The sequence below is a fragment of the Taudactylus pleione genome, unplaced genomic scaffold (assembly GCF_031769625.1).
Source record: "Taudactylus pleione unplaced genomic scaffold, aTauple2 ptg000848l, whole genome shotgun sequence".
Lineage (NCBI taxonomy): Eukaryota > Metazoa > Chordata > Amphibia > Anura > Myobatrachidae > Taudactylus > Taudactylus pleione.
Window position 1 is genome coordinate 2,702,024 of NW_028285250.1, and position 144,179 is coordinate 2,846,202.

At 46.0% G+C, this 144,179-nt stretch overlaps 1 protein-coding gene across 1 annotated transcript; it reads right to left on the reverse strand.

Annotated features, from left to right (window-relative positions):
• Positions 1-24,156: 24,156 nt before the first annotated feature.
• OAF (out at first homolog) lies at positions 24,157-59,214 on the reverse strand. Its single transcript, XM_088458729.1, has 5 exons — positions 58,925-59,214; positions 56,745-57,010; positions 34,259-34,393; positions 28,242-28,422; positions 24,157-25,045 (listed from the first exon to the last, which is right to left on the reverse strand). The coding sequence occupies exons 2-5, from the start codon at positions 56,961-56,963 to the stop codon at positions 24,771-24,773; spliced, it is 810 nt and encodes a 269-aa protein (XP_088314855.1). The 5' UTR covers positions 56,964-57,010; positions 58,925-59,214; the 3' UTR covers positions 24,157-24,770.
• Between the last annotated feature and the right edge of the window lie 84,965 nt (positions 59,215-144,179).

Consider the following 144,179-nt stretch of genomic DNA (forward strand, 5'->3'; position numbering starts at 1 on the left):
GTCTGAATGACCCCCTCTGTGCCTGTTGGGCTACCTGAAGCTCTTCTACTTCATGGCTGTTATCCAATTACTCTAGTCGCCACTATACATGCACCTCGTCTGACCAATCTGTGCCATCTGCAACATTACTGCCAGTCATACCAACTTGTTACTCCTGTGCCTCCTACCTTATTACTACTAATCATCTAATTCTCAGGTACATCTGTGCCTCGTGCCTTGTCACTATTGGTCAAACCTTCCTCTAGTATATCAGTATCTGTGTGTCCTGTCAGAGTCATAACCTGCATGATGTTAGCAGCAAAAATTACACTTGTTTGGATCCCTGGTGAATACCTGCATCACGTTAGACCTCTGAAGTCAAGATTCCAGATGTGTTCAAGGAATTACTGGGCAATCCAAGGGGAATAAAGATCACAGCAGCATGCAGAAAGTTGGCCGGTTGGAACAAAATATGGTAATGTATGGGAACAAATGACAATTGGCCATTTGCGCTCAAACACCGAAAAATATACAAAATGGCCTTTCAGATAAGTTGGTTAGATCAGCTAATAGAGCTGTGTCTGCCATCACTGTGGAAGAGGTAGTGGATGCACTGGTAGGAGTATTTGGCAGATTAAGATTTCCCATAGAAATTCAGGAGCTCATTCAGAGTCGGTCGTGAGCTGTCGATGTTGAGTGACAGCTCGCCCCGTTTGCTGGGCGGGCCCGGCCAAACGGAGGCGTTCCAGTCGGAATGCTTGCCGTTTGAGGGCGGCCCCACTGACATCATTGCTGATGTCAGTGGGGAACTTCCTGCTCGAACAGAGCAGGAAGCTCCCTGGTGCTTACGAGTGCCCAGACCCTACCCTAGGGTCTGGTCGTAAGCCCCGATGGTCACGACGATCTTGACCATCGCGACCATAACCCATGTCGGTCGTTAGAGCTGTGGGTGTTAACCCACAGCTTAACGATCGACAAGGAGGCGGCCGTTCAGAATGCAAACGGCCGCCCTGATTCAGAGTGACCGCTTGCATCTAATGACCGGATCTGAATGAGGCCCTCAATGCTATCAAAGGACAGAGTTCTTAGGTGGTTAGGTCATAAAACTGGGTGTGCTGCCTGCATCTTGTTTGCTTACCAGGAGGGGCAGCAGACGTCTACTATTATCTTCCCCTGTGTGTTTCTCTATAAGCTGTATAGTCCAACCTCTCAATCTTTCCCGGGTGTCTTTGGATGGGGAGCTGACCCACAAAGAGTTTTCAGTATGGGAACATGTGGATTGCTTAGAGAATCTTGTGAGGTTTGCACTACCGAATCTTGCAGCAGCACATCATGCAGAAGACTTGGCATGATCAGGGCACACACCTGTATTTTCGAGGTTGGGCATAAGGTGCTTGTTCTGGTGCTCACACATCAAATCAAGTTCCAGGCTGCCAGGGGCTGGATCGTATACAGTCTCAAAAATGCTTAAGCAACATCACCTATATCCATTGACTGCAATGGCAGGAGGCATACTACAAGCGTGTCAGTCGCCGCAGTTTGCAGCTCACTGACTGAGGAACCAGGAAGTGACCACCTACCTGGCTTCCTTGCGGAGAACAATGGTGAAGGTGGTATAGAGGAAATGAGCTTGAATGAGGGAGCAAATATAAAGACAAGCTCTGGAAATGCAAACAAGAGTCCTGCTTCACCATTTGCATAGTCCAAGCCTGGCCAACCTGTAGCTCTCCAGGTGTTTTGAAACTAAAAGTCCCTCCCACTGATCAGCTGGTAAAGCATGCTGGGATTTGTAGTTTCAAAACAGCTGGAGAGCCACAGATTGGCCAGGCCTGGTACAGTCCCTGGGCATCATCTGGTGTATTGGTTCCCAAATAAGGACCAGTTTTGCATAGATAAAATTCTCTGGAGGTAATTAGGTTTAGAACTTGCAAGGAGTTCTACCTAATTACCGGAGGAACTCATCATTCCTCCTCTCCATAAGCATAAATTCCGAAAAGCTGTCATTTTTGCGATGACAGCTTTTTGAAAAATAGATACTTTTCCCCGCCTGCTCTAACTTACCGCAGCTGTAATTAGTGCTGTGCATGCGCTGTTACATCCTTAAAAGCAGCGCATGCGCAGCACTGTCTACAGCTGCGGTAATTCCCCCCCAATCCATTCCCTCCCCCCGTCTGCTCACCTACCCCTTTCCTCCACTTACCTGGCCGCTGCAGCCGCCTCCAGCCTCGTCTGGTGTGCTGACACTGTGGACCTCATTTAGAGTCGGTCGTTGCGGCCGCACGGTCGTACACCACCGATGTTTGCTAAACTGCGCATGCGTAAAATTCACAATGCGTGTGCGCAAACTAGCTATTACGATCAGAAATTGCTCTCTCCTTGAACACAGCCAGGTCGTTAGTTTGAGTGACAGGATGAGGCATTTGTGGGTGGTAACAGGGGAAGGTGCTTGTGAACGGGGGAGTGGAGATCCGAACGCAGGCGTGCCTGACTATGCGAGGGGAGTTTTATGGGAGTGCATAATTAACTAAGTAGTGTCATGGCACATGTGACATGGGAGGTTATTGCACTGACTAGATCGTAGTGCTTAAGAGATGGTATGGTCAGCCTTTAGCTCTGCGATCAGCTCCGATGGGTCCCGATTAATCCTTATATGCCCGGAGATGACGTGTAATGTGAGCGAGAAGGGGGCGTATTTTTAGTCTTACGGCCGCATCCTCCCCTCGCTCATCCAGCTAACGATCCCATCTTAACGATGCAACTTGCGAGCGCTTCATTTGCATATCCGGCCCCTTTTACCTTATGACCGTGCGGCCGCAACGACCGACTCTGAATGAGGTCCCGTGTTCTCCCAGCAGAGCACGGTAAAGTTTAGAAGAAATAAAACCTTTTTTTTTTCTAAACTTTACTGTGTTCTGCTGGGAGAACACAGGGGGTCATTCAGACCCGCTCGCGAGCGCAGGACGCTCGCAAGCGGGTCGATGGTGCCGAATTGCGCATGCGCGAGACCCGAATAACGAAGGCCAAGCCATCATTATGGGTCTCGCACCAAAGGGGGCGTGCTGTCGATGGTGAGTGACAGCACGCCCCCTTTGGTGGGCGTGCTGGGGGTGTGGCTGCCAGACAGAGGCGTTCCCATGGGTACGCCTACCGTCTGAGTACGGCCCCACTGACATCAGTAGTGATGTCAGTGGGAGTGATTTTGGCTCTAATAGAGCCAAAATCACTCCAGTGCTTGCGGTCACCGAGACCCTACCGCAGGGTCTCGTCGCAAGCCCGATGGTCGCGATGGTCTTGAACATCATCATGGACGCTCTCTATAGCTGTGGGTGGTAACCCACAGCTATGCGAGCGTCCATGAGGCCGCTCCAAGTTGAGGGAGGAGTGCCCTGATTCAGAGCGAGCGCTCTGGTCAGAGCGCCCGGCTCTGAATCAGGCCCACAGTGTCAGCACAGCAGACGGAGCCTGAGAAGCAACCAGAGTGACGGAGGGAGCCAACAGAGGACCTGCCCAGCTGACAGCACATAAGTGTAACCAGCTATACACCACCTCAGAGTGGAGTAAAGTAACAACATCAAATTCCGAAAATACATAGGGGCTATTTACTAAGCAGTGTTAGGAGACAGAGGGCCTGATTCAGAGCCGGACGCTCTGACCAGAGCGCTCGCTCTGAATCAGGGACCTCCTCCCTCAACTTGGAGCGGCCTCATGGACGCTCGCATAGCTGTGGGTTACCACCCACAGCTATAGCGAGCGTCCATGATGATGGTCGCGATGGTCTTGATATCGGGCTTGCGACGAGACCCTGCGGTAGGGTCTCGGTGACCGCAAGCCCTGGAGTGATTTTGGCTCTATCAGAGCCAAAATCACTCCCACTGATATCACTAGTGATGTCAGTGGGGCCGGACTCAGACGGTAGGCGTTCCCATGGGTACGCCTCCGTCTGGCAGCCACGCCCCTGGCACGCCCACCAAAGGGGGCGTGCTGTCACTCACCATCGACAGCACGCCCCCTTTGGTGCGAGACCCATAATGACGGCTTGGCCGTCGTTATTCGGGTCTCGCGCATGCCCACGACGGAGCTCCCTCTGTCATGCGCATGCGCAATTCGGCACCATCGACCCGCTTGCGAGCGTCCTGCACTCTCGAGCGGGTCTGAATGACCCCCCGAGTGAAATATGATAAGTTGTCAGCCAATCCGCTCCCAACTGTCATCTCACAGGCTGTGTTTGAAAAATGACAGTTAGGAGCTGATTGGCTGGCACCTTATCACTTTTCACTCTGTCTCCTAACACTGCTTAGTGAATAGACCCCATAATTTTCGGAATTTGATGAATAGCATAATTTCCATATCCCCATACTAATGTACTAATGTATGGGGAGTGTGGAAATTAACGCAGGGGGACTTAACTAGGAGATATCAGTGATATCTCCTGTGCTAAGTGTCTTCATGAATACTAAAATAACGGTAATTAAGGAAAATGTCCTTAAAAACGTTATTTTAGTACTGATGAATAGGCCCCCAAAGTCTGATAGGTGGTGATGTAAGTCTATCCATGCACAAGGAATAGTGACCCCAGTAAGCCCAACTGGTCACAACAAGGTCAGGCTCCATCCTGCAGGAAAACCCTGTCTTAAGATATGTGATCTGAATTCATAATATTAACTTTTCTGCGTGTACAAGTCCTTACCAATGGATACACACTATAGTTTTACTGAATGTAAATGTAATTACAGTTTGCAACACTAGTATATGATTTTGCAGCTTTCAGTGACGGGAGCCGGATGATGCAGAATGACATTCTCCTGCAGTGCTTGGCTCTTGTCACAGAGGAGGAGCGGACAGTGCAGGAACTAGTCTCCGGGGACAGCCCAGCGTCACCAGGGATTCCCCACAAGGACACGACCCCTTTTTTGTTAGACTATGCATCTTTTCAGGCACACGCGACTCTGCCGCACAATGGGGATGCAGAGTACGCACCAAGGACCTCATTCGGAGCCGCTCGCAAAATGCAAGCGCTCGCTCTGAATGAGGGCGGCTGCTTCCATTTTCTGAGCTGGCCTCCTGGCCGCTCGTTAGGCTGTGGGTTACCACCCACAGCTTAAACGAGCGACCAGGATGATGGTCGCGATGGTCAAGACCATTGCGACCATCGAGGCTTGCGACGAGACCCTTGAGGTAGGGTCTCGACTGCCGCAAGCCCAAGAGAGCTTTCGGCTCTAATAGTGCCGGAAGCTCTCCCACTGACATCACTGGTCACTTGGGAACGCCTCTGTTTGTGAAACCACCCACCCGCCATGCCTACAAAACGGGGCAAGCTGTTGATCAACATCGACAGCCGCCCCTTTTGTAGTGAGTCCTGGAGCGAGAGAATTTCTCTCTTGCTCCGGGGCTTGCGCACCCGCAGTGCGGCCACTGCACGTGTGCACAGCCAAACATCGACCCGCTTGCGAGCACTCAAGCGCTTGCGAGCGGGTCTGAATGAGGTCCCAAGTGTCACCAGACCCATGACGCCTCTGAGTATAAGTGGTACTCTGCCTGCTCATACTGTGTGCTGCAAAATGTGCTAACAACATGCCAGATACTGTACGTGGGCGTAGGAAGAGAAAGAAAACACAATGCAGTATTTCCATATCTGTTACCTATGCAACAAGCGATCATCCTTTTAGTGATGCTCACAGCAGGACCACAGAAATTCAAAGTGCAGTCATTTAACACAAAGTTTGCTCTCTGCAGATGTCAGTTTAAAGTAACATTAACTTTGTACAGTGTTCCAGGTATCTATATGCAGTGTTAAAAGCAGCATCTAAACTGTTTTTCTCAATTTCTTTTTACCTCTATGACTTTATTAAGGTGTTCGGTAGACTGAGCTTGCAATCTATTTTGCAATTGCATCCATCTTGTGTCTCCGGTGTGCACACTCTGGACCAGTGACGTGCGGTGAGGTATATGGCTGGGGAGGCACTGGCTAGTACCAAAGCCAGATTTACACATACTGTATATGAACCTGAGGTTACATGTGGGCGTTATACAAAGGTGCAGCAGTATATAGTTTTGGAAATCTGGTGTGTTTTGATCAGGGATGTGCGGAAAAGGTAAAGAGGGGAGGCAGTGCCTCACCTGCCATATACTTTTTACTCCAGACTATGAAAATGATCAGAATAATACAAAGATATTTATAATAATTTCTTTCAATTTTTCGTATAATTTTTATAGATAAAATTTTGCAGTATACCCTAAGTATGACAGGAGAGGCTCTGCCTCACCTGCCCGCACATCACTGCTCTGGACACAAAGGACACAGAGGGAGCATTGGACAGGGTTGCAAATATTTTTTTTCCAGAATCCTAAAAGATTGAATTATTTGGTGAAATATTCATTTTATCAAGGTCACTGTGCCCAAGGAGAGATGCTGACATGAGAATCGGCTTTTACACTGGTTCCCAAACTTTCCTCAATCACGTCACGCTAGAGTATAAACATTGTTTTCGCAGCACCCCTAGGCCAAACGTTTCTTATAGAGAAATTGTGATTACCTGTCATCCTTAGCTTCAGTTATGTGGTAGTAGACGGGATGCAGTTTATAGACCCACGGACTAAATGCCGCCGGTCTATATCCCGGCAGGAGAAGCCCGAATGCGGACTTAAGATAGGTGTCAGTATTTCGATGCCTATCTTAATCCCGATGCTGGAACGTCGAAGGATGACAGCCTGAATAAGGTAAGTCCGGGCCCTCCTTAACATTAGCTGGGGGGGGGGAGAGAGTTAGATTTAGGGAGTGTAACGGGGTTGTGGGGGTAAGGTTAGCCACCCTTAGGGGGGGAGGGTTAGGTACCCCTGAGGGTGGATTAGGGTTAGGCTCCCTCCCCCCCACCATGGAGCTCCTCAACTCCAAACCAGTTATCTATACATGATCATTACCAGATAGAAGAATTAGCGAGACTTCAAGAATGGCAAAATAACGTTTGGCAGCATCCAAAAGTTTGGGTCGCAAAGCCTGACACATCATACTTCTCACACTAATCCACCAAGCACAATCTGACCACAACTATGAAGGAGCACCATAGGAAGCCATGAGCCTAGCAGCCCAAAAAACATCAGTGGCCAACAATCCACAATTTAAGGTAGTCAAATTTAACACCTATAAGGAAGGAGAGAAAGTATAAATGATTAAATCAACATGAAATTAAAACTTAATGCAATGGAGGACCTGCCAAAAAGAAAAATATTTTGCATAATTAAATGCCGAGTCAAATCAAGACAAGCTTCAGTTTTAATTAAAGGCAACATAAAGACATATGAGGCTCAACTAGGAATGATATGGGAAAAGAAAAAGTGTACAGGGGTGCAGGGGGATGAAGGGAGAGCAAGGATAATACAACTAAACTTAGCGAGAGGAGAAACCAAACAACCTGCTAAGAATTATTATTGTTGCCAATTAGCCTTATTAAGTCTTTCAGTTCAGGCAAAAAGCAAAATCCCTCAAGACTTCCGCTGACAACAGTGGCGAGTAACTAGTCCCCGAGTAGTGTAGACAATGGGAAACAGAATGCACAAGACAACAAAGACATGATAAACAAAACTAATAAACTATAACACAACAATAGCAACAAAACAATCAACACAAATGCCTAATATAGTGTTTGTAACTGGTCGATTCCCACGGACCCAAGGCCTTGATTTCTAAGACTGAAAATCCTGCAGAGGTGGCGGACATAGCAGCCCTAATTCGGAACGAATGTGTACCGAAATCCCAAGGAGAGAGGCCGACGCAAGAAAAGCAGCTCTGCAAAGCCCAGCTAAACTGATCTTTGGTCAAGGGTGCACTAACATTATGCAAAAACCAGGAACCCACAGCAACAGTCCTGACGTCCACATAGTTCTTGACCTAATTCGCAAAACATCCACCACGAGGGAAACATCAATAGGGCGCCTCTTGTCAGTCGCATTCAAGTCTGACTTTTCAAGGCCTTCTGAATCAGAAAACTCTCGGTAAGGTCAGAAAGGCTTTCCAACGTACAGAAAAATTAAATACACACCAAGTATTGGGATGCCTGCTCTTACCTCCATGTCTGAGACCACAGAAAATAGCTCCCCAATCTTCCCAAGCTTGGCAGTATACCCTCAGAGTGCCCGGGGCAAGAGATCTTTCCACTAAGCCAGCCATACCGGCCCGATGACATGCCAAACATAAGAGGGTCAAAGCACACCTATAGCATCAGCCTTAGTAGCCAAAAATTGAAATCTAGGCCACTAAAATGAAGACAATGCATTAGCTATTTTGCTATCAGGCACATGCTGAGCCTTGGACAAAATATTGCATCGCAAGAAAGTTAAAGCAAACTGCGCCAACAATTGCAAAACCAGCATCATTGTCGATTAATGGCATGTACAACGCCAATGTTATCACACCTCAGCATTATACTGCGATCACTAAGCCACTAGTCCCACACTTAGAATGCAACAATGATTTCAAAGAGTTCAAAAAGCAGTAGATCCCTGGTCAGACCCCAGCACACCTATTCCTCAGGCCAAGGTGCCATGCACCAGGATCCATCAACCTGTAGAAGGATTAAAAAACCTGTAGACCCTTTCGCATTGGTGAAAAACTGCAACTGAAAATTGTCGACAGCTGGGGCCATCCAAATCTGAACACCATTAAAATCCTCCAGAAAAGAGGCCCAAATGGACAGGTCCCACTTAGATAACAATCATATAAAATGGTAAGGCTTGAGCACAACAGCTGTGACCCTTTCCAGTTTCAAAAAACTCTGTCCGTCAGGACAACCCTCCCGGCAGAGAGTCATTTTACAAGCAGACTAACACATAGCAATAGAATTGCGCAATTTCACCACCTTGTCCTGAGGAAGCCTGCAAGACCCCACCCAAGGTATCAATCTTGATACCCAAAAAAAACAAGCAAGTGAGAAGACCCTCAGTCTTATCATCGGCAACTAGTACCCCGAAGTGAAAAAACAAAGCCTGCATGGAAAACAAATAAAAAGCACAATGCTCTGAATTGGTGGGACCCATGAAAAAGAAGTAATCGATATAGTGGCCTATCCTGTGACCCCCGCAAGAAGACTCTGTGCACCAATGAATAAAGGTGCTAAGTTTTTTTTAATAAAAGGCAAGCAGTTGTCTATGAAATATACGCCCTCAATGCAAATATCCTTGTACCTGAAACAATCAGGATGCAAGGGAAGTAAACTAAAGGCTGATTCCACATCGATGTTAGCCATGACGGCACGAGGACCATAAGACCTAACCACAGACAACGCATCATCAAAAGACTGATACACCACCAAACAATTCAGGCCGCGGGCACCCGCTCCGTGGCCTGCGACTTGACTGGGATCCTAGCCACAGACCCCTGCACCTCCCCCGTCAGGCTCCAGGGGCCTGTGTGCTCAGGACTACCCTGCCCGCAGGGGCTTTTAACGCTATCTGGACGGCGTCCACACCAGCAGGCATCTGCCAAACTGCACAAAGAGGCTTTGTATCATTTCACAAATAAAGCACTTGAGAACACACCCCTAACAACAATAGGACCAGTTAATCACATAGTATTCCACAAGCCACCCGCTCCATTCTTATTCAGTCACTCCGTTCCTCCTCCTCCGAGAGAGAGCGCTACCATGACAAGTGTCAGAACCAGAGCTGTGAGTAGCAGAAAGTTTGAAAAACATGGAGTCTATGTGTCAGACCTTGGAGAGATAAAGTACCAACCAATCAGCTGCTGTCATTTTTCAAACACAAGCTGTAAAATGGCAGTAAGGAGCTGGTTGGTTGGTACTTTATCTCTCTCCAAGATTTGATACATATTCCCCTATATTATTTGATCATTGAAACCCACTATTTGCTCTGAAGGACTTTCACTGTAAGAAATGTTTTGCCAGCAGTCTATATCCAGTCAATCAGCGCTTCCACATTCATTCTTATGAAAGTTTTTGAACACGAATGACTACTACATGGACCATGGAGGAGCCGACCCAATGGGTCTGGAGTGTATGATTTTTTTTATTTTATGTTTTTTTTAATAAAAAGGACTACCCACTTCTATGTGTGTGTTTTGTGGTTCATTCAATATTTTCTTTACAGGAGGACTACAGGTCCCAACGGTCGCTTATTGTCCAGGCATCCCGTCACAAGAGCATGCATGCCGGGGCTGGCTTGCAGGTTCCTGTAATTCGCCTGTAAAGAACAACATTACTGTATTATTTTACCATTAACCCCACACCCGCCGCCATCATGCCCAGGGCTAGTTTTCCTTGGGAAGGGGGACCCCAAGTTATTTTTGGGGTCTCCACTATTTGAGGAATTCCAGTAGGGTGGGTTGAAATGTGTGACAAAAAGGAAAAATTATCTGAATGGATTGCGAGGGTCGAAAAAATTTTGTGGGACCACTCGAGAAGATGATTGCCGTTTAGTTTTTCAAAATTGGACAATATCTTAGTTGGCCAACCGACGCCTAAAGATTTTGTATTTGCTCCCTATAGGTATGCCCGCAGAGCACCACCGCAAAGCGCTCTGGCAGTGGTTTTTTTCGTACTGTTTGTTGGTAAGTAGCAGAATACAATAGTTTTGATACACGCCCTGTTCACCGTATAGTGTCATATAGTAAGCGCGCTCAACATAGCCGTGTCATCTAAAATGCAGTAGTAGGGTATCTGTTGCCCTCTGCCTGCAGCCCGCAATTGCAGCTTACGGGTATAGGCCTTATCAATGCCACCAGTCGCCATATGACGCTTCGATCTCTGGTCTTTTAGAAACATACGTTCCTTGGGATCGGCCTTCTTTACCTTTGGGCACTTACATTCAGGGCCGCCATCAGGGGGGGTCTGCCGGGCCTGGAGTCCCGGGCCCGGACAGAGCGGGGGCCCGGTGACAGCAGGGCAGATAATATGAATCAGGCTCCGGCAGCCTGGGAGAGACAGCGCAGCGCTGCCGGCGGTATTTGAAACATGTCACAATCCGCGAGCATTACAGCTCGCGGACCGGCGGCCAATCAGGAGTGGCCTCAATGGCTGCTCCTGATTGGCTGCTGGTACGCGAGCTGTGATTGGCTCGCGGCCAACGCCACATTTGAAATACCGCCGGCAGCGCTGCGCTGTCTCTCCCAGGCTGCCGTATATCTGCACCGCTGTCTCCCGGGGCCGGGCCCGCTGACGCTGAGAAGCAAGGTAGGACTCAAGAGTCCCTGCCGTATGCCCCTCCACCTATTGCAGCTAGCCTTCTCTACCCAAACCCCCTACTCCAGCCAGCCTTCGCCTGCCCTGTGCTCCCCTTGTCCAGACAGCCTTCTCTGCCTTGTGCCCCCCCCAGTCCAGCCAGCCTTCCCTGCCCTGTGCTCACCCTAAACCAGCCATCGTTCCCTGCCCTGTGCCCTCTAATCCAGCCAGTCTTTTTTGCCTTGTCCCCCCTTCCCAGTCCTGCCCTGTGCCTCCCCCCTAGTACACCTAGCCTTCCCTGCCTTGCCCCCCTCTAGTCCAGCCATCTTTCCCTGCCCTGTGCACACCAATTAAGGTCCAGCCTTCCCTGCTCTGTGCACCCCCAGTTCAGCCTTTTCTGTGCCCTCCCAGTCCAGGCTTCCCAGCCGTGTGTCCCCATGTCCATCCTTCCTTCCCGACCCCAAACTTTGAGAATTTTTAAATTGGTTTAATCACCAATTAACGTCCCACCCCCCAGTGTAACTCCACCCACATTATACACAGCTCTGCCCACCTCTGCACCATTCCCCAGGGGGGCCCTGCCTATTTTGTCAGTACCGGGCCCCACGATTTCTGATGGCAGCCCTGCTTACATTCTCCTTCTCAAGGACAAGTGCCCACATCAAACAGTAACCTTGCCTCAGTTTTTAACTTTTCAAACCTACGATGGAAAGTAGGCCCTCTCTTATTCTTAGGAGTGTCCAGCAACGCTCGATAAGTCTAGTAGTACGTCTGAACGGGTTTGTCTATGGTTTGCAGGGTGACAGTAGGTAATGATGCTTTAGTCCATAGCGCTATAATTCTGTTCCGATTATTGACTCTTAATTTAATTCCTCAGAGCTGCACTGGCCCTGGCTCCATCCTGGCAGCTGTGCATTTGCATCAGGGGCATCTTGTACTCGTTGGAGGCTGTCTCTGGGAATCAGTCAGTGATACCTCTCCTCTCTAGGCTTTTACTAGCACAGCCACAGCATGATGAGCAGGGGAGCAGCAGGCAAATGGCAGCAAGCCTTCCATCCCACTGACTCAGTGACTGCTGCTGGAGCCAGGCTGGACAACAAGAACACAGTATACCTCCATCAGCACTGCCAAAGCGTTGGCGGTGGTCTTCTGCGGGCATGCCTTTAGGGCTTAAATCTTAAATCTTTAGGCGCCGGTTGGACTGAACAGTTTGGAGCTGGTTAATGTGATGGCAGGGAGTGGTGTCTCCCTGCCATGGCATTAGCCCCCCCAGCTGGTTCAGTTCTGGTTCTGGTTTCAAGAAAAATAAGGGGGAACTTCATTTATTTCCCCCTATTTTCTGATACAAGCCCAGGCTAAGAGGTCCAGGACTGGTTGTGTTTTTTTGGGGGAGGGACCAGACAATTTTTTTGTACTTTTTACTCTCTCTTTACATTCAACACCTAAGAAGCCTGCACAGGTCATACTGATCTGTGCAGTGCTTCTGTTTGAACGGGTTTGCAGTTGTGTTTGTACTCCTAATTGTTGTCGTTTTTGAACTGAACAAAACCAATGGCATTTAGAGCAGCAGAAAATGACTGACATCGTCATCGAGTTTCAATTGAAGCTGGAACAGGACGGATAGTTAATATACAATTTTTAGACACAAACACGACGGCGATAACAGTCGATGTCGGTCGATTTTGGTTTAGAACCTAAGCTGACCTTTAGTAAATTTACCCCTGGGGATGCAGTACGAATTACCAACTGTGGAAACAGGGACTATTCTGGAGCACCCATTGTAATTAATATTTAAAAGCCTCAGTTACCAAACTTACCCGTGGAGCATTATCAGGAAGCAGGGCAGGAGCCTGAATACAGTGGAGTCACCTTATTTGCAAAAATGATACTTTATTAAGAGACTTAAGGTGGCCATACATTAGACCAGGGATGGGGAACCTATTGCCCGGGGGCCGTATAAGGCCCTCGGAATCATTTGGTCTGACCCTCTGAATTTTTTTTCTGCTAGACTCATCTTCCTAGCAGGAGGCCTAGAATGACACCCTGCAGCCAGAATCTATGCAGCAGTGCCACATGGAGTGTCCTTAGGGCGCTTCAGACGGTCACACCGCTGCCCTTACAGCTCCCAGGATTCTCTGGCCATTGGTGTAATCACCGGCGATTGTGGCCCAGTCCTCGTGTGACATCATGCGGAGGGACTGTGGCCTGCCCTGGGCCCGCGAATACTGTTATATATATCAACATGGCCCTCGGCAGAAAAAAGGTTCCCCACCCCTGCATTAGACCAACTTTCATCCAACCGTCCAACTAGTTGGTTGGTTGGAATGAATATCTGGCAATGTATGAGAACAAATGATAATCAATTTGCGACAAAATGCCGGAAAACAGATGAAAACAGTTGTTCAAACAAGTTGGTTAAATCTGTTTGAGTTTGTCTGAACTACAGTTTGTGTTCGTTTTCAGGGGTTTAGGACCAAATGGCTGAATGTCATTTGCTCCCATCCATTACCAGATTGTCATTCCAACCACCCCCAAATTGGTACCATAATAGGTTATTAGTGAATAGATATATATTGTTTGCAGTTAAACGTTTACACCACTGTTGTGGTTTAAATAATGTTAGGTATTGATTTGTTGGAAAGAAGGGAAATTTATCCTATTTACCGTGTTTCCCCGATAATAAGACACTGTCTTATTTTTTTTTTTTGGTAAAAAAAAAACTCCATAGGGCTTATTTTTGGGGTAGGGCTTATTTAAATTAACATTGACAGCAATTTCAATACATCAGGAAAGTTGTCAGGGGCATCTTAATAGAGTAGTAATTAGAAAATGAGTGATGAGCCATTCACTGTGTGGCCTATTGTCTGTGCTTTGTTGGTGGGGTCTTCACCTCTCTCCCTGGGGTGTGTACTAGCAGGAGCTACAAGTGGAAACAAGACACGAGAACCGAATATATCCCCCTCGATCTATGCTCCAAAGCCCGCCCACTACTACACATCTTATCCCGTCTTTAATAACCTCACTCTGATAGTTCTGTACAACATCCTTGGTACACTAAACTTAGGGCCTGATTCAGCAAAGATTGCAAGTGCTAAGATGTCCAATTTTTGGGATCTGCGTATGCCCCACAGTGCGAGCGTGTGCAAACTAACCACTGCAATCGGGAATGAGATCACAGGGTGTACGCAGACCCATCGCAGAGTGATTGACAGGAAGAACCATTTGTAGGTGGTGACATGGGGTGGTAGAGCAAAAGCAGGCGTGTCAGTGCATTTGAACAGGGATGCGCATAATTAAGCCCCTGTGACGGCATACGCAGCAGTGGCGTAACTAGGGGATTTGGAGCCCTGGGCAAATTTGAAAAGGGAGCCCCCCCCCCCCGATAGGCGCTCGTGGCGAAAAAATGAGTGTGGTCACTTAAAAATGGGGCGTGTCAACATGACACACCCCTTTATTTTCACACTGAACATTCCTATCCATATGTACCTTAACCCCAGTAGTACCCCTTATACAGTACCCCCAGTATGGAGTTGTGGTCCCTCTTATGCAGGCCCATAGTAGTGCCCCTTTTACAGTATCCCCAGTAGTGGTCCCCCCAAATGCAGTGTCCCATGTAGTGTTCCCCCTTATGCAGTGCCCCCAGTAGCAGTCCCCACAATGCAGTGTGCCCAGTAGCGGTATCCCCTTATGCAGTGCCCTTTATATGGTGCCCCCAGTAGTAGTCCCCCCCCTATGCAGTGCCCTTTATATAGTGCCCCCAGCAGTAGTCCCCCCCCATGCAGTTTTCCCAGTAGTGGTCCCCTTATGCAGGCACCCAGTAGTGATCCCCCCTACCCAGTGCCCCCTGTAGTGGCCCTTCCTATTATTGCCCCCAGTAGTGGTCCCCCGAGTGCAGTGCCTCTACTAGTAGGCCCCTTTTATAATGCCCCCAGTGGTAGTTCCCCCCCAAGTAGTAGTCCCCAGTAGAGGTTCCCCCTCCCGATTAAGTGCCCCCAGTAGTAGCCCCCCCCCAGTAGAGGTCCTCCCAATAATGGTGCCCCCACCCCCAGTAGAGGTCCTCCCAGTAGTAGCCACCCCCCTCCCCCGTTCTGCAGATAGGTTAAAAAAAAATAATATATGTATATATATATATATATATATATATATATAAAAACATACTTACCTGAATCCACGCTGCTGCTGCTCCGGTCCGTGACGCCGCTCCCGCCGCCACCCGCCAGTTCTCGCGGGCTGGCGCGCTCAGCATTATGGGACAGACGTCATGACGTCAGTCCCATTACCCACTGCAGGAGCTGGACGGAAGTCCGGCTCTTGCAGTGGGTGCTGCTGCAGTCAATGAGAGTCTATCTGACTCTCATTGGCTGCTGTTTAACACACCAGCGCTGGCGGCAATGCGTGTGTTATGCACAGCCTGAGCCCGCCTCCTGGCGCTATTGGGCAAGCGCTCAGGGGGAGGGAACGGGCTCAGGTGTGCAGCACAGGACCGGCGCAAGGAAGCCTAGAGCCGGTCCTGTGTAAATGTGTAGCGCCGACCGCAATCACTGCGGTCGGTGCTACACTTGTGGCTAACTAGGGCGGGCCGGACCGTGGCCGGCGGCGCCCCCACGCGCCGCTGGTCCCACGGCGCCCAGGGCACGCACCCTGCACGACCCCCCCTAGTTAAGCCACTGATACGCAGCCTGACCTCTAGATGCCGACGGGAAGTTTAACAGTTTGTGAGTGAGGTCTGACCTGCTTTAATTGTGCGTGAGGCTCCGATTGTACCGATGTTTTCGCAGACTTGCAAGGTATTATGGATGTGAGTAAAGGGAACTGGGCGTCTTTATGTTGTGCTGCGGCGTCATTGCGATCGCAGTCATTTGCATAATTTCGCAGCAGACCTGCGTACGCGCTTGCTGCTACCATTGCATCAGTGATCCTTGCTGAATCAGGAGTTACAGCCCCTGCCCAGACAGAGAGATAACAAAACATTACATACAGATTATGCTACAACAGTAACGACCAATCACAGGTAAAAGTATAGAGGTCTGCATTAGATGTTTCTGTGTAAAGTCCTGTGTGAAAAATCCATGTAATCATGAGATTGTTTTATGCTGCTACGTTCTCATGTCCAGCAGTGCCTTTCCCCAACCACTATGTGATTATATGCTTGGACTATAGCAGTGCGTTTTATGCTACTACGTTCTCATGTCCAGCAGTGCCTTTCCCCAACCACTATGCGATTATACGCTTGGACTATAGCAGTGCGTTTTATGCTACTACGTTCTCATGTCCAGCAGCAACTTTCCCCAACCACTATGCGATTATACGCTTGGACTATAGCAGTGCGTTTTATGCTACTACATTCTCATGTCCAGCAGCAACTTTCCCCAACCACTATGCGATTATACGCTTGGACTATAGCAGTGCGTTTTATGCTGCTACGTTCTCATGTCCAGCAGTGCCTTTCCCCAACCACTATGTGATTATACGCTTGGACTATAGCAGTGCGCTGGACATGCAGCAAAGTAACAGGAGTTTTTTCATCTCTCTTACATTATGCCATAAAATGTTGTTTCATTTGATTGGTTAGAATGAATTCAATAATTAGTGCAATATATAATTTGAGGTAATAACCATTAATGTGATTGGTAGTTGGCAGCAAATTCTGTAAATGTGGAACTCTGAAAGAGCGATAAATGGATGGAAGGGGAAGCTGTTAGGATACCGGCGGCCGCTATCCTGCCCGCCGATATCCCGACACTCACATCCCGATATGGGACTAAAGATAGGCATCAAAATCCCGACGCCTATCATTAGCCCCACTACTAAATCCCGACACCCGGCATACCGAACAAAGGTATGTCAGGTATCTTAGCATCTAGCGGCGTGGGGGTTAGGTTTTAGGTTTAGGGCCCTCTGAGGGGATTTAGGGTAAGGCAACCCCCGGGAGGGTTAGGCTCCACTAGGAGGGGGGGGGGGGTTAGGGTTAGGCACCCCCGTGGAGGGTTAGGTTTAGGGTGGGGGGGTTTAGGTACTAACGGGGGGAGGTTAGGGTCAGGCACTAGGAGGGGAGGTTAGGGTTAGGCACCCCTAAGGGAAGGTTAGGTTTAGGATGTGGGGGGGAGGTTAGGGTTAGGCACCCCCCCAGGAGTGTTAGGTTTAGGATGTGGGGGGAAGGTTAGGGTTAGGCACTAGGAGGGGAGGTTAGGATTAGGCACTAGGAGGGGAGGTTAGGCACCCCTAAGGAAGGTGAGGGTTAAGGTTCTTACCTTCAGCTGTCGGGATTTCGATCCGCCGGGTTGCCGTTGTCGTTATTTGATCTGGCGGCTAAACAGGCGCCAGCAGTACATACCAATTCCAGATGGGAGGTAACACAAGAAGAAGTGGGGTCAGTCGGATAAATGAGTGTGAAAAGGGGGAGAGGGCAAGGGATAAAAAAAAAAAAAGACTGAGGAGGGTATTCATTAAAGTGTACAAGCTTCATATCCCCTGTAACCACGTTTTCTGGGGGTACCCGTAAATATCAAGTATCCCAAAGATGTAAAAAGGAGGACCCTCCATTTCCGATAGCAACAGCAACCTTCATAGGTTTCTATGTGAGCTGCTGTGCTGCCAGATTTACCAAGCTCCAGGGCTTGGTCCTGATTCTGAGGCAGAAGTAAAGCAAATAAGTGCAAGTAACTTTGCACCAGGGTAAAACCATACTGCACTGCAGGTGGGGCAGATATAACATGTGCAGAGAGATTTAGATGTGAGATTCCAAACTGAAATCTAAATTGTGGTGTAAAAATAAAGCTGTCCAGCATTTCAGGGCTACATGCAAAAGCAGCCAGTATTTACCCTACATGCCACATGCTTTATTCCTACCTTAGAATTAGGCCTGAAGTCTGAATAAAGTTCTTGTTTATTTTATCCAGACTTGAGACACATTTTTAGACCATTTAGTTCTGAAAGAGATCTCTACTTTCCCAGCCCAGACACAGTAATATATCAAAACAATCTCCCCGTTAGCGGCTCTTCACATGGCTCCAGCTGTCTGAGACAAAACAGCTGATCCGAAGGCTCTCCTGCTGTGTCTCATAATAAAGTGGCAACAGCAGGAGGCTCCCTCCCATCACCTGCCTAGCGGGGACACCTACAGGCAGGCTCAATACCGACTGCTAGCATTATTTATCTCCAATTGTGCCAGCATTTATCTTTCTGCACAGATTTAAATGGGAACAGGGTGGTTTGCAATCTGAACCCCACAGACTATTTAATTAAATGTACATGTACTATTACTGCATTGTTGTTATCAAATCAAATGTCTGACGGATTTCTCTTATTATTACCTAAGCTGGAAAGACGACAAGTTTGTAGGACACTAGGGGGTCTACATTCTGCCTCTCACTGTATAGAAACATTTGTTAGTGAACATGTTTATTTTTTCTTATTGTTTTTGAATATGAATATTAACCCATGTAGAATGGTTGTATAACATTATTTCCCTGTGGTACATACAGGGGCATTGAGAGACGTGCCAGGGCCGGGGGAAGGGGACGGTGCTGTGTGCTGGGGAGGGGGGAGCTGTGAGCCCCTCAGCCCAGCTCAAAGCCAGTGGGGGGGACGCGATCAGTGTGATCGCTCCCCCCCCCCCACAGGCATAGGAGACTGCTGCGGCGTGTGCTGGGCTGCACTGAGGTAAGAGGGGGGGCACTGCTGGGCTCCTGCAGCACGCCCGGCCAATCAGTACCCACTACCCCCCTCTATTAACGCAATATGTTGCAATACTTGATACGTTTAATGTGTTTAACAGTAAAATACAGTCAACACAGTCAGGACTAGATTAAGAGCCACATTGGCCTGGGGCTGGAACTGTTCAAGGGCCTATACTGAGAAGCTGCGACCAGTGCTGTGTGGGTGTGGCCAGAGCGACGGGGGCGTGTACACCCCCTACAGCAGGGTTGTCCAGACTTTTGGACTCTGAAGAATCAGAACTGGGCGGTAACATTACGTTCTCACCAGTCTCACCAGTGGCGTAACAAGGGTATTTGGAGCCCAGGGCAAATTAAGAAACGGAGCTCCCCCTCCCCCAAGTAGGTGCGCGCTGTGAAAAAGTGGGCGTGGTCACATGCCACAAGGGGCGTGGTCACCAGAAAATGGGGGCGTGGCAACATGACACACCACCGTCTCTCGTCACTCTGGAAACATTCGTTTTCATTCCATATGCATCTTAATGCCCCAAGTTGTAGTGTTCCTTATGCAATGCCCCCTGTAGTTGTTCCTATTATGCAGTTCCCCTTGTAGTTGTGCCCATTATGCAATGCCCCCTGTATTAAAGGCCCTTATGCAGTGCCCCCTCCCAGTGTATAACAGGCCCAGCTCCCCTGTGCAGTACTTATCTCTCCTGCTTTCACTCCCTCGTAGATGCTGCCTGCCGCTGACTGGATCTAACTAGATCCAGCAGGCTTCTCACGAACCGGTGACATCACCCGCGCACTGCATCACTGAGAATGCTGGCCGCTGAAGGGATTAGAGGCTTCTTTACCAGTTGCTGCAAGTTGGTCGCCATCTACCAGCAGGATCTCCGTGAGGTACTGGTAGATCGTGATCGATGTCTTGGCCGGTCTGGCCCTACAGTATCAGCACCACTGTCTCCATAAATACACAAAAATAGGAAGTGCATAAGTTTGTGAGAAAACTAAAAAAAAAAAAAAAAACGAAAAAAAGTAATACTTATGATTTATGGCCGACTGTGTGACCAGCTAGGCAGCTGTTTATCATCATGATGATGGGCCTATTTTCATACGGAGGCCTAGAGCTGTAGCTCCATCTGCCCTTAGCAAATCCAAACTCACGCTCTGCGATGAATTAGCGATGGCGGTCTCAGAGAGGATTTCTTTGCAAAGTGAGTAACAGGTGGTCAGCACTTGGGAGAGGTAATGGGGTAGTTAGAAAAACGCAGGCGCGTCAGGAGCTTTTTTGCACGTAAACTAGTGAGCTTTTGCGAATTAGTTTGCAGCTGTAGAGGCCCCAGCATCTTAGGAGAGCCGCTCTGTCGGAGCCAGATGTGCGACCGATGTTACAGATGTTCCCGCTTTTGTACGCAAGCAGCAGATGCGAGTCACCGGAAGTGGCCGTCTCAGTGCGCAAGACATCAGCTAATACGTTAGCATATTTTCGCAAGCCCGCTGCATTCAGAGTTGCAGCCGAGACAACATTTTTCGTTCATATCTTAATCAGACCCGAAGTACTAGCTTTATAGCATTTGTGTTTATATTGCGCACGCTAATCTAGGGCGCACATACAGCCTATTACCTGCAGCATACGGGACATTCCATGCCAAATCATCACAGCTTCCTACCCGACAGGTAGATGGTAGACGGCATGAAGTAACTTTCATGTGTAAAATTATAGCCCTCATTGATACACGGGGTTCAGGCTACAGGGTTGCAAACATGACAAAAAAATGGAAATAAAATTCTTGTACGGTCAAATAAAATGAATCATTACTTTGCTTCTAATTGTGGCAGAACTATCATGTTGGTCTTGTTTTGAAGCTAAGAGACCATAGTTATTTAAATATAAGACTACTTTTTATGATATCGACTTTTACATGTAAAGGTCACATGATGTGACCTTTGACCTTGAATATCTAAAAAAGTGTTTAATTTTTTTGTACATAAAGTATATTATACACTTAAATAAAATCTCTCTTTGGTGTAAGTTTCATTTTGGGAAACCTTTGGGAACAGGAGTTATAAAAAAATATTAAGTACGGCAGTTGAACCCTTATTGCACTAACCAAGCAACTGGAAAGTTTAGTCTCGTCTTCTAGGGCAAAATTTACTAAGGACTCTTTGATAAAGCCCCAGACTTGTGGAGAGAAATGCATCAGAGGACTTCTTTTGGACCCATTGGAACATTTATATCTATTGAGCATTGGCTACAATACCAGCAAACTAAGACGCGAACGACATATTGTGCAGTGTCCACCAACGATAACGATCCCGATGTGCGGTCCCACGGTTCGTTTTGTCGTGTCCTCAGATCTAATGGGGCCCATCCATCAGCGATGGATTGCCGCAATCCCGCAACCCGGCATCACGCGATCGCAGAAATTCAACATGTTGGATTTTCCCGATTTGACAATCGCGATCAAAAAATTATCGCGATCGCCAAATCGGGGACATTTAACATGTAATATTTCAGCGATCCTGTGATGGATCGCTGAACATCGATGTTGGTCAGCCGGAGTTTCCACCCGGCAGATCGGCATTTCCGATCGCATCGCAGGATCGCAGAAATACCGGACAGATGTATGGGCACCTTTACCTACATGCAGTAAGATCTGGCAATCTCACTAATGAGATTAAGGTCATTGGTAAAATCGTTTGTCAGATTGCACAGTTTATGCAAGATATCGTTTGTCCGGGAGTGCCGGGGAGTTGCTGGGGAGTGTTCAAAGGAAATCGTTGACGACATCGCATCTTTTGCGAGTTCATCTAGTGTGTAGACACCTTTAATGTACTTCTTATCCATTTGTCACGCTCTTGTTCAAACGACCACAATTCACTGATAAACTGTATTAAACTGTCCAAGGGCCTGATTCAGCAGCGATCGCAACTGCGAGTTGTGTTTGCGCACTGCGATGCATGCGCAGAATGCTCCACTGCGATTGGGTCTGCAGTGATCAAGCAGACCAATCACTGAGTGATTGACAGGAAGTACCATTTGGGACTGGCGATGGGGTATAGGGGGGCGGCGATCGGTGAAACACAGGTACGCCAGTGCGCTCGGGGCGTGCATAAATTAGCCACTGCGATGCCATAGGCAGCTTGGGCTTTCACTGCGAGCAATGAGGTTAGCAATTCCTGAGTAAGGTCCCACCTTGTGCGTGAGGCTGCGATTGCACTCAATGTTACAGATGGTTTTGCAGTCTTGCTAAGTATTACGGATGTGTGTAAGGTAAAGTGGGCGTACTTATGTTAGGACACGTATGGCATAACATCTTTTGTGATTGCAGTCGCGATCTGTACTGAATCAGGCCCTTAGTCCCTTGTATCACTACTTCTCAATGCAGAAGCTGCACCCACAGTAGGGGATGGCTATCGACCATCAATAGTTTACAAATGTCGATGGTTTACTGTCGATGGTTTTGCCATCGTTGGCAGAGAGACAATTCTTTACTGCCATCGATGGCAAAACGGAACCCGATGGTTTCTTTTCTGCTCATGACAAAGAGCTTAGCCCGCCCCCTGGCTGTCCGCTAAGCCCCGCCCCCCATTTTTTTATTAGCCTGCGGCTTGCCAAGGGCCCGTCAAACCGCCCCTCTGCAGCTGCGGCCAGTTGGTAAATTTGTGATATTTTTATAAGCCAGCCGCCAGTGCACTGTATTCTGATCTAACCTCCCCCCCCCATCCCTCCCCCCGGTGACGAGTACTCACCTCAGTCCCAGTTTCACTTCAACCACCGGCTTCAGACTCCAGTGTCTGAACTTGCCAGTTGCATGATATTGGTAAATAAATGGTAAATCCAACTACCGGCGCAGCAATGGTGAGGTAGAGAACAATAAATCAGGGAGGTATAATTATTATACTTTCCTTTTGATGTGGTTGACTCGGTCTGGCTTAGTACATAGGGTGCAAGCAGGGGATCCCAATACCAATCTGCGTGTCTAACTGGCATCAATCAAAACAGTCCAGGTATTTCAATGTAGCAGCAATCAGTAGGTCCAATGCATTTCGAGCTCCTTGCTCTTCCTCAGGGATACTGTTGCTGCTCTGTTCATGGGTTTATGCCATCGTGGGAGACTTTATGGTAAAGAGTACCTATACCTCTCCATTGCACTATTAATTATAAGTGCCTCGTTTTGTACAGTTTGTGTGTGTGTGTTATTTAGGTTTATTTTTTATGGTGTACTAGTTGTATGTGGTTCTCATGTAACCATTTTTGATTTGTGTGAATTCTATTAAATTGTCATTTTTTACGGTAACAATCGTCAACCACATCAAAAGGAAAGTACAGGTTGAGTCTCCCATATCCAAATATTCCGAAATACGGAATATTCCGAAATACGGAATAATTTTGGCATGACTGAGATAATGAAACCTTTGATTTTTGATGGTTTAATGTACACAAACTTTGTCTAAAGGCACAAGTTTGCTTGAGCCACAAAATCATTAAAAATATTGTATAAAATTACCTACAGGCTGTGTGTATAAGGTGTATATAACACATAGATGTATTCTGTGTGTATATTGGGGTCCCATTCCCAAGATATTTCGTTATGATATGCAAATATTCCAAAATACGGAATATTCCGTTATCCAAAATACCCCTGGTCCCAAGCATTTTGGATATGGGAGACTCAACCTGTATAATAATTATACCTCCTGATTTATTGTTCTTTACCTCACCATTGCTGCACCAGTAGTTGGATTTACCATTTATTTACCAGTATTGTGCCTCTTGGGGTCCCAGGGTGACCCAGGTATTATGTACCATAGGCTGCAGCTTGTCGCGCTGTTTTTATAACAAGCTTTATATATTTGCCAGTTGCATGGTTAGTGCAAGAAGGGTTCAATTGCCGTACTTAATATTTTTTACTCCTGATCCCAAAGGTTTGAAAAGTTACTTTTTTTGTGATAATTTGGCATGGAACGGACCCATAAAGGCCTGGCCAGCTTTTGAAACAAAGGGGTAGATTTACTAAAGTGCAGGTTTTTAGAAGTGGAGTTGTTGCCCATAGCAACCAGATTCTACTAATTGAGATAGCACCTTCTAGAAGATAATAACTAGAATTTGATTGGTTGCTATGGGCAACAACTCCACTTCTAAAAACCTGCACTTTAATAAATATACCCCAAAAAGTCTGTGTGAATTCAGCCAAACGCTGCAGTATATGGTACCTGCGAATGGCCACATTTAATAATAACCTAAGACTTCATTAACCGCAAAGTGATGGATAGCGAGTGTTACTCGAGACTGCACATAAACGACAAAAACCTGGCTACACCGCTGCAACTTTAAAAATCATTTTATTTTTACAAATTATAAATATTTTGTTCAAATGTTTTTACATTTTCCTTGCCTTGCTTTGATACAAAAAAAAACAAATAAAAAAAGTGAGGCATCTTCATACAAAAATATCTGAACTATATTAAAATACATCATATAGAATGAAGAAGGCACATAGAGGAACTGACATTCAGCCTGTTGTCTCACATGGATCCAGCAACAGGTGTCAAGTAATCTAACCGTGCTGAGAAGGGGGAAATATTACAAAATTCCCAGATGTTCACAGTTCTTAATACTGGTGGTCTCCGTAATGTCCTACTGGAGTGTGGATTCTACACTGGATGCAATAAGATCCTTTCTGAGGCATAAGGAAAATTATATTTTGTGATAAGGCACATAGAAGTGCTGAGAAGGTTCAGTCATTGTGCAATTAGAAAACAAAAAAAGGACACATGGATACGCCGATTTCTTCTCAACAATTATAACAAAAAAGTAAGGTGGACGTGCACAGGGTCTACTTCTCAGAAGATCCTAAAGTTTCACAGTATAAAAATAGATTTAAGGCAAATGCACTTGTTGGCTCTGAAGAAGCTGTGGTCCGCTTTCACCTATCGGCACAAATCGGTGTAGGTCTCAGCCGTTCTAGGTCTCCTCATCCCATAGGCAAAGCTGTTTCTGGGTCACGTAAAAGTGGAAGCTGTAAGCTTTTTGGCAACTGCGTATGCCGCACTTGTAGGAGGTGGTCTTGCCAGCTGGATCCCGACTTTTGCAATACTTGAGGCTACACGGTATCCATTCCAAGCTTAGGCGGTAAGAGCAGATGCAGGGCTTCCAGTCGCGAGAGCAGAGCTTGCAGGGGTGCAGGGCAGGGAGGGAGGACGAATGGGGAAGGACCTCAAACATTGATCCATCAACACCTTACAAATGAAAAAAAAAGCAATATTGAATATCTTAAAGCTTCAACGAATATATACACACAGGCATCAAATATTTACAATGACGACAAAGGAATTTTAGATAAAAGAAAAAAATGAAAGCAAACAATATAAACAGCAGGAATCAGTAAACTCAAGACAATACATATATATATTCCAAATGGGACACTATCCTGCAGAAACCCGCCTGGGAATGCTCAGGTGGGAACGCATTGAACAGAGGATATTAGCAACTTCTTCATATCAATCTGTATTTGTGTGTAGCAGGAGGAGAAATGCCAAAATGTAGCCAGCCTGGGCATCTAGACATTAACATATTGGTGCGGGAACGTGCGATGTCAAAGGCACCTCTCTATGGGGTCTATTTACTAAGCAGTGTTAGGAGACAGAGTGATAAATGATAAGGTGCCAGCCAATCAGCTCCCAACTGTCATCTCACAGGCTGTGTTTGAAAAATGACAGTTAGGAGCTGATTGGCTGGCACCTTATCACTTTTCATTCTGTCTCCTAACACTGCTTAGTAAATAGACCCCTATAAAACAAAGTTCATTCAATCAACTTATTTTTGACCCAAACGGAAATGGGGGAGAACTACATTGACCCATATAGGCTTGTGGAACTACTCATTTAAAGACGGAGGGCATTAAAAAGGATTTGGTACCCACTTTTCCCACTATAACAGCCTCCACTCTACTTGGAAGGGTTACCACTTAGGATTTGGAACATGGCTGCAGTGACTTATTTTTATTAAATCAGCCACAAGAGCATTGTGGGGCACTGTTGTCGGGTGAGAAGGTCTGCCTTGCAGTCAACGTTCTAATTCACCCTAAGGGATGAGTTGGGGGTCATGGTGCCGATGTGTGAAATTCTGTGGCCTACTGCTTCATGGCTGAGCAGACATAGCTCCTTGACATTTCCATGATTAGGAGATACAGCACGTACAGGGCAGAAGGTTGACCAGCTGACTTGTTTGAAAGGCGACTACGTTGGAAGTTGCCGAGCTCTACAGTATGATCCATTCAACTGAGATTGCATGTCTGCATGCTGGATTTAATGCACCTGTTAGTAGAAGCAGATATAGACTTTTCTTTTAGGGGGGGGGCGGTTTAAGAATTAATCCTGACTCCACCCCTCTCTACTCATTCCTCCTCCCACTTCCAGTCCTTGCTCCTCCCATTTTCAGGCAGTGACCTCACATCATCGCTTTTTGTATCTCCATCCATTATTTATCTTTTTACTTCTTCTATCCCTTATATTTCCCTTTCTTTACACTTTTCCCTCTTCTCTCCCTGGTCTTTATGACCCATCCTAAGCCCTCTGCCCCCTCTCCCCAGCGGCTCCATGAGGTAGCTCGCCCTCTTATCTCCCCCTTGTCTGTACAATGTAGTGACACACATATATGTAGCCTGACAACGGGCGAATAAAGCCTGAAACGTTGCAGTAATTTCTGTACAGACATGATCATTTAACCAAGTCCACCGAGCGCCACACCTGGGGGTGTGTAATTATATTATATATATATATTTATTATAGTGACTAGATGACCAAATACATTATGCCCATCACCCCGTCCCCCCTATGTTATACCCATCACTCCCTCCCCTCACCCCCTATGTTATGCCCATCATCCCTATGCTATGCCCATCACCCCCTCCCAACACCCCTATGTCATGCTCATTACTCACTCCCTTCACCCTTTATATATTTTCTGACCATCACTGCTTCCCCTCGTCCCTATATATTTTATGCCCATCGCTCCCTCCCCTCACTCTTTATATATTTTATGCCCATCGCTCCCTCCCCTCACTCTTTATATATTTTATGCCCATCACTCCCTCACCCCTTATATATTTTTCCTCCATCACCCCATTTTTGGTCAGTATAGGTTTATATTATGCTTGATAATACACAAGCATGGTTCTCTGAAAGGGCTGCTAACCTGTAGGCAGTGTATACAATTCTGAACCTGGGACCTAATCATGTGGGAAATATATCAGAGTGTCACTTATTTCATGCTGGGAGCCTGCATCGGACGATTTTTTTTACCCCAAACAAGAGACATCCCCCAGTGCTCTAATGATCGCAGGCTTAGCAGCCACGGGTTTGCTGACTTTTCATCCTGTTGCAATGCCTCATTGGATTTGTAGTTTATCTTCTACTGCTCAGAGGGCCTGATTCAGCAGCGATCGCAACTGCGATTACACACGCAATGGGCCGATTGTTGCGTTCTGCACATGCATCGCCATGTGCAAACACTCCACTGTGTTCAGGATTGCGATCGCAGTGACTACGCAGACCCATCGCAGAGTGATTGACAGGAAGTACAGTTTGGGGGTGATGATGGGGGGGCTGATCGGCGAAACGCAGGCGTGCCAGGGCGTTTGAATGTCATTATAGGGGCGTGCATATATTACCCACTGTGATGCCATACGCAGCTTGGGCTGTCACTGCGTGTGACAAGGTCAGCAATTCCTGAGTAAGGTCACATCTTGTGCAAGTGTGCGTGAGGCTGCGATGTTACCGATGGTTTTGCAGTCTTGCTAAGTATTACGGATGTGTGTAAGCGAAAGGGGGCGTCCTTATATTAGGTTGCGTATGGCATTGCGATCGCAACCATCACTATATCTTTGCAGTGAGACTGCGCGCTTAATCGCTGTTGCGATTGGTACTGAATCAAGCCGAGACTCGGAGCAGTGAAAGAAACTACAAATCCCAGGCCACTCTTCCTCCTCTGGCCGGCCGCCTCGGGCTGACAGATGACTGCCTGACTGTATGCGGCTGCTGTGGGCAGGTCCTGGCTCTCAGCTCATACCATGCCCGGCCTCTGCTCTGCCCACCCCAGAGAACTGCACTGCTCCTGCCGGCTGCCTGCAGGATTAGTAGATGGGCAGGGCGGCGTGTTATGGCCGCCCTTCCCATCCCCTTCATGGATCCGCCACTGCTGGTTAGCAACAGGTGGTACGGAAATAGAGAACCCCAGTAAATAGTAGCGATGTCCATAGACTTTTGGCGATGTAATGGACTTGTAACTGAATGCTCCTTACATTTATGTTCTATAAATAAATATGTAGTAAATCCAGAATTTTGTAAAAAAAAAATACAAAACTGGGCCCATGTCTTCCATTTACCAGTATAAGGATACGTGACATTTCTATGTCCTCCCTTATGAAGTCTTTACCTTTCCTGAGCCAGGCCCGCACGTCGTCTTGTCGTGTGTAGATTGTCTCTCTGGCCTCAGAGCAGATGTTATGAATGTGGGAACTAAGCTGGACGCCCTTTGTGAAATTGACGGCCACGTCCATCTGCAGACTCTCAGCTCCTCTCACTTCTTCTGCCTGACGCACGGTGTGGGGATTTTTCTGTGTGGAACAAACGCGTATCCATTAGGAAACCTGCAGCTCCGGACAGGGAAAAACATTCTATGCCAGAAACCAGGAGATGTGCTCCAAAAACAATTTAAGTGACAGAGAAAATTCCTCCTCATATACAATGCTCAATACTAATAAAGGGGGGAAATTAATTCACTGCGATGATGAACAGCCGTGGGAGGGAGCTCCTGAAGCTATTCAATTCACCGCGCTATTTGGGCGGGCTAAAGGATTCCATCTCGCACTACCCTGGGGATGCGAGGAGATATCCGACAAAAGTGCCGGGTGCGCAGCAGTTTGCTAACTTAGCGCGGCGGGCGCTTTAGTCGGAGAATGCTGGTTCTCGCGACTTAACCTGGGTGTAACCGGCATTCTCTGACTTAACCAATTCCCGATCTAACAAACATCACGGTGTATTCAATAGCTGCTGGAGCTGACAGAATATACTATCGTAAATGGTTGCCAAACGATATAAATGTAAGTAATGGGGAGTATTCACTAAAGCGAAGAAAGAAGAGGAAGAAGGAAGAAGGAGGGAAGAGGAAGAAGGAAGAAGGAGGGCAGAGGAAGAAGGAAGAAAGAGGGCAGAGGAGGGAAGAAGGAAGAAAGAGGGCAGAGGAGGGAAGAAGGAAGAAAGAGGGCAGAGGAGGGAAGAAGGAAGAAAGAGGGCAGAGGAGGGAAGAAGGAAGAAAGAGGGCAGAGGAGGGAAGAAGGAAGAAGAGGGCAGAGGAGGGAAGAAGGAAGAAGAGGGCAGAGGAGGGAAGAAGGAAGAAGAGGGCAGAGGAGGGAAGAAGGAAGAAGAGGGCAGAGGAGGGAAGAAGGAAGAAGAGGGCAGAGGAGGGAAGAAGGAAGAAGAGGGCAGAGGAGGGAAGAAGGAAGAAGAGGGCAGAGGAGGGAAGAGGAGGGAAGACGGAAGAAGAGGAGGGAAGAAGGAAGAAGGAAGAAGAGGAGGGAAGAAGGAAGAAGAGGGAAGAGGAGGGAAGAAGGAAGAGGAAGGAAGAAGGAAGAAGAAAGAAGAAAGAAGAGGGAAGAAGGAAGAAGAGGGAAGAAGGAGGAAGGAGGGAGGAAGGAGGAACAGCATGAAAGTGATGTCAGAAATGTGGAAATCAGGCTGAGCCCCCCAAAAAGATGCACTAACATTGGGGATCAATGTAGTAGTGCCCGAATAGCCCTAATAAAGCTATTTGGGGTACTTGTTGTTTCAATAGCTTCTTATTAGCGTCTTTGCACAAGTGGTGAAGAATGGCTATAAGCAGTATTTTTTTGGAGAGAATAATATCCCTTTTACACCTAAATTCCGGGTCTGACCCGGAGTTGGAACAAAGTTCCTATCCGGATCAGACCCGGAATTTTGCCGGCGCTGACTCTGGATATTCCCGAGTCAGCGCCGCTCACACCGCAGTCGGGTCTGCATAGACCCGGCTTTTGCGGAGTGAAAGTGGACGCTTGGAGATGACGTCATCTCCAAGCGCCACTGAAGCCGGGCCAATCGGCCGGCTAGCAGCGCACTCCAGGTCTTCGTGACTCGGAGTGCGCTGTTCCCATAGCAGGGTTTCACGGGCTACGCCCGTGTTAAACCCTGCTAGTTACCTGGGTAGGATTGCAGGGTCACTCGACCCGGCGATCCAACCCTCTCCCCTTTTACACCAGGGAGCTGCCCGGGTTAACCCTTCAAAAACCCGGGTTTTAGCTCCGGTGTAAAAGGGGTATAAGTAGTCCTGCCAAATTTGGGGTACCTGAAAATGGGTGCTAGCATATTGTAAATGTCTCTAAAGTGAAGTTTTAAGAAAAGTGAAATTCCTCCTGCATAAAAGCACCTGCAACTCCAAAACACTTGGCCCCTTCTTAGAGCACCCCCAGAACCTTATTTTGCTAGTTTTTGAAGTTGTCCCCCCACTTTGTGCTTTTTCGCCCCCAAAATGAAAGCACTTTTTTGGGGTGTTCTTAAGTTTTTTCCTGGGATTTTTTGACACAGTTATCCTTTGGGGGGCTGTCCCCACGGTTCTGAGTGGTTCCCCCACCTTTGCACCCCAAAATAAAAATGTTGCACTTCTCTTCTCCTGCTATTCAGAGACTAATCTTTTTCGCCTATTACATTGCATTGACTTTCCGCGTACGCGAAACCAGGCTGGAATGAAATAACGAAGATAAGTTTCCGCCACGCGAAAAGCAGAGATCGGCGATACTTTTCTGCGGATCTCGACTTTTCGCTTCTAATTGAATACGGCCCTATGCAGGTTACTGTTAAGCTCTTGCATCGATGGGTCTGACCTGCGGTTGGACTGCCGTAGTCTTTATTTGGTCACAGTGAGTGGAAGATCTTTGTAGGTTTCGTCATGGCTGATTGTAAACTCACAGACACGTCTTCCTCATCCGAGATGTGTGTGACTGAATTTTGTGTTAAACGTGGAAAAATGAAACTGATGAAATGTTACGGCAAGCATACGGTGGAGAAACAATTAGCCGTGCTGCAGTAGTTCAGTGGTGGAAGCACTTAAAAGAGGGTAATACCTGAGTAACTGATGAAGCACTTTCTGGGAGACCATCCACCGCAGATGTCAACATTGCCAAAGCTATGGAGACGTTTCAAAATGACAGAAGGATAACTTTACACACACTTTCAGCTTCACTTGGCATCTCATTCCAACGAGTTCAGCATATTGTGACAAAGGAACCGAAAATGTATGGCGTGTGTGCCAGGTGGGTACCCAGAAGTCTCACAGAAGAGCAGATGCGACGACGAGTTGAATTGCACAAGAACACAGGGCCTGATTTAGAGCCGGACGCAATTAGCGCTCGCTCGACCAGAAAATAGGGGTGGCTATTCAAATGAACCGTTCGCTCTTTGCGGTCTGTTCACGCCTCTAGGTCTGAACGAGCGAACAAAACTTGGTCGTTTTTTTAAAAAATACGCCTCCTGGCCGCTCGCATCCTACATCATGTCCGCTATTTATTAGATTAATCGAGTACATCGACAAGGGTATGAACTGCTCGCTATTCTTGTGGTTGGTTTTTGCTACCACAATTTTGCGAGCAGTTCTGGCTATACAATAACCCAGTGACGTGGTCAATGACGCTGCTGTTTTAATTATGCACACCCGTAAAACGCCCGTTTTGACCTTTAAGCACGCCTGCGTTCGGATCTCCACTCCCCGTTTTCAAGCACCTTCCCCCGTTACCACCCACATACGCCTCCTCCTGTCACTCAAATTATCAGGCATTCTCTATTTTGCGAGCACATGAATTTCGACCGCACTGACTGGTTCGCGCATGCGTATTACGATCCGTACGCATGCGCAGTTGGGCAAACATCGCTCGGAGCGAACGAGTGGCTCTGAATCAGGCCCACTGTTCGAATATTGGAGAGGATACCCAATTTCCTGACATCGATTGTGACGTGTGACGAATCGTGAATTAGTCATTATGATCCGGAATCGAAATAACAGCCCACAAAATTCTGTGTGATTCCTTTGGCGCATAAAGTCATGCTTCTGCTGTTCTCTGATGCACACGGCATAATCCTACAACACTGGGTTCCCCGTGGACAGACAATTAATGGTGACTACTATGTAAACGTCCTGAAAACCCATTTGCGTGGAGCCATGAGGAAGAAAACACCAGATTTGCTGAAGAAACAATGGTTCTTGCTCCAACCACATGTTACTGCTGTTGTTGCATTGGCAACACTGACTGAAATGAATGGGACAGCACAGGAACGCCCTCCATACAGCCCGGACATAGCGCCCTGTGATTTATGGACATTCCCAACCCTGAAAAACAACTGCGCGGAAAGAAGTTCTCAACAGATGATGAAGTGAAAAATGCCACAACTGCGACACTAACAGTGTGTCACAAAACAGCCTACTGCACGTCTTTGAATCGTCGTCGAAACGTTGCAAACAATTGTATTGAATGTGGAGGACGTTACTTTGAAAAGTAATGAGACTGATTTTTTTTATTCAGAATCAGATGACTCCACAGGATCTGAACATTTTTCTATTTCAATCAGCCCTCATATAACTCAAAAGCTACCCTCACATACACAGGAGCTAGAAAATAGATCCCAGCCCATATTATTTTAGCAGAAGCAAAGCTTCCAAAATGTGAATGACCCCTCAACCATATGACCTCCACCTTTCATCCAGCACCACTTGCTTTCCACCACAACATATACTGCTCTCTGCGTAGCCCTCTGGCAGGAAATGCCTGTAGTTCTGTTATCTGAAGAATGTCTCATTAATGGAGCGTTCGCCTATCCAAGGCTAAGCCGCATCATTTCCTTAGTGTATTGAATTATGTAGGATATAACAGAATGCATCTCAACGAGTATTATTTAATGCACACAAATATCGGATTTAAAATATATTTAATTATATATATATATATATATATATATATATATATATATATATATATATATATATATATATATATATATATATATATCTAAAAAAATAAATCTACAAAAAACACAAAACAAAACAAAACAAAACAAAAAAAAAACACATTTATGGTCATGTTTCATGTACCAAGACCTGTCATGGCTGCAGAAACATCACCAAACTGAGCAATGCTGTTGTGTCTAGACTGAATAAAAAATAACTCACCCTAAAATGAGGCAGGGTAGCAAGAAAGTAGTGGATCCCCATCAACAGCAGCCAATGAAATGCTCTTAAATAAAACCACCCACCCTCAATAGGGGATGTAGTTTAAATCCCAGCCGTCGGGATGACAGCCTTCAGAATGGCGGCGCCGGAATCCCGACACCAGTCAGAATCCTGGCGCCAGTATCCTGAGGGTAAGTAGTGGGGTTAGGCACTGGGGGGGGGGGGGAATATATCATATAAAAAGTTTGCTTGGTATGTTGACAATAACCACAACGACACTGATGAAATGTAGACAGTGTGTCCCGGTGCAGTGGTCACTTACCTGGTAGTGGATCTCCAGCGGTGTCTACTAGTTCCGGTGACCTACTGCCCACCCAGTACCCCTACTACTAACCCTCCTGCAGCCTATCCCTCGTCTACCAGTCCCGCAGCCTAATGCTAATGATGTGTAGCCGGCCGTTCTGATGGGCGACGGGATCCTGCATTGGCAAGTGCATACACACTTGCACGATACAGGGGGCGACGGTGCGATGTAGTTGGTCATAGCAGCATTCGGCAGCATGGCATCGTAAGCGTTATATTCTGACTGTGCAGCACGGCCAACCAGAAGATATTGCATGCAACCGTATGAGCGCGCAAATCGGGCATACACACTTAACGATATCGTCCCGATTAGCTGTTCCCGGGTAAACTGGAACAACAATCGGGCAGATGTAGTTTAAGTGTGTACCAACCCTCTGTCCCCTGTAGTATGTCGACATGTTCGGGACTGTATCCCCTATAAATACCACCCTTGTAAACAGCCAACAAATGTAAAAATAATCCCAATACTCACTAAAATTGAACATTCCTTCCCCAAACGCATAACGCACCTTGTTAATGCCTGAAAGCTGAGGGCTACCTGTCTTTAGGCTTCAAGTAAGCCCCCCCAGTTAATTTTATTTTACACCCGTTATACATTCTTCTCACTTCATCACAGCTGTGTCATAAAGTAACACTTTAATTGTATGAATGCAAACCATACATTATAGGACACAAGTTACAGATGAAGATTCTGGGGATTGTACACGGTACATGCATTGGGCCCCTGTGACCTGTGTAAGTAATGTGCATTTAATAAGAAAAAGACAACAACTATTTTTATCACCAATGAATAAAAAACCTTATAGACAAGTATACAGTATGTCCCTTCTTACTATTTATAATGAGAATATCCTTACCTGCCGCAGCTTGGCCATAGACTCACTGGGGATAACCTCATTGTTCTGTAGTTGGGTAATGAAACACAGAGCCTGAAACTGGCTTTGTCCTCTCTCCAGTTCCCCTAAGATCAGAATCCGGAAAATCTTCACACCCTGGAAAGGGATGGACAATGACAGTCAGGGGGGATCTTACAGAGGAACAATGTACAGCGGACAACCTGGCACCAGATTACAAAATGTCTCTATGTCTTAGGACAGAGGTTCCCAAACGCAGCACTCAAGGCTCCTCAACAGTTCAGGTTTTAGCGATATCCATGGTTGACCACAGGTAACCTAATTAGTACCTCAGTCAGTTTGATTTAAACCACCTGTGGTCAACCATGAATATCTCGAAAACCTGAACTGTTGGGGAGCCTTGAGGGCCGCGTTTGGGAATCTCTGCCTTAAGACCATTGCAAATGTCTGGATTTAGTGCTCATTCCCACCTATACACCTCTCTCCAGCTCTTCATGCATTAGAGCTGTGCTACTAGCAAACAGGTAAAATGAAAGTCAGTCTTGTCATTTTCTCAACAACTTGCCCTTCAGGCTTTAGTGTATTGTACGGATCGTGCTTATTAACACAAGAGAAACAGGTTCTGCCAGCTGCTAATATTTTAAACATGGTGTTAATTAAAATGTTTTATTAGTACTTATATTTGCAATAAATGATTTAACACTACCAGTTTCTTCAACAGATTTAGCTGTAATCAGGCCCTACACCTCATCTCTTTCCACATACAGTAGAAAATAGGAGCCTTTGAAAGATAATTATTGGAATTGCCTGCCATTCAGCTGTGTTATGACAATGTACAGTAGGTGTATATTAAATAGATAGAATTGGTAGGCAGCCATTTTATCTGGTTGTGTAAAGGCCCCGTGCATCAGAGAGATCGCTGCAATGCGGCGATCCAGAGATGCTGGGTCGGTGAAATCCAACATGTTGGATTTCACAGATTTGCCGATCACAATCAAAAAAATGATTGTGACTGGCAGATCGGTGAAATTTAACACGTAGCATTCAACCGATCCTGCAGCGGATCGCGGAACATCGATGTCCGCTGGTCGGCATTTCCGACCGGCGGATGGGTGTTCCCAATCCGATCACAACATCGCGGCGATCTGTCGCAGATGTATGGGGACCTTTTCGTCCATAAATAGCTAAACTTAGCAAAGATTAATGACAGTCCAGCTTTACTTAAGGAAACACGAAGGTCAATCTGTAAAATTGCTGTAACTCTAAAACTTCTTGAAGTACATATGACAGGATCTCACGAGGATCAATCAGAGATTCAAAATTTGCGACCCTCCCCTGAAAAGAAGTAACTGGTCAGGTCTGATGTCTTCTTGAGATAAAAGAGGGAACCCAGAATCCCTTCAATATGGAAAATAGAAAGATATGTATCTCGTAGGTGTGTTAGTAGAATTCAGTGACGTGCGGTGAGGTAAATAGCTGAGGAGGCACTGGCTGGTATCAGAGCCAGATTTACACATACATATATGAACCCGAGGGTACATGTGGGCATTATACAAAGGTGCAGCAGTATATAGTGCTGGAAATTTGCTGTGTTTTGAAAAGGTAGGGAGGGGAGGCAGTGCCTCACCTGTCATACACTTTTTACTATAAAAATGATTCTTTACATTTTTCTTATAATTTTTATAGTAAAAACTGAGGAGTAAACTGAAGTATGACAGGAAAGGCTCTACTTCACCTGCCAACACATCACTGGCAGAATTACCGTGTGGGGTTTTCTGGATATAAATCAACTAACACTGTATTAGACCAATTGTCATTTATTTCTCCAATACTGGGAGTAGACCGCTTCATAAATGCGTGTAGAGTTTCCACGAATATAAATAAATGATGCGTTTCTCCGATAGGTAACTTTTAAAATGTTGTTTCAGGAGTACAAGTAGAAGACAAGGAATGGTCTTAGTAGAAATATACACATACAATTTGCATTGTAGTACACTACATGCAAAGCAAGATGCAGAATTGAGGTAAAAGTATGCAGTCTGTAATAAGGCAAGCGACAGGTCCGATACGAGCGACCTGCGCCGTGCATCGTAATGCTTTATCTGGGACTTTATATTAATTCCTTTGCGACAAACAAATCCACTATATGCTTACAAAGACGCAAAAGTGAGGGAAAAACGGAGGGAAAAAGAAAGTACACAGCACAGAAATTGTGCCGTATGGTGCAAAAAGGATAAGGTGTATGAGGACACGCCTGTATGTACATAAACTCACCCATATACAACTCTGGTGTTTTTTGTGACAAACTTTTGATCCAGTTTAGTTAAAGTGAAAGAACTCCAAAAACTAATTTTGCATGAGAAATGTGTTACTGTGACCATACAATCCATCGGCACTATGCACTATGCAGTATTTGGCAGAACATTCCAGTAAGTATTACCGTCTGGAGTTCATAAACTTTCTCAGCAAAAACTGCAGGATACCAAACCAATAACATAACTCAGTCTATTCCTTATGTGTTATTAAGGTCATCTCTCAGTGATGCTGCGCTAATGTACCTCAGCCAGCAGACATCCCAAATGAATGTGTTCTCCTATGTTGGGTTCCCAGCTCATGCAGCCACAGGGAGCACACAGGCTTGGTTGTGACATTACAGAAGTGCACTGAGAATCCATTAACTTCTCTAAACAAAGCAAATAGATTGTGCTGTATAAGATCTGGTGGCGTCACTCATAACAGAAGTGTTTTCACATCCAAACAACTATGAATTTAAAAATATTCATTCTCAGACACCATCGGCCAGTTGGCACCCAATACATAATTATTTATATAAACAATAAAAACACAACCACGATAGACAATACAATATACACCATAATTAAAGCACACAGAAATTGAGACAGTGACTGCCACAGTCAAAGGGCATCCACCCACCAACTCTTCTGTGCTATATACTTGCCTGCTTTCCCTGGTACGGTCGGGAGTGAGGGTCATGAAAATTGGGCGGCACTCCCAGCCGCCCGGAAGAGTGAGCAAGTCTCCCAGAGCTGGCCCCACCCGCTTCCTGTCTGAAGTGGCCGGTACAGGCAGCTGATGACGTGATTCGTATTGAATCCCGTTATCTTGGCCCGTCCCTCCGCTTTACAATGGCGGTAAGTGCAGCATTGTGTAGCAGGGGTAGAGCTACGATGATACAATTGGCTCGCCACGTCGCCAGCACCGCCCACTCCTGCAGCGCCACACTTCCCACAGTGCCGACCAGGCTCCCCATAAAACTATTGGATTGAGTGGGAAAGTATTTTAAACTGAACCTTACTGTGCAATTTAGATTTTAATGGAACCGTTGAGCAGTACAGTCGGATGCCTAATGCAGACCATTGGTCATAAAGCTAATGCAGTAGGCCTAAATAGTTTTGATTCTTTTTTTATTTGTATTGTGTTTTTTCATTTTTTTTTTTATGTATGTCTGTATTGTGTTTTTTTTTCTTTTTTTATGCAATTCAAGATGACAACATTTTTATATAAATAAAATACAGAAATAAGGTCCATATTTTCAGATCTACAATACGTTAGTCAACTGATAAAAAAAAGTAGAAGAGCAGGAAAGCTTGGAGTGGAATAAAAGGATGAGAGAGATCGCTTTTAGTGATTTAGGTCTACGTGTTGTAGAAAACGATTAAAATCTTGATTCTGGGGTATGCTTTGTTCAAACACAATTGCATGAAAAAGACAAAAACAAAAACTTAAAAACAAAGACATACAGGCCTCTTGGGGGCACTGTTGCATAGGAATCTATTGATAGATTTTACCTAATAGTATTGTTATCATCATCCAGCATTTTATAACTGGGGCAAACACAGTAATAAACCAAGACTGGATATTATCAGACATAGGGGTCTATTCATGAAGCAGAGAAGAGACCTAGGGGCCTATTCATCAACACTAAAATAACGTTTTTAAAGGACATTTTCCTTAAATAACGTTATTTTGGTATTCATGTAGCCACTTAGCACAGGAGATATCACAGATATCTCCTTGCTAAGTTCCCCTGCATTAATTTCCACACTCCCCATACATTAGCATGGGAATGTGGAAATTGTGGTATTCATCAAATTCCAAATTTTTGGAATTTGATGCAGTTACTATTCGCCACTGTGAGGTGGCGAATAGCAGGTGAAACTTACCTGTATCCGCGTGTGCAGGTCCCCCGACGAGTCCCTCCGGCGCTCTGCTCCGTCCTCAGGCTCCGGAGGCTGGTCGGACATGTGTGCTCCCCAGCAGAGCACAAGAAAGTTTAGACAAAAAAAAAAAAAATTTTTTTTTTCCTAATCTGTCATGTGATCTGCTGGGAAACCACATGACAGACCAGCAGGACGGAGCCGGAGGCTGCTGCGCGGACAGGTAAGTCGGGGGGGGGGGGCTACACAAACTTAACGCATCTGTAGGCAGTGCTGCGCATGCGCTGGTTTTACAGATGTAACAGCGCATGCGCAGCGCTGTTTCCAGATGCGATAAGGTAGTGTAGGCAGGGAAAAGTATCTATTTCCCGAAATGCTGACATCGCAAAAATGACAGCTTTTCGGAATAGATACTTATGGAGAGGTGGAATGATGAATTCCACCTATAATTAGGTAGAACTCCATGCGAGTTCTAAACCTAATTATATCCAGAGAATTTTTAGGTTTAATGAATAGGCCCCCTAGTTAGTTGAAATTAGGGCTCTTCTCTGCTTTGTGCTATTCATGGAGCAAGTTAGCGTGGTGAAGTGTATTATGTCTCCAGCAGCACCCCTGCTCCATGCCTCCATCGCATTACCGTACTATTGTATGGCGAGTGTGATTCATAGAAGGAGGGAAAGCTCAGCTTTCCGTTCCTCTACTGCGGTACAGATTCGCCATCTCAGCATTACGTTATCTGTACCGCAAGCCGGCACTGGCTCCGCCTCCTTTTACCAGCGTCCATTGCAGTAGGTCTGACCTGACCTGCTGTTCCCTGACGCCAGCGCATGCCCAGTGAGGAGCAGGTATATCGGGCACTCTATCTGTCTTCTCACGGCATACAGGGATCACGGAGGGGCCAGATAGCGCATGAAGACATCGGAGAGGTAAGTGTACAGGAATGGCTACTGAACATCTCTATGTATTGCATCAATGTGATGCGATATATAGCAAATGTTTATCGTGAGCCACCATGTTCTACACGAATAGACCCCTAACTAATTAGAATGCCTGAGATCGTTAAGAGTTCCCGACAATAACATGGTCAGCAATGCAATGTCAAGCACATTATGCCGACATTAGTAATATTAGTTAACGCATTGAAACTGTGTCAGCACTAAAACTTTACACAAGATTGTAAAGCATCATATTTAAAGGGTTTGTAGTCATTATGTAGACAGTCAATACGTCAACACGAGAATGCCAGCATCAGCCACTTTACCAACATGTTTAAAGTTACAATACCCACACTGTAATGCTACTTAAAGCATTTTAACAAACTAGTTGGTATACTGGTACCGCCATTTCGACATAGAGTGGTCACTGTCTCCATAGATATCCCGTTTAAAGTTATATTGCCAACCCAGTTACAATGCTTTAACTAACATTAGTACCATGTCGGCATACTGTGTACGACATTATGCTGCCGACATATTATATATTTGTGAGGGCACTAGAGTGGGTGGTGAATATAGTAGAAACTTCCTCCTCATTGGTGGGCTTCAATGAAGACAAGGTTCCAGAATGTACAGGAAAGGAACTGAGCTGGTGGTTGACGGTTGAACAGATTCAAATGCATTAGAGAGGCCGTATACATTTTAGGAAGTGATGAGACTTATGAGATTGTTGACTCTGTAGGAGAGTTTTTGAAGGCAGCAAATTTCTTTATTGTGCCATGGATGAGATTGTGGCTGACTCTAAGAGGAAAGATAAGCTGGAGACACTTGATAAACTGCTGTTGTGTGCTAGGATTTTATTAAGATTTGGATCTGCCAGATCAGGACAGGAGATTGCAGAAATTGGGAAGAGAATTCAGAGGGCATGTAGAGGCTTGGTAGAGTGCAAAGTGGAGAAGGTGGTGGAGGAAAGCTTACAAGTGATGGTCCAAGAGAGGGAAAGAAGTTTTAAGGAGATGAGAAACTGAACAGTTTGGAAAAAACAAGATCAAGGCAGTGGCCATTACAGTGAGTAGACAAGTCACTCCACCGAGAGGACAAGATAGGAGGTGCGAGAGTAGTTTTGGAGGCACAAGATGAATGAGGACAATTCATAGTGACGTTGAAATAATCCACAATGATGGTAGGGATACCGGGGGATACAAAATGTGTGAGCCAGATACAGAGAAGCTCAAGAACTAGCTGATGTGGTCCAGGGGGACAAAGAAATAACAGCAAAAACCAGAAGAAGAAGGGGGTAAAAAATTAAGGGGAAATGATTAGTCCAACCAATTCTCCTTGTCTGATTTTGGGCCTGAAGGTGACTTTCGTGTTAGTGAAACAGGCTGTTTCAGCGGGGTGCCGCAAACGGCCGATATTACAATGTTTATTGCACTAATAGAGCTGCCTCGTTGAATAGAGCCTGACTTCGGTGGGCCCATGGCGCTCCTCCGCCTGCTGTGCCTCGCCCTACCCCCGCCGCTGTGTGAAAAAAGTGTTGTTAGTACAGTCACCGCCATGGTTTAGGAGCTGCCCAGCATCTCCATGAGTGCTGGGCACACTCCCAGAGTGACGGAAAGGGGGCGTGCCGTGAGACAATGCCCTCCCCCCCAAAGATGTCAATCCCCCTTCTTGGGGGCATGCAGATGTACCCTGTTTCATGATGGCCTCCAAGATGGTCGTGAGTGCCAAGGAAACTCTGTCACTGCAGTGAGCACGGGAGAATTGCTTAATGCATCTAATCCCATGCATTCTTGTGCGAGAGAGGGGGAGCTAAATTCACCACCAATTACATTGCCCCATAGGCTTTAAGTGGCTAAGGCGAAGTGCTACATATTGCATTATTGGTCCAGCCAGATTGCAGAGGCTGTAAAGGCTCATATTTGCACACGCCCGGCCAAGAAGCTTGCACAGTGCTGAACTTCCGTGCGATTGTGCATCAGCCTCTTAGGGCTCTATATATTAACATTATTTTTACTAAAATAAAGTGAAAAAGGGTGTTTTCACAGCCTTTTCACATTATTTTAGTATCACCTAAAGTTACTAAAGGGCAATTGGAGCAGAATTCATAAAATTCTACTCCAAGTCCCAATCATCACTTATTTTTAGTAAGCAGATTGCATTTCCCATAATTGTATTGGGAAATGTGGAAATGTGATCTGGCAAAAGTTACTAAAAATAAATTGTGAAAAAATACCGGGGAAAGCCCCGTGATAATAATGCGACCTGGAGGTGGTGTTATCCAGGGTCTCCCCCTGGTTACCGGTGTCCTGCCATAACAGGCACAGCATAGCCCGGAGCCGGCCCCAGTGATCAGTTGTGTGGTCTAAACAGACCACACGCTGATACACTATAAAAAAAAAAAAAAAGAATAAAAAAAAAAGAATAAATAGTAATAAAACCCCCCCCCCCACAACTTACCAGAGTCCAGGGACCAGTGATTGGGGCTCCGGTGATGTCCTCCCTCCGGTCAGCTGGTCACCCATGCTTCACTGATGCCCGGTTGTCACCCAACCGAGTCCCAGTGCAGGATGGGATGTCAGCTGACCGGAGCCACGGAGGACATCAACGGAGCAACGATCACTGCAGGTAAGTGAGTAATTAAGGGAGGGAGTGACACGAGCAGAAGCGCCGAAGGTTGTTCTCGCCTGAAAGGAGCAACAATTGAATTGCTCCGTCAGGCGCCCGGAACTGACAGCCGCCAGCGCTTTCAACTGAATTGCTCCTTTCAAGTAATAAAACAGCAAAGGGACCAAAACAGACAAACACACACATTTTTCTCTTAACTGTTTTGTATAACGTCAGAAACGGAAATAGACATGACCTACAATTAAAAGCCAAAACATTTACTATATTCACTTCTGTAGCTAGTTACAGTACAATAGTTTCACTACAAGGAGCAGCCTCCAATGTATGGGCCTGATTCAGCAATTACGCACACAGCCCGACTGCGATAATATGCTAATCCATTGTGATCGCTATGCCGTCGGTGCACAACATAAGGACGCCCACCTTACCTTACACACATCCGTATTGTTTAGCATGACTGCAAAGCCATCGGTAACATCGAGTACAATCGCAGCCTCCAGCCTCATGCAAACTTGCACAAGGTCTGACCTTATTTAGGAATTGCTAACTTCATCGCAGGCAGTGAAAGGCCAAGCTACGTATGGCATCGCAGTGGATAATCCATGCGTGCCAGTGCAGCAGCGTCCAAACGTACTGGCATGTCTGCATTTCGCCAACCACCCCCCTTTCACCTCCCACAAACGGCACTGCCTGTCAATCACTCTGCGATGGGTCTACGTAGTCACTGCGATTGCAGTCCTGATCGCAGTGGCTAGTTCGCGCACTGCAATGCATACGCCTGCGCAGAAAGCAACAATCGGCCGATTGCGTGCGTAAATCGCATTTGCGATCCTTGCTGAATCAGGCCCTATGTCATCAGGTCGCTTTGTTGGCCTGATTTTTATCTAATGCCTCCACGTAGGAGCAGAGGGAGACGAGCCAGGATAAGCAGAAAACCATGTGCCCTGATGAGTCTCCCAGCTAGAAGGGAAATACATTAGGGCGAGTGCACTGGAAACTCTGCAGAAAGGAGCATGAACAACAGGAATAGAATTGCAGTGTGGGTGGAGAGAGAGAGAGAAGTAAAGAAACAGAAATTGACACAGTAGGAAGATGAAGCTGAAGAGGAAAAAGGGGATCCCCGCCAGCTTCTCAGGCAAAGTTCAGTCTGAGTCAGAAGAAAGAACTGTTAGGGAGAGTTCCTGCCACATCATAATCTCACACAAAACCTTAATGTGCTGCATCACCAGACCGCCCACTCTCTGCCGGAGCACAGATCCATTCTCAAACCTTTCACAACCAGCAGAAATAGAACAAACATTTAGAAAGGTGAAAGGCGGATTAGGAATGATTTCTCCAACAGTATAATGTCTATGTTCTTGTGTCCATCCCCTTCTCACTGCCAACAGCGGCACCAAACCTTTGGGTTCTGCCAGGGCCGGCCCCAGGGCTAATAGCGGCCTGTGCCGGCCGAGTGCTCTCCGCTCATTATCGCGTGCGGCCGAAATTGGGGGCGTGGCCTCCTGACGTGACGTTATCTGAGGGCCATGCCCGCATGGCACACCTGCAAATAACGGCAGGCTGGGGGGAGCCACACTAACTGGGCTTCCCCCAGCACTCTCTCGGCACTGAATGGATGCCCCCCGATTTGACCACCTGCGGGCCACTTCGGCCCACGGGTGGAACAGCCGGACAACACTGTCCCGCTGAAATCGGGATGCTGGGGAAGGGTGCGCCCTCTATGGGTGGCGCCCTTGTTCCACCGCTCAGGTCGAACACCCCTAGAGCCGGCCCTGGGTTCTGCCACCCTGCTGCTGATTTGGGTCTTACGACTACTGATGCAGCAATGTTTATACACCTTGTCCATGTCCTGCAATGTTCTGTACTGTAAGTCACCTTATTTTCGTTACGTTCATAGTGTTTCTGTACTGTGTCAGATGCTGTGGACCCCTTGTGATACCATATAAAGTATAGGAGATTATTAAAATAATAATAACAACATCAAGTTTGCAACATGGACAAAGAATGTGTCCAACATCTACAAAAAAAACAACTGGACTGATGAGCCGGATTATAGTTTAAAGGGCTTTTTACACCCACACTTCCATCATGACAACATAGGCAATACAATACAACCAAGGGGCTAGACAGCAGTAATACTTCATTGGATGAAGAGAGTAAGATGAGAGTTTACTTCCGCTGTAAATAATCAGTGTATGTGAAAAGGATCGGGCACAAACATTAATGATCAATGAAAAGATTGTGTTGTATACGGTGTTACCATCAGAGGGCTTATACCTTATCATGTAGTAAGGGGTAATACAGAAATTTCTTTTTTTTCTTTTGTTAAATTTGACCTCCCAGCCACTTTCTTTTAACCGGAAATGTTAATATTACAGTAGTTACAAGAGATACATTTCCTTGCAGCTTTCTGATGGATACAAAACGTGTAATAAAGCAGTTTGCTATAGATCTGCTTGTGTGCTGCAAAAATGAGTTCAATGTATTTTTGACTTTTAAAAAGAAGTCCCTTCACCAATCACTAAGCCAGGAAACCAGTCAGAGCTACCATTATGCTGGGTACACACTGGCACATAGGTTGGCCGATGAATTGATATGGGCCAATATAGCTGGTGTCCGTTGGCCAGTGCGTGCCAGCGGTATGTCTGTACGATGTCGTTCACAGACCTATCGCGTTGGCTGTGCTGCACAGCCGATGGCTGATATATCTGCGGATGTATCTGTCCATCGTGCTCTGTGTACGAGCGATTAGCCGGCCACTCGTACACTTTCAGTGGGGGCCGCCGGGAGGAGGGGGTGGGGAGGGGGTGGGGGTGGTGGGGTTAGGGGGGAGTCCAAACGGGACCCGGCACAGATGATGGTATTTCAGTGTGTATGAAGAACCATCATCTGCAGATCACTTGATCTTCAGATAGATCGGTTAAGTTTGTACCCGGCTTTAGCTTTCTATCGTTACAACAATGTTGCTCTATGTTGGAAGATGGTGCTGCACGATGTGTAAAATAAAAACTTGCAACAGCCGGTTAGTGAAATCAAATGCATGAAAATGATGCAAACAGCTCAAGTTTTAAAGTTTCTGGGGGCCGACTTCTTGTTTTTCCTACATTTGGGAATCAACGCACGTCAGTTTGCGGAGCTTATCTTGTGTTATTGCGCTGCATGTGCCTCGGAACCAAACATACGCAACTACGCATTTCAGTCACATCTCCGCTTGCATCAGAAGTGGGCTGAACTCGGTTATACAAGGGTCGTTCTCCTATAGACAACGTTTAGAGAGGAAGTGTTGACAGAACTGAGGGCTATGCAGTTAGATGGAAGTATAAATGCGCCCGTGTTCATACACTTGCACCAAATGTGAACTGGGACGATTGCACCCTGATAATGACGGTCAAACTATGATTAGGCTGCGGGTGCACCGCAGAGACGCGTGTAGGAATGTTACTAATACCAGCATTTATACCTATGCATATCACAATACTGTATATTGTTTTTAAAAATTTTACTTCAAAAGGTTTAATTAAGCGTTACTTTTGCTAGTTTAGTAACAATACAATACGTCAAGAAAAAAAAAAAAGTTACAGGGCAAACAGCAGTGGCGCACTTGAGGCAAAAACTTCCAAGTAACAGGGATAACATGATGCATCTATATAGCAACAAATAGGCAGTTATATGTCCTCAATGTGCACGGTGCCCATATAGTTTACCAGAGACTTTTACATAATCACCATAACTTACTCTTGCAGTCACAGATTAGAAAAAGAAAAGAAAAAAGTGAATATATACAAAAAAAAAAAAAAATTAACCCTCCAGGTTGTGATGCACTGAGGAGGAAAAATTAGGTTTCCCTTTTGGTGGGAAGGAGCACAAACAAGGTACCGCGGGTCACACAAGAAGGAAAGACACTTACAAGACGGCTACAAGACCACATCTTGAGGGACCTGCATTACAGTACAGAGGTGGCCACATACATCTTACTTCCTTGTGCGTTAAACAGCCCTTATAGTAGCACCATGCCGTGGCGTGACTCTGTAGCACAGAGCGTCTATTCGTGTTACTTTTTAACTTCAAATGCGCCTTATTCACAAAGTGATGCGAATAGGACGCACAAGCTGATTAAAATGATATCTGCATGTGAAACGCTACGTTACAGTGTTACAGCCCCTGACACTGTAACGTAGCATCTCGCATGCAGATACACCCGCACTCACACATAGAACATAGGCATTCCGCATATCAATTTAATCAGCAGAAGCCGCTTGAGTGTTCTATTTGCATCGCTTTGTGAATAAAACTCAGTTGAAGGTATGAAGTCACACGAAAAGACACGCAGCGCTACTGAGTCGCATGTTATGTTTAACGCGACTTGTAGCGCGTGAAAAGCAGAATGGAGTTTGAGGAACATTACAAGGAAGGAAGTGTAGACTTTTGGTTTTTTTTAATCCACCGTAGTTTGCGAACGCACTGCGTACTGGTTATACAGGCAGTAAGAACAAGAGAAATAGCCAATATAACGATGCTGGGAGCACACGTTCTTCCACCAAAACGTCACACAACCGGTGCTTGGGCGTTAATGGTGAAAACGCCATCTCAGGCATCATTCCACATTTATGCTTGATAGGGTTCAGATCTGGTGATAGAGAAGACCATCACATATGCATGACTTCAATGTCATTCTAACCAAACCACCGGAGGGCCACACATGTTCTGTGAATGGGGACATGGTCATTCTGGGAAGAAAGTGCTGCAATATGGACAGCAGATAATCACTCAGCATTATTAAGTAGCTATTATTGAACTGCCAGCTAATATGCCCCACCACATGACTGACCTAAACAGAACACTGGAAACACATACTCGGGGGGGTACAGCTCTTTTGGTTGGTCCGTTTGATAAGAACAGGACGATTCATTGGACTAGATCACCTGCCTTCCCTGCTCGGTGATCCATTGCACTAAACTCCTACACCTGATACAACAAGCGGTTTATGTCGTGCCCCCAACTATCATATCCTGCTCAACAGCCTTCTCGGCAGTGTGGCTGATGAAACTGGCTGCTCACGCCCGACTTTCAGTGGTGCACTTACAATGATTGCATGGACGTGATAGCCCCGAAGTATATGATTTAAACCAGGGGTAAGCATCCTGTGGCACTCCAGCTGCTGTGGAACTATGCATCCCAGCATGCTCTGCCAAAGTTTTAGCATACCGAAGCAGCAAAATTGCAGGAAAGCATGCTGGGATGTGTAGTTTCACAGTAGTTGGGTATCACATGTTGCCTACCCCTGCTTCAAACCATGGTTGACCTTTGAAGATATTTCACCCTATCCTGGAGCTCCATGGCAATGTCCTCTTAAGACACTGTTCTCATGAAGCATTAGTAAGTTGATCCATCTTGCTGACTGTTGTTCCTGCAAAACATACCCCAACAGTCACATGTCTTGTCAAGCCAATGAGGTCTCGTCACGCAGCAATACTAGCCACAATTATAGTCAGCCTGGGTACCAATGTGGGTATCCTTGCTTTCAATATGATTTGTATACCGCATTTCCATTGTTTGTTCAGATCCTTTAGATTTAGGATGAAAAATAATATTTTTTTATTGTTACGTTATGTATAAATGTAAGCAGTAAAGATGATCTACCATTTCTAGACAAAAAGTCACGCTTCAATGCATGTAAATGGACATGAAGGAACACACCTGGGATTGCATTCACCGTCTGTGACACTTTAAGCCCCATAAAGACATAAAATGAACACAAAAGAGCTAAATCAGTTACAGCAACAGCGTACATCTAACTCTTTTGATGTCATTTGCCGATTTGTGTTTTTTTTACAAAAGGAATGTTGTATTTTGCAAACATAACTAATGTTTATCATGGCGTTTCCTTCTCACGGAGCGACTGCATAAAAGTCAGGTACTCAAAACTACTTAACCCATCTTCACCTAGATACAAAGCATTGATGTGCCTATCAGTTCCATTACTCCTTATTTTTGTAGTAAAAAAACAAAATAATGATCTCGATCAACAAGGTGTTATCCATCATTTTTGTATGGAAAGAGTTATTAAAAAGATTGCAGAAACCGATATTGATATCAACTAATAAGCTTTCAAAAGGCCTAACAGCAGTTACTCCTATGCTCAGAGTAATTCTGCACAATACTGTGAGTCTCCTGAAAGCAGGGTGTACTGTACACAGACCACTTGCGTGAATGTCTGTAACGGTTGACGAATCATATAATAGGTGTTGGGGAGGGGGAACATTTCTCTTGCATCTAATTGGTTAGCCTTTGAACGGTTACTAGGCGACTCTTCATTCACTTAGAACTAGTGTGTGAGAATGAGGGGGGGATGTTGTTATTTATGTAGAGTTTCCTTAATTAAAGACATTTGGGGTGAGATTTTTTTTAAGTCCCATTTTGGAGAAAAGTGGGGTTGAGTACTTCGCGGTGTTTGGAAAAAGTATATGCAGTTCTTGGACTAAATTAGTTTACTTAAGAAAGCACAGCTGAATGAGTCTGTAAATGATTAGACATTACTTCTAATAGCGTGGTGACAATGTGTGCGTGATGTATCACGGCTTATCACGTGATCTATCTGCGCTTAAAGTAAGAAAGGGCACGTGCTAATGCCCAAAATAGTTAGAAAAATCATCATTTATCTTATGACCAGAGCTGTATAAGTCTTTCCTTTCATTGGGAGCGACTCAATACAGCAAGATGTTAGATTTAGGTAGCATAGCGTTAGGTTCTGGGGGTGGTAGGGTTAGGCAGCACTAGGGGAGAATGTTAGGTTTAGGCACGAAGGGGGGAGGGTTAGGTTTAGGCACTAACGGGGAGCGTTAGGGTTAGGCTACAAGAAGGGAGGGTTAGGGTGAGAAGGGGGAGGGTAAGTATACATACCCGACCCCTGTCGGGAATCCAACCATCGGGATGTCATTGTCTGTATTTTGACAGAAGGAATCCCGACAGCCGGCATTACATACCGATTCCTTGCAGAGACTGTTCAACTGCTTGCTACTGACTGCTACCATCTACAGACGTGTCCTCATACATCTAGTCTCCTTGCGCGCTAAAAAGCCATTCTAGTCGCACCATGCCGTGGCGTGACTCGGTATCGCCGGCTGTCTTTTCGTGCGCCTTTTTATCCTTGAAATGCGTCTAATTCTGCCGATTAAAATGATATGCAGCATGCCTATATTATGCGAGTGACTGCGGGTTGCATGTGAAATGCTACGTTACAGTGTTAGAGGCTGTGACAATGGAACGTAGCATTTCACATGCAGATACACCCGCAATTGCACACAGAATATAGGCATGCCGCATATCATTTTAATCAGCAGAAACTGCCTGTGCTACATATTTGCATCGCTGTGCGAATAAGACGTATTTCAGGGTAAAAAGTCGCACGGAAATACGAGTCACGCAGAGCTCTCACGTTAAGTGTAGCGCACGGAGGATAAATGTGGACACATCTGTATGTGCCGCTACTAGTGTAAGGGGATATAGCCATTAATGAGAATTACTAGATATTGCAAGTTGATTTTTGATGGCTCAACTGTATTTTAACTTTGTTTGAAGTGAAAATCTAAAAGGAATAACAGTCTATTACAAAAGAGGGCACACTACAAAATACAGATGTAAAACAACAGTAATAGGAATAAATAAAGTAACTATACAGTGTTAGCAAGGACTTATATCACAATTGTGAATTTTAGCTTAGCCTTGTGAATTGCCCAGTCCTCTGGCACGTAAAGAACATTTCCAGCTTTCCGTAGGTCATCTTTTTTCGTTTAGAAAATATTCATTCTGGTTGTTAGGTAATAGCTCAGTCCAAGATGTAATTAAAAAGGCATTTTCACACATGGCAGGAGCAGCAGACTAATATTTCTGCAGGCAGGGCATAACACCCCAGGTAGCTGGGACCTGGACCTCCCTGCCTCCCCAGCCTGTAAAGGGAGTGCATGAGATCTAACTAAAAGGGGAGTGGGGGGATGACCTTCATCTCCGATATTGGGGGACGGGCAGGAGTACTGTCCAAAGGTGCCCTTTAAAAAATTTAGTGTTGTCAGTAACAAAGAAACTTCTTGAAATACAAAACAGAAAAGACACAAAAAAAATTGTTTCCTAAAACTACGTGAACAGGAATCTCAGTATGGATCTCCCCCTACTCTCTGCCAAAACGAATTCTTTAAAGACAACCCGTCCTGTTTTTTGGCTTGTATGCAGTATCCCATCCAGTGTCTGCACTGTCTGTAGAACATAACCTCAAGGCATATAGTGCTTTCCAAAACATGACTGTATCCAGGCTGGACTTTTCACATGGTTCATCGCACTATACATTCCAGACAGCCAGCTTGAAGCAACAACCCATAGACAGGACAGTGGACACAATTTTTATTAATCTTGACAACGGTTCTATTTGACCAATTCTCTTTGCTTGGGAAGCAAACCAACCACACTGAATATCTATTCTTATAAAAGAAAAAAACAAACACACCAATTATTTTAAATAGTGTGGCAAAAAAGATCTTTTAAAAGATTTAGGGGGCAATTTCAGTGGGAGTTGAATAGGGTCGGTAAGGTGGACCCGGAGCTATTCAGTCCAGCGCGCTGTTTAGTCCGACACTTACAAGGTAAGTCAGAAAATGCAGGTTCTCGCGACTTAAACTGGGTGTTTAGTCGCGAGAACCGGCATTCTCCGACTAAAGTGCCGGCTGAGAGGCTGTTAGCACCACGCTAAGCCGGAAAACAGCCTCGCGGCCAGCATATTAGTCCGATTTCTCCTTGCATCCTCAGGAGGGCGCGAGAGGAAATCATTTATTTGACCTAACAGAGTACTGAATTGAATAGCTCCGGGAGCCCCCCCTCACAGCGCTATCAACAGCATGCGGAATTCAATTGGTCCATTAAAGTCACACAATCCTATCATGTATCTGCAACTTGTGGCTGTCCAGCTGTTGTGAAACTACAAGTCCCAGCATGCTTTACCAACTAATTTGTGGGGGGGTATGCTGGGACTTGTAGTTTCACAGCTACAGAGCCACATGTTGGCCAGGCCTGAATTGTAGCACATTTACCCCAAGACATTTTTTTTAAAGATATAAGTATTCATTCTCAGTAATATGTATATCGATCATAGATACCTATTGTCATAATGTTCAATTTTCAAATGACTTCTTTATCGCCCAAAGCCTGCAGCACCCACCTATAACTTACACAACATGCATTCTTCTTCCTAGCTCCTGTTTGCACTTCAACAATTTGGGGATAATGCAAAGTTGAAAGTAAGTCGGCTGAAAAGTGTTCCTGCATGGTGGGGTTGGTTATCAACAAGTGAAAAAAAGGGTGGAGAAATGCACCAGTGGAGATGTTGCCCATAGCAACCAATCAGCTACCTACCATTTTATAGAATGTGTTTGATAAATGCTACCTCAAAGCTGATGGGAGGAGAAGTTACCCACAGCAACCAATCAGCTACGAGGTAGCATTTATCAAACGCATGCTCTACTATGGTAGGTAGCTGATTGGTTGTTATGGGCAACATCTCCACTGGTCCATATCTCCACCTTTTTCACTGCTTTATACACCAACCCCAGTGTGCAGGGGAAAAAAAAATAATACAGGAGGTGTATATTTCCCTGTATGCGTCCCACCAACAGACTTCCCTTCAACTCTGTAGCAGCCCCTTATAGTTACAGATGTGTCCTTACACCTCTTTGCTGCAGTCGCGCTGAAAAGCCCGTCTAGGCGCGCCAGGTCTAGTGAGACTTTTTTTTTTTTTTTGACAAAAATGCTTCGAAGTCGAAAATGCAATGTGACGAGGACGCGCCGGCAGACTGTGCTGATTAATTCGATATGAGTCACTGTATATCTGTCTGCGGAAACATCTGTATTTCAGGGAGGGTTATTTATTTTCCTTTTCCTACAATACGACTAAAATCTGCTGTCTGGATGCAATTACTGTACATCTAATGCAGAAAACAGAAGTGGAACTTTGTTGTAACCCAGGACAACAAGAGCAATACAACTACAAAAGTAAGAAAATGAGTAAAGAAGTTGCAAGAGTCAGCACATAAACTGAATGTGGACAAACTCTAATTAGCCACAATAAACAGAGCAATCGTGCAACTACTAGATCTTGATCAGCAATTAACCTCAGAGACATCACGCTCTCTAAGACGCAGGAGGGACACTGAGCTGGCCGGACAGTATGCAGTGTGGACTATAAGGGGTGAACTGAAACAGAACCACACCTTCAATAACGTTTCATGCATGTAAATATCTTAATAGTTCTAATGATTTGGGAGCATTTAAAAAACCAAAACAAAAAGAGATTAGGACGCACAGGCACAGACAGAATATCAATAGACTGAGTAATTGGCATTGATGCAGTAGTGTTACAGATAGGCAGCCATAAATCTATAGCACTTTGTACTACAAGGATAGATTTTATTACACCGAATGTTGAGCAAGATGAATAGAAGATTGTAGGAAAATAAGCAGCAATATACTTAAGCAAGTTTTTACTAAAGATCCGCTAGCTGCACTCTGCAAGATATTAAAAAAGCTTTGCAAGGGGTTGTCCTGTCCTCCTTCTCTTAGCAGAAGAGCTTGGATACTGGAAAGAGCGAATGCAGACAAAAATGAGGGTTTGTTCAACTGAACAAACAAGGACACAAAAGGATAAAAACTGAACTGGGCAGGGGCCGCGGCCCCTTCATATAACACCGCAATGTGATCGCCAGACAGATATGCAGCACGGATCCTGCAAATATGGGGGTGAGGTAGGGGGAGTGAGCGAGCGAGTGTGCAAGACTGTGCCGATGTTATTGATAGAAATGGGACAAAATACTTGGTTTACACACAGGAAATGTATTGTTAGATCATTAAATTGCCCAGTAAAAAAACTGGTTTTGCTGGTATAATATTAAACTAATAAAAAGAGAAACAACAGAAAAAAAAACAAATAAACTAAAAAGTATACTTATCCCTGTAATACTGATAAGCATACATTTTTTTACTGCATGAAACACACATCTAACTAACTTACTGCTATAAACATCTATTATAACAGAAAATAGAACAGTAGTTAAAGGAAATGCTACAGAGAAAACACTTAGGGGGAGATTTATCACAGCTTACAGAGAGAAAGTGGAGAGAATGTACTAACCAATCAGCTTCTAAGGGAAGGAATTTAACTGTCTTTGGGCACCCGTAAATGACTGGCGCCCAATGCACATGTGCGGATGGGCGCGAATGTCTCAGGCACCTATGAAGTATCGCACATGCCGCGACCAAATGCACTGGTATTAGCCGTGTCAAACGGCTAAACCCGATCAAACTACTGAGCGCAATGAGTTTGGGTGCCAATAAGCCAGACTATGGGCGGATTTCTGCTCGCCAGCTCAGAAGGGTGCAGGAAGAAATATGGACGCCTGCGGCAATCGCACTCAGTGGTACAAACAATTAAATTGCTCCCGTCACTTTAGACTACAGGTTCTCAAACTCGGTCCCCAGGACCCCACACAGTTCACGTTTTCCAGGTCACCCAGCAGGTGCACAGGTGTAGTCATTACTCACTGACACATTTTAAAAGATGCACAGGTGGCGCTAATTATTTCACTTGTGATTTGGTGAGGAGACCTGGAAAACATGCACTGTTTGGGGTCCTGAGGGCCGAGTTTGAGAACCTGTGCTTTAGACAGAGACCTGCAGATGCATTAAAACAATTGAATTCAACACTGTCACTTTATAGGCTGTTCATGAAAAATGACCGTTAGGAGCCGATTGATTGGTACTTTATCTCCAAGGTTTGATAAATCTCCCCCTTAGTGCTCTATGCTCTAGTAACAGCACCCAGGAGACATCTAGAAAAGGAGCATTTCCCTGTATAAACTCATCCCTCACATCACCCTGCAGGCATCATGTATGTCCCCTTGAAACATTTTTACTGCCAATGATTATCACTTTAACATTATGAATAAGTTGTATTTCTGCTCTATTGTAGCTACAGCTACTTATAATGGTGCAAAATAAGATCCACAGAAGTATCAAAGTGGGGGCAGGGGAACGCCAGAATAAAAAAAAGAGCTGTCTACTAGTCGCTTTGCGTTAAGTCTGCCCGATTTGTTTTATCAACAGCCCTTGACACTGTAGAGGTGTATAACTAGGACCACCAAAGGCCTCGCTTTTTACAGAACAGCACAGTTTCATTCCTTGTTGTAAATCTGCTGCTATCTCTGCATTTAGCAATAAGAAGAAAATAAGGACAGCTGTTTATTTGCAATGCAGACATCAGGTCACATAAGTATCCCACTTATCTCTCCACAAATACAGAGCACCAATCACAACCTGCTGCTCCGTTACAGATCTGACAGATGCAGCTGTGGCCCAGATGTAGCCACGTGGAAGAAAATACAGACTTCATATACAGTCCATGAACATAGTACACGGTCTTTAAAGCTCAAGACAGCTTCACAAACACAGCATACAACAACAGCACATCTTCTAACAAGCCGACCTCTTATCTGTTGCTCCAAACAGTATAAACAACATAATCTTGTGCATTTTTCAGTTAGCTCACATAATTAACTTTAATAAAAAAAATAGTTTGCTTCCTGTGCTGTACAGACTAATTCAGTACAGTCCTAAATTTTCCAAACCTGGAGCGATAAGAGGCACAACAAAAGGACCACTTTATAGATTATACAGAGGCTACGTGAAACAGATTCTATGGGTGTGGTGGACAGCCAAACCGTACAGACAGTTAAACAAGCTTATGATGGTTATTAAATACATTTTAAAGGGAACCTTCATGTTCTACAACAAAATAAAACTTCGTTTATATAACATAGAAACTTACTTGCCTGCAATCACATAGGAAAACACTTGAACAATCTATAAATCGGGTGCACGTGACTATTCCCATAGCTTTGTTTCACAGTGACACCAGGGTTTTTAAACACTCAGCACCAATGACTTGGGTTGGGCATTTGAAACCCTTAGCACTGTTGTGAAAATGACACGGAGGTGATGTATACTCGCCTCTACGCTGTACAAATAGTTTCTTATGAAACATGAAAGCAGCAGGAGTCTTGCATACACCCTATTAGAGAGTATCTAACTAGTGACTGCAGATATTTTTTTAATAATAAAAAAAAAAAAATTACAAATTTATTTTTGTTTTTTTTCCTCAATGTGTTTTTAATTTGATCAAAAGTGCACTCAGCCTTTAAGCAATAAAACAAACAAACAAACAAACAGTACTGATAATCTTCTGTAGACAATGAAGACTAAAGGGATTATTGTACAAGTCATACAGTGGGCGGGATGTACTAAAGGTGAAAATGCAGCAAAACTCCCGCAAAATGCAGTTTTTGGGGGGTTTTACCGCATTCCACAAATGTACTACATGCTGCACATGCTCAGTAGATAAGTGAAAAAAAAACACCATTAAAAATGTCTCAAACCCATTCCATGTGAAAGGCTCTAAGTGCATGAAAAAAAGTACGGCCTCAGACTGGTCCCTGGGGGCGGTGAATCATCTCTGGGACCCCCAAAGTGACTAAAACAGGGGTTGGGGCAATGAAACCGCACCTTTTTCTCACAAGGCCACACCCCTTTTTGTATGCGGCAAAACCGTGCGCACTACAATCCTGTCCGCACCGGGTGTCACCACGGGGAGGGATGCTACTGAGTATAAGTTAGGGAAGGAGAAGCACATGAAGGCCCTGCTCGTGACAGCTTACATTCAATGAAAACATTGTGTTAGAGAGAAGGGGTGCTATTATTTTGTACCTCCAATGGGTAGGAACAGCATAAATAATAGTGTAGAAAATTGTGATGTGCTTATGGCATAGTCTACTATCAGTGTGAAATACTACAGCAAAGGTGTATTTCGTCTACAGAAATCTCTTCACAATTACCTTGAAGAGCAGACAGGTATTTAAGACATCTTTTGTAACCTGGTAGTGAGTTGTCAACTGTACGAGACCCCACCTGCCCCAGAAATTCACACCTGCTAAATTAGCAGCTTTGTTATGGATATTGGGCCTGATTCAGAGCCGTTCGCTATTTGCAGTCGTTCGTTCAAAAACAAGGGGTGGCTATTCAAATGATCCGTTCGCAAATTGCAGTCTGTTCACACCTCTAAGTCTGAACGAGCGTGCAAAACATACGCTCGTTTTTTTGTTAAAAACGCCCCCTGGCCGCTCGCACCATACGTCATGTCCGCTATTTATTAGATTAATCGAGTACATCGAACAGCGTATGAACTGCTCGCTATTCTTGTGGTTGGTTTTTTCAACCGCTATTTTGCGAGCAGTTCTGAGTTTAAAAAAACCAAGTGACGTGGTCAATGACGCTGCTGTATTAATTATGCACTCCCTTAAAACGCCCGTTTTGACCTTTAAGCACGCCTGCGTTCGAATTCCACTCCCCCGTTTTCAAGCACCTTCCCCTGTTACCACCCACATACGCCTCATTCTGTCACTCAAAATAGCAGGCACTCGCTATATAGCGTACAAACGATTTTTGGCCGCACTGACTGGTTCGCGCATGCGTACTAAAAACCGTACGCATGCGCAGATGTGCGAACATCGCTCGGAACGAGCGTACGGCCGCTAGCGAGCGGCTCTGAATGAGGGCCATTGTTCTTAGTTTAAATCACCAATCCCATAAACCTTTATCCTTATTTGTTACAAACCAAAAAGCTCATGGAACTCTATGGTGCAAATCTATCAGTTTCACCTGTTTGAAGTCGGCCAGGTAGGTGATAAAAGTTCCATCTGCCTTTCGGAACTCCAGAGTGATGCAGTCTCTCTCACTGTCCGCCTGCAGGCTCTCTTCTGCTAACTGTCCGTCTTCAAGGCGAACACGGACTTTCAGCTCCCCGAGGCTTGTCCTACAGCACCGCAGCAGAAACACCAGCAGCCACAAGAACTTTATGGTTGATACCAGAGGAAACATCACCAAGCAGAGTGCGCCAGGGCAGGGAGTCTAGTATTCAAACTTTACTGGAAAGAGAGAGAAAAAAAGAAAGCAAGACACATAAACAAAACAAAGACTAAAAAAAATATATAAGCGTGATTAGTGTTCAAAAGCATAGAAAAGCAGATAGAAAATAATGTGAGAATGCAGGCATGAGACAAGTCAGTGCTTAGTGAATAAGTATTCAGGAGAAGGAGGGTTTAATAAATAAGACCACCACATAGGAAAGTTTTAAGGAAGTAAAGTGCAGTACAGAGGACAATACACAATGATAAAACTGTAAGGAGGATGTGAGAGAAAGATAATGAACTGATGGGGGGGAGCCCTTGAACAATATATTATATATATATATATATATACACACATATATATACATACACACACATACACACACACACACACATACATACATACATATAAAATAAATGATAAACAAGACGGAGAAATGATTAGTGTGGAAATGAGCAGGTGAAGAAAGACCGTAAGGGGGAAAAGGAAGAAGAAAGACAAAAAAAACATACAACCATGGGTGAGAGAGTTTGAGTTGGTACTGGGCAATGTGACAGTCACATGAGAGAACTAACACTCAACACAGCAGGAGGGCTGGGAGAGAGAGACAGAAAAAGGTGGAGTGGGGGGGGGGGGTATTAAAGCAGTGTGAGTGAGAGAGGGGCATTATTGCAGGGTGGGTGAAAGGAGGAGAGTGTTATTGCAGGGTGGGTGAAAGGAATGGGTAATTAATGCAGAGTGGGTGAGCGGAAGGAAGTATTAATGAGGAGTGGGTGAGAGGAGGGGGTATTAATGCAGAGTGGGTGAGGAGGGGGTATTAATGCAGAGTGGGTGAGAGGAGGGGGTATTAATGCAGAGTGCTTGAGAGGAGGGGGTATTAATGCAGAGTGCTTGAGAGGAGGGGGTAATTAATGCAGAGTGAGAGGAGGGGGTAATTAATGCAGAGTGAGAGGAGGGGGTATTAATGCAGAGTGAGAGGAGGGGGTATTAATGCAGAGTGGGTGAGAGGAGGGGGTATTAATGCAGAGTGGGTGAGAGGAGGGGGTATTAATGCAGAGTGGGTGAGAGGAGGGGGTATTAATGCAGAGTGAGAGGAGGGGGTATTAATGCAGAGTGGGTGAGAGGAGGGGGTAATTAATGCAGAGTGGGTGAGAGGAGGGGGTAATTAATGCAGAGTGGGTGAGAGGAGGGGGTATTAATGCAGAGTGGGTGAGCGGAGGGAAGTATTAATGCAGAGTGGGTGAGAGGAGGCAGTATTAATGCAGTGGGTGAGAGGAGGGGGTATTAATGCAGAGTGCTTGAGAGGAGGGGGTATTAATGCAGAGTGGGTGAGAGGAGGGGTATTAATGCAGAGTGGGTGAGAGGAGGGGGTAATTAATGCAGAGTGGGTGAGAGGAGGGGGTAATTAATGCAGAGTGGGTGAGAGGAGGGGGTATTAATGCAGAGTGGGTGAGCGGAGGGAAGTATTAATGCAGAGTGGGTGAGAGGAGGGGGTATTAATGCAGAGTGGGTGAGAGGAGGCAGTATTAATGCAGTGGGTGAGAGGAGGGGGTATTAATGCAGAGTGCTTGAGAGGAGGGGGTATTAATGCAGAGTGGGTGAGAGGAGGGGTATTAATGCAGAGTGGGTGAGAGGAGAGGGTATTAATGAGGAGTGGGTGAGAGGAGGGGGTAATTAATGCAGAGTGGGTGAGAGGAGGGGGTAATTAATGCAGAGTGGGTGAGAGGAGGGGGTAATTAATGCAGAGTGGGTGAGAGGAGGGGTATTAATGCAGAGTGGGTGAGAGGAGAGGGTATTAATGCAGAGTGGGTGAGAGGAGGGAGGATAAGGATACAGACTGGTAACACAAGCTAGTGGCAGGGTGAGCGCAGCAAGCAGGAGAGTAATGCCGGCTGCAGGGACAGAGGGGAGTGTGGCAGCGCTGTACTGACGCAGGGTGAGATGCTGGCATACGGACTGGCTGCTCTCGGGCACCGCTGCTCTGTACTGCCCCGGGTGATCGGGTGACTCAGGCAGCTGCCGGCCCCAGTGGTGCGGTACAGTGACCCCGCATGTGCTGCTCCTGCCCCGGCCGGTGATCCTGGCTGCTCCTATGATTATCCCGGGACAGACTAATACTCGGATGGATCTCTGGATGTTCCCCCTCAGGCGACGGCCCTCAGAGCCCGTCACTTCCTCAGGACCAGCCCCTTGGCTTAAAGGGACAGACACAGGGCGGCGACGGGCGGACAGCACAGCAGCAGCGTGTCACGGCCGGGGCAGAATACGCGGCTGCGATACAGATTGTACATGAGAGCGTGTGTCTGATAGGGCTGGCGGCTGCAGGAGACTGTCTCACCGACTCTCCCCATTGTGTGACTATATAGAGTCTGTCTCGCTGCCCTCACCCTTCCTTTCCCCTCAGGACCTTTGCCACCTATCCAGGCTCCAGCTTATGGTTTCTGCTGCTGAAGTGAATCTTTCACCCAGCACAGATGTATAAATCTTATTGTCAGATAATTGAGTCATTTACTAAGAAGGTACAAATGTAGAGCAGCTCAAAGTCAACAATCACCAAATAGCTTCTGTTTGATGGATCTGATACAAAGCTTTCTTGTTATACATTATTACATTTTACCCTTGGTGTGTGATGAGCAGACAGGCTATTTATCAGCTTAAATGTTCTCACCCAAATGATCTGTTCCTCAGGGTCAGACTCTTCCTTCAAATGCAGGCTAGCAGTGAAGATGTGTGGAAGTCCTGATCTCTGAGCCCGATTCACTACGGATCATAACTGCGATGGCAATAGCAATTACACCCGCAGTCTCATTGCAAAGATATGCTAATGTCTGCAATCGCTATGCCATACGCAGCCTAACAGGAGGACGCCCACCTTATTTACACACGTCCGTAATACAGACTGCGAAACCATCGGTAACATCGAGTACCATCGCAGCCTCACGCAAACTTGCAAAGGTCTGCCCTTACTCAGGAATTGCTAACCTCATCGCACGCAGTGCAAGTCCGAGCTGTGTATGCCATCGCAGTGGCTAATTTATGCACGCACCTGCAACGGCGTTCAATTGCACTGGCACGCCCGAGTTTCGCCGACCACTACCCCCCCTTCCGTCACCACCCCCAACCAGCACTTCCTGTCAATCACTCTGTGATGGGTCTGCGTAGTCACTGTGATCGCAGTCCCGATTGCAGTGATGTGTTCATGCATGCTCACTTTGCTGCATGCTCAGAACACAGCAATCGGACGATTGCGGTCGCAGTTGCGATCACTGCAAAATCAGGCCCTTCAGGAAGGAGGGAGCTAAAAGTCGGCAGGTATGCGCCAGCCTTCCTGCTGACCTATCAAGGCGCCCCTTCTGCTAATGCATATGCACCATGCTGCTTCCCCGTAGTGCATGCCCATTTATTATTTATTGGGTTTTAGAATAAAATTTTGCGGCAATAAGGAATTATTTACCCCTTGATGTATTGCATGTTGACTATGGATTCCTATGGGCTTCCTTCCTTCCAAAATCTCTCTCTCTCCATCACAGGTCGCTTGTGCATTATAGGCATACCTGCCTACTCTCCCGAAATGGTCGGGAGCCTCCTGAAAATCGCGTGTCGCTCCCGGCCCCCAGTGGGCAAGTCTCCCGGGCCGACGCCATCCGTCTGCACCCCCCGCTGGCGATTCTTTCACCTGGCATAGGTGACCGGTCCGGGGGGAAATGATGACGCGATTCGCGCTGAATCCCATCATCATGGCCTTTCCCCCTGCCACACAGTGCCGGTAATCTCAGCATTGTGTAGTGGGGGCGGGGCCATGATGACGCGATCGCGCGGTAATGTCCCCGTCCACAAAACCGTGTCACCCCCCCCCCCCTTGCTTTGCCGAGCTGGCAGCCTCCTCCCAGAAGAGACAGCCAGATTGTCGGTAAGCCTGATTATAGGGTATGTACAGTCAGCAACTAAAAGTCACAGACATAGGGGTCTATTTACTAAACAGTGTTAGGAGACAGAGTGAAAAGTGATAAGTCAGTGATAAGGTGCCAGCCAATCAGCTCCCAACTGCCATCTCACAGGCTGTGTTTGAAAAATGACAGTTGGGAGCTGATTGGCTGGCACCTTATCACTTTTCACTCTGTCTCCTAACACTGCTTAGATCTTAAAAAATAATCCGGAACAACCGGATGACTTTAAATTGTACAGTAGTCTACTATTTAGTGGTTTCCGATTTTATTTATTATATTATGCTGAACTTGTTATATGGAGTATATACATCAAGTCCTTGAATTTGATTTTAATTATTGATTATATGTATTTATTGATGATATGCATTATTATTATTACTATTATTATTATTTTTAAACACCCATTCCTTAATTTGCTATTCAACCTGCCCTTTGGAAGAATGCATTGGTTGCAGCAAAATGTCGGGACTTTTGATTATCTTGCTATCATCTTTTATTGTAAAAATCTAAATGAGCGAGTCCTAGCTAAAGGACTAAAGTGACATTGGTGATGAATACCTATGTTTATGGTATTTTGCATAAGGTATGACCAAGATGTAATGTCAGTTACCCCTTAGGCACTGGAAAGACTAGGCACACCCTATCATTAGCCTGATCCATTTCATTCTGAAGATATTTGTCAGGGTTCTTATATTTACTGCTGACTGACTGACTAAATGCTTGTTATTAAACAAATCCAGATCGATTAATTCGGGTGTGGATTAACAGATAGACAGTCAAAAGGTTGACAGTGTCTAGATAGACACCAGGGGGTAAATTTACTAAGATGGGAGTTCTATTTAAAAAGTGATGTTGCCCATAGCAACCAATCAGATTCTACTTCTCATTTATCTAGCACCTTCTGGAAGATAATACCAGGAATCTGATTGGTTGCTATGGGCAACATCACTTCTTAATAGAACTCCCATCTTCGTAAATTTACCCCCAGATGTTAGACAGACAAATGGTCGACACACTAAAGGTCGACATGTAAGAATGTCGACAAGTACAAATGGTCTTCAGGGTCTAACATCTGGTGTCTATCTAGACATTGTCATCCTTTTTACTGTCTATCTATAGTCCGGAACCCATTCATTCTGATGCCAGTGATAAAAGAGAAATCAAATACCTCCCAAATTACTTACTCATACAGATGTCTATGTAATAGTTGTATAATTTGGGATGGGTACGGGATGCCTGCGGTTAAAATCCTGATGCTGACATCCTGACAGGATTAGGATACCGACACCTGTCGGTAGATACCTTAACCCTCCCTATCTCCTTAACCTAATCCTCCCCGGTGCCTGAACCTAACCTAACTCTCCCTCTAGTGCCTAACCCTAACTCTGCCCCTAAGACTACTACTTACATTCGGGATGCTGATGTCGGGATTCTAACAGGGGTATCGGGATTCCGACGCTTGTATTCTAAAAGCTGGCATCCCCTGCGCCAGTATACCGAACGTAACCTGTATAATATATATGCTTGTAATAATATACTGTAACACGGGGTGTAGAAATGTGGACACAAGACAGGCAGGTACTCGGTAAGCAATGTCTGTAATGACAGCAGACACTGCACTTCAGCATACATGAGCATAGGCCTGGACACACACAGGCACATAACACAAATAAAGCAACAAAGTAAATGTCCCAGCATTCCTCGAGCTTAGCAGTCGTGCTTAGTCATTCCACACTTCCACTGCAGCTGCAGAATGTGCTGGTCTTGTTTTCCTCTCCCTTGAAGGGAGCTGATCCCACCAGAATGTGGGCATTTCAGGTGAGAGACCATCCCTTTCGCCACACATCCCCCCCTTTTCGCTTTTCCGAGCTTGGGGAAGCGCACTTTTCCCTTTTGTGACAGCTGAGATCATTCGGCTTTCTCAAACTTTCCGGACAACGCATCTGCATTTTTATGCTGAACCCCAGGCCGATGCTGTACGACAAACTTGTAATGTTGGAGGGTCAAGAACCAATGCGTAACCCTGGGGTTGACCTCTTTGTTAAGGTGCATCCACCTCAAGGGTGCGTTTTCTGTGACTAGGCTAAACTTCCTTCCCAGGAGAATATACTTCAGGGCTTCGATTGGCCATTTTATTGCCAAACATTCTAGCTTGAATATAGCGTACTTTGTTTCACGTGGCAACAATTTTCTACTTAAGTAGAGGATCGGCTTCTCTTCTCCTGTAACAGACTGTGACAAAACAGCTCCCAAGAGTCGGTTTGCAGGACAAAGGGTTTTTGGAAATCAGGCTTCACTTGTTCAAAGCCTCAGCAGGCGATCCATGGCATGCTGAAATGTTGCTGGTGCCCCATGAAGGGCAAAAGAGAGCAATTTATACTGATACAGGCCATCAGGCATCAAGAAGGCAGTCTTCTCCTTGGCGGGCTCACTTAAGGGAATTTGCCAATATCCCTTTGTGAGGTCCTGGGTCTTAAGATAACGGCTAATTGTCAAATTTTCTACTAATTCGTCCACTCGTGGATGCAGGTATGCATCAAACCTGGAAACCTGAAGTCATTGCAAAAACGTATGGCTCCTGATGTCTTGGGGACAAACACAATAGGACTTGACTACTTTTGGACCCCTCAATGACCCCAAGTTGGAGCATCTCTTTCACCTCTTGTTGGACTGCTTGCCGCTGTGCCTCAGGGATGTGATACGGTCACTGCTTTACAACCACTCCTTCAGGTGTATTTATCTCATGCTCTACTAAGGCAGTGCGCCCTGGCAGGGAAGAAAACATCCTGATTATTGCAAACTAAGACTTCCGCTTCTTTTCACTGTTCTGCTGACAAGGTGTCCGCCTGCAGAACTTCTGTAGGGCCAGGCGAACTAGAGCAGCCCCCAGGAACCTGAGGGGTGGTGGTTTCCAGCACATCCATGGCAACATCTGTATTGGGTATAACATCTCTGCAAATATTTTTGTTTGGCCGTAACCAAGCAAAGTTTTGTGGATTTCTTTCCCCAGACATTAATTGCTCAGAGGTTCTTTCTCCAAAGAGGACTGGCCGTGCTTTTCCTCTCTTCTCCCTTTTCCGAGGTAGCGTCTTGGAGACTCTCTCTGTGGCTCCTTTACGAGCTCAACAAATCCTCGGAAATTGTACCCCCATATGATAGCATAGGGGAGCTTAGGACCAACTGTTGCGACCACCTCATAAGTGCGCCCATTTATGGTAACGTTCACTCACACCCATGAGAGGTTTTTGTGGATCCATGAACGCAGAGTACTTCTACTAACCCTGGCACCTTTTCCACTGGCCTGGGCAGTACAACCTCTGAGATCAGGGTTAGCTCACTCTCTGAGTCTATAATAGCTGGGAGTTCTCGGCCATTCAGTAACACAGTTTCCCACATTAATGGGGGTCTGGAATCCAGGGGTACCATCATGCAAAAAGCAGGCTACATAGTGCCAATATTAGCAACCCCACACTCCTTAGGCTCTGTTTTTCTGGTACAGTTCCGCCTTGCATAACCTGGCTTTCCGCACTCATAGCAAACGACCCTGGCATCTCCAGTGGTGTTTCCTTGATATGGTGTGACAATTGGGGTCACAAGTCAATGGGGTGCCATCTTAACGGGTTGCCCATTCCCTGGTTTCTTTTCTGGCATCTTTGTCATATGTCCTGCGGTCTCATAATGCTCCAATACTTTAAGTAATTCCTCTAAATTCTGAGGATCAGCGTGTATGACCCAGCGCTGCATATTCCGTCCTAGGGTTCTTATACACTGGTCAACAACCACTATCTCTACAAGCTAAGCGGCAGTGCGATCTTCTGGCTGGAGCCTACTTCACCCCTGTCTGTCAAGTTCTGCAGCCTGCTTCCGAATAGAGACTCCTGGTAGTAGGGCCCATTAGTGGAAGCACTGCGCCTTCCCAGAAGGAGTGAGACCTGACCTGGCCAGAATGGCACTTTTTACTAGGTCATATTTCTCCACATCAGCAGAGGACAAATCAGCATAGGCTTTCTGAGCCTTACCAGTGAGATAGGTGGCAAGTCTATCAGCCCAAGTATCTGCTGGCCACTTTAAACGAAGTTACATTTTCTTTAGATGCCTTGTAGTAGCTGTTGTGCCCATTGATTGGGTCACTAACTGTAACATTTGTTCCTCTGTCTATTGGTCAACAAAGTTGCTATAGTGCGAAAAACTTCCTCCATTTGTACAGTGGGAGGTGTATGTACAAGTCTAGGTGCTTTTATATAACAAATCAGTATTTCCCAAAAATAAATATATCTCTTTCTGTCAGCAAAGCAACTGTTATTCAAGTGTAACCGAAAGAGATAACACTGCTTTTGTTTTTCTTCAGCAATGCAGGGGTTAAACAGTACACAGGAAAAAAAAAATTTCTCTTCCAGCACTGCAGTGCTTAATTAAACCTCAGTATGTGAGCCTTGATAAAAAACAGGTGAACTTAATTATACAGTATGAACACTAGCTAGTGAACACACTAATCAGCATTTTGATATATAATAAGCACCTTAGTAAAAAAAAATCAAAGTAACTGTTTTTTCAGTACACACACACAAAACAGCTTTACTTACAGTGCACAGCAAGTTACAGTGGCCCTGCTTTGGAGCCGGACGCTCTGAAAGCACGTTCGCTCTGAATCAGGGCGTTTTTTTTTCTTTTTGGTGCAGCCTCCTGTCCGCTCGCATTGCTGTGGGTGACCACCCAATAGAGCTGGAAGCTCTCCCACTGACATCACTGGTGATGTCAGTGGGGCCGCCCACAATTGGCAGGCGTTCGCATGTGAACGCCTTCGTTTGTGAAGCCACCCCCCCGCCACACCTACAAAACGGGGTGAGCTGTCGATTAACATCGACAGCCGCCCCTTTTGTAGTGAGCCACGGAGCGAGAGAATTTATCTCGCTCCGGGGCTTGCGCACACGCAGTGCGGCCACTGCGCGTGCGCAGAGCACACCATCGACCCGCTCAAGAGTGCTCAAGCACTTGCGAGCGGGTCTGAATCAGGCCTTGTGTCCTTAATATAACTGCAGTTTTTCTGGTTCGCCAACCATACTCACGTATACCAAACATTCTGCCTTGTCAGATCCCTTGCTACACCGTAGGCGTTTAGCGATTGCGCTGCAAGACAGCAGTGCAGGTCCCCAAAGGGCCAACATATGTAACACGGGTTGTAGAAATGAAGACATAAGACAGGCAGGTACTTGGTCTTTAATGAGCATAGGCCTGGACACACACAGGCACATAACACAAATAAACCAACAAAGTAAATGTCCCAGCACTCCTCGTGCTTACCAGTCAGCAGTGGCTTGCACCCACAATTGGCCATGCTCTCCAAACATAACCCTTGGTCCCTGGCACTACAACACTGTCCTACAAACTGGCCGCTAGTCAGCATCAGTTCCCAGAGCACTAGGTGTATGACAGTTTAAAACTCTTCCTGTTCCTCACTAATGAACTGCAGCTGGGTCTGTGTAAGTGTGAAAACCTGGAATTCCACACTTCCACTGCAGCTGCAGGATGTGCCGGTCTTGTTTTCCTCTCTCTTGGAGGGAGCTGATCCCACCAGAATGTAGGCAATTCAGGTGAGAGACCACTCATCTAACCAAAATATGTATTGTAAACAACAACCTCTAACCAGGTGCGCATCGATAATGGCAGCTTCGCCAGCCAGTCCTGGATCCATATGCACAAACATGCTCAGCTTTGGCAGGTTCGCACATGTGAAGTGGAACTGGAAGTCCTGATTTTGGCCTCCAGTTCCGCTTTCAAAACACATAAAATAATTATGGTAGATTTTTTTTCATAAAAATATTTTTCTTAAATAAAACATTGTTTTTTATATTACTTTACCATGCTATTGTTTTCTGAAATAGACACTTTCACTGATGGGTTGAATGGAAAAGGGGCTTATCTCCATTTAATAAATCTGCCCCTGTGTCTGCTTATGCATTGGGCAACAATATGATTTGGCAATATCCACATATAGCAGGATTGAGTATGGGATAATAGGGATTCCTGGGAAGAACACATTGCAAGTTCTGCATTATTAATGACTGAATTAAATAAGGAATATTGGTCTCAATTTGTAAACAAATATACTGTATATATATGTCCCAGTTAGCTGTTCGGTCACGATGGTGGACGCTGCTAGGCCACCAGCCAGCTGAATAAGGCTCAGCTTACTCAGACTCGCCAGCCTGCGAGGAAGAAATGGCGTCCGATGTAGCCCCTGGCCTTACCACTCCAGGAAAATGGGCCGTACGCGACCCGCCCCCACACCTCCCCTTAAATGCCTCTGCCTGTCAATCAGGCAGAGGCATAGAATGGGCTGCGTGTGATGACACTTGCTCCCTTCTGCACATTCGCAGAATAATCGTGAATCTCCTTTTTTTGGTTTGCACCTAAATCTGCATAAGAGATAAGATAAGTCTGCAGTGAGTGAAGATCCATTTCTGTCATCCCTAACAAAACTCATATTCAGTATTCATATATTGAATATTCACTCAGCCTTCCCCATGTGTAATTGTGAGGGCTGTAGATTGCGAGCCCTGCGACGCCCACTTTCAATGTCTGTGGACAGTTTAAATCTGCTGATTTACTCAAACACACCACCATTGGCGCATCATCATTTTGACCATCAACACTTAAGATGCCCTATGGCTGGCACAGAGTCTCCTGAACTTTCTCTTATCAGGGCGTCTGGCTGCAGCACATTTACTGACACTCTCGTGACACACATATGAGGCAGCCTTTTCTTAGTGCACTTCAGGCCACCTCCCAGACACCTCCAGGAATGCCCCTGGCTGTCCACTGCCAGCTCTATTACAAGCAACTCTGTTTGTAACAGCGGTCACTGGGCCTGATTCCTGATGTTTGGGAGTCTGCGCAGGCACATGACCTGTTCTGCACATGTGCAGAACAGGTATGCGATCCCGCTTGCAGACTGTCAGTGATTGACAATCTGCTGCAGTTTGTGGGTGGGGAAGGGGTGGCAATGGCCTTCGTTTCCTGAAACTGAGTCGTTTCGCCGCCGTTGGGGGAGGGAAGAAGCCAGGATCTCCCTCGGCTGATGGAGATTTCCTCTCAACTGCAGAGGCCGGCCGCATTACCCCATGGGTCACCTTAGCTGGCCGATGTTATGCAGATTATCCAATGCAGTGTTGGATAAGTAGCGCACATTACCATATCTGCAAGGATCGCAATTCAATTGCGATCCTTGCTGAATCAGGCCTTCTGCGTACACTTAGTGGTATGCATGTCCTGTAGGGGTTTCAATGTCTCGGTAGTTTTGGAATCAACCCTCTGTAGCCCTATCTACCACTGAGGTGTAGTATATGGCACTAACAAAGGCTGCCAAGGAGGCCTTATACTAGAAAGAGATCTTAATATGAGTCTTTTGAATAGGGATTAAAATCTACATAAAGTAACAACAAACATGCAATAGACTTGTCCTACAGCACAAATCACCATGGCTGGTCTAACCACATAGCTATCAGACATCTCTTTATCAGTGAACTGGTGGAGAAAATGTCTGTAAGCGTCACCTTGGTATCAAGTGAGGAGAATATCACTGACGTGATGACAAAGGGACTGACGTCACACCTCCTGAGTGTGTTCCTGAAGGGATGTGGACTAGAACATACTTGATATGTTATTATGTTTTATTGTTTAATTTGATTGCATAACCCCAATTTACAGTCACAAGTGGACTTTGCCTATATATTTTGAGTACAGTGAAATATGTGATTATGTAACCAGAGACAGCCTAGTACGAGGTGTGTGTGTGTGTGTGTGTGAGAATTATGCCCTTAAGGTACTATTTACTGTCTGGAAAGAATCAAACTCAGGTGTTTTGAGTCTCTAATACAGGAGACCGTAAAGAAGTGTGCTACTGTGCTGTCTCCTTTCACCTTCAGCAGCATACACACTAGGTATTAGGACCCAGAGTCAGCAGGGAGGCGTGTCTGACCGTTTAAACACTGTTACATGGGCGTGCATAAATTAGTTCACCCAAATTAGCGACCTCCTACGCAGCATGAGAGCCCTCTGCGTGTCAGGACTGCTGCCGAGTCTGCGGCTAGTCAGACCTTTCGCAAAGGGCGAGATGGCTGCTCGTTGTGTATCGATTACCGATATTTACGCAGGTAGGCGATGTACGCACATGAGAAGGCTGCAGTGGGCGTCCTTATGCTCGGATAAGCTTTGCAACTATTAGCATATTTTCGCAGCTGCGTTGCATATGAAATCTCAGCTGCGATCGCATTAGCTTCCATCTCTGAATCATACCCGCAGTTTTTCCATCTATCGGCAATACAGTAATACATCTGACATATGTTTTTTATAATGAGTGGTTAAAACCAACTAAAAATATTTACAGATCATATGTAAATAAAACAGGTATATAATATTTAACTTCCATATACACCCCCTTTTATTATATATGATAGCAGGTTTAATCACCCATAGAGAAAGTGGTATATAATTCACAGTTATTTTCCAATAGAGGAATATATCCATAATTAAAAGTTACCATAGCTAACATATGCAGAGCTTTAAAGTCATTAAGTGGTAATCTGCATTTATTTAAAGGGAAGATATCCTCCCATCAGATTAAATGTATTGATGAGAGTCATATTCATAAGAGGTTAATTAGTCTTACCATTAAGGAGCATATTCAATTAGCCATGTGGTGTACTCAGCTAATTGTCAACCCAGACCTATTTAATTAGGTTCTGCATCCCGATGCATTAAGCCCCAGAGGGTGCACTTAACATAGATTTTTTGAGCTTCAGAAGCTGTGAGGAAATATCTGCGGTAAATACACCCCCTGGGATTTAACACACAGGAAAATCCATGGATTTCAGTATTTAAAGCAGAGTCTATGGGCTACGGTGCGTTACCCGTCGTTTTACTGCACCAGGAAAATGCTGACTAATTGAATAGCGTTAAACCCAGAGCTTTCCCCGCACAGTAAATAAAGCAGATAATTAAATATGCCCCATAGAGGTATTCAGTAGTGGAATCAAATTTTAAATAGCACACAAAATAAACCTATACGAATGCCCGAATTCGCTGAATTTTGCTCGCAGCCCCATAGGGCTTTGAAGTGTAAAGTGCGGCCATTGCCACGATGGCTCGCACTGGCGAGATCATCGCGGCTAATAGGATTGACCCCTTACGTATCCTTTATCAGAGAACCTGAAGTTCAATTGATACAAAGTACAACTAAATATCTGTTTGTAACAATAGCTGCTAGATTGAATTACTGTAGCTCTTGCTGTTATAGTGGTCACTAATTTGAAGTGTCCGTGTAAGGCTATCGCCTCCGTTTGTGAATAATGGAGGTGCAGTTTCATGACACATATAAATGAAAGGAACCTATATATAGTATATATGTTTGTATTATCAAGGATATTAGACATATCTATTTGGCCTCTTGTTATATGCGATTTTGGAGAAACTGCTACGTGAGAAAAGGAGAACTGGAAATCAGAAGTGGTCACCATGATATTCCCCTTTCAGATATGTTACACTCATAGCCACTTTGTTATATTACAGCAAAGGGAATGGGTTTGTAATGCATACAGACAGCGGCATCCCGATGTTTGGTATCCCAACAGGGGTCGAGTAAGAGTACTTACCCTCCCCCCTTCTCCCCCTAACCCTCTCTTTTTGTAGCCTAACCCTCCCCACCCCATTAGTGCCTAGACCTAAGTCTCCCCCCTTCATGCCTAAACCTAACCCTCCCCCCATAGTGCCTAACCCTAACCCCCTCCAAGTGCTGCCTAAACCTCCCCCCTAGATGTGCCTAACCCTAACTCTCCCCCAAAAAACTTAAAGCTAACCCCGCTATCTTACCTAAACCTAACTCTCCCCCCAGCGGCTAACACTAAGGGCACCCCGGCTTACCTTCATTCGGGCAGCCGTCCTTCTGTGTTCCGGTGTCGGGATTAAGATAGGTGTCGGTATTTCGACGCCTATCTTAAGTCCAGTGTTGGACTTTCAGTATAGGGATGGAGACCGGTGGTATTGCGGCTGCCGGTCTCATAACTACATCCCCAGCACAGTGTAGCTAATAAGAAAATACATTAAGCAACATAATTGCATCAATGGTGCTATTCACAATACAGTATTGTATAATAAATATATACTGTATATATATATATATATAGCCGGGGTAGGGGGTCCCTCTCCTGGGGTAGATGGACACCTCCAAACACACAGCAGCCAGGAAACAGCACACCAGTCCAGGGTTTTCATGTGAGCTGGTGCAATATAAACAACAAAATAAACAAAACAAAACTAAATCCTAGCCCGTCTGGGGACTAACTAGACAGGTTATTCCCTCTCTACAAGTGGCAGAGCCTACTGCCTTACCACCAACACTGCACTTTCAAATATCACAGTGTCTCTGAACAAACCTCAGTGTCTGTTCTCCCCAGCATACGTGAGACATTGAACCAAAACCTAACATAGCTTATCTGAGCCACTTCCAGGTGCAACTACTAATCAGCCTGCCCTACAGATTGAAAGGCCCAACACCTGAAATGGCCTGTGGATGGAGCCCTCCCTCTCTTCTCACATCCACACCCCCAGGACCCATTATCCGGCTTTTACCAAAAGCCGACACTCCTGGTCTGTTTGGCATAACAGACTTTTCCTGTTTTTTTTTAAAAACACATATGAAATGAATCTGGGACACATATATGTCATCCCAGACTTCTCCAGTGCTTCTATCACAATATATATATATATATATATATATATACACATCACCACCATTGTGGGGTATATATATATATATATATATATACATGGACCAGGCTAGTACAGTATGTAACTTGTAACTCTCATTTTATTCCCTCTGGACACAGTTCATCTACAAATGAGCTTATGCTTTTGCATGATCTTTCTTCCTGATATCTGAATTGCTGAGGCATGAGGTATACACAGGACAGTATTGTATAGCAAGCCTGTACAGCTGCAGGCAATTACTTAGCTGGTAGACCAAAACCTCTATATTGGCCTAATGATCGGCAGCCCCACCTACCTCATGAACTGCTCATTCCAAGGCATTCTGTTTCTCCAGATTTGTGTAAAAGCGGCTTTATTTGATTGCCTTATGAACATTACTGTGTCTTTGTAATCGCAAATCTCTCCATCCCAAATTGTAATCTCTACACTTTCAGACAATGATGCAATGCTCTGTAGAGACAGGTATAAAAACAGGCCCTGACTGTAACACACATATCAGGTCTGGCTTCCCGAACCCACTGTATGCCTGTCAACTCAGCCCTCTGCCTGTCACCCCAATTCTGCCCCCTGCCTGTCATCACAGCCCTCTGCCTGTCACTCCAAATCTGCTGCCTGCCTGTCATCTCAGCCCACTTCCTGTCACTCCAAATCTGCTGCCTATCGTCTCAGCCTACTGCCTGTTACTCCAAATCTGCTGCCTGTCATCTCAGCCCACTGCCTGTCACTCCAAATCTGCTGCCTGCCTGTCATCTCAGCCCACAGCCTGTCACTCCAAATCTGCTGCCTGCCTGTCATCTCAGCCCACTGCCTGTCACTCCAAATCTGCTGCCTGCCTCTCATCTCAGCACATTGCCTGTCACTCCAAATCTGCTGCCTGTCATCTCAGCCCACTGCCTGTCACTCCAAATCTGCTGCCTGCCTGTCATCTCAGCTCACTGCCTGTCACTCCAAATCTACTGTCTGCCTGTCATCTCAGCTCACTGCCTGTCACTCCAAAACTGCTGCCTGCCTGTCATCTCAGCCCACTGCCTGTCATTCCAAATCTGCTGCCTGCCTGTCATCTCAGCCCACTGCCTGTCACTCCAAATCTACTGTCTGCCTGTCATCTCAGCCCACTGCCTGTCACTCCAAATCTACTGCCTGCCTGTCATCTCAGCCCACTGCCTGTTACACCAAATCTGCTGCCTGTCATCTCAGCACACTGCCTGCTGCCTGCCTGTCATCTCAGCTCACTGCCTGTCACTCCAAATCTACTGTCTGCCTGTCATCTCAGCTCACTGCCTGTCACTCCAAATCTGCTGCCTGCCTGTCATCTTAGCCCACTGCCTGTCATTCCAAATCTGCTGTCTGCCTGTCATCTCAGCCCACTGCCTGTCACTCCAAATCTGCTGTCTGCCTGTCATCTCAGCCCACTGCCTGTCACTCCAAATCTGCTGCCTGCCTGTCATCTCAGCCCACTGCCTGTTACTCCAAATTTGCTGCCTGTCATCTCAGCCCACTGCCTGTCACTCCAAATCTACTGTCTGCCTGTCATCTCAGCCCACTACCTGTCACTCCAAATCTACTGCCTGCCTGTCATCTCAGCCTACTGCCTGTTACTCCAAATCTGCTGCCTGTCATCTCAGCCCACTGCCTGTCACTCCAAATCTGCTGCCTCTCTGTCATCTCAGCCAACTGCCTGTCACTCCAAATCTGCTGTCTGCCTGTCATCACAACCCTCTGCCTGTCACTCCAAATCTGCTGCCTGCCTGTCATCACAGCCCTTTGCCTGTCACTCCAAATCTGCTGCCTGCCTGTCATCACATCCCTCTGCCTGTCACTCCAAATCTGCTGCCTGCCTGTCATAGCTCACTGCCTGTCACTCCAAATCTGCTGCCTGCCTGTCATCTCAGCCCACTGCCTGTCACTCCAAATCTGCTGCCTGCCTGTCATCTCAGCCCACTGCCTGTCACTCCAAATCTGCTACCTGCCTGTCATCTCAGCCCACTGCCTGTCACTCCAAATCTGCTGCCTGTCTGTCATCTCAGCCCACTGCCTGTCACTCCAAATCTGCTGCCTGTCATCTCAGCCCTCTGCCTGTCACTCCAAATCTGCTGCCTGCCTGTCATCTCAGCCCACTGTCTGTCACTCCAAATCTGCTGCCTGTCTGTCATCTCAGCCCACTGCCTGTCACTCCAAATCTGCTGCCTGCCTGTCACCTGAGCCCACTGCCTGTCACTCCAAATCTACTGTCTGCCTGTCATCTCAGCCCACTGCCTGTCATCTCAGCCCACTTCCTGTCACTCCAAATCTGCTGCCTGTCATCTCAGCCCACTGCCTGTCACTCCAAATCTGCTGCCTGCCTGTCATCTCAGCTCACTGCCTGTCACTCCAAATCTGCTGCCTGTCATCTCAGCCCACTACCTGTCACTCCAAATCTGCTGCCTGCCTGTCATCTCAGCCCACTGCCTGTCACTCCAAATCTGCTGCCTGTCATCTCAGCCCACTGCCTGTCACTCCAAATCTGCTGCCTGCCTGTCATCTCAGCTCACTGCCTGTCACTCCAAATCTACTGTCTGCCTGTCGTCATCTCAGCTCACTGCCTGTCACTCCAAATCTGCTGCCTGTCTGTCATCTCAGCCCACTGCCTGTCATTCCAAATCTGCTGCCTGCCTGTCATCTCAGCCCACTGCCTGTCACTCCAAATCTACTGTCTGCCTGTCATCTCAGCCCACTGCCTGTCACTCAAAATCTGCTGCCTGCCTGTCATCTCAGCCCACTGCCTGTTACTCCAAATGTGCTGCCTACCTGTCATCTCAGCCCACTGCCTGTCACTCCAAATCTGCTGCATGCCTGTCATCTCAGCCCACTGCCTGTCACTCCAAATCTGCTGCCTGTCTGTCATCTCAGCCCACTGCCTGTCACTCCAAATCTGCTGTCTGCCTGTCATCACAGCCCTCTGCCTGTCACTTCAAATCTGCTGCCTGCCTGTCATCTCAGCACACTGCCTGTCACTCCAAATCTGCTGGCTGTCATCTCAGCCCACTGCCTGTCACTCCAAATCTGCTGCCTTCTTGTCATCTCAGCCCACTGCCTGTCATTCCAAATCTGCTGCCTGCCTGTCATCTCAGCCCACTGCCTGTCACTCCAAATCTACTGTCTGCCTGTCATCTCAGCCCACTGCCTGTCACTCCAAATCTGCTGCCTGCCTGTCATCTCAGCTCACTGCCTGTTAATCCAAATCTGCTGCCTGTCATCTCAGCCCACTGCCTGTCACTCCACATCTACTGTCTGCCTGTCATCTCAGCCCACTGCCTGTCACTCCAAATCTGCTGCCTGCCTGTCATCTCAGCCCACTGCCTGTTACTCCAAATCTGCTGCCTGCCATCTCAGCCCACTGCCTGTCACTCCAAATCTGCTGCCTGTCTGTCATCTCAGCCCACTGCCTGTCACTCCAAATCTGCTGTCTGCCTGTCATCACAGCCCTCTGCCTGTCACTCCAAATCTGCTGCCTGCCTGTCATCACAGCCCTCTGCCTGTCACTCCAAATCTGCTGCCTGTCATCTCAGCCCACTGCCTGTCACTCCAAATCTGCTGCCTGCCTGTCATCTCAGCTCACTGCCTGTCACTCCAAATCTGCTGTCTGCCTGTCGTCATCTCAGCTCACTGCCTGTCACTCCAAATCTGCTGCCTGTCTGTCATTCCAAATCTGCTGCCTGTCTGTCATCTCAGCCCACTGCCTTTCACTCAAAATCTGCTGCCTGCCTGTCATCTCAGCCCACTGCCTGTTACTCCAAATCTGCTGCCTACCTGTCATCTCAGCCCACTGCCTGTCACTCCAAATCTGCTGCATGCCTGTCATCTCAGCCCACTGCCTGTCACTCCAAATCTGCTGCCTGTCTGTAATCTCAGCCCACTGCCTGTCACTCCAAATCTGCTGTCTGCCTGTCATCACAGCCCTCTGCCTGTCACTTCAAATCTGCTGCCTGCCTGTCATCTCAGCACACTGTCTGTCACTCCAAATCTGCTGGCTGTCATCTCAGCCCACTGCCTGTCACTCCAAATCTGCTGCCTGCCTGTCATCTCAGCCCACTGCCTGTCACTCCAAATCTACTGTCTGCCTGTCATCTCAGCCCACTGCCTGTCACTCCAAATCTGCTGCCTGCCTGTCATCTCAGCCCACTGCCTGTTACTCCAAATCTGCTGCCTGTCATCTCAGCCCACTGCCTGTCACTCCAAATCTACTGTCTGCCTATCATCTCAGCCCACTGCCTGTCACTCCAAATCTGCTGCCTGTCATCTCAGCCCTCTGCCTGTCACTCCAAATCTGCTGCCTGCCTGTCATCTCAGCCCACTGTCTGTCACTCAAAATCTGCTGCCTGTCTGTCATCTCAGCCCACTGCCTGTCACTCCAAATCTGCTGTCTGCCTGTCATCACAGCCCTCTGCCTGTCACTCCAAATCTGCTGCCTGCCTGTCATCTCAGCCCACTGCCTGTCACTCCAAATCTGCTGCCTGCCTGTCATCTAAGCCCACTGCCTGTCACTCCAAATCTACTGTCTGCCTGTCATCTCAGCCCACTGCCTGTCATCTGCTGCCTGCCTGTCATCTCAGCCCACTTCCTGTCACTCCAAATCTGCTGCCTGTCGTCTGAGCCCACTGCCTGTTACTCCAAATCTGCTGCCTGTCATCTCAGCCCACTGCCTGTCCTTCCAAATCTACTGTCTGCCTATCATCTCAGCCCACTGCCTGTCACTCCAAATCTGCTGCCTGCCTGTCATCTCAGCCCACTGCCTGTTACTCCAAATCTGCTGCCTGCCATCTCAGCCCACTGCCTGTCACTCAAAATCTGCTGCCTTTATGTCATCTCAGCCCACTGCCTGTCACTCCAAATCTGCTGTCTGCCTGTCATCACAGCCCTCTGCCTGTCACTCCAAATCTGCTGCCTGCCTGTCATCTCAGCCCACTGCCTGTCACTCCAAATCTGCTGCCTGCCTGTCATCTAAGCCCACTGCCTGTCACTCCAAATCTACTGTCTGCCTGTCATCTCAGCCCACTGCCTGTCATCTGCTGCCTGCCTGTCATCTCAGCCCACTTCCTGTCATTCCAAATCTGCTGCCTGTCGTCTGAGCCCACTGCCTGTTACTCCAAATCTGCTGCCTGTCATCTCAGCCCACTGCCTGTTACTCCAAATCTGCTGCCTGCCTGTCATCTCAGCCCACTGCCTGTCACTCCAAATCTGCTGCCTGCCTGTCATCTCAGCTCACTGCCTGTCACTCCAAATCTACTGTTTGCCTGTCGTCATCTCAGCTCACTGCCTGTCACTCCAAATCTGCTGCCTGTCTGTCATCTCAGCCCACTGCCTGTCATTCCAAATCTGCTGCCTGCCTGTCATCTCAGCCCACTGCCTGTCACTCCAAATCTACTGTCTGCCTGTCATCTCAGCCCACTGCCTGGCACTCTAAATCTGCTGCCTGCCTGTCATCTTAGGCCACTGCCTGTTACTCCAAATCTGCTGCCTGTCATCTCAGCCCACTGCCTGTTACTCCAAATCTGCTGCCTATCTGTCATCTCAGCCCAATGCCTGTCACTCCAAATCTGCTGCATGTCTGTCATCTCAGCCCACTGCCTGTCACTCCAAATCTGTTGCCTGTCATCTCAGTCCACTGCCTGTCACTCCAAATCTGCTGCCTGTCTGTCATCTCTGCCCACTGCCTGTCACTCCAAATCTGCTGTCTGCCTGTCATCACAGCCCTCTGCCTGTCACTTCAAATCTGCTGCCTGCCTGTCATCACGACCCTCTGCCTGTCGCTCCAAATCTGCTGCCTGCCTGTCACTCCAAATCTGCTGCCTGCCATTCCAATTATACTGCCTGTCGTCTCAGCCCTCTACCTGTCACTGTAAATCTGCTGCCGGCCTGTCTTCTCAGCCCACTGCCTGTCACTCCAAATCTGCTGCCTGTCATCTTAGTCCACTGCCTGTCACTCCAAATCTGCTGCCTGTCTGTCTTCTCAGCCCACTGCCTTTCACTCCAAATTTGCTGCCTGCTTGTCATCTCAGCCCACTGCCTGTCACTCCAAATCTGCTGCCTGTCATCTCATCCCACTGCCTGTCACTCCAAATCTGCTGCCTGCCTGTCATCTCAGCCCTCTGCCTGTCACTCCAAATCTGCTGCCGGCCTGTCATCTCAGCCCACTGCCTGTCACTCCAAATCTGCTGCCTGTCATCTCAGTCCACTGCCTGTCACTCCAAATCTGCTGCCTGTCTGTCATCTCAGCTCACTGCCTGTTAATCCAAATCTGCTGCCTGTCATCTCAGCCCACTGCCTGTCACTCCACATCTACTGTCTGCCTGTCATCTCAGCCCACTGCCTGTCACTCCAAATCTGCTGCCTGCCTGTCATCTCAGCCCACTGCCTGTTACTCCAAATCTGCTGCCTGCCATCTCAGCCCACTGCCTGTCACTCCAAATCTGCTGCCTGTCTGTCATCTCAGCCCACTGCCTGTCACTCCAAATCTGCTGTCTGCCTGTCATCACAGCCCTCTGCCTGTCACTCCAAATCTGCTGCCTGCCTGTCATCACAGCCCTCTGCCTGTCACTCCAAATCTGCTGCCTGTCATCTCAGCCCACTGCCTGTCACTCCAAATCTGCTGCCTGCCTGTCATCTCAGCTCACTGCCTGTCACTCCAAATCTGCTGTCTGCCTGTCGTCATCTCAGCTCACTGCCTGTCACTCCAAATCTGCTGCCTGTCTGTCATTCCAAATCTGCTGCCTGTCTGTCATCTCAGCCCACTGCCTTTCACTCAAAATCTGCTGCCTGCCTGTCATCTCAGCCCACTGCCTGTTACTCCAAATCTGCTGCCTACCTGTCATCTCAGCCCACTGCCTGTCACTCCAAATCTGCTGCATGCCTGTCATCTCAGCCCACTGCCTGTCACTCCAAATCTGCTGCCTGTCTGTAATCTCAGCCCACTGCCTGTCACTCCAAATCTGCTGTCTGCCTGTCATCACAGCCCTCTGCCTGTCACTTCAAATCTGCTGCCTGCCTGTCATCTCAGCACACTGTCTGTCACTCCAAATCTGCTGGCTGTCATCTCAGCCCACTGCCTGTCACTCCAAATCTGCTGCCTGCCTGTCATCTCAGCCCACTGCCTGTCACTCCAAATCTACTGTCTGCCTGTCATCTCAGCCCACTGCCTGTCACTCCAAATCTGCTGCCTGCCTGTCATCTCAGCCCACTGCCTGTTACTCCAAATCTGCTGCCTGTCATCTCAGCCCACTGCCTGTCACTCCAAATCTACTGTCTGCCTATCATCTCAGCCCACTGCCTGTCACTCCAAATCTGCTGCCTGTCATCTCAGCCCTCTGCCTGTCACTCCAAATCTGCTGCCTGCCTGTCATCTCAGCCCACTGTCTGTCACTCAAAATCTGCTGCCTGTCTGTCATCTCAGCCCACTGCCTGTCACTCCAAATCTGCTGTCTGCCTGTCATCACAGCCCTCTGCCTGTCACTCCAAATCTGCTGCCTGCCTGTCATCTCAGCCCACTGCCTGTCACTCCAAATCTGCTGCCTGCCTGTCATCTAAGCCCACTGCCTGTCACTCCAAATCTACTGTCTGCCTGTCATCTCAGCCCACTGCCTGTCATCTGCTGCCTGCCTGTCATCTCAGCCCACTTCCTGTCACTCCAAATCTGCTGCCTGTCGTCTGAGCCCACTGCCTGTTACTCCAAATCTGCTGCCTGTCATCTCAGCCCACTGCCTGTCCTTCCAAATCTACTGTCTGCCTATCATCTCAGCCCACTGCCTGTCACTCCAAATCTGCTGCCTGCCTGTCATCTCAGCCCACTGCCTGTTACTCCAAATCTGCTGCCTGCCATCTCAGCCCACTGCCTGTCACTCAAAATCTGCTGCCTTTATGTCATCTCAGCCCACTGCCTGTCACTCCAAATCTGCTGTCTGCCTGTCATCACAGCCCTCTGCCTGTCACTCCAAATCTGCTGCCTGCCTGTCATCTCAGCCCACTGCCTGTCACTCCAAATCTGCTGCCTGCCTGTCATCTAAGCCCACTGCCTGTCACTCCAAATCTACTGTCTGCCTGTCATCTCAGCCCACTGCCTGTCATCTGCTGCCTGCCTGTCATCTCAGCCCACTTCCTGTCATTCCAAATCTGCTGCCTGTCGTCTGAGCCCACTGCCTGTTACTCCAAATCTGCTGCCTGTCATCTCAGCCCACTGCCTGTTACTCCAAATCTGCTGCCTGCCTGTCATCTCAGCCCACTGCCTGTCACTCCAAATCTGCTGCCTGCCTGTCATCTCAGCTCACTGCCTGTCACTCCAAATCTACTGTTTGCCTGTCGTCATCTCAGCTCACTGCCTGTCACTCCAAATCTGCTGCCTGTCTGTCATCTCAGCCCACTGCCTGTCATTCCAAATCTGCTGCCTGCCTGTCATCTCAGCCCACTGCCTGTCACTCCAAATCTACTGTCTGCCTGTCATCTCAGCCCACTGCCTGGCACTCTAAATCTGCTGCCTGCCTGTCATCTTAGGCCACTGCCTGTTACTCCAAATCTGCTGCCTGTCATCTCAGCCCACTGCCTGTTACTCCAAATCTGCTGCCTATCTGTCATCTCAGCCCAATGCCTGTCACTCCAAATCTGCTGCATGTCTGTCATCTCAGCCCACTGCCTGTCACTCCAAATCTGTTGCCTGTCATCTCAGTCCACTGCCTGTCACTCCAAATCTGCTGCCTGTCTGTCATCTCTGCCCACTGCCTGTCACTCCAAATCTGCTGTCTGCCTGTCATCACAGCCCTCTGCCTGTCACTTCAAATCTGCTGCCTGCCTGTCATCACGACCCTCTGCCTGTCGCTCCAAATCTGCTGCCTGCCTGTCACTCCAAATCTGCTGCCTGCCATTCCAATTATACTGCCTGTCGTCTCAGCCCTCTACCTGTCACTGTAAATCTGCTGCCGGCCTGTCTTCTCAGCCCACTGCCTGTCACTCCAAATCTGCTGCCTGTCATCTTAGTCCACTGCCTGTCACTCCAAATCTGCTGCCTGTCTGTCTTCTCAGCCCACTGCCTTTCACTCCAAATTTGCTGCCTGCTTGTCATCTCAGCCCACTGCCTGTCACTCCAAATCTGCTGCCTGTCATCTCATCCCACTGCCTGTCACTCCAAATCTGCTGCCTGCCTGTCATCTCAGCCCTCTGCCTGTCACTCCAAATCTGCTGCCGGCCTGTCATCTCAGCCCACTGCCTGTCACTCCAAATCTGCTGCCTGTCATCTCAGTCCACTGCCTGTCACTCCAAATCTGCTGCCTGTCATCTCAGTCCACTGCCTGTCACTCCAAATCTGCTGCCTGTCTGTCATCTCAGCCCACTGCCTTTCACTCCAAACCTGCTGCCTGCCTGTCACTCCAAATCTGCTGCCTGTCATCTCAGCCCACTGCCTGTCACTCCAAATCTGCTGCCTCCCTGTCATCTCAGCTCACTGCCTGTCACTCCAAATCTGCTGCCTGCCTGTCATCTCAGCCCACTGCCTGTCACTCCAAATCTGCTGCCTGTCTGTCATCTCAGCCCACTGCCTTTCACTCCAAACCTGCTGCCTGCCTGTCACTCCAAATCTGCTGCCTGTCATCTCAGCCCACTGCCTGTCACTCCAAATCTGCTGCCTGTCTGTAATCTCAGCCCACTGCCTGTCACTCCAAATCTGCTGTCTGCCTGTCATCACAGCCCTCTGCCTGTCACTTCAAATCTGCTGCCTGCCTGTCATCTCAGCACACTGTCTGTCACTCCAAATCTGCTGGCTGTCATCTCAGCTCACTGCCTGTCACTCCAAATCTGCTGCCTGCCTGTCATCTCAGCCCACTGCCTGTCACTCCAAATCTACTGTCTGCCTGTCATCTCAGCCCACTGCCTGTCACTCCAAATCTGCTGCCTGCCTGTCATCTCAGCCCACTGCCTGTTACTCCAAATCTGCTGCCTGTCATCTCAGCCCACTGCCTGTCACTCCAAATCTACTGTCTGCCTATCATCTCAGCCCACTGCCTGTCACTCCAAATCTGCTGCCTGTCATCTCAGCCCTCTGCCTGTCACTCCAAATCTGCTGCCTCCCTGTCATCTCAGCTCACTGCCTGTCACTCCAAATCTGCTGCCTGCCTGTCATCTCAGCCCACTGCCTGTCATTCCAAATATGCTGCCTGTCGTCTCAGCCCTCTACCTGTCACTGTAAATCTGCTGCCGGCCTGTCATCTCAGCCCACTACCTGTCACTCCAAATCTGCTGCCTGTCATCTCAGTCCACTGCCTGTCACTCCAAATCTGCTGCCTGTCTGTCATCTCAGCCCACTGCCTTTCACTCCAAATCTGCTGCCTGCCTGTCATCTCAGCCCACTGCCTGTCACTCCAAATCTGCTGCCTGTCATCTCAACCCACTGCCTGTCACTCCAAATCTGCTGCCTGCCTACGTGCACTGCTGAATCAGCCACTGTGTCCTATCCATAAGGATAGTCTCCCCAAAATATCCGACCTCTGTAGTGTATGTGGAGAAGAACAGTTACTGTATGTGTATGTTATAGTGTGGCTGCATCTGTACAACAATTCTGCTGTGGTGCTTGTGTGAGTGTACCTCCATGCCTCCTTTCCTCAAATTAACCAAAGAGCAGCATCAGTTACTGTATGTCAGAATGCTATTGGGGTAACATAATTAGGTGAGATATAGTTATTCCCCTGGGATGATCTGGTGTCAGCTGGTCCTGGGAGTAGCTCCTCCATTTGCTGCTTGTCCCATAACAATGGTCCTGATTCAGAGGAATGGAGAATTCATTCTAATGCTGCAGGCGCTGTCATCTGTACAGTGATTGGCCACCAGCTGCCTCTCCAATCTGCCTCTTGTGTACATAGACGCACCTCTGGTCGCACATTGGTCGCTTCATTGAGCTTCTGAGCCACCCAACGGCTGCTCGGACTGTCCATCAGAACTAAGACGTCAGGGCCAGCGCAACTACGGTGACTGTAACACGCCAACGTGCCCGCGTTTGATTCGCCAACCCCTCGTTACCTCCCATAAACATACACTGACTCTCGATCACTCTGCGTCCAAATCCTCACTACAGCCGCCATCAGAAAACCATTGTAATGCACCCTCAGTGCGAATCAGACGCTTGCGTAATTAAAAAAACACCGGCCAAGCGCGCATACATCAGCACAGCGGCCACCTCTGAATCAGACGCAATGTATCGCAATAAATCATTAACATAACATCAGCCTGCAGGCAGAGCAAGCTCATCTGTGTGGGTCATTATCAGCCAAACTACTAGGGGTATATTTACTAAAGTGCAGGTTTTTAGAACTGTAGATGTTGCCCATAGCAACCAATCCGATTCTACTTATCTAGTACCTTCTAGAAGATAATAGATAGAATCTGATTGGTTGTTATGAGCAACGTCTCCACTTGTAAAAACCCACAATTTAGTAAATATACCCCCTAGTGCTTAAAACAGCCACCAGCAGACCTCCTATATATACGAGGTATACTGTATACACAGAAAACTAGAGAGAGCAGATTCATTTCTATGAATGGCAAATGGGACGTTATCTTCTCCATATGTGATTTTATACTATGGGCCGTATTCAATTAGAAGCGAAAAGTCGAGATCCGTGAAAAGTATCGCCGTATTCAATTCCATCCGCTTTTCGCGTACGTGAAAACGCAATGCAATGTAATAGGCGAAAAAGATTTGCCTCTGAATAGGTGGAGAAAAGAAGTGCAACATTTTTGTTTGGGGTGCAAAGTTGGGGAAACTACTGAGAACCCTTGGGGCAGACCCCCAAAGGACAACTGCGTCAAAAAATTCCTAAAAAAAGAACACCCCAAAAAATATTATGAATTTAGAGGAGAAAAAGTGCAAAGTGTGGGGACAAGTTCGCAAACTAGCGAAATAAGGTTCTGGGGGTGTTCTAAGAAGGGGTCAAGTGTTTTGGGGATTGCAGGTGCATTTTAAGGGGTGTAATTCCACTTTATTTAAAAGCTCACTTTAGAGACATTAAAAGATGCTTGCACCCATTTTCAGGTACCCCAAATTTGACAGAACTACTTATTTTCACCTAAAAATATTTATGCCATTCTTCACCAGTTGTGCAAAGACGCTAATTAGTGGCAATTGTGAGAACCCCAAACAGTTTTGTTAGGGCTAATCGGGCACTACTACATTGATCCCCAATGTTTCTGCAGCTTAATGGGGGGTTCTGGCTGATTTCCCCGATTCTGACACCACTTTTCGTGTGTTTTCACTTCACATGTCTCCGTTTTCATGTACTTTGGAATTGAATACGGCGAATAGCGGGGGCTCGCACGGTAAGTGTCTGCGGCTAAAATATGCGATGTAGGTGAAAACTCCGGAAGGCGAAACTTTATCGCGGGTGCGAAACTAATTGAATACCGCCATATATTTGATTATACTCCTGAAGACGTCCATTTAAATGGACGAAACGCGTAGGATTTCTGGTGTTGTGCCCCTGCGCTATGAGTGAGGATCCTGCCATTGGGCCCACACCCATAAGGGTGGAGGCGGGAATTTTCCTCATCTCTCCTGTTAGTTGGATATTTTGACACCATTCTTATGCTGTAAGTAATGTTTCAAATATGTGCTATTTTTATTGAACATAAAAATATCTGTGATATTGTAGTATTAAATGGCCTTTAGGCATTTTGTTCTTGGTGATTTTGGTGAGAGGGTATACTTACAAGAACAATTTGGACATACCTAATCTCTACACCTAGATATCCATAATAACTTGGGCCGGGATGTACATATTTACTAAGCCCCGGCCGCCCTTTTATCGGTAAAGAGGGTAACATCAGAAAAACCTGGCGTTACCCTATAGAAGCCTATGGGCTTCTTACCACATCCCGCCACCGACGCTTTGCCGTCCCGCAGTCGCCCAGCACTGGACCCCACTCACCTGAGTGTCCTGCGTGCTGGCCCATCCTCCTCCTGCTTCTTCCTCCTCCTAATCTTCTGGGTGCAGGGAGGAGGAGCCCGACACTTCCTGCACAAGTCACCAGCAGGAAGTTCCCGGGGCTCGGAGGGGGCGGGGTCCCACGGAGACCTCCTCACCCGGCGTTGGCTGCTGCGCAAAGGGCAGCTCTTATCACAAGAGCTGTCCTTTGCGATACTAATCGCATATGTTAGTACATATGGGATTAGCAAGGTTTCGGTAACTGGCGGCATGTACACTGCAACCTTAGCCCTTGAGTTGAAAGAACTTATAACTGACTTGTGACAAGATATTAGCTTCACAATAGAGAGCTTTCATATTACCCTACAAACAGACATAGGCCCTGATTCAGACCCTCTTGCAAGCCGCCGCTCGGTCGTTCCTGGCCGATGTTATGCAATTGCGCAGGCGTATGCATCGTAGTGCGCGTGCGCGAACTAGTCCGAGCAATCGGGAAGCGTTCGCTCAACCAGCAAAGACAGCCCAGTGGAATGAGTGACAGGAGAGGCCGTTTGTGGGTGGTAACAGGGGCAGGCCACTGGAAACGGGGGAGTGGAAGTGCGAACGCAGGCGTGCCTGATCATCTTAACGCCATTTCAGAGGCGAGCATATTAACAGGTAGCGTCATAGTACACGCCACCTGTTTGAATTATACACTGCAGTGCTTGTGGTAGGGTACAGTAAACCGCAAGCGCTGCGGTCAGTTCCAATGGACCCCGATGTACCGATGGTTGCATATACTTCCTGGAGATGACATGCGCAAGTGGGCGTCTTATGAATGGCTGGTGGGCGTCTGCATACACAAAGTGATCGCTTGCCCACACATAGTGGGCGTGCTAATGCCTTGCCATGTGAGCGCCTGCCTTGCTGGGCATGCGCTGGATTTGCATACTCTGGGAGCGAGCGACCACATCTAGCAAGTGGCTCTGAATCAGGGCCATAGACACATTTACAGTATAACAACAGGATTCTTTTATATTATAGCACCCTCTGGTTTTCTGTGTATTTGTATTCTTTTGATCTCTACTAACAAGGATCTACTGGTTGCTTCTAGCGCATATATATATATATATATATATATATATATATATATAGTATGCAACAAGCCGGCACCGCAATTGCTGTATCAAAATTACTTGCGCCCGGTGCCTTCCTAATTACCTTACCCAACAGGAAAAGGAATAATCATATATTCGATTACGGCGATTGATACTGGATCCTGATCAAACTATTATAAACTATTATAAAGACAAAATTAGGTGTCAGCAGTGTTTATTTACAAGCCGTAGGGAGTGCCGCCTTGATCAAACATATATATATTTATATATATATATATATATGTATATGTTTATATAATATACTACCTAGTAATAGAGTGCTAATATTAAAACATTAAAAGTGCAAAGCATCATCATCCAAAAATGTATAGAAGATATATATGTATTAATCACTGAAAAAGTTATCTTATGAATCGAGTTATTAGTTGGTTATCAAGGATTCCCTAACTAATAAAGCCAAGGTATCCTAACTGAATAAGCATAGGTGCATCACAACCTGCTTGAGGAACACATCATTGTATAATATTTATAGCATTTAAATTGGAGAAAAATAGAGAACCGTGCATGTACATTACAGAGAAAGGGGCGGGTAATTGGAAGGGTCATATGCACAGCTCAGAATAGGGTGCAGCTCTGTGTACACATCAACTACACACCCACAGCATTTTTTTTTCTATGTGCGAGTGCCCTGTTATTGCACCATTGGCAACCACTAATGGCCTTCCGGCCGCAAGTGAGAAGCGACCAAAATGTGTATGACTCGCTCTATATCACTTTAAAATGTGTATGCAACCCGTGACACATTCGGAATTGCATGCAACTTAGAATCACGCCCAAAGTCGCTGAGTGTGCCTCCCATTGCGTTCGCCCTTACTGTATGGAATGAGATTGTAGCGCATATAGAAGAGATCTTGTTGAGCGTTCACCTGACAGTACAAAAAAGCCACATCCTCAGCCGTGTGAAATTGGCACTACACACTTGAGGACTGGAGCCACCTGCTGAGCTGGGCATATTGCACTCTTCCCAGTGTGGCCTATATATGATATTAAAAATAGGCATACACTGTCTGAAGAAGCGGGCACCAGTACCGTGAAACGCATAACAAATTTTATGTAGTCTGTCACATGCTGTACCAGATGATCAAGACACAGTTGTGTTAATACCATACTTTGAATCTTCAATAAACAATTTTTAAAGAAGAGTTACAGATAACTCAATTGGGGGAACTTGCGCCAGAAAGGATACTGTTTGCAGCTATATATTACATTCAGGGGTGTCGGAACAATTTGTCAAAGCTGAATAATTGGCTAAGACATGTTCAGGTTAAAATTTAATCGCGACGATGCCATCTTGTGACTGGCCGCAAGACGCCATCTTGAAAATGAGATCACAAGACACCATTTTGCAAATGGCCGCCTAAGGGCCATTTTAGACAAACTCACATTTTAGTACATGTGGCCATAATACTAATAGCACCATGCGTTTGCATCTTTCACCATTTCTCATACACACATTAATACACACAATTGCGCTGTTAACTAGTCGCATATTAGCGAATACATAGGACTTTGTATGAAACCGCTGTTTTATTAGCTTTATGCGCACGCATCTGCCCCAAGTTAACTAGCGTCCTTATTTCAAACCTTGAATACCCACACATTACATATTCACACATAAGGTTCAATAAGCTCTAAAGTATATGACTTAAGTTGGTTCAGTTAGTTTAAATGCTGAGAAATAAAGGTATTTGATAACTAAGGTATTATACATGCTAAACAAGTCATGTTTGAAGTTGTACTGATGCGCATCCTTTTTACAGAATTCCAGTGTTATCGGTGGGGAGATCGCATCATGCATTCCCGAGTGATGGATCGCAGAGCCTACAAGCAACAAAATTTATATTTTAGAAACAACTGTTAGGATGCTACGAGAGGCGTGAAGAGGAAGACCCCCAGCTGTTAGAAGCAGGGAGAGTCTGTTTGAACCAGCCTGTTAAATGTGTTGTAACAGATGCTTCACCCCTGAGAACCAATGATATCAGCAACAGACTTCCCTATTGTCCTGTTTATTCTGGGGGGGTATAAATATGAGTGCACGAACGCTGGTTCTGAGTCTTCGTGCTGAATGCTGAATGATGAGGGGTCTCTTGCTGATGCCTATCTCTGGGTCCGGAAGCGCCTGCGTATGTATACTGTACTTGGGTCTGTATAATTTCCTTTTGCACCTAAATTGTGTCTTGATCAATTGCGTGTAACTGTCTGAACTTTTACCTGAATATCACTTGTGCTTTGGAACCACAGATTCCACATCTAAGTCTTTATTTATGGTGTGACTGCGTACGCAAATTACCGTCATCCTTAGAAGGTATAGACAGGACATTAGAAGGTTGTCAGGGTTCAGCCTAGGATCGGCCTCTCTCACCTCCTTGCCGGCTTCCCTGACTTCCTTGCGGTCAGACGTCTGGTGCAGTGATGGATGTGGGGCCGAGTATTCTGCCTTAGGTGCTTTTTGCGAGCTTCCATGGTCGGCTGTGTGTGCTGGGGATCGGAGTTCCCATCATGGGCGCCGCCATGACAGTTCCTCTCATGTGACAGTACTCCTAACCTATGGTAGCATGATTTCAGTCAGCTGATGCTGTGCTCCAGTAATCTGCTACCCCTGGGTATAAATCCGCCTCCAGAACTCCAGGAAGATGCTGTTCAACTTCGTTATTCCAAGTGCCTGTGTTACTCCCACTGTTGCTTTGTATTCAATCCTTCAGCGTGTTGCTTCAGCCTGCTCACAGTATCCCAGTTTCCTGTATTAGCTTCCATGCTAAACCTTACTCTGAGACTTTAGCTTTCTCACAGTACTTCAGTGTTTCATGTCCCTTCCCTGTGTGTCTTTGTATATGTGCTGCTAATTCTATTGCAGCTTTCCTGTGGCTATTACCCTGTATCACTGAAGTGTCAGATTACCTACTGGTATTAATTAGCTCACAGCTGGACCCCCCAGCACATGTCTGTGTCAATCTGCTCTGTGTCTTGTCAGTGCAAATCTGCACTTGCAGTTAGCACTCTCCCAGTGTATGCCTATCTTCTCTATATGTCTTGTCTGTGCAATCTGCACCTGCATATATAATTATTCCCAGTATTTTGCCTTTGCCCAGTACCAGCATTTCTAGCTCTCCCAGTATTTTGCCTTTGCCCAGTACCAGCATTTCTAGCTCTCCCAGTATTTGGCCTTTGTCCAGTACCACATTTCTAGCATTCCCAATATATTCCTTGAGTCCACTCTACTCTTGTATGTGCAATCCCTAGTATATGTTGTGTTTTCCTGCATATTTAGCAAACTCCAGTACCTGCCTGTGTCCACATCTCCCTGAGCTGCTGAGCTAGTCAGCTCCTGGATTTCTTAGTGATTCTTAGTACATTCTCAGTAATCTCATGCAAGCCGGTGATCAGGATTTCTAATTGTGTTCCAGTGTATCTCCAGTGTTCTAGCAATAACTTAACGTAATATAGTTCCGGTCTTCTGCCATTCCCAGGTACCTGTCCAGATGGCTGCGACCTGCTCACTTGGTGCAGCTGAAAACCAAATCCCAATTGGAGGGGTCACTGGAGAAAACCACCAAGTGAGTTAGACTCCGCGCCTCTGGGCAGGTCTAACCAAACCTGGGTTCGGCTGCAAATCGGAGACCTAGCCACAGTCACTCCGATAGTCACCTGAACCCCCGGCTCACCGTCCTCCACAGAGGATCACTTTCACCGGATTGTGACAGTTTGAACAGCCTAATATGCAAGCCGCCGGGTTCCAGGTTGAAGTAGGTTTTCAGGATTTACTCTCTCGTGTGTCTGCACAGGAGACAGCTTTGCAATCTGTCAGACAGCAGCTGCAAGAACTCTCTAGTCAAATGACGGTTATTCATTCAGTTCTAGCTGCTTTGTCCCCAGACACACCACAAGTTCCGCCAGTGAATTCTCCACAGTTTCGTTCCGAAGTTTCAATTACCCCTACAGATGAAAAATTATCTGTGCAAGCTAGTGAACCTCTCAAGTGTCCTCTGGTTCCCCAATTTCCTGATATTCGTGACCCTGAACCTTTCAAGAGTTTCTACTGGCTTCTAGAACAACTACAAAATCTCCGTCCCAAAATTTTTCAAGCTATTTCCAAGCTTTCTAGTGCTACTCCTGACTTGACCAACAGCTTTTCCAAGCAAACTAAAGTAAAGCATCAAAGTTACCTGCGCCCTAAACTTACTGAGGTTGAACGTCAGCGATGCCGGGAACTGCATCTGTGTTTATATTGCGGTTATGACGATCACTTTCTTAAGGACTGTACTCTGCGCCCACTGAGAAGTGGTGACAAGTGTGTGACTCCTAATGTCTGCATTTTCAGTTCTCCCCATCATCCATCAGTGATTCCCGTTTCTTCAGTTACAGATAAGGAGGTGATGTCCACTAAGCAAAAGAAAGTTCAAGTTTTCGATTGGGGTCCTGCTACAAGATGCTTCAACCCTCGTCTAAGAAATATTGGGAGGATATTTCAACCTTCTAAAGTCAGGGACACTACTCATTCCACTTCTACTGGTCACGGCCCGGATTCCATTTCCATCAGTCCCAGCCCGGATTCTGCCTGTTCCGGTCCCAGTCCGGATTCTGCTTTTCCCAATACGGGACTCCAGTCAGTAGCCCCAGGAGGGGTCTCAACTTCCTTACCCCAGCAGGGGGTCCCAAGTCTCACACCCCAGCAGGAGGTCTCAAGTCTCGCACCCCAGCAGGGGGTCTCAAGTCTCGCACCCCAAGAGGGGGTCTCAAGTTCCACGACCTAGAAGGGGGCCTTCTTTTCAAGTTTCATGCCCCAGGAGGGGGTTTCAAATCTCTCACCCCAGAAGGGGGTTACAAGTGTTGTACCCCAAGAGGGGGCTTTCATTTCAATCTTCACGCCCCAGGGAGGGGTCTTCGTTTCAAGTTTCACGCCCCAGGAGAGGGCCTTCATTTCGAGTTTCATGCCTCAAGGGGAGGCCTTTGTTTTGAGTGTTATGCCCCAGGAGCAGACTGTAATTTCAAGTGTTACTCCCCAAGAAAGGGTCTCAAGTTCCATACCTCAAGAGGGGGTTCTGTGTTCTTGCATCCCAAAAGGGGGTTTCATATTGCATACCCCGAAAGGAAAAGCCAAGTCAGCTTCCCCAGAAGGGGGTTTTAGGTCCCATACTCCAACAGGGAGTGTCAAGTTATGTACTCCAGGAGGGGGCCTTGAGTCTCTCACCCCAAAAGAAGGTTTCAAATCTTGTTTCCCAGGAAGGGGCCTCAAATGCTATCCCCCAGGAGGGTGTTTCTAGTGTTATACCCCAAGAAGGGATTTCAAGTGTCACGCCCCAAGAAGAAATCCTCATTTCAAGTTCTTTACCCCAGGAGGGGGTTTCAAGCCTCTTACCCAGAGAGAGGGTTCCTAGTGTCCTTCCCCTAGAGGGGACTTCAGGTGTCTCACCCCAGGATGGGGTTCCCAGTGTAATACCCCAGGAGGGGATTTCCAGTGTTACGTTTCAAGAGAAAGTTCTTGTTTCAAGTTTTTCACCCCAGGACAAGGGTCCAAGTATCCTACCCCAGGATGGGGTTTCCAGTGTTATACCCCAGGATTGGATTTCAAGTGTTACGTTTCAAGAGAAAGTCCTTATTTCAAGTTCTTCACCCCAGGAGGGGGTTTTAAGCTTCGCACCCCAAGAGGGGGTTTCAGTTTCCTCACCCCAGGAGGGGATTTCAAGTGTCTCACCCCAGGATGGGGTTCCCAGTGTTGTGCCCCAAGGGGGAATTTCAAGTGTTATTCTCCAAGATGGGACCTCAAGTGTCTCACCCCAGGATGGGGTTCCAAGTGTTATACCTCAAGATGGGATTCCCAGTATTATACCCCAGGAGGGGATTTCAAGTGCCTCATCCCAAGATGGGATTCCCAGTGTTATACCCCAGGAGGGGAATTCAAGTGCCTCATCCCAAGATGGGGTTCTCAGTGTTATACCCCAGGAGGGTAATTCAAGTGTCTTACCCCAGGATGGGGTTCCCAGTGTAATGCCCCAAGATGGGGTTCATGGTGTTATTCCCCTGGAGGGGACTTCAAGTGTCTCACCCCAGGATGGGATTCCTAGTGCCATCCCCCAGGGGGGGATTTCGAGTATTACATTTCCGAAGAAGAGTTCAAGTGTCTTACCCCAGGAGGGGGTCTCAAGTCTTGTACCCCAAGAACAAGGGTTTCCAAGTGTTACTCCCCAAGATGGGGGTTCAAGCATCATACCTCCAGAGGAGGTTTCTAGTTATGTACCTTGGCAGGGGGTATCAAGTCTCATAGTCCAGGAGAAAGTCTCAAGTTTTACATCTCAAAAAGGGATTTCAAAATCTGTATCCCAAGGAAAGATCTCTGGTTCTTTACTCAAGGAAGAATCTTCTAGTGTTGTGTCAAAGTCAAATGCTTTAGTGCCCAATCCGTTAAGAGGTTCACAAGATGATGCTACCACTACATTTAAAGGTATACCTCAGGATCCATCTGATGTTTCTATGTCCTTTTTATTTGATGGAGATATAACGCAGTATTATGCTTTGGTGGATCATTTCATCGCTATTATGAAATCCTTTCCATGGTCTGAAATCAAGCCTACTAATGTAGTAAAATTTATAATTTCATCTTTCCGAGGTAAAGCTTGGGACTGGGTTGAGCCTATTTATGATTCAAAGGATCCGATGCTGTCAGATTTAGTAGCCTTTTCTGTGGCAGTCATTAAAGAATTTGGTCCAACTTATCCTTACAGTTCTCTCGAGGATCCTCATCTCAACAAAGTCTCCAGTTCTGGGGTACCACCCTCTGCTATTAAGCTCAGATGCATTTCTTTGAGTCCTTCTCAAAAAGATCCTGTACAAAAACAACCTGTCCAGAAGGATAAGACTCAAGGAGGCATAAGGATGATGAATTATAACACAGATTCTGACTATGATCCTGAGTACGATGAAAAAACAATTTCGGTAGTTCCCATGAAAGACACTTTGCAACTTAAGTCTTCTTCTTCAAGTGGTTCGAAAAAGTCTCGGAAAAAGAAGAAGAATCGATGACTTCCTGGTGACCAACCTTTCTTGGACCAAGTTGACTATTTCTTCCAATTATTAGTCTCAGAATCCATCTGGTATTGGGAACCTTGTTCTTCTAAATTTTCCAGTTCTTATTGTATCTTCACTCAAGATTTTCGAGTTTCCTGTGTTTTTCAAATATATATATATTTTTTTGTGTCTTTCTGAGGAGCTCCAGTTGAGCCTTTATGGGTGTTCGGTGCCCACCCTAAAAGGAGGGGGTACTGTCAGGGTTCAGCCTAAGATCAGCCTCTCTCACCTCCTTGCCGGCTTCCCCTGACTTCCTTGCGGTCAGATGTCTGGTGCAGTGATGGATGTGGGGCTGAGTATTCTGCCTTAGGTGCTTTTTGCGAGCTTCCATGGTCAGCTGTGTGTGCTGGGGATTGGAGTTGTTGAATTTGTAAATAAACCTTTTAATACATTCCTGCCTATAAACCTCTAAGATTCACCTGCCTAGAACCTCTAAGACAAAACCTGCCTATAAACCTCTAACACAACGCTAATTGCGTACGCAGTATGACCGCAAATAAAGACAGGAGTGGAATCTGTGGTTCCAACGCACAAGTATTATTCAGGTAAAAGTACAGTCAGTTACACGCAATCTATACATACATAATTTAGGCGTAAAAAGGAAATAATACAGACCCAAGTACAGTATACATACACTTGCGCCTCCGGACCCAGAGATAGACCTCAGACTAGAGACCCCTAGTACATACAACCTTCAGCATGGACCCTTCAACCAGTATATGGGCACATGTATTTATTCCCCCCCAGACTAAAGCAGGACAAAGGGGAAATTTCCTGCTGATCTCATTGGTTCCCAGAGGAGAAGCATATGTTACGACACATTTAACAGGTTGTTTCAAATAGACTTTCCCTGCCTCCGACAACAGGGGTCTTTCTAGTAATGCCTCCTGTAACATTCCATCAGCTAAACATTTTGTTGCTTGTAAGTTCTGCGATCCGTAACTCGAGTTTGCATGATGCGATCTCTCCACCGATAACACCGGGATGCTGTAAAAAGCGTACGCATCAGAACGAAACCAAGCACACCTTGCTTATCATGTATAATACCTTAGTTATCAAAAACCTCTATTTCTTAGCATTTAAACTAACTTAACCAACTTGAATCATACAATTTGATGCTAATGGAACCTTGTGTGCGAATATGTAGTGTGTGAGTATTCGGGGTTTGATATAAGGACGCTAGATATTAATGGGTGAGATTTAAGTGCATAATCTCTCATACACGAAGTGAACATCCAGCAGTGTGGATGGCTGAGGGTTGTAGTTCTACATGCCCTCTGTCAGCAGGCCCCCACCTGTTGTGTGTTCAAAGGAAAACAAAACCTCTTTTGTTCTCACAGACTCTTGTGTGAAATGCAAATGTATTACCACCTCAAGCTGTGGACTTTGGGGCCATCCTGTCTAGGATTCAGACAAATCCAATTGTGTAGATCAATGCCTGGATTATATTACAATTGCCACAACTATACTTTATCTGCATCCAGGGATTCCCAATTTGTATGTAAAAATACAAATTGTCTATTCTTATTTACTTTTACTCAGGAAGCTTGTTTTTCCAGTTGCCCTTGGTAGGTTAACAAAAACATTGCCATCTGTTCTTAGCTCCTGAGTTATAACTTGAATTGACGCTGGCCACAAAATGGTGTCTTGCGATCTAATTTCCAAAATGGAGTCTTGCAGCCATTTGCAAGATGGCGTCGCCGCGATTAAATTTTAAACTGAACTTGTCTCAGCCAATTATTCAGCTTCGACAGTCCACCCTTTGATAGCAAACAACATGCTATCACAATCTGCTATTAGAATTTAATTTAGGCTTACATTTACATATTATTTGGTGTTATTATGGGATGGCACAAGGTGGTTCTTAATCCATCAATAATGTGTCTCTAGGCGGGGGCATAAAACTACTATTATACGCACACCGCGGATCTTGGGAGATCATGTGACAGATGTGGGAATGCACCAGTCTTATAACAGCAGTTTTGAAGGGGAATTTGAGACTTTACATTGTCTGGGTCTTCTATAAATAACATTTCAATAATATCTTCTATGCATGTCTAAATATTATACATTTAAATGATGGTACTTCCTAGCTCAGGGTTGTAGTGCAGCTCTGTATCTACCTCGGTATACATATTATAATTTCTGACCACCATCATAGTTTCATTCCTTCGTTTCACTCTGTTTTCACATTTTCCACACTTCAACACAATAGGAACACACCGGACGCATATGCCAATTACTATGATGACAATCAGTATAAGGATCAAGAATTTGCCTACGCTGGCGACCACTTCCTGGACCCACTCTCCTAGACCCGAGAACCATTTCACTGGGTTCAGCCATGACACCCATCCTTCTATCTTTTCCCCTGCTTCAGCCACTGATGCGTTATGGTTCTTACGAAATTCCCACTTTAGCTGCAGAATCTCATCCATCTTCTGGTCTATCACCTCCTTAGGGTCGCTGGTATCATTGGTGACATAAGTGCAACACTTTACTCCAAATTGGGTGGCTAACGTTACGCAATACCCTCCAGTAACAGCAGTTAAATAATTCAACACTAGCCTGTGTTGCACTAGTTCTTTCTTGTACGCTTGCAATTCTCTCCCTGTGTACCTGAATGTGTCATCGTACATCTCGGTGATATTATCTATTAATTTAGCAAGTTCCTGGATATATCTAAAATTTAATGTACCCTTAGCAATCCTGGTGGGATCCAGGGCGACTAAAACTTGGAAGCCAGTTGTCTCACTGATTAACTGAGCGGCTTTATGCATATCACCAGGTATCATATTTCTCTTGCCTCTGTGTTCATATTGTGTGTGAAGATATGGTGACGGTGTGTTTTTATTTATACCCAGCATTTCAACATGTGTGAGGGTCATAACTTTGGAAGTATTTTTCCCAAATAACATAACAATTACAATACTAAAATTGGTCAGAAACTCCCCTGATTGGCATTGCACTCCTCCTGACTCCACTCCATCAGCTCCGCCATCAGCTCACATCTCCTTTATCGGTCCCCCATCACAGACACTGAGTATCCCCAAACAGATCATCATGACAAAAACTCTGGAAAGAAAACGAACTAGGATGACCACAGCAGACCACTCCATTGCTGGAAGCACTGATCTACACATTTCTTTAGCTCAGATATCTCACTGTCACCTTTTTAATCCTTCCGGCACAAGCTCGCAATCGACAGGTCCACGTTATCGGCCTTGTCTCTGCCTTGTATCTCCACCGGTTGGTTAACCTCCCTATAGTGAGTGGAATGGACCCACGTATCTTCCCCGGCCACCCTTTGAGGATGCTGTATCGTCAGATACGGACCTTTCCACCGATCAGTCAAACAACCTGAGCTAAAAATTTTTTGGATCATAACAAATTCTTCCAGATTTTGACATCATGACAGTTTGCATTAGACATGTTAGTTAATAACACTTTCAATTTCGGTTATTCTCATTCATCTTCGTGAGACCCTGCACAGTAACCTCATTATCATATTTTCACATGAGGCTGCCTGTTTGGACAGTATCTCAAAGGGGGGCAAATAAAGGAAAAGACAATCTGGGATAATCTCAGTGTTGTTACCCATCATCTTACACATGTTCTTGGAAACGTCACCTATAAAATAAGTCCCCCTATCATTTTTAATAATTCTAGGGATATAGTATCTGCATACAGGTTCCTGCAATAAAATCTTGTTATCAATAGCTACTGCTCTAAATAATGGCTGTGCCACTGGGTTGGATAGTATTCTGAGTAGTCAACCTCAGCCTGGAATGGCTGCCGTTTATCCTTAGCAACCTTGTGTCCTATGAGTGGGAGATAAAGCAAAACAGTTTAATATCATTTAAACATGACCCAAAATACAACAATAAATCGTCCACATTTTTCATTAGAACAGATCCATTGATAGGTTGAAAAGATTGTAAACAGTCATATAAGGCCTGGGAGAAGATACTGGGGTTACCTATGAACCCATGGGAAACTCGTGTTCCTGTGTGGTGTTCTTCACTTTGCAGTACTTACTTATGTGTCCCACTTGGTGACAGTTAAAACATAATTTTGAACGGGGTGGATGAAAAGATTGTTGTGGGATTTGAGCAAGAGGGAAAGGTGGTGGGTATGGGTAAGGATAGGGAGGGTAAGGATATTGTGGGGGATATGAGTATGGGACCTGTGGTTGTGTATGATATGTGGGGTAAGGATGTGTTTGCTGTGGTGTGGGATTGGTGAGGACGTGTAATTGTTCAGGTGCAGGTGTGTGTGTGGGTGCAGGTGTGTCGGTTGGCTGTGATGTTAACGTCATTCTCTCCAGAGCTTGTATACTGACAGCCATTAATTTTTCGCTCTGGGTCTCCCTCTTTTTTGAGATGTTTTTGTCATGTTCTATGGCAGACTCTATGAGGTTATCTATTGTAAGTCCCCGCCAGCCAGGCTGTGAGGTCTGAACCCGAGTTTTTAAATCGTCTTTCAGACCATCCATGAGTACCGTGACTATCATTCCCCTGTGGTGAGTGCTATCTTTAATATCTTCTATCCCAGTGTACTGGGTGATAGCCTGCAGAGCCCGGTTGCAATATTCTTCTGCAGTTTCACTCTCTTTTTGCTTAATTGTAAAAATTTTGTTCCAGTTAACTACTACTGGAAAATATACACCCAATTGAGTTACAATGCGGGAAATGTTACCTTGGTTTACTTGGTCTGTTAAGGGAATGTTGCCATCCAATACACAGTCCGTGATAAATTTTGTCACGTCGGTATTGCGTGGTAGACAGGCCCTTAACACCACACGCCAATCTTTATTAGTGGGCTCATGAGAACTACCCAAATTTCTCAAAAATCTTTGACATTTGGCTAGTTCCTTTTTGGGATTGGGGAAATCATTTATGATGGAATTTAGTTCTGCTCTTGTCTATGGACAATGCATTACTACTTCCCTAGTGGGCACTACACCGTTTGCATCCGCATTTCCATTCGGAACAGTTATTGTCCGAATGGGATGCAGACCGGCATCGTTGCTACCTCTGACCTGGTTACCTGGCTGGGGGTTTAATCTGCTGCTGCTACGTATGGTATTAACAACTTCCTCAATGGGTGCAGAGTGTATTAACACTTCCCTTGCTGTTACCGATGGAGATGGCGGCACCACCCGTGATTGTGGTGATGCAGCATCTATCATTTGCACAGCATGGGAAATGGCAGACATTACAATAGGCTCATCTTCTACATCATAAACATTTTCTTTATGGTTACTTAAGAGGGGGTACAAATTACTTGTTACATTTTTATTGGTATTTTAGGTAACTGTACTTGCACCTCCATCCACATAAGGTGGGGGAGGTGAGCGTGAACTGATGGCAATACTCTCCACGACACTACTTTGCCGCACGTGCGCGCCAATTTGCGGCTCGCCCGTATTGCAACTCAGCGTCGTGGATGTATTTTCTGGCAATGCGTTCGCAACGCTAGTTTGCGTCGTTTGCACATTTTTAAGCCAAGCATCCCCTTCATGCTGCCATATTTTTAAACATTCAAAATACTTAATCTTTTTCTCTCGGGATCGCACCATACTGATGTGATCCTGGACATTATCTAACACATTTTTGTCAAAACTACCAATTCTGGGAAACGGTCTAACACTCTTCCTCGTCATATTAAACCATAAATCACAATACCTTATTGCATAAGTACCGTACTTAGTATGCATAATACGACGGGCTGATCCAATCGGAGTCTCCATTAGCAGCACATCATTGCCTAACATTTCTACTGTTTGCGTGGCTCCCATTCTGAGACAACTCCTACGCTTTTCAATAAAAATTTAAACTGGTGAAAGACAATCAAGATACTTTCACTTACCTACGGACGAAATTTCTAGATGCGCCCACTCACCTATGGACGAAATTTCTAAATGCGCCCGCTCACCTACGGACGAAATTTCTAGATGCGCCCGCTCACCTACGGACGAAATTTCTAGATGCGCCCGCTCACCTATTATCTCTCAGCTCACAATCACACCTAGTGCGGCTCAACTACAATGCTCAACTATTATTGAACACTGCAGTCACACTGAGAGCCGGTCTCTAACAAAAATAACAAACCATACACCTGCTCTGTGTACTGAACGGTAAGCTGCTTACCGAGCGGCTAGGCTAACCCTTGCACCTAGCCCTTAAGGATCATACGATACCCTTAACTGTCCAACACATACTCACTGTTACACACTTTTTCTCTGCGCAGAAAATAAACGTTTAACCCAGATATTGGTAGATAGAAAAAAAATGTAAACCTTAATGGCTTTGTTTAAACACGTGGCAGCAGAACCGGAAGTGCGTATACGCTTATTGTGCGACCGGCCGCATACACAATTATGCGACTACCACACAAGCGTATAATGACTTTTTAACTGCGTACGCAAAAATGCGTCTCAGCCGCATACTCAATACTGCGGCACCCCTCTAAACGTAAGGTTCTATCAACAGAGAAAAACACCCTTTTTTTTTTCTCTCTTGTCCCTGGATTCTGATCAGCGCTTCCTCTACACAATAACCGGCAGTACGCTCTCAGCAACACTGTGGTAATGAAAGACTAATGCGTCTCTCAAAAGGTGCCTCCACCTTTTTGCTGAGAGAGAACTGACCGAGTGTTACCGTGTATCAGATAACATGATAAACGGATGAGCCCCCACTGTTGAATTTGTAAATAAACCTTTTAATACATTCCTGCCTATAAACCTCTAAGATTCACCTGCCTAGAACCTCTAAGACAAAACCTGACTATAAACCTCTAAACACAACGCTAATTGCGTACGCAGTATGACCGCAAATAAAGACAGGAGTGGAATCTGTGGTTCCAACGCACAAGTATTATTCAGGTAAAAGTACAGTCAGTTACACACAATCTATACATACATAATTTAGGCATAAAAAGGAAATAATACAGACCCAAGTACAGTATACATACGCTTGCGCCTCCGGACCCAGAGATAGACCTCAGACTAGAGACCCCTAGTACATACAACCTTCAGCATGGACCCTTCAACCAGTATATGGGCACATGTATTTATTCCCCCCCAGACTAAAGCAGGACAAAGGGGAAATTTCCTGCTGATCTCATTGGTTCCCAGAAGAGAAGCATATGTTACGACACATTTAACAGGTTGTTTCAAATAGACTTTCCCTGCCTCCGACAACAGGGGTCTTTCTAGTAACGCCTCCTGTAACATTCCATCAGCTAAACATTTTGTTGCTTGTAAGTTCTGTGATCCGTAACTTGAGTTTGCATGATGCGATCTCTCCACCGATAACACCGGGATGCTGTAAAAAGCGTACGCATCAGAACGAAACCAAGCACACCTTGCTTATCATGTATAATACCTTAGTTATCAAAAACCTCTATTTCTTAGCATTTAAACTAACTTAACCAACTTGAATCATACAATTTGATGCTAATGGAACCTTGTGTGCGAATATGTAGTGTGTGAGTATTCGGGGTTTGATATAAGGACGCTAGATATTAATGGGTGAGATTTAAGTGCATAATCTCTCATACACGAAGTGAACATCCAGCAGTGTGGATGGCTGAGGGTTGTAGTTCTACATGCCCTCTGTCAGCAGGCCCCCACCTGTTGTGTGTTCAAAGGAAAACAAAACCTCTTTTGTTCTCACAGACTCTTGTGTGAAATGCAAATGTATTACCACCTCAAGCTGTGGACTTTGGGGCCATCCTGTCTAGGATTCAGAAAATCCAATTGTGTAGATCAATGCCTGGATTATATTACAATTGCCACAACTATACTTTATCTGCATCCAGGGATTCCCAATTTGTATGTAAAAATACCCATTGTCTATTCTTATTTACTTTTACTCAGGAAGCTTGTTTTTCCAGTTGCCCTTGGTAGGTTACCAAAAACATTGCCATCTGTTCTTAGCTCCTGAGTTATAACTTGAATTGACGCTGGCCACAAAATGGTGTCTTGCGATCTAATTTCCAAAATGGAGTCTTGCGGCCATTTGCAAGATGGCGTCGCTGCGATTAAATTTTAAACTGAACTTGTCTCAGCCAATTATTCAGCTTCGACAGAGTTCCCATCATGGGCGCCGCCATGACAGTTCCTCTCATGTGACAGTATTCCTAACCTATGGTAGCATGATTTCAGTCAGCTGATGCTGTGCTCCAGTAATCTGCTACCCCTGGGTATAAATCCGCCTCCAGAACTCCAGGAAGATGCTGTTCAACTTCGTTATTCCAAGTGCCTGTGTTACTCCCACTGTTGCTTTGTGCTAAATCCTTCAGCGTGTTGCTTCAGCCTGCTCCCAGTTTCCCAGTTTCCTGTATTAGCTTCCATGCTAAACCTTACTTTGAGACTTTAGCTTTCTCACAGTACTTCAGTGTTTCATGTCCCTTCCCTGTGTGTCTTTGTATATGTGCTGCTAATTCTATTGCAGCTTTCCTGTGGCTATTACCCAGTATCACTGAAGTGTCAGATTACCTACTGGTATTAATTAGCTCACAGCTGGACCCCCCAGCACATGTACGTGTCAATCTGCTCTGTGTCTTGTCAGTGCAAATCTGCACTTGCAGTTAGCACTCTCCCAGTGTATGCCTATCTTCTCTATATGTCTTGTCTGTGCAATCTGCACCTGCATATATAATTATTCCCAGTATTTTGCCTTTGCCCAGTACCAGCATTTCTAGCTCTCCCAGTATTTTGCCTTTGCCCAGTACCAGCATTTCTAGCTCTCCCAGTATTTGGCCTTTGTCCAGTACCACATTTCTAGCATTCCCAATATATTCCTTGAGTCCACTCTACTCTTGTATGTACAATCCCTAGTATATGTTGTGTTTTCCTGCATATTTAGCAAACTGCAGTACCTGCCTGTGTCCACATCTCCCTGAGCTGCTGAGCTAGTCAGCTCCTGGATTTCTTAGTGATTCTTAGTACATTCTCAGTAATCTCATGCAAGCCAGTGATCAGGATTTCTAATTGTGTTCCAGTGTATCTCCAGTGTTCTAGCAATAACTTAATGTAATATAGTTCCGGTCTTCTGCTATTCCCAGGTACCTGTCCAGAGGGCCGCGACCTGCTCACTTGGTGCAGCTGAAAACCAAATCCCAATTGGAGGGGTCACTGGAGAAAACCACCAAGTGAGTTAGACTCCGCGCCTCTGGGCAGTTCTAGCCAAACCTGGGTTCGGCCGCAAATAGGAGACCTAGCCACAGTTACTCCGATAGTCACCTGAACCCCCCGGCTCACTGTCCTCCACAGAGGATCACTTTCACCGGATTGTGACAAAGTTATAGGAAGGTGTGTATAGAGGTTCTGATCCAGTATCGTTAGATTCTATTGTGGGGGGTAACATAAAACTGTTCCAACTCCCCTGTGTTCTCCCCCCTCCTTTTACCTCCGCTCCTCTCTCTCTCTCTTACCTGGGCACGCAGGGACTGTATAGCCACGGCCACAGATGGGCTGGGTAGACAGTGGAAGCTAGACAGGCAATAGGTCGACAGGGTCTGAAGGGCAACATGGTGTGAAGGTCGACACACTAAAGGTCAACTGGTAAGATCGACAGGTACTGAAGGTCAACAGGATTATTAAGTCGACACACAAATAGTGTTTTTGTTCTAGCCCTAATCTTCACCCTTACGCTCCCCTTGGTGCCTAACCCTAACCGTCCCTCCTGGTGCCTAACCCTAATCATTGGAGTAGGTGCCTGACCATAACTGTCCCTTCTAGTGCCTAACCCTCCGGTAAGTGCCTAACCCTTCCTCCTGGTGCCTAACCCTAACCGTCGGGGTAAGTGCCTAACCCTAACCATTGGAGTAAATGCCTAACCCTAACCATCGGAGTAAGTGCCTAACCATCGGAGTAAGGACCTCATTCAGAGTCGGTCGAAGCAGCCGCACGGTCGTACGGAAAAAGGGGCTGGATATGCAAATGATTCCCTCGCAAGTTGCGTCCCTAAGTTCGGATCGGTAGTTGGCTGACCAAGGGGAGGAAGCGGTCGGAAGACAAAAAAATACGCCCCCTTCTCGTACGCATTGCATGTCATCTCCGGGCATATAAGGATTAATCGAAACCATCGGAACTGGTCGTAGAGTTTAAGGTTGACCATACCCTCTCTTAAGCTCTACGATCAAGTCAGTGTAAAAACCTCCCAGGTCACATGTGCCATGACGCTACTTTGTTAATTATGCACTCCCATAATCCGTATGCACTCCCATAAAACGCTGTTCGCATAATCAGGCACACCTGCGTTCGGATCTCCACTCCCCCGTTTTCAAGCACCTTTCCCTGTTAGTAACCCTCCGGTAAGTGCCTAGCCCTACCTCCTGGTGCCTAACCCTAACCATCGGGGTAAGTGCCTAACCCTAACCTTCGGCGTAAGTGCCTAACCTTAACCATCGGAGTAAGTGCCTAACCCTACATCCTGATGCCTAACCCTAACCGTCGGGGTAAGTGCCTAACCATCTGAGTAAGTGCCTAACCCTCCAGTAGGTGCCTAACCCTAAACCCCCCCAAAAAACATGTGTCAACCATTTGTGTGTGGACCATTTGTGTGTCGACTGTCTGTACCTGTCAACCTTCTTACTAGTCGACCTTTAGTGTGTCGACGTTCAGACTCTGTCGACCTTCAGAACCTGCCGACCTATTGCCTGTCTAACTTCCATTGTCTACCCAAACATTGTCTATCTAGTTACTGTAGACCTAATGACCGGCTACCTCTGTATAGCCCCTGTAACGCATGGAGGAGGAGTAATATGCAGTGTTTTAACTTAAAGACCGCACAATGTACCTCCTCCTCCATGCAGGGGCCATGCAGCCTACTACTATTAAGCACAGCTCCTGACAGTCCGTGGCCCAGTGGCGTAACTACTGCCCCCGCAGCCCCTGCGGTGGCTTGGAGGCGCTGGGTAGTTTGGGGGCGATGGGGGCAGTAGTAGTAACTACGGAGGGTGCAGGGGGTGCGGTCGCACCCCCTGCACCCTCCATCTGCCGGGCACCCGCTGAGTGTGTTACCAGCGGGCGCCCGGCTCCTATTCAACCCCCCGGCAGCAGCCGGAGGACGGAGCTCCCTCTTTGCAGCAGCCGGAGGACGTCCCTCCCATAGTGCCGAGGAGCGGAGGCCGGGGACGGAGCTCAGGAGTGAGCTTCGTCTTCCGGGTTCCGCAGAGCACTATGGGAGTGACGTAATGATGTCACTCCTATAGTGCCGAGGAGCGGACTCCGGGGTATGGACGGCAGCAGCACTGGAGCAGGGATAAAGGTAAGTGTTTGTGTTTTTTTCTTTTGTGTGTGTGTGTGTTTGTTTGTGTGTGCGCGGAGGGGGGGAGCAACTACAGGCGGCTAACTACAGGGGGCTAACTACAGGCGGCTAACTACAGGGGGCAAACTACTAGAAGGGGCACTACAGGAGGGGACATTGCATAATGGGCACTACTATAGGGGACATTGCAAAAGGGGCACTACTACAGGGGGCATTGCATAATGGGCACTTCTACAGGGGACATTGCAAAAGGGGCACTACTACAGGTGGCAGTGCATAAGGGGCACTAGTATAGGGGCATTGCATTTTGGGGCACAACTACAGGGGGCACTGTATAAGGGGCACTGATTTGATACACAGTTTACAGGTTATAAACTATGTTCCCAATAATCTGGTTCTACACGGACATAAAAACTGTGCAACCTGTCTTGAGCTGAGGTGACGGACTGGCAGGAGCAGAAAGGAGGGTTGGTGAAGTAGATCTGTCAGGGTGGGATGTAATGGGCATTACTGTTTGGCATAATGTGTATTTGGCATTACTGTGGGCACAATGTGCTATTAGGGGCATTACTGTGTGGCATAATGTGTAAGAGGCATTACTGTGTGGCATAATGTGTTGTATGTGGCATTACAGGGTGGCATAATGTGAAATGGGGCATTACAGCACGGCATAAATTTGTTATAAGCGCTTTACTGTATGTCATTATGTGTTATATGTGGCATTATTGTGTGGGATGTGTAAGGGGCATTGCTTTGTGGCATAATGTGTTGTAAGGGGCACTCCGGTGTGGCATAATATGTTGTAAGGTGCATTCCGGTGTAGCACACTGTGTTATAAGTGGCATTACTTAGTGTGTCATAATGTGTAAGGCACGTTGCTGTATCATGTAACCACACACCTTAAACGTAGTCTTTGGATGTGTTTGATCTTTGGGTGGGGGGGGTGCCTGAAACTTTTTTGGCATGGGGGAGCAACATTTATAGTTACGCCACTGCCGTGGCCGCCACGCCTTTCAAATGTTTGGAGGGGCGAGCCACCCCCTTGCCCCACCCCCATTCCGACGCCCATGATTACAGTCATACATTGCCTGATTCAGAGTTGCTGATGTTTGCACAGTTGGCTATTGTTTGAGTCGCACTGCACATGTGTCACGATGGTTTACTGTTGGCGGTCGCAATGATTATTTAGGAGTGATTGACAGTCAGGGTACATATGGCAGGTAACAGAGGCTGGCTCGTCAAATGTGGGTGTACTACGAGCCTTTTGAGGATGTGTCAGTGCATCTTTGAATGCAGCTTCACTGACCCGGTCGCTTACTTCCGATGGACATTTTGAGCAGCCACAGGGATGACAGAAGTTCGATGGTGCAACCGATGGTGCCTCTTTGTACACACGCAGTGAGTTAGAGATGCAAATGGTGGGTGTCTCTGTAGATATTACAGCAGCTGCGGCATTAGCATACATTATCAGTAGCGGTGCACACAGATGCAGCTCTGACGGGATTAGTATCCACCTCTAAATCAGGCCCACAGTCTTTTATTTTTGATCCTGGGTTAAAGCTGCCACAGCAAAATAAATCGTATTCATCTGCCAGTAATACAGCTCACAGCCAACGCATTTCACCATACATTCAGTCTTTTCCAAGAGCACCACAGTGCACACACATGTCCATGTCAGTCATCTTCTAACCAGATTTTCCAACATGCCCAATGATAATCCAGTCAATTTAAATGAGATTATAATCAGACATCACACTTATTTTGCAGTCACACCTGCTGCTATATACCCATATAGCTGATGACAGCGTTATTTTTTTTATCATAGATATAACAAACATTTTCCTTTCTATAAGAAGCACTTACACATTGTTTGGCAATTATTATATTGTTCTATTGATCTCAATAAAATGGCAAAAATATTTACTGCTGGGGAATTTACAGCTGTGCAGGAAGAGGCTAAATAAACAATTATGTCTGGGACAGTAACAGTTCTTTGTTTGATGGCTTAGAGTTACAGTACTAACATGTTCCAACTATGTGGAGCAATGTCTTATAAAAAGATCTGTCCTGCACCTGAGTAAATAATCGCCAGTTTTTTTTGTTTTGTTTTATACATTCAAATCAAAACATATATATTGTAAGAAAATGTTTATCTGATGTTAGTTGTCTGCTGATCATAAACTGAAGACCGGATTTCTTACAGACAAATAGATATTTCTCACCAGCTTGGAACACATAACATGTAATGCAATAAATAAAGTTTATTACACTTTTTGTTGTCGATAATACCCCTAGTCAATAGATCTACAGTAAATAGGTCAACAATGTCTAGACAGACACAAAATGGTAGACAGTCAATAGGTAGACAGGGACAAAAGGTCGACACACAAAAGGTCAACATGGATGAAGATAGACAGGTACAAAAGGGTCAAAAAGTCAACATTGAAATGGTCAACACAAAAATGGCTGACACACTGTTTTTTGGGGATGTTTATGGTTAGGGTTAGATACTTACCGGGGGTTTAGGCTCTAGAAACGATGGTTAGGGTTAGGTACTTTCAATGTCATCCATTTGACCCTGTCAACATTTTGTATCTGGCTATCTTCATCCATGTCGACCTTTTGTCCCTGTGTACCTATTGGCTGTCTACCATTTGGTGTCTATCTACACATTGTCTATCTTTTTACTGTATATCTTTATACCAAACACAGTGGTAAGTGAGGGTAGTTTTATAAAGAAGGTATTAGAAAGAGGGGGATGCAGTCACCATGGTGACAGTGATAATGTCGACACCAGAAGGTCAGCATTTATGATGATTACATGGTTAAAATTTCAACATCATAAATACTATATCAACAACTGGAAAATGTCGACATTTTGCTTAGGGTTAGCGTAGGGGTTACCATAAAAGTTACCATTAGGGTTAGAGCAAGAGTTAGCATTAGGATTGCTGATTACTGATTACTTCCTTCCACAACTGATTACTTCCTCCCAATCCCGCCTCCAAGATTTTGCCCGTGCTGCTCCCTATCTTTGGAACTCTCTCCCTCTCCCTATCAGACTCTCCACCTCACTGCATATCTTCAAACGGGCTCTCAAGACCCACTACTTCATCAAGGCCTTCCAGCTCTCATCCTAACCCACATAATACTCTCTCCTCCCTATCTTCCCCTTCTGTGTCACGCCGGTGTGTCTGCCCCTCCCTTTTAGAATGTAAGCTCTCACGAGCAGGGACCTCTTCCCTCATGTGCTTCTCCTTACACTTTCTTCTACTCCTTACTTCTCATAAGGGCACCTAACACGTCTCTGCCAACTCCCTGCTGCTTATTGTGAGTGTTTTAATCACTATTGCAGCAATGTATATTGCTGCAATAGTACTGTAAGTTACTTGTTTTTCTTATTTGTTCACTTATTAGTTCTATGTACTATGTAAGGCGCTGCGGAACACTTGTGGCACCATATAAATAAAGGATAATAATAATAATAATAGGTTTAAGATAGACTCACATTAAAAATACACTGTCAGCATTTCAACCATGTTGACATTGCATCTGTGTTGACCAGCTAAATGTTGATATTATGAACATGTTGACATGTTCAATATCGACATAATGACCAGGACCACATTCTCACATCGAACTAATGAATGTTGACATTTTGAACTAAGACAAAGCATACCGAGCCCGATAGAGGGAGCAATGTATTCTATATTTATAAGGATTTTTCTCACTTTCTTTCCTTATATGCTATGTAAAACTTTTGACATGTGTAACACTAGCTCACCTGCAGATATGTCTCAGCGACCCGGTCACACCCCAAACTCTGTTACTTTATTGTCTATAGCGGTGCCCCCACCCAAAGCTTTGTCATTGTTACCAATAGGGGAAGTTTGGAAAAACCCTTTTTACACACATATTGTAAATGACAGTTGCAGATTGAGTCATAGTAAAGGACACAAAAATAGAGAAAATCATTCATTGAGCTGGTCCGCAGAATGCAATGATCAAGCATATGATACAGATACATAGCAATACATTTATATTCATACAATTCTTATTAATATGTGGTAACAATTGTAATATTCTCAAGCTAGAGATGTGTGATACTGTAATACCCTTACCACGCCTAACTCAATGAGCAAACAAATGCTCCAGATACTGCTCTTATTTCTGGTCCTGGTGGCCCCGCCCCCTCTCTGACATAATGACATCACATGTTCAGGGGTGGGGCTAGCACAGGAAAGAGGAAGCTACAAATGAGAATGGTAATAAACACGAAAATTGACAGGCGAAAACAGCGCCTCCTGCCCTGCGGTGCCGTGCTATGGCACTGGTCACACTACCCTAGTTACGGCCCTGCTTGAAGGCTTGATATATCTCCCCAAGTTCTTCTATGTCCTTCATCAATAGCTAGATTGGGCAATAGGAGGAGGATTTAGCATAGCCTTGCCTTCTCCTGATTGGTGGATGACCAGGACCTGAGATGCAGGTAGAGGGTGCTGTCCAGCTGCTCCATTGCATTGAAAACACAATCAGGGCAGGAGCCTCTGTCTGCTTCTCAGCTGCCAGATACCGCTATATAGCGTGAAGCCACAGGCATCCTGCCCGTCCTGGCCCTTCTTACACTGAGGTACCCCATACTCAGCATGTGATCTGCTGTAACAAGTGCCTTAGAAAAGGTTTAATACTATGTTTGCATCATGTGTATTTATCACAGTTTTATGCATGCCATGATTTTATACGGCTTTGAAGCTGCTGCCTGGCACTGTGTGCTACTTCTTCACTATCAGTGTTTTCCCCAGCTGTAGGCGATTTAATTTATAAGTAGCAGAGCTAATAAGTCTGGGTGCATAGCCTTAAGCTACCTACTATCGATTCCAGTCTGTCTATACCTTCTAAAATCCTGCCTATACCTTCTAATAATTGTCGCAATATAGCGTTATGAGTCGCATAAGAAATAAATGCTTTCAGACTTTGAGTGTGGTTCCAAAGCACAAAAAGTTATTATTCAATATGAAAAAAGATGGTTACACGCTGTGATCTAAAGACAATTAGCGCAAATAAATCATACAGACCCAAGGTACAGTTGTTACATACGCACGCGCTCTGGACCCAGATACCGGCATCAGAATAGAAACCTCCGACAACAGCACAGCAAGAAGACTCTCTTCCGAGTTCAGAGAGCCCACATATATACTCTTACAGGGATAGGCAATACAATAGAACAGTTTGGCATGATTCCACTGGTTCTTCTTTCTGGTTTTTTTGTTACAGTATAGTTCATAGGTCAGTTCGAATGGACACAACTCAGTCTCCAACAGCCCTTTGTGTCCTTTTTCCTGCTGTATGCTAATCTAAGCTGATAACATTACAGAGTACATTTTAGTGTTTTAACTCTCTATAGTCCATAGTTTGCAGACGCATATTGCGATCTTCTCACCGATGATACCGGAAATTTGTTGAGACACAGTGGATCAGTACAACACCAAACACAGTCTGCTTACCATGTACTAAACCTTAGATATCAAATATGAAGATGGGCAGTAGAACTGCGCTCTCGTTGACCAGGAGATGGTGTGTTGTGGTTTCGGGGTGCTGCACCGTTGTGTGGGAGTACCGTTCCCGCACTGAAAACGTATGGGAGTAGGGGGGGTAAGGTGCGCTCTTCCTGCTAGTAGTGGTGATGGTGATGACTTGTGTGTGTTTGTGAGTGGTGTTAATTGGAATGTTTCTTCTGGTGGTGGTGGTGTTTTGGGAGTGAGAAGGAGGGTGTGATTGGGTATGGAGTGTAGTTTGGAGTAATGTAAAAAGGGGAATGAAATAGGATCAAAATGAGGCCAGCGAGACACAGTAATTTGGGGCAAAATCTTTTATTGAGTAGTCACAATGCTGCTCTGTTGAGATCCCGGGCAGGTGGGTGGGGTTCAGTGATGAGTGGTAATGAGACTGGGGAGGTAGGTGGACCCTTTTAGGGGCCCCTTCCCGTGCGGTTCAGTGACCTTGCACGTCACCCCTGCTGGACCTATGGTCGACAGTCTAGGAAGTCTCGGGGGGATTTGCAGAGTGGGTTGGAACGCCTGTGCGGTGTCCCACGTGTTGGTGTGAGTCCTGGCAGTACTTACCTACCGGTAGGTTTTTTGTTATGGTGATGTAGGTCGACTTTGCGGCCGTTGCAGATAGGTTGGAAGCTGCAGGTTTGTTGGTGAGCTGGATCAGCGTGTTGCTGGTGTGCGGGATCTCAACAGAGCAGCATTTTAGACTACTCAATAAAAGATTTTGCCCCAAATTACTGTGTCTCGCTGGCCTCATTTTGATCCTATTTCATTCCCTTTTTACTTTACTCCAAACTACACTCCATACCCAATCACATCCTCCTTCTCACTCCCAAAACACCACCACCACCAGAAGAAACAGTCCAATTAACACCACTCACAAACACACACAAGTCATCACCATCACCACTACTAGCAGGAAGAGCGCACCTTACCCCCCCTACCCCCATTAGATATCAAATAACGTTTATTTCACAACATTAATAATTACTGAATAAACCTTGAATATTACACTTTAATGCTAGGGAACCTTTTATGTAAATGTGTAGTGTGTAAGTATTGGGGAATTGAGAAAAGATGCTAGTTAGCGCTGTGCAACGTGTTTTGTGGAGTACACCATGGTACGTGTTTTGCAGGGATAGTCATTTTATATGTTTTAGTGACTGTCTGTATTTATGTGGTGAGGACTTTTAACTTCTTTCTATTGCGTGGGAATCGCACAACGCTATATAATAGCATCGCTGTATGTACTTATAATGGGCGAGATTCACTAAAATGGCGCTGGGCGGCCAGTCGCAAAATGGCGTCTCATTTCCATTCGCAAAATGGTGTTGCGCAGATTTAATTTTAAACCGATCCTGTCTCAGCCAATAATCCGGCTTCGACAGTCCACCCTTTGATAGCAAACAACATGCTATCATACTCTGATTTTAAAATTAATTTAGGCTTACATTACGACATATTATTTCATGTTATATTATGGGTTGGCACAATCTGGTTCTTAAACCATCAATAATGTGTCTCTAGGAGGGGACATAAAACTACCCTTATACGCACACCGCGGGTCTTGGAAGATCATGGGAAAGATGTGGTGATGCACCAATCCTATAAAGGAAGTCTTGAGGGGGAATAGGGACTTACATTATTTAAGATGTTTTGAAATAACATTTTAATAACACATTTCATGCATGTCCAAATCTTATACATTATACGATGGTACCTTCTAGTCCAGGGTTGTAATGCAGTCCTACATTTACCTCAGTATTCATATTGTTACTACTGACCACCAGCATAATTTCATTCTTTCGGTTTACCTTATCTTTACATTTCCACATTTCAACACAGTAGGAACACACCTGACACATATGCCAATTACTATGATGACAACCAGTATGAGGATCAGGAGTTTACCTATGCTCAATCATTTCCTGGACCCACTCTCCTAGACTTGAGAACCACTTCACTGGGTTCAACCATGAAACCCATTCCTCTACCTTCTCCTCTACTTCAACCACTGAAGCATTATGGTTCTTTCGAAATTTCCATTTTAACTGCAGAATTTCATCCATCTTCCGGTCTATTACCTCCTTGGGATCGCTGGTATCGTTTGTAATGTAAGTGCAACACTTTACTCCAAATTGGATGGCCAAAGTTACGCAATACCCTCCAGTGACAGCTGTTAAATAATTTAACATTAGTTTATGTTGCACGAGTTCTTTCTTGCAAGCTTGCAACTCCCTACCTGTAAACCTGAATATGTCATCATACATCTAGGTGATATTATCAATTATTTTAGCAAGGTCTTGGATATATCTAAAATTTAGTGTACCCCGATCGATCCTGGTGGGATCCAATGCTACCAAAACTTGAAAACCAGTTGTCTCACTAATCAACTGTGTGGCTTTATGCACGTCACCAGGTATTATATTTCTTTTGTCTCTGTTTTCATACTGTGTGTGAAGATATGGTGATGGTGTGTCTTTATGAATACCAAGCATTTCACCATGTGTAAGGGTCATAACCTCTGGGAGTACTCTTCCCAGGTAACACAAACCTTTGGAACTCAGGGAGAGCCACTTATACGCTTTCCTTCCATATATAAAATATACATCTTCGGGGAGAACATAAGGAATAGTATGCATCATGATCATCAAACACATTTCCCTCACAAATGATCCTATCTCAGGTTCTCCCATCTGGCAAATACATGTTTCTGGTTGTATAACTCTAGCACAGTACCCTTCTGGTATTCTGCCAACCATTTCTTTGGTGTTACTCAGTGTATATTTATACCGGAACTGTCTTCCTCCTGATCTAATTTTGCGTAACAGTTCATAATTCATAGGCTCACGGTCAGCTCTTTGTGAGAAGGTCATCGTCTGGTTATTACCAGTCACCTCCCAACTTCCTGGGTCGTTGGAGTTGGTGATGTTTAAACATATAAGTGTTTTATCTACCTGGTACTGGTGGAGTTTAAAATGGGGTGGTTTGGTGTTGAGAAATTTTCCATCCAGTGTCTTCCCTTTTTGTAATTCTAAAATTTCAGAGATATTTAATGGGAATGGCACTAATCCTACATTATGTTGTCCTTGGGGCACGTGAGAGCACACCCAACAGTCGGTCTGGTTTAAAATTTTGCCCACCATGGTATGATAATCCTCTAAAGAATACCCAACCCAATACTGGTTATACTTTGGTTGGCACTGTTGGATGCATCTCTCGGTGACTACGGACCCACAGAACTCACACATGCAATAATCTTCAGACGATAGACCTTCACACTGTCTCCGAGTATCCAGAATAGCAGATCTCTTAACAATTACTGTACTAAGATTGGTCAAACACTCCCCTGATTGGCATAGTACTCCTCCTCTTGACTCCACTCCATCAATACTGCCATTAGCTCCCATCTCCTCTATCGGTCCCCCGTCACAGAAACCAGAAATCCCCGAACAAACCAGGATGATGGAAACTCTGGAAGAGAATATAAAAATGAACACAGCAGACCAGTCCATTGCCGTAGCAAGGATCTGCAAATTTCTTTAGCTCATATATCTCACTGCAACCTTTTAACCCTCCCGGAACAAGCTCGCGATCGACAGGTCCACGTTATCTGCCTTGTCTCCACCTTGTTTCTCCACTGGTTTGTTGACCTTCTTACAGTGAGTGGAATGGACCCAAGTATCTCTCTCTGCCACCTTCAAAGATGTGGTACTCGTCAACAACACTAGATATGGACCTTTCCACCGATCAGTCAAACAACCTGAATGCAAGAAATTTCTGATCATAACATATTCTCCAGGTTCAACATCATCACAGTTTGTTTCAGGCATATCATGTGACAACAATTTCAGTTTCTGCTGTTGCTGTTTCAACTGTTTACTCATTGTTATAAGATACCTTACAGTTACCTCGTTGTTACCTTTCAAATCTTCCTGCGGACTTATAATCAAGTGAGGTTGTCTACCAAACTGTATTTCAAAGGGGGACAGATTAAGAGGGGGCCTAGGAGTTGTCCTGATACTATGAAGGACAAGTGGTAGTGCTTCTGGCCAACCTAGTCCAGTTTCCGACATGATTTTACTTAATTTGTTTTTAATAGTTCCGTTCATCCTCTCCACCTTGGCACTGGCTTGCGGTCGGTAGGGGGTGTGAAGTAGGCTATTAATACCCATCAGCTTACACATATTTTGGAAAACATCACCTGTGAAATGAGTACCCTTATCACTCTCAATAATTCTAGAGATACCGTATCTGCACACAAACTCCTGAACAATTCTCTTGGCAGTAAACGCAGCAGTATTAGTGGCAGCTGGATATGCCTCAAACCAATTAGAAAACACATTAGTGCACACTAATGCATACTTGAGATTCCTGCAGGGTGGTAATTGGATGAAATCAATTTGTATTGCCTGGAAAGGTCCGTCAGTCGGAGGAATGTGGGATTGTTCGGTAGGGATCGTTTTCCCAATGTTTTTCCTCAAGCAGGTCAGACACGACATTGCTCTCTTCTCTGCTTGAGAAGAGAAACCTGGTGGACACCAGTATGCTCTCACCAGTTTGCACATACCTTGCTTTCCCAAATGAGTCAGACCGTGCGCTGCCTCAGCCAGGCTTCGGTAGTACACCTTGGGAGCCACTGGCTTACCTTGTCCATCTCTCCAGAGTCCAGAAGACTCTTGCCCACATCCCTTGGACTTCCAGACTGCTTTTCCTGAATGGAACACAAATTTTGCATCTCAATTAATTTCAGCATGTCAATTGTTTGAAAAGTCATCATTTGTTCAGTTGGTACATTCATTTTTAACCCTGCTGCCCATTTTGCAGCTTCGTCTGCCCTGTTGTTGCCCAGTGACACCGGATCATCCTCACATGTATGGGCTTTACACTTAATTACCGCCACTGCCTTTGGCAATTGGATTGCTGTCAGTAGTCCTTTTATATGTCTGGAATGTGCAATTGGTGTGCCTGCCACTGTCATAAATTTTCTCAGATGCCATAGGGCGCCGAAATCGTGTACTACCCCAAAGGCGTACCTAGTGTCAGTGTAGATATTAGCAGATTTACCTTCCGCTAATTCACACGCTCTCTTTAGTGCCACCAGTTCCGCCACTTGGGCCGAGTGTGGTGGGCCTAAAGGCTCGGCTTCTATGACGGCCTCGTCATTTACCACAGCATAACCTGTACATAACTCTCCAGTGTCAGTTTGTCTATGACAACTCCCATCCGTGTAAAATGTCACATCTACATTTTCTAAAGGTGTATCCCGTATGTCAGGTCTTGCAGTAAAGGTTTGATTCAGATATTCCATACAATCATGTGCATCAACATACCTGCAGAACTCACCTTTCGCCAGCGACTCACCTCTCTCCACCCTTTGTGCATCATGTTGCACATATGGTAAATACGTAGCTGGATTTAACGTACTGCACCTTTTGATGGTGATGTTTGCAGGCGCTATTAAGGCTAGTTCCCATTTTGTGAACCTAGCTGAGGAGGCATGCCTGGTTTGGGCAGAGTTTAGCAAAGCAGATACAGCATGGGGAGTATAGACAGTCACATCATTTTATTTATTATTTATTTATTAACAGTTTCTTATATAGCGCAGCATATTCCTTTGCGCTTTACAATTGGAAACATTGATAGAACAAAACAGGGTAATAACAGACAGACAGAGGTAAGAGGGCCCTGCTTGCAAGCTTACAATCTATAGGGAAATAGGCATTGATACACAAGGATAGGTGCTATATATTGCAATTTGGTCCGGCCAGAATGCAGAGTTTCTTGGTGGGCTGCATGATCCAGTCACACAGGAACATCATGGCCTAGTACCACATCCTCACTCTTACTGAGCAATAGAGCAGTTGCTGCTACACTTCTTAAGGACGTTGGGAGTGATCTTACCACAGTGTCCAATTGTGCACTGAAGTATGCTACGGGCCTACTGGCATCACCATGTTTTTGTGTGAGGACACCTACAGCACAACCATCAGCTTCCGTACAATACAAATCAGAAGGTTTTTCATAATCAGGTATTCCCAATGCAGGTGCTCTTGTCAGACTATCCTTAAGGAAAGCTGCTCTGATTCCTCTGTGTGTATGACATGATCGGGCTTTGAGGAAGAGACTAAGGACCTCATTCAGAGTCGGTCGTTGCGGCCGCACGGTCGTGCACAGCCGATGTTCGCTGAACTGCGCATGCGTAAAGTTTGCAATGCGCGTGCGCAAACTAGCTGTTACGATCAGAAATTTCTCTCTCCTTGAACACAGCCAGGTCGTTAGTTTGAGTGACAGAATGAACCGTTTGTGGGTGGTAACAGGGGAAGGTGCTTGAAAACGGGGGAGTGGAGATCCGAACGCAGGCGTGCCTAATTATGCGAACGGCGTTTAATGGGAGTGCATAATTAACAAAGTAGTGTCATGGCACATGTGACATGGGAGGTTTGTACACTGACTTGATCATAGTGCTTAAGAGAGGGTATGGTCAACCTTAAGCTCTACGACCAGCTCCGATGGTTCCCGATGGTCGCGATTAATCCTTACATACCAGGAGATGACGTGTGTTGTGATCGAGAAGGGGGCATGATTTAGTCTTACGACTGCTTCTTACCCTCGGTCATTCAGCTAATGATCTCATCTTAAGACCACAACTTGTGATCGCTTCATTTGCATATCCGGACCCTTTCCCCTACGACCGAGCGGCCGCAACGACCGACTCTGAACGAGGTCCTAAGTACTGTAATGGGAAGGCCAAAATAGAAAAACCTGGGATCCACATTCTGCAGTATCCACACATTCCCAAGAAGGTACGGATTTGCTGTTGATTCTGCGGCAGTGTCATGTTCTGTATGGCCTGGATTCTGTTATTTGTCAGATGCCGTAACCCCTGGGTTAGGCAGCGTCCCAAGTATTTAACCCTGGACTGGCATGGCTGTAGTTTGTCCTTAGTAACCTTGTGTCCTGTTTGCGAGAGAAGAAGCAATAAAAGTTTAGTATCATTTAAACATGACATAAACAAATCAGAACATAACAATACATCGTCCACATATTGTATTAGAACAGATCCATTGGCAGGTTGAAAAGATTGTAAACAGTCATGTAAGGCCTGTGAGAAGATACTGGGGCTGTCTATGAAACCCTGGGGTAATCGTGTCCATGTGTATTGTACACCCCTGTATGTAAAAGCGAATAGGTACTGACAGTCTGGATGAAGAGGTACAGAGAAGAAAGCAGAACAGAGGTCAATGACAGTGAAATGGGTTGCATTTGGTGGGATCTGCATAAGAATAACAGCTGGACTTGGTACTACGGGAAATTGGCTCTCTACTACCTTATTAACACCTCTAAGGTCTTGTACCAGCCTATAACCCCTCCCACCACTCTTCTTCACAGGAAATATGGGACTGTTGGCTACACTTGCTGTACGGACTAAAATTCCCTGCTGTAATAATCACTCAATTATGGGATAAACCCCTAATTCTACCTCCTGTTTTAATGGGTACTGGGGAATTTTTGGAGCTTGCCTACCACTTTTTAAATTTACCTTTACGGGACTTACATTTGCCATTAATCCAGTGTCCTGTCCATCCTTAGTCCAAAGTGAATCTGGAATTTGGGACAACATTTGATCTACATGAGATGGATTTTTACCTGAACCAGTAGAGTGATACATTATCCTTTGGGGTGTTTCCATTATATCCCTCACCTCGTGCGCAACTGTCTCTGGGATATCTAGAAATATACCATCAGGTGTACAGTTTATGACGCATCCCATCTTACATAACAAATCCCTTCCCAGTAGGTTAGTAAGAGCTGCTGCTGCCAGGAGGAAAGAATGCCTGGTATGCAATGGCCCGATAGAGACCTCTGTGGATTTAGTTAAAGGATAATGTTGCACTTTACCCGTTACACCGATTGCTTGTACTGTCTTGCTGGTCACCTGTAAGTTAGTGGGAGATTTTATCACTGATCTGGTCACCCCTGTGTCTACAAGAAAAGGATATTTAGTACCAGCTACATCAACCATCATTACCGGTTCTTCCCTAGTACTTCCTGTTAATCTGACTGTCTGTAGACTACAGGTATGACCTGACCCCTAGCGTTGACTCTCACTTTCCAATACAACATTTAAGCCTACAATTGGAGCTGGTGACTGTTGTGGATTTCCTGTACTCTGTGTATATCCCTTATGGGGATATCCAGGTACTCCCTGGTTAGGGGGTCCTACCTTCTTCACCTTACAGTTCCTACTTACATGTGCCATTTGGTTGCAGTTAAAGCACCTTCGTGAGTGGGGTGGGAGAAACGATTGCTATGTGGGTTGAGCGGAAGGGAACGATGGTGGGTGTGGATAAGGATACTCAGGGTAATATGGTGGTTGTGGATAGTATGGGTTCTGTGGCTGTGTCTGATAAGTGGGGTAGGGTTGTGTTTGAGGTGGTGCAGGATTGGTAAGGACGTGTAGTTGTGCAGGTGCAGGTATGTCTGGTGGCTGTGATGTTACAGCCATTCCTTCTAGAGCTTGAATACTAACAGCCATTAGCTTCTCGCTCTGGGTCTCTCTCTTTTTAAGGATGTTTTTATCATGTTCAATGGCGGATTCTATGAGCGTGTCTACAGTAGCTCCTCTCCAGCCAAGTAGCAAATACATCATGCAGACTCAAGGTACAGTTGTTACATATGCACCTGCTCTGGACCCAGATACCGGCATCAGTATAGAAACCTCCGTCAACAGCACAGCAAGAAGACTCTCTTCCGAGTTCAGAGAGCTCACATATATACTCTTACAAGGATAGGCAAGACAATAGAACAGTTTGGCATGATTCCATTGGTTCTTCTTTCTGGTTCTTCTGTTACAGTATAGTTCATAGGTCAGTTCGAATGGACACAACTCAGCCTCCAACAGCCCTTTATGTCCTTTTTCCCACTGCATGCTAATCTAAGCTGATAACATTACAGAGTACATTTTAGTGTTTTAACTCTCTATAGTCCATAGTTTGCAGATGCATGTTGCGATCTTCTCACCGATGATACCGGAAATCTGTTGAGACACAGTGGATCAGTACAACACCAAACACGGTCTGCTTACCATGTACTAAACCTTAGATATCAAATAACGTTTATTTCACAACATTAATAATTACTGAATAAACCTTGAATATTACACTTTAATGCTAGGGAACCTTTTATGTATATGTGTAGTGTGTAAGTATTGGGGAATTGAGAAAAGACGCTAGTTAGCGCTGTGCGACTACGTGTTTTGTGGAGTACACCATGGTACGTGTTTTGCAGGGATAGTCATTTTATATGTTTTAGTGACTGTCTGTATTTATGTGGTGAGGACTTTTAACTTCTTTCTATTGCGTGGGAATCGCACGACACTATATAATAGCATCGCCGTATGTACTTATAATGGGCGAGATTCACTAAAATGGCGCTGGGCGGCCAGTGGCAAAATGGCGTCTCATTGCCATTCACAAAATGGCGTTGCGCAGATTTAATTTTAAACCGATCCTGTCGGCTTCGACACTACTCACTATACAATTATTGGGGCGATTTGCCAATAATCGGGTGACTGGCCTGAGGTATTGTATAGTGTGTGTGAACGATCGTTTCAGCGGTCCACCGATAACACGGTAAGAAAAGATCCACAAACGCATTCCTTCATTTATCTGATCTGTCGGTCAAGAACGAAAATCTCGAGCTCAATTTCCCGATATGGAGCAGTGTGTGCATTCTCCATAATCTGCCAATGTTTCCTGTGTTCTCCTGTCACTATGTCATCTTCCTAGTGGATGGACATGGGCAAAATCAGTGTGGTGTGGTGGAAAATCTCCAGTTTCCAAGGAAAAATTGCATAATGTGTAGCACAGATATTGGGGCTTTTCAATTTTCCGTAAATCGTCCCGTTCCTCGTCCCAATCAAAAAAATCTGAAGTGTGTAGCTAGCTTCACATTTATCTGCATTCAATTTCATTAGCCATTTCATGGTCCAGTTTATAGTCTTAAGCTGGGCTTCCACTATACAATTATCTGTCAGATATCTGTCCAATCTGGCTGGTTGGAATGAAAACCTGGTAATGTATGGGATTAAATGATAGTCGTCCATTTGCTCACAAACACTGGAAAATAGCCAAAAATGGTTGTTCAGACCCACTGGTTAAAACACACAAATGTAACCAATTTGAACAATTTTTTTTGTCCTTTTTTCAGTGTTTAAAACCATATGATCGACTGTCATTTGCTCCCATACATTACCAGGTTTTCCTTACAACCAGCCAGATTGGACAGATATCTGACAGAAAGTTGTATAGTGGATGCCCAGCTTCAATCATTCCCTTATGCTGGGCACACGCTGTGTAATTATTTGTCAGGTCAGACATCTGTCCAATCTGGCTGGTGGGAATGAAAACCTGGTAATGTATGGGAGCAAATGACAATCAACTATTTGCTCACAAACACTGGAAAACAGGCAAAAATGGTCATTCAGACAAATTGGTTAAATCAAAGGAATTTAACCAATTTGAACAATCGTTTTTGTCCGTATTCCAGTGTTTGGAACCATATGGTCGAATGTCATTTGCTCCCATACATTGCCAAGTTTTCATTCCAGCCAGCCAGATTGCACAGATATCTGACAGATAACTGAATAATCAGTGTGAGCCCAGCATAAGCATTTTCCTGCTTTAAAAATAGCTTTGTGTCATCTACAAACATTAACACCTTAAGCTGGGTACACACTGATAGATATATCGCCTGTTCGTTTGAATGTGTGATACTGTATATCTATAGTGCATCGCTGGGTGTGTACAGCGCATATGTCTGTGAACGATGTTGTTCACAGACGTATCTGATGTGCTGTGCAGCACAGCAGATGGCTGATATCGGTCATCTGCTGGTGTGTACGGGTGACCCGCCAATCGCCCATACACATGCTGTGGAATCCGATGGTGATTGACAGCTCAACTGGGCAGGCGATTTAAATGCTCGCCCATTTGAGCTGTCAAGCCTGGCACATCGGGCAGACGAATTGGTAAGTGTGTATACATTTACCAATCGTCAGATAGGTCGGCCGACCCGTCCACCTACTGTGTACCCAGCTTTACTTTCTAGGCTATCTACAAGGTCGTCAATAAAAATACTTAAAAAGCCAGGACCTAATACTAACTGATTTATTAATAACATTAATTTAAACAGACCAGATAGTAATCTTACAATCTATAGAAAATTATAAGTTTGATACATGAGATTAAATACTGCAGATTGTATTGTCAACCAGCAATATCTCTCAGTCCAAATTGCAATGGAAAAAAAGTGCTTAGTAAGTTATTTGATCCAGTCACACAACAATGTTTGTTTGGGAGTCAGAAAGTTGTTGTTTGACTTTAGAAAGAGAATGAATGCAAATTGTGTGTGGGCTGTAAACAGACATGATAATCTGGTAGGATTGCCTAAGGGGGTTAAGAAACTAGGTTGGGAGTTTGACAAACAGTTGAAGGTTTGGAGGCAAGTGAGAAGTCTTGTAGTGAGAGGGAGGCAATTTCTCAGAGTACTTGCAGCCCAAAAATTAAAGTAACCAGGAATGAGGGCAAGGAATGAGTTTGGATGTGAGCAGGGGTGCAGTGAGGGGGAAGGAGTGGGTACTACTACCCAGGCCTGGGCCGGTTTGTAGGGCCCGGGTGAGCAATAGCTCCCACCTGAAAAATTCTCCTCTCTGCCCACTACAATTGTGGTCGCGTCTGTATAGCAGCGCAGTTGCATCGGCACATCTGGCAGTGATAGAGAGGATACTGCTTCTGCCCAATATGCCGCTGCGGTAGAGCCGCTATGTAGACACAGCTTCAATGGTAGTGGCCAGAGAGATGAACTGCTATATATGGGCCCCTCAACCACTCCTGCCTGGAGCCACTCCTGTGCAGAGTGTGAGGCACAGCATACTAGTTTGTTATAGGTTTTTGGGGAGGGGGCGCAGCCATGCATTCTGGTTTGGCCTTCCCTCTAGTACCAAGTCCCATCGGAGCTCTCGATGGCCCTGGATGTGAGGAGCAGATCTTGAGCAGGGTGAAGGGATCCAGTGAGGAGAACATATGAGACCAGTAAGTAGATGTATGCCGGTGTATGTTTTTTGTATAAGTTCCCTATCATCTGATACATGACGGCCCCTTCCCAAAGCAAGTTAAATATCTTAAGCAAATAAAATAATGACATGGAGACATATGTAAGGGGAAAAGAAGGGTCAGCTTTATTTAAACTAAAAGAGTTCACTATTAAACTAATTGAGCAAGAGAGAATGACAGATAGGGTATGGTGGTGAAGAACGGCCCCACTAGGCAATATCACTGTCTGCAAAACATCCATCTACATGGGATGCCATCTGCCAACCCATCACCACGCTCAAATTATATACCGCCCACACTAATGACACAACACAGGCCCACCTGGACCGGTGGTGCCGCTGACTCAAGTAGGAAAGAATCAGCCTAACCCATGTATTGGGGGAGGAGAGCACTTCAAGATCTAAAGGCAAATTGCTACTGCTACCATTCTTTCAAGCCACGTAGAAAGCCGACACCAACTAACCATCCATAGGGTGGGAGGGTGAGAAACTTCACTGAGTGATGAGTGTCACTAAGATGGCCACTACACTATTCGTACAAAGTGGCCCTTAAAACCCTCCCCTAAATCACTTCATCACTTCATAGGCTGACCTGTTCTAAGTACCACCCCCCCTAACCTCAAACAAAACTGTAATCCTTGCCTGACAGGGGCAGCCATTTACATATTAGGGGTTTATTTACCAACATGCATATTAAATGAGTTATGTTACTCTTTTCGTAAAAGTATTTTATAAGAAAAAATTATACAAAAAAAAAAGATGCTGTGTATCATTGAGTACCATAGAAAAGTACTGCAGACCCATAATATGCAAAACTATACACAGTAGAAGATATTTTGGCAAGGGAAATTAATGTAATTGTTGTATTCAGACTAGATTGTAGGGATGACAGAGTTTTTAGGGAAAATTCAGAAGAGCAATAATTGTATCAGTCAATGAAGGATACTATTAAAGAGTTTGCATATTCTGGAGATGTGTCTTACATGCATATAACAGGATTTGGAGATACATTGGATGTGGGGAAAAGCAGAGATGTGAGTAAAGCAGGACACCTATGCAGCTGCATTGTTATTTTGTCAATAGAAAATAGAGACATCCAGTAAGTACAGTCACTTCTGTGCTGGGGAGGGTTGGGTTTGAGTTGCCGGCAGCCGGGATCATGGCTGTCAGAATCCCGACGCCAGGATAAGAACAAGGTTAACATACCGACACTTGTTGGTCGGTATGCTAACCCTCCCGCTCTCCCTACCATAGCCTTCACAATCCAGACCACTAAAATTGAAAGCGAGAGACCTCTCCTTAGAGTTGTAGAATCCTCTTTTGGTTCAATCTCTCCGAGGTGCTGTTTACTTCGCTAGAAGAACATTCAAAATACGTTCCACAGTACTGGTTCGGAACCAATTTTTTTCCTTCAAAATATGAGGACTATGTGTATTGAATTTAATTAAGGACAAACATCAGTCTGTTGCATACGACATTGGCAAGGATTGATCTACATCCTTTTTATTCTAAGGACTATATATATGGAATCCTTATTATCTTAATATAATGACATTTGGAAATCATTGATTAACATTCAAGCGCACTCCTTTGTTTTAGTTGGAATTAATGTGTTGACCTAACAGGGGGTCTGAAAGGAGGTGCAGCTGAGTGTTTTACAACATATTGAAGATATTTGTAATCTATTTTTCTACAGTTTGGCGTAAGTTAAAGGTTTTTTGTTGAATTAATATATATATATATATATATATATATATATATGTCAAAGATTGAGGTGGCACCTCCAAGGCTTGTAGCTTAATCAATAATGGTGCTTTATTGCTACGTTTCGGGGTCCAGCGCCCCTTCGTCAGGACACACACAGTGAATGATAACTTAAGTTTGCTGCTGGTGGGCGGCATCGGGCCTGGAAGTCTGGCAGGCAGAGTGGCTGCTGAGGCGGGCCAGGGTGTGGCAAGATGGATCAGGATGATGGATCAGCTGGGAGGGACAGGGTGGCGGGCCGCAGAACCAGTGACGGAGCACACCCTCCTTCTCCCATGCACAGGCAGCCACGTACACAAGGTCTCTCCAAGAAAGCACCGTGCAGACAGCGGCGCGAGACTCCCTGGGAGTGGAGGTGGGGCCGCGTGACGTCATGACATCACTCAGTACTCACGCAGTGCTCCTCTGGGACCGCTGTGATCGGGTGAGTTCTTCGGGCAAAGGTGGCCGTCTACGGGCTCCTTGGGTACCGCCGGGCCCTAGGTGAGCGCCTAGGATGCATAGTGGGAAATCTGGCCCTGAGATGTAGTATCTGGAATCCTTTCAGGTCTATATAAAAAGCAGTGCATCATATATGGATGTTCTATAGAGGATAGTAATTACTCATATTTTTAATAATATATGCAATATCTAGTGATTGCATAATAGAGGCAGCAGGATCATTAAAGAGGCAAGTGGATGAAGGTGTTATGTTACGCTTTGAAGAAGCAGATATACAGTTAAAGTTAAATTTGACATGCGACATGATTGGACATAGCACTGTTATCCACTAAATATATCAGTAAATAGATTACGAACATTTAAAATGATAATGTTACTATGATCCCTAGGTCATAACACCTTCATCCATTAGAAAAAGTAATTTTTCAGAAAATTATTACACATCACCTTCATGCACTCGCCTCTTCAATTAGTTAATTTATTGTGGTATAGCACAAATACAATATTTAATCCTAAATTACAAACAATACAAATTAATTACCTGCTGACTTAAAAAAATAAATAAATAAAGCCGAAGACCAAAGAATGTGTTTTGTGGTTTTACTATAATTTATAGCATGCCCTGACTTGATGTCTGTCAGGATTACTGTACACTTTTCTTTTTTGATCTATATAATTGCCTTTTTCTTTTACAATAAAAGCATTAGTCATAGCAAGATGAGTATATACAATGTGCTGATGTGTAATATGTTTGATATTTAAAATCACAGATGCAGACAAGCTATAGAAAGTGCAACAATCTTACCAGAGGTGGTGTTTATAATGCTATTTTATGTTATAATGCTGTTTTATATGGCATTTCCATTTGTTTTCGCTTTAATCAATAGTTAAAGTACAAAAGAGAATACAAAATTAAAAATATTGTAAATACAGTTATTGCCATGTACAGTATTAGACTGGCATGTTAGGGGAACCTTCACCCTAGAAAGAAAATCAGTAACTCCAGACTCGGCTCGGACTGGCAGCAATAAGATTTTACAGTTACTAAGGAAAATTCACTAAATAAGAACATAAAGGAGCAGGATTGCGTGCTCGGAAATATAAGCAGATATATGCGGATGTTTGCTCATATTCTGAATCTGATGTATCAATGCTGCCATACCACCAGTATCCACATCCTTGCTAAAGTATCCATCTTCACTACCAGCATGCAATTGCTCAAGTCCTATCCTTGGTGCAAAAGATCCATTGATATCAAATGGATATCTGCGTTTGCTCAGCATTGAATAAGTCACAACTCCACTTACACGCCCACCACACTCCCTTAGAACACGTAGCCAATGTGTGAATGCCCAGCTGTCGGCCAGTTACATCCTGTCAGCTGCAAGTAGAGATGCGGCTAACATGCCTACTACTCTGAAACATCCATAGTCAGACAGCACGGTTGGTGTAGTGGTTAGCATTGCTATCTCATAAGTGAGGTTTTGGGTTTGATTGTCACCACATCCCTAACTGTCTGGAGGTTATATATTCTTTGGGGGCTTGCGTAGGTTTCCTCCCGGTACTATATTGGCAGGTTATATGTAGATTGTGGGAGGCTCATGTGTATGGGTGTGAGCATGTGGTAAGGAAAATAGAGTGTAAGCTCCACTGGCGCAGGGACCGATGTGAATCTGTAAAGCGCTGCGGAATATGTGTGCACTATATAAGTAACTGGTAATAAATAATAACAATAAATAGTTACTGAAAGTTGAGTGTGCTTTTATGCTGAGCATGTGCAGTTCAAAAACATCACAACATATATCTGGAAAATAGACCTGTGTACTACTCTAAAACACTGTGTTACACTTTTGTTGTAAATGATGTGTGTGCAGGTGTTGATATCTCAGAGTTGTTTAGGCACACACCAGTGGATGACTCGAACTGTGAACAGCCCAGTTACTTAGCCAGTGGTGTTGGTTTATTGATAGATAACAGGTACAGCCATACTCACTGTTACATGTACACTGCTAATGGTGCAGAGTTTGTGTGGAGATGGGTTCTATACGGAATCGGTATGAAATACCACCGGCCGCATGATCCTCAGGTAAGTAATCACTAACCTAACCTAATCCCCCTAACCCTCCTTAGGGATGTCTAACCCCAACGCCCCTCCAAGTGCCTAACCCTAATCCCCCTGTAAGTGCCTAACCCTAACCCCCCTTCCTCGCTGCCTAAACCAAAGTCCCCCCGGGGGGTGCCTAACCCTAAGTCCCCCCCAGGGGTGCCTATCCTAACCCTCCCCCCCTAGCCTAACCCTAACCCTTTCGGGGGGGTGCCTAACCCTAAGTCTCTCCCGGGTGCACTAAACCTAACCCTTCCCCCCGCGGCCGTCCGCTCGCGGCGCTCGGCATCCCTTCGATCAGGATGCCAGGCGCCTGTCTCCCGGCGTCGGGAAAATGACAGGCGTCTAGATATAGACGCCTGTCACTTAACCCACGCCGGGATAAAGCAGTCGGGAAGCCGGCTGTCGGGATCACATCAGCCGGCTTCCTGATTGCATCCCGTCCAGAGAAAAGACAAAGGAAAATGTGTTCCAATTGAGAAATATATAGTAAATGTAACAGTATTGTGAATAAGTAATTCTACCAAAAGAACCATAGACTATCAGTTAAACCCTAAAACATTTCATTCCTTCACACTGTTAGGGAACTAAGTTTACCTAAATATAGGAGATGTAAAGTAATGCAAGATTCAGTTCAAGTTTTCTTGCTTAGTGGGATCAGCGCGATCTCTGTAAGATTACTTATTATTAAATTCACAATTATTTTCTATTTAATAACACTTTCTATTAATAGCCACTGGGGACGGCCATGGGAAGCAGAATCACCCAGACTTTGTACATGGCGGAGATTGAGGAACTTTTCATTTGGGTCGGCCTGTATGCTAGAAAAATGGTCTCGATTGTATTTTACATTAATGGCCAGTTTATTATTTGTGATTAGGAGCTGATTTGATTCATTAGTTTCCTTTCTTAATTCCTAATGATTTATATTGCAAATGTACCTGTTGGTTTGATTCTCATACTGTTGGGTTTCTTGAAATCCCCCTGTTGATTAAAAATGTTGTTATTATTTCAAACAATATCAGGAAACATATTATTTTAAATATTATCTTCACTTTAGAAGCTGCAATTATAAGTTTCGGATTAGGAATATCTCCAGGACACAAAGAGATAGTTTATAAAGGAACTGTACTTTGGAATAGGATTTTGTGAATCAGACCAATTCAACGTGAGGCAATTTAATTGCAAAAGATTTCCAGAAATTGTAACCAAAGAATATGCTAGAGGCCTCGATAGAGATTGACTCAATATAACAATAATTTTATATTGAACTAATTACATTAATACATCTAGATAGAGATGTTTGGGGTAAATGATTATTGAATCCTTAGCTGATTATAACTCTTCATACAAATGTATCCTCGCAAACTAAGAGTCCATAAGTCATCCGGCACAAGACGCCCAGTTTGACCGAGATGCTCTGAGAGGTGTACCATGATTTGCTTTAAAGCTTTAAATGTAGCATTATAGTTGCATCAATGACAAAGCGAAAAGTCGCTCACAGTGTATCAGAGATGCTGGGCTGCGATGTAATGGCCCAGGAATTGATCTTACACACAAACAAATTCACAGATCAAGCACATTGAAACTGTGGCTGAGGAAGAGCCGCGGCGACGTGTCGGAGTCCTTTTTACACAGATTCGGACTCAGATGTAGAAATTTTGCACAGCAAATTGATCAATGTAACCTAGCAATGTAGACTTGTCACTTCTATGTGTTTACTTATGCGAATAAGATGCACATTTCAAGCACAACAGACACTTGGGTGAAAACAATTGAAGTCCCCCCTTGGAATTCAAAATATCTTGCTGCATTAGGTTGCGGTGCATTACTGAGATCTGTGCTATCATATTTTCTGTGCTTTGATTATTATACACTGTGGTTTTATTTATTTTATACTCTGATTTTTGTTTTATGTTTTTTTTTGTTATTATTTTTAATAAAATTAAACTTTAATGTATCAATCGCTCTTTTTGGACATTTATATGATTTGATTATAGGATCCATTTGTAAGGAGCCCTCACTTCACCTCTCAGTGCTGCAAATAATTTCCTGAGTTGCAATTAGACAATTAAACCCTAAATGACAAGTTCAAAATGTTGGAGAAAGTCGCATGCAAAGTATTGGCTTAAATAAACATTAACATCTTATATATAAAATGAATTGGTCTGTTTGTTTGCCCAGTTATACATTCGGACACCCCTGCATTGATTGGGATGAATCCAATGCAAGGTGGTCCAGTTGGATTCTGGTCAGGTTTTTGGGGGGTTAGGGTCATGGTCAGACCTCCCGTTGGTGTATGCTGGGCAGAACTGTGACCCGGGCAGCCTGCTCTGAGACTTCCACTGGATGGATTTGGACAAAAACTTTACCGGAGTGGTGACATTGGATCTCAGAAGACATACTGGGGGGGTTAGGGTCCCAGCTGGACCTCCCGTTGGTGTGCGCTGGGCAGAACTTTGACATGGAGAGTCTGTTCTGAGCCTTCCACTGGATAGATTTGGACAAAAACTTTACCGGAGTGGTGACATTGGATCCCAGAAGACATACTGGGGGGGTTAGGGTCCCAGTTGGACCTCCCATTGGTATGCGCTGGGCAGAACTCTGACATGGAGAGTCTGTTCTGAGCCTTCCACTGGATGGATTTGGATGAAAACTTCAGAGAGGTGGCAATTGGTCTGGGATGCCTAATGGAGTAGTTGGGGTCCCAGTCAGACCTCACAGCAGAGTGTGCTGGGCAGAACTTTGGAACCTGTTCTGGGCCTTCCACTGGATGGATTTGGACGACATCTCATCATAAAACTTAATAACTTGAAGATTTAAAGCCGGGCAACGCCGGGTACTCCAGCTGGTTACTAATAAAATATAATATCATTCTTGATTAAAAAAAAAAAATTATTTTAAAAAAGCTGAATATAAAAAAAGCTAAATAATACAAGAGGAATAATGTAAGTGTCATGAATCACTTAGGCAGGGGTTTCCATACTGCAACGACAGTCCAAAAAGTATAGGTTGAGCCTGACCCAGAGTTGAGTGTATACGGAGCGTATCTTGCATGTTTTCACACTGCAGAGTAAAATGCATTTCAATTGCATCATCCGCTTACAACTGAAGAATCAGAACTGGGCTGTAACATTGCGTTCTCACATAGGCAGCAGTCAGCGGGCAGGTGTGCCGAAAGCCGGGCCAGGCCCGGGTGAAGAAGGGGGCATGGCCTAATTGTGGGAGGCGTCGCCATGCCCCTTAGGGGGAAAAAAAACAATATTTTTGCTGCACGCTGGGGAGGGAGGCGCTACGAGCCCCTCAGCCCGGCGCATAGCCAGTGGGGGGCTCGATCACTGTGATTGCTTCCCCCACAGGCATAGGAGACTGCAGTCACAAGCAGTCTCCGAGTGCAGCTCAGCACACAGCAGCGTGTGCTGGGCTGCTTTGATGTAAAAGGGAGGATGGGGCATGCGCCCCCCCCTCTCGGCGCCCCTGTCAGTGGGGACTTGATGATGCAACTGTGGCAGAGATGCCTACTCTCCTGGAATGGCCAGGAGGCTACCGAATCCCGGAGCTGCCAGCATTTGTCCGGAGCTACCCACTTCCAAATGCTGACTTGCGTCATCCTAGCCCCGCCCCTGCTTTGCAATGGTAATCTCAGGATTGTAAAGCACGGGTGGAGTCACTATGATGAGAACATGCCATCACCCCTCCAGCACCGTCCGCCTTTTCCGCACCACGCCCCCTGCCGTGCCGACCTGGCTGTTCTCTCCTGTAGGGGGCAGCCAGAAAGTCGGCATGTATTAACTGTGGGCTATGCAGAGTTTGACGTAAGCTACTGTTTTCATGTGTATCACTTGCACCAAGTATAGGCTGATGTAGGTGCATACTGATGACAAGAAGCAAACCAAGTGTACAGACAGGGGGCTAGAGACACACTGCATACGGGTTAATATATACATTTATTTCCATGCACACAATGCAGGAATACATACAGTATGTCTGACGTCCGTCCAACTCTGAATAAGGCCATTTAAGTGTAAAATGTGATTTTCAATCAAACCTCAAACCAGACCATAAGAAGTAACAGGAGGCTTCATCCCTTTTCACGCCAAGGTAACTGTCACAATGTCAGCATGTTAATGACTCTCAGTTGAATCATTGGTGCTCAGCTCTCATAGTTTAGGACTACAGAGTTCCTATTGGGATTTAATTTATTTATGACTTTTGCAATGAGATACACAGGGTCTTCTGAGTCCCTGACATAACATCATTGCGACTGAAGAGGATGGAGAAGCCATGAAGAGGAGTACTGCCGAAGAGGCGTGCGCCATTAGAATAGAGAAGGCTACTATAGAGGAACAGAGACTCTGTGGTCCCTAGAGAGAAGGGACTACTTGCAAATTAATTTATACAGCTGCATACAGGTGCCCAGGGGGAGTCCAGGTCTGATGCAGGTGCCCAGGGGGAGTCCAGGTCTGATACAGGTGCCCAGGGGGAGTCCAGGTCTGATGCAGGTGCCCAGGGGGAGTCCAGGTCTGATGCAGGTGCCCAGGGGGAGTCCAGGTCTGATACAGGTGCCCAGGGGGAGTCCAGGTCTGATGTAGGTGCCCAGGGGGAGTCCAGGTCTGATGTAGGTGCCCAGGGTGAGTCCAGGTCTGATGCAGGTGCCCAGGGGGAGTCCAGGTCTGATGCAGGTGCCCAGGGGGAGTCCAGGTCTGATGCAAGTGCCCAGGGGGAGTCCAGGTCTGATACAGGTGCCCAGGGGATGTCCAGGTCTGATGCAGGTGCCCAGAGGGAGTCCAGGTCTGATGCAGGTGCCCAGCGGGAGTCCAGGTCTGATGCAAGTGCCCAGGGGGAATCCAGGTCTGATACAGGTGCCCAGAGGGAGTCCAGGTCTGATGCAGGTGCCCAGGGGGAGTCCAGGTCTGATGCAAGTGCCCAGGGGGAGTCCAGGTCTGATACAGGTGCCCAGGGGATGTCCAGGTCTGATGCAGGTGCCCAGAGGGAGTCCAGGTCTGATGCAGGTGCCCAGCGGGAGTCCAGGTCTGATGCAAGTGCCCAGGGGGAATCCAGGTCTGATACAGGTGCCCAGAGGGAGTCCAGGTCTGATGCAGGTGCCCAGGGGGAGTCCAGGTCTGATGCAAGTGCCCAGGGGGAGTCCAGGTCTGATGCAGGTGCCCAGAGGGAGTCCAGGTCTGATGCAGGTGCCCAGAGGGAGTCCAGGTCTGATGCAAGTGCCCAGGGGGAGTCCAGGTCTGATGCAGGTGCCCAGGGGGAGTCCAGGTCTGATGCAAGTGCCCAGAGGGAGTCCAGGTCTGATGCAGGTGCCCAGGGGGAGTCCAGGTCTGATACAGGTGCCCAGTGGGAGTCCAGGTCTGATGCACGTGCCCAGGGGGAGTCCAGGTCTGATGCAGGTGCCCAGGGGGAGTCCAGGTCTGATGCAGGTGCCCAGAGGGAGTCCAGGTCTGATGCAAGTGCCCAGAGGGAGTCCAGGTCTGATGCAGGTGCCCAGGGGGAGTCCAGATCTGATACAGGTGCCCAGGTGGGTCAGATCTTTTCCAGGAGCTACTGTACCATCGCATGCTTACCAACTTCATGGCCAAATCCATTCTGTTCATCCACAGGAGATTTGAGTTCTATTTTTGTGGGTAACACTGTATGTTAATAAATTGTCCCTTATTCTATACTATAGAGACTATGGACCTCATTCAGAGTCGGTCGTTGCGGCCGCATGGTCGTACGCCACCGATGTTCGCTAAACTGCGCATGCGTAAAGTTCGCAATGCGCGTGCGCAAACTAGCTGCTACGATCAGAAATTTCTCTCTCCTTGAACACAGCCAGGTCGGTAGTTTGAGTGACAGATTGAGGCGTTTGTGGGTGGTAACAGGGGAAGGTGCTTGAAAACGGGGGAGTGGAGATCCCAACGGAGGCGTGCCTAATTATGTGAACGGCTTTTTATGGGAGTGCATAATTAACAAAGTAGTGTCATGGCACACGTGACATGGGTGGTTTGTACACTGACCTGATCGTAGTGCTTAAGAGAGGGTATGGTCAACCTTAAGCTCTACGACCAGTTCCGATGGTCTCGATTAATCCTTATATGCCCGGAGATGACGTGTAATGCGTACGAGAAGTGGGCATATTTTTTGTCTTACGGCCGCATCCTCCCCTTGGTCGGCCAGCTAACGATCCGATCTTAAGGACGCAACTTACGAGTGCATCATTTGCATATCTGGCCCCTTTTCCCTTACGACCATGCGGCCGCAACGACCGACTCTGAATGAGGTCCAATGTTTGTTAGGATTCATTCATGTGAATCTGCATTATTTTACTACTCACCTTCATGCATTTGTTATCACCCGGTCAGTAATAACTTATGTTAATTGTTATTCTTGTCACATGGTGTGTAAGTTGGTTACATTCACTGATTCAGAATCTAGTATTTATTCTGTATAACATTACCCATCAACTGATCAGTTATGAAAGCTGTGCATTGCTTCCTCACAGACTTGGGATCGTAGGGCCTGATTCAGCGGCAATCGCAACTGTAATTACCCACGCAATCGTCCGATTGTCGCGTTCTGCGCATGCATCGTAGTGTGTGCGCGCGAACACTCCACTGCGATCGGGGTTGCAATGGCAGTGACTACACAGACCCATCGCAGGGTGACTAAATGGAAGCACCTTTTGGGGGTGGTGATGGGGGGGTGGTCGGCAAAACACAGGCGTGTCAGTGCGTTTGAACGCCATTTCAGGGGCGTGCATTAATTACCCACTGCGATGGCATACACAGCTTGTGTACTCACTGCATGCGATGAGCTTAGAAACTCCTGAGTGAGGTCAGAGCTTGTGCAAGTGTGCGTGAGGCTGCGATTATACTCGATGTTACCGATGGTTTTGCAGACTTGCAAAATATTACGGATGTGTGTAAGATAAGGTATGCATCCTTATGTTAGGCTGCGTATGGCATAGCGAATGCAGGCATTAGCATATCTTCACAGTGAGACTGCTTGCGTAATCACTATTGCGATCGCAGTTGCAATCTGTACTAAATCAGGCCCATAGTGTAGTTTCCCACCAGGGCCCTATCTGTGTAGAGTTTACATGCTCTCCTCACATTTGACTGGGTTTCCTACGGGTGCTCCAGTTTCCAACCCACAATAACAAAACATACTGTTAGCATAACTGACCTGAGAAAATGAATACTAGCATATGTGCGTTTCTGTTACATGTCATGTTCTCGCTGTTTGATCTTCTCCAATATTTGTAATGTTATTCAGTGTCAATTCTTATGCCATTGTCTGCACTAATACACTGGAGCTCCATAATAACCCGGTGCTTCAGAACTTCTTGATAATTGTTAATTAAAAAGGTGATCAAATTTTGGCAAGGAAATTAAATTTGAGTTGCTGTACGAGGTTTATCTTTAAAGTCAGAGTTCTCCTAATACCTTTTGTATTACAAACACTGTGATCATTTTATTATTTGTTGCGATTTGGTGCCACCAAGTGGCAGATTTGGATAAAACTGTGAAGGTCATTTATGAAGCACAGAGTGCAAATGTTCTTTTGTGTTGAGTTTTGTGGGTTCCACACATCTTGGGTTCTCTGCATAAATTAGTAGCGCTTGCGCAGTAAAGTTTGCATCGGCTGATGGGAAGAGTTTGGTGGATTGAGCATTGAGGGCGTTCTAACTGTGGGGTTTATTTACTAAGCAGTGACTTGTGTGTTTAAGCCCGAATTATAAAAGTAAAACATGATTTTAAACATGCCAGGAAGCATCAGCTTTCATATGTCGCCGATTAGTAACTAAAAACCCAGGTAGTTCTGTGAGAGGTGATACAAACTTTGCACGAGCTGTATATGTCCATTTAGTTTGACTTATGTTATAATTTTCACTCACACAAAAGTGATGTCATAAAAACAGTCCCCTCACCCTTAATAATGAATTTGATCCATAAATTAGGCTAAACTCAGCAACATTTTACAAGAAAAATGTAAACATTTAAATTAATTATCGGGATTTCTTTTTTCCGCATTTAGAGTTCTGACATCCAACCATCAAACAACAAAACTAAAAATAGTTTTTTTTTTTTACAGAGATCTTTGAATACTGGGCCTGATTCAGACTCGCGAGCGAGCGCTCTCAATCGGGTCGATGTTGGCCCAGTGCGCATGTGCACGAAGGACCCGGCTCCGCCGTGCGCATACGCGAGACCCAGATAGACGACCAAGCCGTCACTATGGGTCTCGTACCAAAGGGGGCGTGCTGTCGATGGTGAGTGACAGCTCGCCCCCTTTGGTGGGCGTGCCGGGGGCGTGGCTGCCCAGACGGAGGCATTCTTATGGGAACGCCTAACGACTGGGTCCGGCCCCACTGACATCACAAGTGATGTCAGTGGGAGTGCCTTCGGCTCTGATAGAGCCGAAAGCACTCCAGGGCTTGCGGCAACGAGACCCTGCCACAAGGGTCTCATCACAAGCCCGATGGTCGCAATGGTCTTGACCATCGCGACCATCTTTTTGGCCGCTCGCTATGCCAGGAGGCCGCTCTAAAAAAGAGAAGTGGGTGCTCTTGACTTCATACAAAAAGCATTGCAGTTGCGCAGATTTTGCAGAAAAACAAAAAGTTTGCCACAGTGCTCAGTTCTCTGATGGGTTGGGCAGGGGTGCCGAGAGTGGGGGGGAGCAGGTACTAATTACCTGGGCCCGGGCTTGCTGGAGGGGCCTGGCGGGGGCCCGGGTCTGGCACCGCTCCACCCCTCTTACATCACTGCAGCCCAGCACAAGCTGCTATGTGCTGGGCTGCACTGGGAGACTGCTCATGGCTGCTAAGAAGCAGCCACAGTAGTCTCCTATGCCTGTGGGGGGAGTGATCAAGCTGATCGTGCCCCCTACTGGTTATGCGCTAGACTGAGGGGGTCCGCCGTGCCCCCCTCGCCAGCCCGCAGCGCTAGTTCGTGGCACTGAAAAAAGGCTTTATTTTTCCTAAGGGGGTGTGGCCACACCTCCCACGATGAGACCACACCCCTTTTTTACAGGGGCCCGGCGCGGCTCTTGGTGGGCATGCGGTTGGGTATGGGAAGCCAATGCTCAGAATCCTGGCAGCCAGAATCCTAACACCGGCATCCTGACAGGGTTAAGATACCAACACCTGTCGGTAAGTATCCTGACCCTGAACCTAACCACCTGCACCGCAGCCTTTACCTAACCCTCCCCCCACCGCAGCCTAACCCTAACCCTCCCCCATGGCCTAATACTAACCCTAACCCCCCCCCAACCCCAATACTTACCATTGGGATGCTGGAGGTCGACATGCCGACAGCTGGGATTTAAACTACATCCCTCCCTGATATATGCAAACAGTATAAATATGAAATGTAAAAATAATTGATGAAATTGCTAGTGTGCAGTAGTTATAATAAACTTTTTAATGTTAATAAAATATGAACACTTAGGGGGGAATCCAATTAGCTGCTTAGTTTACCCTGCGGCTAATTACCCGCAATGGCCAATTCAATTAGCGCTGTTTACTCCATGCATTAAAAGTAACCCAGAAATTGACTTTTCTTAGTAGTTTTAGGAGCTGTGAGGAAAAGTCCATGAGAAAAGGTACCCTCTGGTGTTTAACTCATGGAAAAAGCCATTGATTCCATACTTTACACAAAACCAATGGGTTAGCGCACGATAATTCCTGGTTTACTGCGTGAGGAGAAGACTAATTGATTGGAAATGTTTTCCCTGTGTGGTGCAATCAGCTACGGTAGCTGCGGGGTATGTCCTGCTACTAATTGAAGGCCCCCATTAATACTACAGATCAATATGTAATGTAACTATTATAGTAAACAATCTGCCTGGTGACTGAAGTCATGTAAAAATCAAGATATGAGCTCTGTAATAAATACAATGCACAGTAAATAATATGGCTTGGTGCAGTGGTTCCCAAACGTACTTGAATCACGGCGCCCTAGAGTATCAGCATTTTTCCCATGGCACCTCTAGGCCAAAAGTCTATTATTGAGAATACTTATCTGTCACCCTTAGGGTCAGTTATGTGATGTTGGACAGGGTTGTGTTTTTGTTTGTCCACATAATTTATGATTGACAGCCTTCAGCACTGGTTTTGCATATAATATTGACCATAAATAATTTGATTTCATCTTGGACCACCAACCCCCTTGCAAGTGCCCCTAGGCACCCAGTTTGAGAACAACTGGCTTAATAGTTAACATTACTGCCTCATACGGCCGAAAAAAGGCACCATCTTAGTGGAGTTTGTATGTTCCCCATGTGTTTGCATGGGTTTCTCCAGGTGGTCCTGTTTCCTCTCAACAGTTACACTGGTAGGTTAATTGGATTCTGATAAAAAAGGATCCCCAGTGTGTATGTGTGTGTGCTCATGTGGTAGGGAGTATTACAGTGCTTGTTTTGTGTTGGTATTCATGGGTATGTAACACCTGCACCATTTTGTTCTTCTAAATTTTAATTCTCATAGTTAACCACTTAAATGGCAATTTTTTTTCTCAAAAACCGCACAGAAATTGTAGTGTTTTTTTTATGATTGAATTGAGTCAAAAACATCTAAAAATGTATATCCAGTATGATTTTATTAAAAAATAAAAAAATATATATACCTATACATTTATACACTGTATATATTTTTTTAAACACATAACATTAACAGCGATTTTTATATCGGTTACAGATATATTGGACCATCAATGTTTGGAACATCACGACCATCGCAACTTTCACTTCCCCAGTGGCTGCTCCTCTGACCAGCTGCCAGGTACACACTATGGGCTGGGGGTGTGGTGAATTTACGTTTTCTCTGTGCCTGGTCCTCTTTGCAGCGCCAGCTGGGGGGAGAGGGGGTCCTGCCATGCTGACCGATTAGCAGTGACCGGCAGCATGGCAGACACTGGGGAGGGTGCAGGAATGCGGAGGTTCATCTGCTATTGGCGGCTGCTGGAAGTGTGCTTTACTGACAGGTCGCATCATTTGCGACCACGCCAGGCAAGTGGTTAAAGAAACAGGAAGTAATAATTGAAATCAGTTTAGAAATGAATAAAATATGTATTTGTCCACTTATACGGAGTGTGGGAGCTGCTATATATCTTTTATCAATCTGTAACTTTCACAGAAAGAAAGCACTGATGGATATGGACTGTAGGCCTGATCCATCACGGATCGCAATTGCAACAGTGTACGCAGATCAGCCGATGGTGCATACTGTTCATGAGTATGCACCGCAGTGCGCAGGCCAGTATTGCGATTGCACTGCGATCACATACGCAGATACAAAGCCATCGCAAGGTGAGTGACGGGATGTCAGTGTTTGGGGGTGGTGAGGGGGGAGTGGCAGGAGAAACGCAAGCGTGCCTGTCCATTTGAACGCCATTTCCTGGGCGTGCATAAATTAGCCACTGCGACGGCATGCGCCGCTTGAGTACTCACTGCGTGCGACGAGGTTTGCTATTTCTGAGACAGGTCAGACCTGCTGTAATTCTGCGTGAGGGTCCGATGGCGAGGTATTACGGATGTGAGATAGCGGTAGTGGGCGTCTCTATGCTGGCTGAGCAGTTGCAAAGATTAGCATATTTTCGCAGCAGAACTGAGTGCGTAATCGCAGCTGCATTCGCAATAGCGATCCGTAATGAATCAGGCCCTGTAAGCTCCCCTAGTGCAGGGCCTGATGTGAATGACTGAATGTATTCTATGCATTATACGTGCGCCATATAAATAACCAGTGAAGGCTCCTACCTGTGGTTTTGAGGGAGGCAGCCGCTGCGCTGCCCACCTGAGGAGCACCGTGATGTAGGGGAAGGGAAAAAAAACAAAAACAAATGAGGATTGTGCATGCATAGCGGCCGTGAAGTGTAGAGGAAGGAATAAAAAGGAATGTGTCTGTGTTTGCAAGGTCCTGAGTAGACTTCTGCGATCCATGGAAGGTCCTGGAGGTGGCTGACAGTGTTCGCAAAAAGAGGCCGGTTCGTGGGCATGTTATGGGGTTTCCAAGGATGTGTCTGCGACCACGGCTGTGTTACCAATCGCAGAACCACACTCAGAGGCCATTTTTACAGCGAGTTGCCCAGGAATCTGCGAAGCCCAGGACTTGGTTCGAGAAGTTGATGTGCGGCCGATGTTGTGTCAATAGTGGTGTGTTCTCAACCCCCGGAGGATCTGCTCAAAACACAGATAGGGGAAGTGGGGGCGTGGTGAGATTTTCTCAGTCCGTCACACACTATTACAAGTGGGGAGTCTGTTATCAGGCATTAGCATATGTTTGCACATTCGGCCTGATTCAGAGATGTACGCTAACCCAATAGTTACCGTACAGCTATAATATAAGCGTATATTCATAATGTGTCCTGCGATCTTGCTGTGAGACACCCCCAAGCTGCAGCATGACTGACATGCTGAGGCATTTGGGGGCTGGGCCTAGCAGATGTGTTTCCGAGGAGGGACAAGGCCAGGGTCTGCGTTGGTGGACACTGATTTCCTGGTCTCACAGTTGCTTCTGTAGCCTGGTCAAAGGAGCAACCATCATGACCATCGGTTGCAATAGTGATCTCAGGCTGTGACCTCGGTTGCAGCGCTGGGATCGCAGATGCACCAAAGAGGTGTCTGTTTCCTACAGGCATCTCCTGCTGCATATGCGGTTTAGATGAACGGACTTGCACAGCCTCTTGTGTGCTGCTCTGCCATTCCGTCCATCTCTGAATCAGGCCCATAAATTGCGAGTGCGATCGCAGCTGTGAATGGAATTGTATCCAACTATGAATCGGGCTGATTATTACAGATGATGAATATCCACTTGCGTGCCGGAATCTCCAGATATGCGTCTTGCATCCTGTGTAAAAATCCATGCACATGTAGCCTGCAGAAGGCCTGATTCAGCAAGGAATGCACAGGAGAGAACGCACACACCCGTCCGCTACGAGAATATGCTAATCAATGCACACGCACGGAGACCGCAACACAAGATGCACACGCCCAACTCCATATTAAGCCGATCATCTCCCTTTACTCACAGCCTGATCAGCACGCAAGATAGCGTAAACATCGGTAACATCGAGCCTAAACAGGTGGGGAAGAAAAAGAGACATTGTCGGAATCATTGATCATTCTCTGTTTACACCAAGATTCTTGCTCCCCTTAGTGACATTGGGGTGTCCGGAGTACAGCCTCAAAGGGGGGGGGTACAGTTAGTATCCGGGTTAGCGGATTATCTTGGTAGCAGGACCCAGCTGTAGTTGTTACTGGGATACTGCATCTTGTCCTGATCCATGTTCCGGCTGTTGTAGGCAGCCGGATTTCTGTCTTGTCTGTTTACAGCTCTTGCTGTCTGTCTGTGTGCTGAATTCAGCTGCACACTAGTTAATCATGTCTTGTCTGTGTGCACAGCTCAGGTGCACCCTAGCAGTCATTAGGAAAGGCTCCCTGCAAGAAATACCTTTGATTGGATCCTGCATCTCATAAGTTACAGTCAGCCCTTCACTCCATGACGGTGATATTGTCCGACATGCTATGTTAGTTGGTCTTCCAAGTTCTGCAGTTCTGATGTCCTGTACCTGTCTGTTTGATTTTTACCTGCCAGTGTGTTTTCCAGCCATGCATCCATCTGTCTTTGTCCTTGCAGTTTGGACTCTCCAAAGCAGTTACTCTGCAGGTGCAGTTAATCTCTCTGCTGCCTGTGGCATCTCCATACCACAGCCGATTCTGCCGTGTCGGTCTGGTTCAAGTTATGCCTACCTGCAGTGTTCTCTACCTCACTGCCTTCAGTCTGTGTTCCTGCTGCGTCTGAGTGGTCCTGTCTGCCGTCTGGTTCCTGCACCTAGGCCTGCTAGGCCAAATCACAGCCTATCTAATGTATGGTAATGTATGGGAGCAAATGACAGTCGATCATATGGTTTTAAACACTGAAAAGAGGACAAAAAAAATTGTTCAAAATGGTTACATTTGTGTGTCTGAACAACCATTTTTGGATATTTTCCAGTGTTTGTGAGCAAATGGACGATTGTCATTTGCTCCCATACATTAACAGGGTTTCATTCCAACCAGCCAGATTGAACAGATATCTGACAGAAAATTGTGTAGTGGATGGCCAGCTTAAGTCTCCCTTTCACTATACTAATCTTCAGTGTCCATTGATTCTCCTACCCTACCTGCATCACGGTGTCTTCTCTTGCTGCTGCTGAGCTTCGATCTCTAAACACTGCAGTGCACTTCCTCGTCACATGACACATCCAAGGTGTCCATCAGTGCTCAAGGCACACCCCCCATACTCAGAGGCATGTCTCTACTAGCTCTCTTTCTGTGCAGCTTACTGCCCGAGATATGGGGCCTCATCCAGAGGCGGTCAGAGGATGCAAGCGGTCGCTCAGAAACTGGGCAGCCGCTTGCATCCTGACCGCCCGCCTCTGTTTCGGTCGTTAGGCTGTGGGTTAACGACCGCTAGGATGATGGTCGCGATGGTCATTGACCATCGCGACCATCGGGGCTTACGACGAGACCCTAGGGAAGGGTCTCACTTGTCGTAAGCCCCTCTGTCAGAGCCAGAAGCTCTCCACTGACATCACTAGTGATGTCAGTGGGGCCTCCCCCAAACGGCAGGCGTTCCCATGGGAACGCCTCCGTTTGGGCTGCCACCCCCCCGGCCCACCTTCCAAACGGGGTGAGCTGTCAATCAACATCGACAGCTCGCCCCCTTTGGAAAGAGACCCGCTACGACCGGCGCTGTCGGTCGTAGCGGGTCTCACGCATGCGCACAATGGAGCCGGCTCCCTCGTGCGCATGCGCACTAGACAAACATCGAGGCGGCCGTGCGGTCGTAGACCGTACGGCCGCCTCTGAATAAAGCCCATGGTCCCTGACTATACAGAAGCGAGGCTGAGCTGTTGCTGCCTCATCTCTCGTCTCCCAGCAGTCACAGGGAGCTCCACAAAGCTGGTGAGTGCTAAACAAAGAAGAAGTTTATAAGTTATAATTATCTTCTTTGTATTATTCTATTCATGTTTAGATCAAATCTCAGGAGTATCTCCACTGCCTCCCCTGACTTCATGTCCCTGGATACCAGATACCCCATCCCATACTATTTAATCATATCTGTAAGTCGGATTCGCTTACCAACTAAATGAGCTGAAAGGATGCATATGTGTGTAAACAAATGAACAACATTACAAGTTAAAAATAAAATACTGTTAGATGTTTTAATGGAAGATGAACATGTGCACTGCGTCATGCAAATAAGATATTGTATCTATAAACAGTGCATAGTGGGCCTGATTCAGAGCCGGACGCTATTTGTGGACGGTCGTTCCAAAAAAGGGGCTGGATATTTAAATTGAGCGCTCGCTCTTTGTGGTTTGTTGACGCCTCTATGTCTGAGCGAGCGAACGGAAAATGCGCTTGCTATTTTGTAAAGACGCCTCTTTTCTGTTCGCATCACACGTCATCTACGGTATTTATTAGATTAATCGGGACAATATCGTCAGGTTGGACAGGAAGTTCGGACGATGAATGAAAACTACAAACAACAAATGGGAGCGCGCATTTGTGATTTTCGTTCATCGTTATACCTCTGAAACTGAATGATTTTTTTTAATGATTTGTCATTAACAACGTCATTAACGACAAATCATTCAAAATATCGTCCTGTGTGTACGCACCTTTAGAACCTTCACCTATAAGTGGACCATTGTGCAGTCAATTTCACAGGAGTGTGCCTAACGGCTGACAGTCACTCTGCACCAGGTACCTCAAAAGAGCTTAAACATTGTATCTAAACTGTTTACTGACTTCTAATACCCCTTTTCCACCAAAATTCCTTGTCTGACCCGGAGTTGGAACAGAGGCCCTGAATCAGAGCCGGACGCTCTGACAGAGCGCTCGCTCTGAATCTGGGCCGGGCTGTTTTTTTTTTTGAACGGCCTCCTGGCCGCTCGCATAGCTGTGGGTGACCACCCACAGCTATAGTGAGCGGCCAGGAAGATGGTCGCGATGGTCAAGGGTAGGGTCTCGTTGCCGCAAGCCCCAGAGAGATTTCGTCTCGTGATGTCAGTGGGGCCGCCCCCAAACGGAGGCGTTCACATGGGAACGCCTCCGTTTGGGCAGCCACTCCCCCGGCCCGTCAACCAAAGGGGGCGTGCTGTCACTCACCCGTCGCTATACGGGTCTTGCGCATGCGCACGACGGAGCCGACTTCGTCGTACGCATGCTCGCTGGCCCACCATCGACCCGGTTGCGAGCGCACTGCGCTTTGCGACCGGATCAGAATCAGGCCCAGAGTTCCTATCCAGATCAGACCCGGAATTTAGCCGGAGCCCACTCGGGATATTCCCGAGTTGGCGCCGCTCACACCGGAGTCGGGTCTGCATAGAGTTCCTATCCGGATCAGAATTCCTATCGGGATCAGACATGGAATTTAGCCGGCGCCGACTGGGGATATTCCCGAGTCAGCGCCGCACACACCGGAGTCAGGTCTGCATAGACCGGCTTTCCTGGCGTGAAAGTGGACGCTTGGAGATGACGTCATCTCCAAGCGCCACTGAAGCCGGACCAATCGGCCGGCTAGCAGCGCACTCCAGGTCATTGTGACCCGGAGTGCGCTGTTCTCACAGCAGGGTTTCATTGGCTACGCCCGTGTTAAACCCTGCTAGTTACCTGGGTTGGATTGCGGGTCACTTGACCCGGCGATCCAACCCTCTACCCTTTTACACCAGGGAGCTGCCCGGGTTAACCCTGCAATAACTCAGGTTTTAGGTCCGTTGTAAAAGGGGTATTAGTTTCATTTAACACACAATTACATATATAATTTTCCTTGAATACCTCCAATTGCCTTATCTTTGGCAAAGCAGCTTCAGTATAGTGTTATTTGTGAGTGCTGAGAACCCAAGCCTTACATACACTGAAACTTCTATGGGAGAACAGAAATTTGATTTCAATTATGGAAAACTAATGGGACAGTGACAGGTAATTTAAAAATCCAATTCACCTGACAGTGCAGTAAAAATTAATGTCTGTGTCCAGCCTTGCCTGCAGGGTGAGCAAGTGTAAGGCAAGCATAGATAACACATCAGCATTACCACTGTCTAATATTGTCAGTGGGAAATTCATTCAGGAACACCTTCACCTGCAGAAATAATTATCTTGTGCTCCTCTCGCCTGTCGCTAAGGAGACAAATTGTCTATGTACAAATACTTGTAAGAACATAATAAAAAGTACACAGAATATTTAATTCTGCATATTCTATAAACACATTACCAGCGCTATTAAAAAGTGTTCTAGATGTAATCCTGGAAGGGCAAATATTACACGTGTCACATTTATACAGTAGTATAACTATTCAGATTGACGCACTGTAACTAGGTCAGTACAAATAAGATAAATACTAAAAGAAACCAACAAAATATTGTTTTCTTTTATTTATTTTGTAAGGACACTGCAGTACACAGCTTTACTACTGTTGTCAGGGATCGGTCTGTTGTAGGCACCAACAGAGCCGTAAGTAGACTTTTTGGTGCCCTGTGCCAGAAAGAGCATTGGCGCCGACCCCCTCCCCTATTTTTCAAATAGGGACATAAAACGGGCATCCGAAAAAGGGCCATAGCCTCATGGGGAAGGGCCAGGGACGAGATAGGAGAGGCCAGGAGATGCTGGGGATAAAAGAAGAGGAAGCTACAATTGAGACTGATAATAAACAGAAAATGTACAGGCCCGAACAGCGCCCCTTGCCCTGCGGTGCCCTGTGCCACGGCACAGGTCGCACTACCCTAGCTATGGCCCTGAGCAGGAGTACTCCTAGGGCTTAGCATTGCTGGGGTCTTGAGTTTGGTTCTGACCAGATCACTATCTGTCTAGAGTTTATGTTCTCCCATGTTTGTTAAAATAATTAAAAAATAAGTAAACAATCACAATGTTCATCCCAGTCATTATTATTATTATTATTAGAGACATTCTTCACTTAACGGCTGAGTTCCGTTTCTACGACTCGGTCGTTAAAAAAATCGGTTGTTAAGTGAGGATGTATAATACCGGGAAGCAGCAGGACCTGGGCAGAGGGTGACACATGTCTG

What these genes read in the sequence shown, in the direction of transcription:
- OAF (XM_088458729.1), bottom strand. Translation starts at nt 56,963, where the DNA reads ATGTTTCCTCTGGTATCAACCATAAAGTTCTTGTGGCTGCTGGTGTTT. An exon ending in ACCTGGCCGACTTCAAACAG is followed by an intron (nt 34,394 to 56,744) that starts GTGAAACTGATA and finishes ATCCCTTTCCAG; the next exon opens with GGTGTGAAGATTTTCCGGAT. An exon ending in CTATGGCCAAGCTGCGGCAG is followed by an intron (nt 28,423 to 34,258) that starts GTAAGGATATTC and finishes TGTTCCACACAG; the next exon opens with AAAAATCCCCACACCGTGCG.